The sequence below is a fragment of the Diadema antillarum genome, unplaced genomic scaffold (assembly GCF_040938485.1).
Source record: "Diadema antillarum isolate AM-2024a unplaced genomic scaffold, OU_Dant_1.0 seq00000406_RagTag, whole genome shotgun sequence".
Classification (NCBI taxonomy): Eukaryota; Metazoa; Echinodermata; class Echinoidea; order Diadematoida; family Diadematidae; genus Diadema; species Diadema antillarum.
The window spans coordinates 1,368,274-1,512,452 of NW_027271394.1; the positions used below are offsets into that span (position 1 = coordinate 1,368,274).

At 37.8% G+C, this 144,179-nt stretch overlaps 4 protein-coding genes and 1 long non-coding RNA gene across 6 annotated transcripts in view; 1 reads left to right on the plus strand and 4 right to left on the minus strand.

Annotated features, from left to right (window-relative positions):
• Window positions 1-15,840: 15,840 nt before the first annotated feature.
• On the minus strand, window positions 15,841-32,990 carry LOC139732206 (sulfotransferase 1A1-like). Of its 2 annotated transcripts, XM_071643082.1 has the most exons (7): window positions 32,429-32,990; window positions 30,972-31,142; window positions 27,617-27,876; window positions 27,125-27,248; window positions 25,929-26,026; window positions 16,844-17,036; window positions 15,841-16,121 (listed from the first exon to the last, which is right to left on the minus strand). In XM_071643082.1, exons 2-7 carry the CDS (start codon window positions 31,120-31,122, stop codon window positions 16,012-16,014), a joined length of 936 nt encoding a protein of 311 aa, XP_071499183.1. In that variant the 5' UTR covers window positions 31,123-31,142; window positions 32,429-32,990; the 3' UTR covers window positions 15,841-16,011. The 2 variants fall into 2 exon arrangements, with proteins under 2 accessions (XP_071499183.1, XP_071499185.1); XM_071643084.1 differs by lacking the exon at window positions 32,429-32,990 and having other exon boundaries at window positions 30,972-31,283.
• A 3,024-nt stretch (window positions 32,991-36,014) lies between these two features.
• Window positions 36,015-50,087, minus strand: LOC139732214 (sulfotransferase 1A1-like). Its single transcript, XM_071643091.1, has 7 exons — window positions 49,884-50,087; window positions 48,544-48,705; window positions 47,828-48,087; window positions 47,327-47,453; window positions 46,056-46,153; window positions 38,814-39,006; window positions 36,015-38,227 (listed from the first exon to the last, which is right to left on the minus strand). Exons 2-7 carry the CDS (start codon window positions 48,692-48,694, stop codon window positions 38,118-38,120), a joined length of 939 nt encoding a protein of 312 aa, XP_071499192.1. The 5' UTR covers window positions 48,695-48,705; window positions 49,884-50,087; the 3' UTR covers window positions 36,015-38,117.
• A 684-nt stretch (window positions 50,088-50,771) lies between these two features.
• Window positions 50,772-92,070, minus strand: LOC139732229 (uncharacterized). Its single transcript, XM_071643106.1, has 19 exons — window positions 91,995-92,070; window positions 90,991-91,161; window positions 87,279-87,538; window positions 85,831-85,954; window positions 85,180-85,277; window positions 84,214-84,406; window positions 82,000-82,076; window positions 75,446-75,671; window positions 73,161-73,420; window positions 72,474-72,594; window positions 71,718-71,815; window positions 70,975-71,167; window positions 70,227-70,333; window positions 63,708-63,885; window positions 62,535-62,794; window positions 62,042-62,168; window positions 60,680-60,777; window positions 53,373-53,565; window positions 50,772-52,922 (listed from the first exon to the last, which is right to left on the minus strand). Exons 2-19 carry the CDS (start codon window positions 91,139-91,141, stop codon window positions 52,813-52,815), a joined length of 2,874 nt encoding a protein of 957 aa, XP_071499207.1. The 5' UTR covers window positions 91,142-91,161; window positions 91,995-92,070; the 3' UTR covers window positions 50,772-52,812.
• A 13,818-nt stretch (window positions 92,071-105,888) lies between these two features.
• Window positions 105,889-106,398, plus strand: LOC139732230 (uncharacterized). Its single transcript, XM_071643107.1, has one exon. It carries the CDS (start codon window positions 105,889-105,891, stop codon window positions 106,396-106,398), a length of 510 nt encoding a protein of 169 aa, XP_071499208.1.
• A 36,819-nt stretch (window positions 106,399-143,217) lies between these two features.
• Window positions 143,218-144,179, minus strand: part of LOC139732215 (uncharacterized) — a 4,793-nt gene continuing 3,831 nt past the window's right edge. Inside the window, exon 4 of the long non-coding RNA XR_011711013.1 lies at window positions 143,218-143,706. This is a non-coding gene — a long non-coding RNA (uncharacterized lncRNA). The remainder of the gene's footprint in view (window positions 143,707-144,179) is intronic.

A 144,179-nucleotide genomic window follows, 5' to 3' on the forward strand; every position in this document is an offset into this window, starting at 1 on the left:
GTTTATGATTTTTATTGCACGCTTTTGAATACGAAGAAGTGAATCCAATAACGAACTAATTGCATTTCCCCACGCCGAAATTCCATAATGAATGTGTGGAGGTATAAAGAAGAATATATGCTCTGAAAAATATAAACAGGGAAAAATGTTTAAGCTTATCCTAAAATTCCGATATTTCTGGACAAAATTTTACTTACAAATTTAATGCGAGTTATCCAGGATAATTCTCGGTCAATCCAAAGCCCTAAAAACTTTGTGTTATTAACCTGCGTTCAACATATATCATTTATTTTGATATCATGAGGGACAACATTCAAAGAATTACTGAATACCATATACATGTAATGAGTTTTTTTTTTCCTATATTCAGGGATAATTTGTTCGCATAAATCTAGGATTGCACAAACCTGAGCTCAGTATTCATCATATCAATCAATGTATTAGGGTCTCGATGTGAACAAAACAAATTTGTGTCATCGGCAAAACAAATGAATGATAAAATTTGCGATGATTTTTTAAGATCGTTTATGTATAAGGTAAATAAAAGTGAGCCTAAGTAATCGATATTCCATAAAAGTGCTAAACCACGAACGCCATATCTTTGTAACATATAAACCAAAATTCCCTTGGTGATCCGAAGGTATCTATTTATTACCATATTTATTTATTTAGAACATTTTTCATATAACAACTTCAAAACTTATCAAGAAATACATAATAAGTCTTGTCTGCGGTCTTCTGAAGGTATTCATCATGCCAGTCCATACCATGTACTAAGTCAGTGTCAAAAGAGTGAGATATTTTAATCTGATTCTTTTCTATATATAATCCTTCTCGTTTGAGAGGGTTTTTTTTCACATTTTCTGCTGGATACTGTAAAATAGAAGATATAGGTAGATGGCTAGATGTATTATCATAATATATGATCCCATTATCAAAATCATTTACATTATCTTTAGATAATGTAATTGTGCAATCTATTTGGAAAAAAAAATATCTAAAAAGCCTTGGATGTGTGAGATATTCTTGTTAGATTATCAATGTGAGAATGAAAAGCATAAGACGAAAGGGTAGTTTACGCTATGTTGTAACCCTCATAATGCAAACTTAATTTCTTGAGAGAACCTATTAAGAAATTCTTCAAAACTATATACAGACATATCAATTCTGCAGTGGTTTGACTCTGTCGATCTGCCTCCTGATCAAATTCAAATCCAAATTCAAACTTTTATTTTCACTTCTTTCGACAGAATGTAAAATAAAATACGGTGCGTAAATTTGACATGCATTCTAAATGATACACAGATAGAGAGGAATAACATGTTCATGTCTGTAGTCAATACAAAATGGGGCAATATTTACAAAAACTTATTTATACATTCTGTGAAAAAAAGGAGTGTGCAAAGGCCCAAAAGATCAGGGTTTGATTCCCCAGTCCAACGAAGCAATGTTATCTGTAAGCACGATACCGTCCCCTCTAGCAAGAGGCAAAACACTCTGTCCCTGGGATAGGACATAAAATGGAGGTGCCGTGTGTGAAAGAGTCACAAGTCATGCATGTAAAATAATATCCTGCTCCATTCATTTATCGCAAAGAGCAGGGTGCATGACCCGGTAAAGAGCTCCCGCCTCACGTCCAACTGGACCCCATGGAAGACCAGCTAGTTCAGCTGAATAGGGGCTGTCCAGCCATCTTCTCAGATAGAAAAATTAAACAAACTTGGTGGCCTATATAAGAGAGTTATACCCCGATGAACCTGTTACTTTTTTTTTCTTATCTCAAGCAATTGGTTATAAATATAAAATAACACTGTTAAATAATGTTAACAGTTAAAATGTATATCAATGCGTTGGTACAATTCATGATCTATAACATACTGTCAAATTTCGCTATATGTTATTCTTGTATTGAAAAGGAAATGCCAAATAAACTGAACTGATCTGAGCTGTCTAATGTTGGCTCCGTATATACCATTGTTAAAAGACTGCAAATACCTGATATTAATTGGAATGTGAGGACTATGCGTATGTCTATGTGGACTATGATTAGTTAAAAGTGAAAGAAGTAGACAAAAAGAGTAGAAGAGGAAAGGTCTTTAGCCTGAGACATACTACTAGTATTCGGATGCCAGGAACTCAGTGGTGTAGATTTGTGGGACGCAATACGCTTTAACTTTCACAGAGATGGCGCATTCACTCAAACTGAAATGTAGGGTCTTCTGATGTCATCTTTTCATTGTAAAATTTGTCAAAGATCTCGTTCTGGGCCACGGTGAAGCGATCCTTCCACTGACCAGCATAGCCTGTAAGAATGACGAAATACAATTTGTCAAGAGTGAATTCCAAAGGGCATGAGCGATTTACAAATGCAGAATCTAAGAAATTTAGAACTCATATACTTCATAACAAGACTACAAAAACTTCGAAACTTGAGAGTTGATGATACATCTAAATGAAAATATTAATTCAAAGTACAATGAGATATAAAGGAGAAGAAAGAGCATCATGGAAGATTGATTCTGTTTTGAGATGCTTATTTTCATTTGAAATGAAGTAGGAAATGAAGAAATAAGAGGAGAGATAACACACTCTTCAAACACTTCAGAGACTGGTTTCCTGAAATGCAGAGCTCTAAAAGACGCCTTAGGCGCAGTGAGAGATTGAGGGAATACAGATGTAGAACTGAAAGACTGAAAAACAGCGCGATGCCTTACTTTGTGAGAACGATCAATGCACGATTTATGTGAATCAATAACAAAGGTTATCATGATCATCAAACTCATACCAGATATGACGCCGGATAAGTTTGAATAATGTTGTATATGGGTGCGGTCCGGCAAGGTCAACATGCAGTTTAACGTTCATGTATTTTCTCTTATAAGCACTACACACAAAGTATTACGGTGTACTCTTCCTCTCCATCTCTCTCTCTCTCTCTCTCTCTCTCTCTCCTCCCTCACCCCTATCTCTTCCTCTTTCTCCTTCCTTCTCTTTCCCCCTCTCTCTTTCTTGCTTTCCCACCCCTCTCCCCTCCTCTTCTATACCGCCTGCAACATTGTGAGACTCTTTGATAGAGAATTATATACAATGCCACATTACCTGGAAGATTTATACTAATGCAATATTTTTGATATGTTGAGAATGACTAATATATGATTATTTCCGTAATTTTACAGTATATGTATACATTTTTACTGGAAATGTTTTTTTTTTCCTCTCTTTTTACTTCCCCTGGCAGCCACAATTTTTATAGCAATATTCTACGAATATCAGTTTACTTGGAAAACACACAACTCTGTCTCTTCCTCTTTCTCTTTATTTCTCCCCCCATCTCTCTCTCTTGCTTTCCCGCCCCTATTCCCTCCTCTCTTTCTGTACCGCCTGTAACATTATGAAACTCTTTCATAGAGAATATTTACAATACTTGGAAGATTTACAGCAGTGCAATATTTTTGTTATGTTGAGAATGACCAATACATAACTATTTTTGTAATCTTATAATATATGTATACATTTTTATTGGTAATGTTTTCTTCTTTTCCTTTTCACTTACCCCGGCAGCCACAATTTTCTTTTTGCTAAGTAATATCCAACGAATATTACTTTGCTTGGAAAACATACAACCTTTCAACAGGTTTGCGCAGCCATCTTTTTTTTTCAGTGGATTATTTTATGATGCAGAATCTATAATTTTGTTGTACTCCGATCAATATTTGTAAACATTCATTACATTGTACATTTGACTGTTTGTATAAACATTATGTGATCGAAACGCAGTTTAAGTGTGACGAATGTACACTTATAATCAGTAATGCCGTGTGGTGGGAGAATGAAAATTTGTAGTATCTGTATGTGTTTATGTGTGTGAGAGTCACTTATTGGATGTGATGAAGAGATGATTGTGTGTATGTGTTTATGAGTGTACCTGTGTTTGCGCGTGCGTGTGTGTTTGTGAGAGAGAGGGAGGGGAAAGATGTGAATACAATGTAAGAAAAGGAAGTAACCGCATGGGTCCCTTTTAATCAGTTTATGTTTATTCGTCACGTACAGTTTGTTGAATGTAGTGAATGTAATATATTTTATAATGAATAATGTTGTAAATGATGTTAATTGTTATTCTTTAAATAGTGATGAATGATTTGAAAATTGTAAATACTTTCTTTTTTTAATCAACTATGTATTGTGTGAACAAATGTTGCAATTCAGCCTTTTGGCTGCGAGAACATTTCATTTAATAAACCATACCATACCATACCATACCATAAACAGCTGAAAAGGTGACAATCAGGAAAACATGGAACAGGAGAAGGGTGAGAACAAAAGATCAAGTATATTAGAGAAAAATTATACTAGGAAAGGGAAAAGACAAACGGAATGTCAAGTAAAGGATAAAAGAAGAGGTGGACAACGCCATAGAGACGGGGGGGGGGGGGGTAGCAAGTGAGAAGTAGAAGGTTAGGGAAAAAAACGCAGTCGCGGGAGTCTTGGCTTAGGCTTACCTTTGCCCAAGAACGGCAAAGTCTTGATCTGTTCAAAGAAGTCCTTGTTGCCTTCTTTCGCGCCAGCCCCACCGGTCGCGTACGTCTTACTCATTCCTTTGAACGAGCTGTGCTCTACCACCTTCTGAAGCTCCTCCGTGGTCAGATCAACGCCGATATGGGCGGCCACGTCTCGGACACTGCCCGCTGGATCCTATTTGCGAAATGAACATGTTGCTGCATTAATGGAGTGTAGATTATTAAAGATATAATTAATAAAAATGTGCAATTTAGTGGAATGCACAGAGCAGCAATGCATACTTTTCAAGTTTGACGAAAAAAAAGTATGCATAACGATGGAAAAAGGTGGTTCACTGAAAAGCAGGGTTAACTGGATAATTCAAAACGTAAAACGTGTATATTATACAAATAGTGAATGGTCACGAGTGCAATGGTACGAGATTTCGCACGAGGTGAAAGATAGAGGCGCTCTATTCAACGAGGCGAAGCCGAGTTGAACAGTTCGCCTCATCTTTCACCGATTGCGAAATCTCGTTCCATTGCACGAGTAAAGACCATACACTATTTGTTTTATACAACGTCTAAGTAGATCTCTGTTATTTGGTTGGAGGATTGTTGGGTAGGTCTAAGTAGGCCTAGAAGTCTATATGTGTATGAAAAATATAGCCATACTTACATGTGGATCCACTGCGATTCTCTTTCTGGCTTGTGTAATCAGTGTAGATACAGGTCACAGCTAGCGCTCATACACGTACACTAGCACTCCGTAGGCCTACATACGCGCATGGGATGTACCGCACACGTTCACCGCGCTACCTGTAATATGCAACACACAGTACATGCAGTACCGTACAATTTCTCGAACCGTGGAATAGAACGAAAAAATCGAACCAAGTTGCACGCAAAAATAGAACCAAAATTGCACGGCGCGTTGAATGGAGTACTTATTGAATATCACGTCACCAACAATCCTCCAATCAAATTACAAGGATCTACTTGGGCGTTGTATAAAACCAAATATTGTCCTTATAATCTATTCAACGCACTTAACGCTTTGTTTGTGATTATTTTAGCATTCTGCTTATCGACGCCATGGAAATCAACATTTCTGTTACTGATTTTGTAAATATCCGTATGGAAAACAGGTTGTCCACAGTTTCCATGCCAACTTGAGGAGATGCTATCCTTTTAGTGATCAAGGTGGTTTTTTTCTTACCTTTTTTATACTCTCATAGAAGAAAAATGCAGCTTTTTTCTTCCCATTAATTTTCCAGAATTCCCTGACGTGATCACGCCAGGGTCCAAACGCATCTTCTGCATCACAAGAAGAAAATGAAACAAACAAAGTGGATTTGATGGTACTTTCTCAATTTATCCATTGATCTCTTTGGCAAGGGTAATGATAAACGTTAATCAGATAAACATTGTTATGATTATTTCTAGCCACAATATGCCATAGGATTGACTCGTAAACATTATGCATGCAATGTAATAAAATGTGTTGACTTAATGTATGTCATCTATCAAAGCAAACTAGCTGAGGTTAATTTCTTTTAAAGCATTGATTACATTAGAATATTTTCCTTTATTTACAATACATACACATATGTGTATACACATGCTTTTGTAAATATATAAAAATATATGTATTTATACATTATTTTTATAATGATTACATTAATCCTGTCTGGATTGACAATTCAGCAAGTACAACGCCTTCCTTTTGATAGTCCTAAATGCGAAATTATTACAAAAAGATCACAGAGTGATTTGTATTTAGGCCGACGTTTATAAGCCGTGGGGTTTGAGAAGATGGCAATTACGCAGTGATTGATTGACAGATTGCTGTGTGTTTAAATCATTCTTAACTAAGATGTAACAAGTTCCCCGAAGGACGATCGTGATAAAGTGTGTCACACGGACTGTATTCAGCTATCTTGCACTGGCAGATGCCATCACAGACCTTTAAAGAAGGAGATGATGAAAGGGCAGTAACGACATTGGTTGCCATCTTAAAGGTTGCTCGGGAGAAACACCATGTTAAACTTACTATCTTCCATGAATGAACTCAGCAGGGACTGCCAGCCTAAGTCCTGTGGGTTGATATCACCCTTCACCATCATGTTGTACAGTGAGTTAAGGACATCCTTCGGGTTGCGAGCCACGTAAATAACCTGTGAATCAAAACAAAAAAGCGTCTGAAGATTTATTCTGCAACATTTGGAATTCCATGGAAAATCATAAAGTGCATTTTTTTTTTTGGTTTTTGAATGCCCAAGGTATTTCTTTTTATTCACTGTTCCATAATCCATATTTCATACAATTTTGAATTCTATGTCATTTCAAGAGAAATGTTTAAGAAATTTTGATGAGCATAAAGAAATGTATACAAAACAAATATTTTGTTTCTTTCATTTCCGTCTTAGAAAATGGCTGGATTATAGGCCATATTTAGCTGCAATAGCTTTTCTTCCATGGGGTCCAATTGGATCTAAGGCGGGACCACTTCACCGGGTTTAACACCCTTCTCTTTGCGATGAATAGGCATAAATGAAGTGGGATCTTTTACGTGCATGAGTTATGACTCTCTCACACACTGAACCTCCATTTTATGTTCTATCCGAGGGACAGAGTGTTTTGCCTCTTACTGGAGGGGACACAAAACAATGCTCAGTGAGACCCGGGAATCGAACCGGGGTCCTTTTGGATCGTGCAAGTTCCAGTTATGATTGATGATCTAAGAGTTCAACAGACTGTAATAATCACCAAAAAAAAAAATAAAAAAAGAGAAAAAACATGACGGAACATACGAGAAAGTCAAACGTCAATTATGTAATGAAATTACACTATGCACTAAAAATTATACAGTGTTCATGATTCAGCCAAGGTAACAAAGCTTAGTCACTATTTAGTAAAACAATTTTAGTCACCTGAACGGGACGTCATTGTGACTGCACAAACATAAACATTTCCAGTGATCAGGAAAGGACAAGAAATCATAAGATATTAAGAAATTGACTTTTGAGATTTGACTGAAATGATCTGAGAGAGCAAATTCTTGGATCAGAACAGAATCTAACTCATTCCAAATGATGTGCATTGGTGGGTACTAGAAATTTAGTTGCCGACCATGTATTCTCTTATTAAGTTGACTGAATTATACTATTATTTATAAACTCACTCCCTAATGTATACGCTACAATAATTTATATTTAACTATTTTTGCACTATGTTTGTTTGTTTGTTTGTTTGTTTTTTTTTTTTTTTTATTTAATTTCTCCAATTGAGACTATGGGTGGATAGCCCACATTCAGCTCCGCTAGCTGGTCTTCCATGGGGTCCAGAAGGATATAAGACGGGACCACTTTGCCGGGTCCATGCACCCCTGCTCTGAATAATGAAGTGAGATCATTTACAAGCATGAGTTGTGACTCTCTCACATACGTGATCTCCATTTTTTATGTCCTATTCGAGGTACAGCCTCGTACTACAGGAGACGGTATTAGTACTCATGACAATGATCATACACGTGGGATTCTTCGAACCCGGATTCTTTGGATCTGAAAGCTACCAACTGAGCCAAATCACCGCCCTTTAGTTTACGCCAGTTCACCAGTCAGTGCCAGTAGTCTTTCTTTGAATTTGTACTAGTATCTGTTTTTGATGAGGAATGCTCTGTAAGAGATGTTCAGCTTGATTGGCAGACTGGACCTCCTCTGACGTACCCTTCCTCTTCTTCCAGCTTTGGTGGTAGGAAACGGAGAGGAAGGTGGGTAATGATGACACGAGGGGACGGCGCCTTGGCAATCTTATCCATATACGGAGTAAGGTCCATAGGATTCGTCAGTTCCTCCTCGCGGGTGGTCGGCATCTTTTGGCCCATGTCGATCATCTCCACGCAACCGGTGGCGAGCGACCGGTTGATCTTCTCTGGCACTCCTCTAGTGAGGATTAGACCAACAATCTCGAACATCCAATGGGTTCCTTCGAAAGTATGCACAAAAGAGATGCAGAGGAACGTGAAAATTGAACGATATTTGTAATGTTTTAAATGTATTTTTGAATTTGTAATACATGTATTGTTGAATACACACACGTGTCCAATACATACATACATGTATATATATATATATAATATATATATATTTACAATTATATATATATATATATATATATATATATATATATATATATATTATAGTCTTTCTTTATATATATATGAAATTACACGTGTTGGACTTCGAATGTTATAAGAAGAAGAAGGAGTCTCGAATACGCCATCTGCAGTTCCAACAAGAAGGTATTTATTCACAAAATATTCGGCCCGCCTCGGGCCTTCATCAGTGTAGTGTACTAGTACAATAAAGGTTGTGAATGTATATATATATATATATATAAATATATATACATAAAATCGAGACAAGGAAGGACAGTAGATGTCGCACGATGCCTGCTGGTGGTAGAAGCTTTCGACCTCAGGTCTTTCGCCAGGTTTGTTGTGTGTGTGTTTCTTGGTTGTGTTGTGGCTGTCCGTGTCAGCCCGGACCGCATCGTGCGACATCTACTGTCTTCTTTGTCTCAATTATTATTATCATTCTTCCAAGATGACAGAAGCGTTTGGGGGTAAAATATCAGCACCATCCCACTATTCAGCAATAACAGAAAGCAACGGAAAGTATTCACTATACCACCACTACCACACTGTAATAAACTCGAATGAAATGTATATTACATTAACGAAAATTCTATTCTCTTTAACAATGGTACGGTGACATAAAGAGGAATTTTACGTCTGACTGATCACACATATTCTTTAACTTTGAAATTACAAAAGTAAAAAATTGCAAAAATGGACAATTAAGCACTGATAAGTACGCAGCAAAAATAAAAAAGAAGAAGAAGAAACTAAGCACATTTTGAATTCAGCTTTTGTTACATAAGTCTTTAACAATAATCAATGAATTATAACTCAAATCAAAGGTAATTTATTTGTCTTTCATTCGAGTAGGAGAACTCAAGTTCAAACTATACGCATAAATGAACATAGTCATATAAGTGTCCCTATGTGCAAAAGAAGACAATTGTAAAATTTGCTCCCTAAAAGTCAAATTCATTGAAACTCGGTCATATTGCAAAATAGAGTAAATCAAAGCCTAATAGACGTTTTCATGGTTCAGTGCACCTGGAAAGAATATGACTATAAAAATAAAATGATATTTCCTACTTCGGTGTCATCCTCTTTTCCCAAGATCCCTCTTTGTTTAAGATCAATATCTTATTGAGCCACCATCACTGTGGTTCATTACAGTGCGTCAATGTCGCACACTGGATATTACCCGGTGCACACACACACACTCTCTCCCTCTCTGTCCGAAACTGTGGAAGGTTTCTCCACCTCTTCATGCAGTCAGATACCAATCCAAATCTTAAAGGGTGTGAACAGACCGGATGCACTCATATAGTCCCTCGATAAGGTTCATCTGGCGATAGACTGGCTAGGTATCAATTCACCAACGACATTGACCACTGGGGCACATGAGTTCTCGTCAATGAAGATGATGTCTGTCTTCAGATGCCTCTCCAGAAATGTCTCATAATGCCACCAGAATGTCAAATTAAGATTTGATATTTTTCATTTCATTTTCATTTTCATTTCATTTCATTTTCATTTCATTTCATTTATTAGGTTTCCACACAAATAATAAAGTGTTGTGTTTACAACATCCATCAATGACAATGTAATGTGACACAAAAATTATAAGTTATAAGTTCAATATATACAAAAAGCATTTACATAGCACAAAATCAATTGAAATTATTCTCAAGGGTACATTCATGACGGATAAATAAGATTCATTCATTTCATTCGTTTATTTTTCATTTCCAACAAAACATATAAATATTTTACAGAAATTGAATACAAGTACATAAATTTCATCATAATACAAAATAAAGGATAAGTTTACAGAAAAATTGTAAGTATACGAAAATGCTGGAAATGGGGAGGAATGCTCAAAAGCTGGGCTTGTAGGGTGGAGGGAACCTACATTTTCATATAATCCTGAAAAATACATAGCAAAAATATATAAGTCTTGGCTGGATACCACCGATCTAGACAAATGAAACTCGTCATTATAGCGTCACTATCCTGACAAACCTACATTCTTCATATTTGTCAATGATTGTATTAGGTGGTAAAATGGAGTGAAATCACAAAAATCGTATACCTGACTTTGGATAGGTGCAGAGCCAGATATCGTCGGGGCGAATTTCAAAGGTCTGCAGCGCTTCTACACTGGAATCCAGCACAACATTAGGAAGTAATATCCCTTTATATAAGTGCATACCTAAGGCATGTGAAGGTTCCGTTCCTGCCATTCTGGTCAGTGTCCGTCAGTCCTGTATCACGCAAACTGAACAAAAGGGAGAATGTCGAAGATGATTTTGAAAATGAGGGGAAAGTATATTGAAATAATCCATCCTATAACTCATCATGATATTGATCTTGTGTTTCACCGAGCATTTCAGAGATTTCGGAAGAAAATGTCTTCATTCTTGACAAACCATTTTGGTGTACAAACTAACAACTCGATTAAACCTTAGACTTGGTTTAATTTTGCGAATAATCTATCTAAATGGTGTTTACGTGATGTTTGTTTTTGAAATGCTAAACCCGGAATGTAAATTACAAATTGGTTTATTATCCTTTTTTAAACAAAAAGGACAGAGATAAAATATATATGCACATACCCATATGTCAAACAGTAAGTCACATCTACATGTTTTAAATTGTCAGTCCAAATATCGGGGTTTTTTTTTGATTCGCTTGTGGACGACGTAACATTATCTACCGTATCATGACTCAGTGAAAAACATGTAGTTTTTGTAAGTACCACATGGGATGAAGTGAATAAACTTTGAACCTCTTACTATTGATCATATTTGAATTTCTTTCATTCGTGATGTCCCTGAAAGCTAGTAAGAGATGTAAAGGGAAATAAAAATCCACCCCAGTCTGTACTCTTCAATAGTCTGAATTCATGGTAAAAGGTATAATGTATGCTCATAAAAAAGTAAGCACATGTTTCCATGTCGTTGCATACACCACAATTCAGGATGAATAAAGACTAGCTGTGATTATGGAATTCCTCATGAATGAAATATCCAGCATTCACACCCAGGCCATTGTTCAGGACCATTGCATATCTATGCCCGACAAACAAAATGACAACAAAAAGGTTTTGCCACCTCAGGTGGTACCAATATCTGGCCTGGCCCATGGACTATAAAGGGGATTGGCATGTTGCAATAAATGTTACATGGTGAAGGAGGGATTGGTTGACTGATTTTTGACGAGGTAGCGTCGAAATGTGACAAAAGTCTGCTTAAATTCTACCATGAAAGTTCGGTACCTTGCTGTATCTGCGAGCAGTACTCGTTGTCATAATAGATAATATACAAACAACTAAAGTAACTCTCAACTTTACATCAACTCCCATTAAAGATATCTGTAGTGTACTGATGGCCATATGGGAAGCAATCCTTTTCAGCTATGAACTCATCCCTTGTAAGCATATAACACAGATAAGAAAAAAAAAGGATGAATGAAAAAATACGGATGGGGCCAAAATAAAGGAGAAAAGGATAAAGCAAGAATAAGAAGCAACCGCGATTAAGGCGAAGTTTACATTTAAGCGCAAGCATGTACACGGCAAGTAGCTCTCATCTGTGTTACGCGAGATATCCTTCGCGTTGTTTCCAACATTTCCACCAGTCTAAAAAGGATGCGTTCTTTAAGCAATATCACGCCAATTTATTATGTTGCCTTTTTGTGATATTGTAGACTCACGATATGTCTACTGACACACATGATATGAGCGTACCGGTCTCTCATTGCTGTCCTGAAACTTACCTGTCGATATGGGACTTCGTGTTACTTCACTTCTGCGAATGACATGTGAGTTCTATACCTATGGCTACCACCACGAACTGTTCGCATTCTGAAGGAGTACCTGGCCAAGGTCCACTTTCTTCAACATTGCACCACGATAATGATATTCCATATTTGGAAGCTGTGCTTCGCTGTCTTACAATGACCGTTGCCTGGGCAGCAATATTCTTTTTTTTTTTGTAGGATAAGAAAGTCACTGGAGAGAAATAAATTACTAGTAACGTTCCTGATTGGCTTAAAAACTCTCGAGATAGATGTGATTCAGTCGTTAAGCTAAAAAAATGCAGAATTTAGTGATTCGAGGTCAGGCACAGCAGATAAGTACAGCTACACATAATGTAATGTACAATGCTGTTTTTAATCACACTGAGCACTCATACTCACATTTTATTGTATGATAGTGAGACACTTGTATATCTTACACTGAATGACATCCCCTCACGACACAGCTCAAGTTTATCCCAGTATAGCTTCATATACAAGCAGCTTCAAGGGATTACTGCATTAAAGGGATCGTATAGTTTTGGTTGAGATCTGATTTCAGGTTTCTAACATTCTTTGGTGAGAAAATGAGAAACATCTTACGAAATATGAAAGAGCATCTAATTCTATGAGGAAATCAACGTTTATTTGATGAAAATTGGTTTTGAAATGGCTGAGATATCCAAAACAGAGCGTTTCTAATAAGTGTGGGACCCACACGTTTTTACGATCGCTTTGTTTTACTTTGTTGTTGGATGTTTCAGTCATGCCAAACCCGATTTTCATCAAATAAACTTTGAATTCCTCTTAAAATAGTATGCTCTGCACTATTTCATAAGTGTTTTCTTGGTGTCTCACAAAAAGTTAAAAGCCCAATTCTCATCTTCACCAATACTGTCCATCCCTTTAAGGTATCAAGGTAATACGCAGTCTGCATCCAGTGTATACATGCAGTCGGCTTACTGAACAAGGCGATTCGGGTCACAATAATCTGTGGCAAAGGTCACGGTCATTCAGAAACGGAGCACTAGTGTAATATTATTTCAGATGTGTGTACAAGTGATGTGCGAGAGACTTCGAGTTCGACAGCTCCACAGCAAAGAAGAGAAGTGAAGAAAAGATTGAGAAGAGGAGAGAAGAGAGGAGAAGGAAATTGAGGGAAGAGAATATAGAGAAGAGAAATAGGGAGAAGTGACGAGAAGAAAGAGAGAAGAGAAGTAATAAGACTGGGAGAAGAAAATGAACAAAAGTGAGAAGAAGGGAAGAGAAGATGGGAAGAGAAATAGAAGAGCAGAGAACAAAAGTGAAGAAAAGAGAAGAAACGAATAGATCGAGGAAGAATAGCAAAGAAGAGAAGTGAAGATTAAGAAGAGGAGAGATCTTAAAACGATCGAAGAGAAGTGAGAAAAGAGAAGAAAAAAGAAGAGAAGGCTTGGATAATTTTTTGATGTCACTTTAGCAACAACAACAAAAAATGCATGGAGAGTTTTTAATCTTTATGCGTTAAATTTTCATTTTGGGAATATGTTTTAAAAATGCACAATGACAAGTACACCTAATTTAGTAACCCACACAAACAAACGCACACAAGCATATTTTGACCAGTTATTTTTTCTACAACTCGATCTTCTCTTCACTTCTCTTTATTTCTATTTTTTCACTTCTCTTCTTCTCTAATCTTTTCTTCCTCCCCTCTTTTCTTCTTTGATATCCAGTTTCTCTTTTCTTCTCTTCTTTTCAAATCTCTTGTCTCTTCTCTTCTCTTCTTCTTCACTAAATTCTTTTCAATTTGCTAGATAACGATAAAGCATAAAAAATCCCCCCAAAATTGATAGTTGATGAGTACAATGAGATAACAGAAGAAGAGAAGTAAAGAGAAGTGATGAGAAGAAAGAGAGAAAAGGCACGAGACAACGCACTTCTCCTTACATCATGAATACCCATCCCCTCCCCTTTAAATTCCAAGCCATTAGTACCAGACTTCTGTCCTTCGTCCCGTCCTCCTTTATAATTCCCATTAAAACAAACAAAAAACACGCACTCACATACGCACTCACGCACACGCACGCACGCACACACACACATTATATATATATACATGAGGAGTAAAACCGAAAAGCGCACAGATATAAATATGATTATAAAATATTGATGTACATTTATATATAATACAAATTGAAATATCACAATAACGGATGTCATCTTATAATCTTTTTTTGGGGGAGGGGGCAGGGAGTAGTTGTGAAGATGTAGTGGTAGACCTCTGAGGGTGTTTCATCAACGTTTGTCAGCGCTGACAACTGGAATCACCATAGTAACAGTCAGTGACCAGAGCATCTCAGCCAATCAAAACCAAGGATTTTGCTGAAATTGTCAGCGCTGACTGACAAACGTTGATGAACCCCCCCCCCCCCCGGACTCAAATGAATGAATGGACGCAGGAATGTGATGTTCACAGGATTTATTGGTTTTATCAGGAAATCAAGAAATACTGCAGAAAACAGAAAAACAATTGCCATATATTACAGATGTACATGATTATACTCAACATCTCATATAACATTACTTAATTTCCTATTAAACCGAATAATATAAACAAACCTAAAGGACTGTTTCTCAATAAATTGTTTGTTCATCACGTTTTTGCTAACACAATCCATGTGTCTTTATTACAAATATGACATACAGCCTGATTGATAGTGGTGTCTTTTGCGTTCTTCAACTAGCAGGTGCCTTGCTGGTAGCATTTTGCTGGTGCATTGAACGCCTACAATAGTGAATAATATGGTTACGCTTTGTTTGTGAATGTTTTAATTATCTGTGCCGTTTATTTGGGACAAGACACGTCTCTGGTATGGAAATGAGAGAGCTCTTATGGCTTCCCAATTTGGCAATTCCTGTATAATCCACTAAGTCCCTGATTTGTTCCTTTATAAGGTAATTTCTTTCAAATAATACAACTAACTATAAAGTGATTTACATTCAAACATGCATTCACAGTACATAAAACTTATGAGTTTGCGTGGCTGTATACGCACTTCAAGGTGAGACTTACTGATCGCTTCCTTTAATATATCAACATGGTTGACATGGATTGAAGTTATAAAAAAACAATTACATGGTGCAAACACAGAGGAAAGGATAATTTTCAACGAAAATACACTCCAGCCAAGAGGCCAGCAACGAACTGACTGCATAGTGTTGTGATATTATTATTTTTTTTTGCTTGTTTGTTTTTCTGTTTGATTGTTTGGCTGCATGGTACACTGCAAATATCATGCAGTATGTTTATTTTCATTATTGAGACAGCTGTACATTCAGGTAAAGGTTACACCTCATCTGTGTTTTTGTAATATTTGTATTTGTATAGGAAACTTGTATGTATTTTTTTTTTGTACGAGCGTGGTCTTGTCAGTGTGATGATGTAAAGCTGCAAAGATGGGAACGTGGATTTGAAAGAAAACTACATTGACAATATAGAAACCACATTCTCTTGGGTCCAGCATGAAAAACAGATCAGTCTGATGTTGGCGTCGTAGATACCAATGTCAAAAGGCTGCAAATATCCGGACGATATCTTTATTCAAACTCGAATGTGAGGTCTACTCCTTTCATTTTCTGTTCGTACCACTTGTCAAACATTTCGTTTTGGGCCACGGTGAAGCGCTCTTTCCACTGACCGGAAACGCCTGTATACAGAAAAAAACAACAACAAACAACACCAATACATGCAAACGAGCATTTTTGCCATATAATCTATTTTCAAAAACGCATTTACTAAAGCGAAAATTGATTAGTAATATCTGTTGTATTCTATTCTAAGTAAAAGTACATAACTTCTCAGGCTGGAGGCTGTCTGTTAGTATTCTTAGAATCTCTCTTTTTATGGTTCAACATATATACATAAATTAAGCAGAATTAAAACCCCTCCAAAATTGTAGGATCAACTTCTTTTCTAACGTGGCCCTTCTATGATTTCATCATCCTCACTCTGATAGAAAATGATAGGTTACGATCACCTATCGATAATTAAAACAGGTGTGTATAATACATTTATACTAAAACATATATATGAGTCCAATAAACTCATTCTTTATTGGCAAAAAAAATGCATTACTACCTTATTTCTTGATTCTTTGTTTTATACATATATATATACATACATACATACATAAATAAATAAATAAATAAATAAATATATATATATATATATATATATATATATATATATTCATTCCAATGGATGGAATATGTTTGTGAGAAAGTGTGTGTGTGTGTGTGGGGGGGGGGTACACTGCATAATACCTGTTATGTGAGCAAAGTACACACTATATCATGATGTGACAGATTGGAGTAGCCTACAACTGTCAGAATCGGCCCAATAAAGAGAATATGCAACAGCTGTTGATACCTTTATTCATGAAGGGGATTGCGTTCACCACATCGTGGAAATCCTTGTCGACTCCTTTCTCGTCCGTCTTACGCGTTGCGTACGTCTTACTCATTCCCTTGAACGAACTGTACTCGACCACCTTCTGCATTTCCTCCGCAGTCAGGTCAACGCCGATGTGGGCTGCCACCTGCCGTACGCCCTCCACGGGGTTCTGGTGTCAGGATCAAAACACAGCGAGCAGTCAAAATTATATCATGAGATTTAAGCAATGCCATTTGGAATAATTACTTAGTTCGTTGCTTTTGTTTGAAATCCTCTCCTCCGACCAAGCACACTTTTTTACATATTTCTTTTTTTTTTTTCTGGATGCCTAGATTATGAGGGAATCGAATACTAAGTATAAAGAATGCTTAAAGGGGAAGGCTAGTAACTGATCAGTGGGAATCAGTGGAAATGCTGGGAGATGATTGTTCCAATCCTTATGGGATTCATTCAAGAGTTCTTTGTATATCTATTGTTGTGTGAAAATGATTTGCTTCAGAATGGTCTCATATTCAAGTAATGTGCAGTTTAATGTTTCCAGGTTAGCGTCCCTGGTCAGTGACGGAGCATTAATCTGCACATTACTTGAATATGAGACCGTTCTGAAGCAAATAATTTTCACACAACAGTAGATATATAATGTACTCTTGAATGAATCCAATAAGGATTGGAACAATCATCTCCCAGCATTTCCACTGATTCCCACTGATCAGTTACTAGCCTTCCCCTTTAAAGAGGATTCCAAACCAGTAATAAGTTGGGCTGATAAAAAAGGGTAAAATCGTACGAGTACAACAATAATACAACAATATTTGATCAAAATCGGATGAAAATCCAGGAGTTATGAAATTGTGATGTTTCGTTCATTTCTGCAGGTTGCAGTTCTCGCACATTTGATATGAATATGCAAATGCAAATCAATGGAGTAAAAAAATGACGAAATTCAATATTTCTGTTATTAAAGTGTAAAACATGATGTTATTCCTGGTTTAACAACTTCTGAATAATGATCAGTTTAGGATTTGATCCTTGGGCGCAATTACGTTTGGATGAAAAAAAAAAGAGAAGATATTTCAAAATTTTATGTACAAACTATAATGACAAGCTGCGAGGGGTTAACATCATCACTTCGCTATTTGCATATTCATATTGACTATTTAAGAAGTATTTTTCTGAAAAATAAAACAACTTCAATATGTCATTATTCGTTATTTCTCATTCGATTCTGATTAAATTTTCATAGATAAGCTTTAAAAAAAATTACTCCTCTTCAGACTAATTTTCAACTGCACTGGATTTCCCCCGTAAGGATGACTTCCAATGAAAAAAAAAAAAAGAGTGGTAGAATGTTTCGTCAGAAGGAATTGGAATGCCACTGAGGCCAGTATGAAATGTCGAGACGCAAGTCGAGGGACTGAACAATATAGCCTATAGTCAAATTAGGTCTGCCTTGAGAACATACACATTCAGCTCCATGATTTTCCTTGGCAGCTATATTTCCATCATTACCCATCCGGATCGTGCTGCTTTCGTGCGTTGTGTGCAACGCACAGCGTACCCGAGAAAAGGGACCTTTTTTTTTGCGACGAGTAGATAGACTAGATTAAAAAAAGAATTGTCGGAATCTGATCAGAATGCTGTACACGAATAGATGTTCTGTCAAGCACTTCGATTGTCTCGTAAACTCTATCCCTATTTCACTTTATCCCTATATACATAAGGTGGAGTGCCTAAGTATGAATGGGTGTAACTAAGTCACCATGTCGTGTGTTGATCACTCCATTCTGTTGTTCACGGTGATAACAGCCTTTGTGAAAATCGCTGTTTTTGTATACCATGTATATACTATAGCTTCAACCACAGACCGTGGGAACCGGGTGATTTCCAGCAGTCCTACAGGTGCTGTAAGGGTGCCATGTACAATGTTCTTCCCCGTCACATGTAATGAGGGCAGTATAGCCTCCTAATCATTATATTTGAGCTACTGTTTTGTACCGGAGGTTTGATAGAATGAGGTACGTATATCCGACCTCAACTTTGTGACATATTATTTCTCATTATACACATAACATATCATTTCATTTATTCAAGCCTGAAGGTATAATGTGAACGCCTGTTTTCAAAGAGGGGGAAAAAAGACCATATCTAAGCTCTTACGCTCTCAAAGTTTGCTTTCGCACTGTTGAGGGCTGATAGACCTTTTAATAGGTAAATATGAATGATATGAGTTCTGCACAGTCACTCTCGAGTTCATGGACTTTGGACTTTGGACTACTTATCAATTTACATCTGCAACATCAATGATTACATTTCATCTTATTCTTACGAAGGAAGGGCACTGTTATCAGCACTACATATTTCTAACTACTTGTATAACTAAAGTGCGTGAAACTTTTCCGTCTAGTCTTGTTTTTATTCCGTGTTTTGTACTACTTTCAGCTCAACAAGTCAAAGAATAACAATCTGTTCACGAAACTATAGTCAGAAACACCGCAGATTCCTTAGCTTCAAATCTTCATAGAGCTTCAATAGAGATGTTATAATTTCCTTACTGGCTTTTCCCGTTTCTTGTCCTTTTCTCTTTGCATGTTCACATTGTGTCTACACCACTAATAGTGACTATACTCAATATTTTAAATTGTGTGATTGTTGTACAGCTTGTAAAAAAGACTGCGTTAAAACTCATGTAATTGGAGAATCAACCATTATGCAAATGAATGTGCTGAATCTATTTCCCTTGTATCCAACTTGTGTTCGCCAGGTGTATCATTTTTTTTTAATACATAGGTGCCCACAGGTATGAGAGATTCACTCTCATAGAATATACAGAGCAATGGCTGTATACTGTTTCAGCGGATGTATAACTGTCGTGTTTGATAATAGAGAATAAGCCAGTTCGGAGTTAAAGCTCACATGGGCACATTGGTACGAATGAGCTTTCTTTTTTTCTCAGTCCATTAGGGGCTTTTCACTCCTTATAATGCATAAGCTTTACGTAACAATTCGTCGATCTTGTTCAAACAAAGGATGGACTTGCGTATACCACACTAATGACAAGAATGATCTGTCAACTAACACCTTCGGAAAACATCCATGTCATCATTTTGCAGTGAATGTATTAACAATCTCTATTGCCAAATACTACTTTTACTGTTAGGTGGATGTGCCAGCAAGCAGCATTTATAAGTATTACATGATTAATTATTACATCACAGATGCTTATCCCAGTGAATTTATAAACCAAAAGCCTGTTTGTGTTGATCTTCTGCTCATGCGTAAAAGTGGAACTGCGAACTGACTTATACCATATCGCTTCTACGATTCCCTTCGAAGGTTTTTCAGTCGGCAGTTTGTACTCTTGTTTGTTGGTGGTGAAACCTTGAATTATATAAATAGCATCTGTTTTGAGCACATTGTTTTCAACCTTGTTTTCTTACTGTTTTCACGACTGTCAATCCATTCATCTGTTTTTTTTTTCATGTGCAGTCTTCTTTTTGTAATGCGTCATGTGATCATTATTTGATGGACGTTTTGGCCATATAAAGTAAAATAAGAAGTAAGTAATCTTAATCAGGTATCAGATATTACTCTCGATCGACCGATCAAACTGATATGGAGTACTTGAACTCGGATATTTCGCTCGCTTACAAAAGTAATCAAATACTTTTCAATCTTATGTCTCCTCGTGTATGTGAACATGTGTATGCGTGTGTGTGTGTTTGTGGTAGACAGATAATGCTGCACCCACATTGCTCACTTACAAGGATTCTCTTGAGTTTTGATACCAAACACTACTTGTCACGTAGAGTCAATATTTAACAATTTTCTACGGCACGCAACTGCGAGTTGAGGCCACAATCATAGCCACCATATAAAGGTGTGAGATCTGTAATATGAGCTGCATGAACTCCCATAAATTTCTATTTTGTCGACTATACAGAAATGTGCGACTGATGAGACGTGTCCATGCAGTTCCTTCGTAGCCATAGGCGCCGGAAGTGGGGGGGGGGGGGGGGGGCAGGGGGGGGGGGCGCGGCCGCCCCCAATCCAAAAAGTGGGGGGCAAAACGCATTTTTGCCCCCCCAAAAAGCCCCCCCCCAAAAAAAAAAATAATGATGATAAAAATAAATTAATAAACAAAGAAAATAAAATAAATATGTATATATATGAATAAAAGGGAAAAAAATTGGCTACAAACGGCAGCTTTTGGACTGTAAAATGTCAAAATTTTCAAGCTCGCTCGCTTCTCTCGCTCGCATCCAGCAGTTGAGCCCGGTGCGCCTCCCCTTAATTTCTAAAGCGAAAAACATAGCTATATACGACGATAGTTGTTGGACTCTAGAATGTCAAAATTTTCAAGCTCGCTCGCTGCGCTCGCTCGCATTGAATCGTTATGCCATTCTCCTAATGTTGCTGACAGTAATTGCCAGTAGTTGCGCCCGATGCCCCCACCCATATTTCCAAAGCGAAAGATAAATATAGCTATAAACGGGAGTTTTGGGACTGTAAAATGTCAAAATTTTCAAGCTCGCTCGCTTCGCTCGCTCGCATTGAATCGTTATGCCACTCTCCTAATGTTGCTGCCAGTAATTGCCAGCAGTTGCGCCCGATGCCCCCCCCCTTAATTTCCAAAGCGAAAGATATAGCTACAAACGGGAGTTGTGGGACTGTAAAATGTCAAAATTCTCAAGCTCGCTCGCTTTGCTCGCTCGCATTGAATCGTTATGCCATTCTCCTAATGTTGCTACCAGTACTTGCCAGCAGTTGCGCCCGATGCGCCGCCCCATTAATTTCCAAAGTGAAAGATATAGCTACAAACCCCAGTTTGGGGACTGTAGAATGTCAAAATTTTCAAGCTTGCTCGATTCGCTCGCTCGCATTGAATCGTTATGCCATTCTCCTAATGTTGCTGCCAATAATTGCCAGCAGTTGCGCCCGATGCGCCCCCATTTATTTCCAAAGCGAAATATATAGCTACAATTAAAACTCCAGTTTTGGAACTGTAGAATATCAAAATTTCAAGCTCGCTCGCTTCGCTCGCTCGCATTTTATTTTTATGCCATTCACCTTATGTTGCTGACAGTATATAATTTGTCGATCGTTTCACACCGTCATTTCATAATCCATGTAAGGAAAATTTACAATGTTCCTCAATGACTGCGTTGTTGAATGTATCACATTCCGTAAAGTATTGTAGTCCCATTATTGCTCACGCACACACGCACAAGCATACAGACCGTCAAAATTACTTTATGGTTCCCCCCCCATGTTTCGACCCACCGTACGCCACTTCACACACACACACACACACACACACACACACACACATATATATATATATATATATATATATATACATATATATATAATAGATGTGTGTGTGTGTGTGTGTGTGTGTGTATGTGTATATTGTGTAACATATGCATGGTCTAATCTTGAGCCCCCTCCAATGTTTGCCCCCCCCCCCCCCCCAATCCAAAACTGCTTCCGGCGCGCCTGCTACCACTTATGCATCATAAATCATTCTGGGTCCTTCTTATCATTTGCTGTTTCTGATTTAAAGGAGCACATGATTTGGATTTAAAAAAAATCGTGGTATCAGAAGGATTTGTCGTAAACAATTATAGGGGCAGGTGATGAGGACGGAATGAACTTTTGTCATGTTGACTGTAAAATACCGCCTCTTGCATTTCCTCTTGCCACGCCCATACACCCAGTTCCAGACACATAGCCCCGTTGGGCTTTGTGCATGGGCACCAGTAGGTACTGCGTATAAGGTTTTACTTGGGAAGTTCAGCGGAAGTGCTTTTGCCTTGCTGTCAAACGGATCAGTTCCAATCTCCAGTGAACCTTTCTGAACGATATTGAGTGGTCTTTTATGCCCTCTCGAATTATTTTATGCCCAAAATACTTTTGTTCGTCAAATAGAAAATGGTGACAATAGAGCTCCTGTGTGTGAGAGAGTCATAAGTCAGGCAGGTGAAATGCTCCACTTGAGAATAGAGCGGGGTGTAAATATGAACACACACACACATGCACGCACACACATGCACGCACACACCCTATCATATTCCTTGCTATGATAAATGACGCAAAGCCACTACTACCCATTCGGTCCTACAAGTATGTCGATGATATGACGCTGGTGGAATGCCGCTCTGGGAATGACCAATCTGAGATGCAAGCGGCTGTCTCGTATTTGGCAAATTGGTCGGATGCTAACATGATGAAATTAAACCCTATGAAATGCACGACAATGGAAGTTAACTTCATGAGAAACACGCCACCATTGTTACCCGTATTACTAGGAGATCATCAGCTCGAGACTGTTAAAACCATCAAACTTCTCGGAATTCTCATCCAAAGCGACCTCAAATGGGAGTCCCACATTAATGACATGTTGAAACGTGCCAATAGGAAGCTCCATATGCTCCGAGTCCTAAAGCGCCAGTGTTTACCATCCCGCGATATGTTGACCATTTATGAAGGTTACATTCGCCCAGTGCTTGAATATGGAACCCCGGTGTGGCACAGCGGTATTACGCAGAAGCAATCTGAAAACATCGAAAAGATACAAAAAAGAGCCCTCCGCATCATCTTCGGTTGCCAGTACAGTACTTACTGTGACATGCTCGCCCATTTAGGCATGATCACCCTGCAGGAAAGGAGAAAGATGTTGTGTTTGGATTTCATACAAAAAACTCTGAACAATACTGATCTATTCAAGAACTATTTACCTCAGAAACCAAGAAATGAAAGACTTTTAAGACATTCTCAAAAAATACCTGACTTTTTCTGTAGAACAAACAGAATGAAGAATAGCCCCCTTCCTTTTTTAATTCGTTTGTATAATACTCAATAGAATATGTGATTTATGGACTGTCACTCTCATTCCAGCCTCAGCCTATCTCTCTCTCTCTCTCTCTATCCCTCTTTCTTTTTTTCTTTTTTTTTTCTTTTTTTTAATGCGTAGATGTGCTACATTTCTTTCTGTATCCGGTTTTTTCAGCCATTTACACTCATCAGCCCATTTGCAACATGATTGCGATTAATCGCCGTTTCCTGCAAATTCACCATGGAAGCGTGTTATTGGCTTCTTTTGACTAATATTATTCATCAGGGACCTTTCAGTCAATTATTTCAGTGCCCTGACTTTCTTCAACCTCTGCAGAGAAGAAAGCCCACACCACTTTGTACACTGAACAACAAACCCCCAGCATAAAAAGAAAGATGAGAAATCAAACTGAGCTAATACCTCTTAGAAAATAACAGACGCCTTACTAATGCCGAATAAGGGAGTTTATACGCCATAATTGATGTATGTGTAGATATTTCCCCTTTTTATTTGATTGCACCGTTCGTAGAGGACACTAGCAAAAGTAGTATGCCAACGCCTTTTTTTCCATATATGGGTAAAGCCTGTTTGAGTTTATCTCAATATTTTGTTTCACCTGTCAGAATTTTTTAGTCTTAAACAGACTTTCTGATTTCACTTTGATCGCCACGTCACGTTCCTCTGTTCGGTGTCATGTGAAACATGAAATTTTGTATATTTTGAATAATCTTTTTTATATGAATTTAGTGTTTTGTATAATAGTAGTATACTTTTTGATGAATGTAAAGTCTGAGTTTTTGATTGAAGTTTTGTAATAGATAGTAAGGGAATACGAAGAGGTTGAAGTAGGGAAAGTGAAGAAAAGGATGGTAAAGTTTATAAGGCGGGGGAAAGAGAAGAAGAAAATGAGTAGATGAAAAAAAAAAGTTGTGGTTAGTCAGGTCATTTGTATGAACAATCGAGATTATTTATGAAAATGAGATAACTGATTTTATTTTCATATGTGTAAGATCTGAAAGTTTTTTAAGTGTTTTGATATGAATATGATTATATAAATATATGTATATGTTTTTTTGACAGAGAAGAATATAATCAATGTTTTACTGAAAGTTATATCGCCCATGCACTCTGTGTTTTGCTATTCAAGTTCAGCCTTTTACAGGCACGCCGAAACTTTCTCTTTTTGATATAACACTCAACTTTGTTACAAATCGCATGTGGATTCATTATTGTTAAGGTTGTTTTTGTTTTTGTTTTTTTTTTCTCTCTCTTTGTAATGATGTGTTTGATTATGGGCCCTCCATTCATTCATTTATTTCTGATTTCATCTCAATTTTTTTTTCATTTGCCAGAATTTTTTAGTCTTAAGCACATTTTTTAGATCAGTTTAATTGCCATATTATGTTCCTCTGTCCTGTGTTATGTGAAATAAGAAATTTTTTATAGTTTGAATATTTTTACTGATATGAAACCAGTGTTTTACATAATACATTGCAATAGTATATTTTTGATGAATGTATATTGATTTTTTTTTTAATAGAGACTAAAGGGTACTTTGATTTTTAATGATGAAAAATAATAATGTGTGATTATGATAAGGATAATTTCAGGGAATAAGAAGAGGTTGAAGGAGTGAAAGTGAAGACGAGGATGGTAAAGTTTATAAGGAGGGGTAAAAGAGAAGATGGAGGAAAAGAAGATGAGTAGAGGAAAAGAAAGTTGTTTTTTAATAAGGTTATTCATCAAACAAAAGAGATTATTTATGCAAATAAGAACAGAGATGTGAATAATTGTATTTTTTGTTTGTTGATGGTAAAGGTCAATTTTATTGTGCAATAGTTAATATTTCTAATGTATGTTTGTATATTTGAATGTATTCATGATGATCTTTGTAAAATGTCCGCAATTCAGCCTCCTGACTGCAAGAGATGTTATTTAATAAATACCTTTCAATCAATTTCAATCAAATCACACACACACATACACACACACACACACACACACACACACATACACACAAACAGACAAGAAGCACCAGAAAATGGCAGAATGATGTCGTTAATCTTTCCTATTCCGTTCCAGCTAGGCTACTGAAGGGGTCGCTACAGACGATATCACGCTACATGGTGCCATTTCTGGAAGAAGAAAATATTGTTAGGAGTTTCTCCGCTGAAGTCATCTGGTTCTCTTAACGCTTCAGCGTCAGCCATTTCAAGATCATCGTACCTTTTTGAGATTCTCGTAGAAGAGAAATATCACGTTATCTCTATCCCGGAGTTTCCAGAATGCCAGGTTGTGATCTAACCACGGCCCATATGCTGGCTCTACATGAAAGTCGAAGAAGAAAGACCAACAAATATGTTAATGAATTAAACAAAAACTGAATAAAGTGGTACACAGCAATGTAGAGAAACCATTTCGGGGAAACATTAATGACATTTTGTGACTTATCATAACAGAACTGTGTTCAGTGGTGGATTTAGGCCGGGCGCCCCCCTTATTATCATTATTTTTTTTTTTTTACACAAAAGACATAAAAGGGAAAAGATGGGGATTCACGCCCTTCCCCCTAAATTTTGTAAACGCGCTGCCCCTTTAAGGAATTCCTGGATCAGCCCCTCGTGTTGGTTTCATCAACTCATTGATTTTGAGTTATTCTGAACAAGGGTTATTAGGATAATATTCAGTGGATGTTAACCATATCATCCGTGTTATATACGTTTGTGTTTGTGTATTTATGTGTGTGTGTGCTGTGTGTGTGTGTGTGTGTGTGTGTGAAATGAAATTTCTTGCTATTGCAGACAACAAGCAATCTTTTGAGGAAAATGATCTTATTGATATCTGAAAAAGCTTTACACATAACAAAACAGGTTTATGTTTATGTTTATGTTTATGTTTATTTTTATGTTTATGTTTATATTTATGTTTATGTTTATGTTTATGTTTATGTTTATGTTTATTCTTCGTTGGTGTCACCTCACGTTTATTTTAGCATACAGGGGCCAGTTCTCATTAAACTTTATATAAAGTATGATATTGTTGCTAAACAAGATTTCACGTCGCATTAGATCTGTCTACTTTAAATGCAGTAACATGCTCTCAATCCTGTCTGTCGCTTTCAAAATGCGAGCAGTTACAGCTGCAAGATGTGCACCTGTTTCGGTTAGCACAGTTTAATTTCAATTGCCATAACATTCCTTATCATCACTATCATTATCTGCTTCCATATAAACATAGATTTTTTTTTTTGCTGAATGTCATATATGCTCAGTCTCAAGAATAGTCATTGTTTTAAGCTTAACTTCTCCTTGGTGCCTGTTTTAATCGGAAAGTGAATCAATCGTTCACTGAACCAACGATCATTATGAATAAAAAGAGGCAATAAAGAATCAAGAACTGACGAAGATGCATCAGATACCCACTGTCTTCCATGAAGGCTCCAAGAAGGAATTCCCATGAGAAACCAGTTGGTGCAATCTTCCCCTTCACCACCATGTTGTAATTCGAATTGAGAACATCCTTCGGGTTACGGGCTACGTAGATGACCTTAAACACACAAGGGAAAGAACAAAGGTCACATTTGAAACTGTTTTATTTTTTCTTCTGAATTTCATTCGTTGAATATTCGTTGAATATTATGTCATGAAAGTAAGCATTGTGTATAGAAAATTTTGCACGTGTCGATTGTGTTCCATCAGTGCAGAGTGCTTAGATGTCAGTAGAACAACTCATTTCTTCTACAGCGATCGACGACTCTGGAAATGATTGTTATTAAACAAACGCTGAAGACCAGTCGTATAATCTCATGTTTCATGGACAAAAAAAGCAGTTATCATGCTGACAATAAATGTCGACATACAACTGGTTGTAGTATGTTTTATGCACATATAATTGGAAACAACACGAGTATAGACCTTTGCTTTTTCCTCGAGTTTCGTAGGCAGCATCTCGATCGGAAGGTGTGTCAGAATGACGCGGGGAGATTTCGCCTTGGCAACCACATCCAAAAATGGCGCCATGTTCGGAGGATTCTGGAGCTCTTCTGCCCGTGTCCAGGGAAGCTTTTCGGCCACGTTTATCATCTCCACGGTGCTCGTAGACAGCGTTCTGTCTATTTTCTCCGGTACTCCCCGGGCCAGGATAAGTCCAACGATTTCATTCATCCAGTGAGTTCCTATAACAGAGGAAGATACTCATGGTCACGATGGTTGATTGTTTGGATGTGACATTTGCGTACCAAGTACGGTGGCTACGAACAACTTTGTCAACATTTCATGTATTAAATGTAAGGTGTAAGGTGGCCTGTTCTACATCTAAGCACTGATATCAGCCGAGAGTGAGTAAGTATACAAGTGCCGTATGTCCCCCCCCCCCCCAAAAAAAAAAAAAAATACAACGGGACCCTCCGGTGAATCAATCTAAATACAAATTCAGTGTATGAAACTATAACTCATTGCCAACATCTTATGACAGAAAACTCCATTCAATTTGCTTTAGTTGTCAAAGATAAATGAAGAGTTTTGTATAGAGAGGATGTCGGGAATCTCCTCCCTCCAAGTTCTGTCTATTGTATTCACACACAGGATCATCGAAGTGCTAAACTTGGAAGAATCAGACTCATGACATGCTTTACAATAATCCACATTTCTCTGTGACCGCTTAACGAAATCGAAAGGGGTTTTCTGCAAAATAGAGCTAAAATGTTATATTTTAAATCCCTGAAGTAGCATTTACACAGTTTAATCGTATTGGGTGTTATCGATGCGAAAATTTGATTGTACTTTGTTTGTTTGTTTGTTTGTTTGTTTGTTTTTTTTTGGGGGAGGACATACTTTATACAAATGTACAATAATGTGCTCAGCATGTGCGTGGTTTCACGTATATGCTTGACATGTTCGAAAATGATTTTTTTTTTCTGATCAAATAACATCATGATACGATATAGCCAGTGGCGTATCTAGGGAAAACGGCGCCCGGGGCAAGCGCGAAAATTGCGCCCCTAATTTCTGAAAAAGTGTTCAACCTCAACCCCATCCCGGTAGGGACTTTTAGAAAAAAGGTCCACATATGCTTTTTCAAGCACTTAAAAGGGGTCTTTTTGAGGGTGATTTAAATGTAATAAATTTAGATAGATATTGGCGAGCGAGCGCAGCGAGCGAGCCGAAAATTTTTGTATATTTCGCGTCATCATCACGTTTGGTTCATATCTTCTTCTTTTTGATAAATTGCGGCGAGCGAGCGCAGCGAGCGAGCCGAAAATTTTTGTATTTCAGCTTACAATACATGGAATTCTTGTCATTTTTTGCTTACTAAATCTTAGAATTCTAATCAAGATATTGTGCTGGCCTTATAGATAACGATTTATACCAACAAACTTAGGACTTGAAAAAATACTCCAAATTAGTACTCACGAGTGAGCCGAAATTCGTATATTTCCGCGCCATCATTACGTTTGGTTCTTATCTTCTCCTTCTTTTTTTTTTTGATAAATTTTGGCGAGCGAGCGCAGCAAGCGAGCAGAAAATTTTTGTATTTCAGCTTACAAAACATGGAATTCTTGTCATTTTTTTGCTTATTAAATCTTACAATTCTAATCAAGATATATAAGTGACGGCCTTATAGATAATGATTTATACCAACCAACTGAGGAGTTTAAAAAATATTCCAAATTAGTACGCACGAGTGAGCCGAAATTCGTATATTTCCGCGCCATCATCACGTTTTGTTCTTATCTTTTTTTTTGATAAATTTTGGCGAGCGAGCGCAGCGAGCGAGCCGAAAATTTCTGTATTTCAGCTTACAAAACATGGAAATCTTGTCATTTTTTGCTTATTAAATCTTACAATTCTAATCAAGATATATAAGTGACGGCCTTATAGATAACGATTTATACCAACAAACTGAGGAGTTGAAAAAATATTCCAAATTAGTACGCACGAGTGAGCCAAAATTTGTATATTTCCGTGCCATCATCTTGTTCTTATCTTCTTTTTTGATACATTTGGCGAGCGAGCGCAGCGAGCGAGCAGAAAATTTCTGTATTTCAGCTTACAAAACATGGAATTCTTGTCATTTTTTGCTTATTAAATCTTACAATTCTAATCAAGATATATAAGTGACGGCCTTATAGATAACGCTTTATACCAACAAACTGAGGAGTTGAAAAAATATTCCAAATTAGTACGCACGAGTGAGCCGAAATTCGTATATTTCCGCGCCATCATCACGTTTCGTTCTTATCTTCTTTTTTGATAAATTTTGGCGAGCGAGCGCAGCGAGCGAGCCGAAAATTTCTGTATTTCAGCTTACAAAACATGGAATTCTTGCCATTTTTTTGCTTATTAAATCTTACAATTCTAATCAAGATATAGTGACGGCCTTATAGATAACGATATATACCAACAAACTGAGGACTTGAAAAAAAAATACTCTAAATTATTACGCGCGAGTGAGCCGAAATTTGTATATTTCCGCGTCATCATTACGTTTTGTTCTTATCTTGTTTGATTTTTTTGCGCCCCCCCCCCCGTAATGTTCGACACCTTTGGTGCCCTCGTTTGATCCAGTAGGCGATCGCTTCAGAACGAAAGAAATAAAATTGCAGCCGCTGCTCCGTGTAACATTTTGCTTTCTAACAATGGCATGTGTGAACACAATATACATTGTCATTTTGTCCGCGTTATCATCACGTTTTGTTCTTATCTTCTTTTCTATACATTTTGTCGAGCAAGCGCAGCGAGCGAGCCTAAATTTCAGATTACAAAACATGGAATTCTTGTGTGAACATAATTAACATTGTCAATTTTTGTTTTTATCTTGTTTGATTTGGTTTTCTTCCCCCCCCCCCCCCCCCCCCCCGGTCCGGGCGAGTTTTTTTTTTTTTTTTTTTCGTCTTCTTTTTTTTTTTCTTCTTCTTCTTTTTTTTTTTCGTTTTCGGCGCCCCCAAGGAGTGGCGCCCGGGGCACGTGCCCCCCTTGCCCCCCCTAGATACGCCACTGGATAGCTATTATAGCAAATCATTTGTCTCGGCCTATACCGTAATAACGTATTTTGTTGCTCATCTTTGTACTGTTCTTTCTTTGCTTTCATATAAAACAGTCAAGTAGTAATGGGCCTATAGTCAAGGTGTACATACAGCATATATGTAGTATATATATATATATATATATATATATATATATTACATGTACGTGTACATCAACAGAATCACACACAAATTGTTTGACAAGACAGGCGTGATAACATAGAATTCTTGGTGCCAGTACGTACCTGTCTTAGGGTAGGTGCAAATCCACACGTCATCCGGACGAACTTCAAAAGTTGGTAACGCGTCTACGCTAGAGTCCAGAATGATGTTGGGTAGTACGATCCCCTTGTACGTGTGGGCTCCAGTGAGGTGAGGTGGTTCATTTTCCGCCATGTTTGCGAAATTACCTTCAACTATGCATCAAGGCAGTGAAATACTACACACATAATCATAGTGCACACAAAATTCGCATTCATTAACAAAGGGGATTTAAACACACCCACGTTAAAAAAGGTATATACAAAGTATGTATTTATGTATCATGACATCCTGACACTACATGGTGTCATGTGTTAGCAAAAGTTGAACGAGGGTCAATTTCATTTTGATTCAAAATCACAGAAAACAATAGGTCTAATTGAGTGGATCTTAGGATATATCATTAACCTGCCAGAAAACCCGCCAGGTAACCTGCAGACTCGATGTACAGTGTACCTACATACTTTGAAGGAGCTCTACTCCTGCATGAACGCAACGAATTTCAAATCGCCACTAAGTGTGGAGGAAAACTGACACCACTTGGTTATCAATTATAATTTTTAATCTATTTCTGCAAATAGATCATATAAAAGATCCCCATGTATAAACGAAAACACGACAGTGACAGATAGGTGTTGGTGAAATTGGATTTTCTACAACACAAAATAAAGTCTGGCAACTCTAGCAAGAAATTTCTCACGAACCCTATTAAGGGCCTACCGGAAAGTTTTGACATCCGTTCTCTCTGTATTGCTTATGCATAGCATTGCCAGTATATGAGGATCTCAAATTTATTTTGTTTCTTAATGTTATGACCAAAAAATTAATCTTTGGCATTTTTTTACTAAGTAGGAAAACAATTAAATATCATGCTGAAAATTGTCCTTATCTTGAAAGTTTATACTCCTTTATGAGAATTCGGGAATTTAAACATTGATCTACACTACCACCAATGATTTCAGCCAATTGGTCCACCTCTGACCCATTTCAAAGCTATTTAACCCTTTCTGCGCCAGCATGTGGGCGTGCAATCCTATGGAACTTTCTATACCATCCGGTGTCCAGCGCACACAAAATGTTAAAGTGAATTATATTGACATACGAGCATATATCTGCCAACCGTGACATCCGCCCCTACATCGAGTGAAATTACCCATTTCTGATATATTTTCAACCATTAATAGTTTTGAAGAACTATTAATGGTTGAAAATATATCAGAAATGGGTAATTTCACTCGTCTCTCATACATTACTGTTGGCAGGAGTTCACAAAAGCATTATTGCAAGGTTGAACAGAGCGTCTTATTGTTTCCTGAAAATAACAGAGTAGGCAGGAAACCTGCAACTATAAATATGGGAACAGTTGGGATGTACGCATTAGGCTGGTGGCGGTACACAGTCTTGGATACTGGGTTCTGCTTCCCGTAGATGAGCCGCCTACCTGTTTGAACTGATTGCAGATCAGAATACGCTGCTGTTGTAAAACTATATCAGTTGAACGTGGTTTGCTTTCCCACGACAAAAAGGCCTGTCCTTGGATTTCTCGTCACTTCGGCAGCTCGATGTTAGACCTTGCGGTCGAAGTTCCAAAGACGAAGTGCAGTGAACACTTACGATCACTAGGATTCTACACAGAAACCACGAACGCAGACTTGCAGTGTTTATACCTGCAGATGAAAATAGGTCCGTGTGCTCCAAAGGTCAGAAGTCCTGCTGAAAGTCATGGGGGCCCCCAGTGCTAATACAGAGAACTATTCCATGTTCGGAACATTATGTTGCAATCTTTTTCTCAAATAAAAATCCCATCCCATATTATATCCTTCACTCCTACAGCTGTGTTAAAGGCCGTGTCACACCATAACGCGGGCTTGTGGCGAGGAGGTAGTTTCCAGCACGTAGAAGATTTTCAGCGGGCGAACAAGAATGTTTGCAATTTTCATTCATGCCTTGTCATACCGTACGGGGGAAGTTTTGCGGCTTGACTTGCGGGGAAACAAATTTACTCCCCGGAGCTCTCCGCAGTTGGTCCGCACCTGACAGTATCTAGCTCATAGTTGCCCGGAGGTGCTCACGCAAGTCCGATTTAACCGCAGCCAAGTTTTGAGCATGACCAAAACTTTTTTCGGGTGAGTCGCGGGAATGCCCGTAGAGGTCCACGCAGAACGCCAGTAGGAGACCCTTAGCGGCAGTACTTCCCAGGCAATTCCCACGCAGGTACTTCGCAGTCCCGTATGCAGCCAAGATAATGAAATTCTGTGAGATTTCAGCCATTCCATTAGAGGAATTCCTTCACTAGGTTGTCAGCCCCCACGCGACTGGTACAAAGGTCACACAGTATACTCGCAAGTATAACGCGTCCAGCAAGTAAGACACATGCGCTGACTCGCTCAAATCCTTTTCCGCCCTCAGGAATGTCCGGTATGCTAGAAAATCCCTACACGTAACAAGCCTGAGTAACTTGCCCGGAAAGGTGTGACAGGGCCTAAACACGGTTGCGGGTAAAAAAATATGCGTGCGCACCTCCGGGCGACTACTTTTGAGATACATGCTAGGTACTGTCATGTGCGGATATCTACGGGGACCTCCGGGTAGTCAAAATTGTTCTTTGCAAGTCGCACGCAAGGCTGGTGTGACACGGCCTTAACTTGTTCATGACTCCCTATATAGCTGCATTCCCAATGTGCGTTAGCCTGCATCTTGACATTTGCACAATCCTGAATAATAGGCTATTCGACTTTTAAACATATAGGATACATCAAATGCCAGACCAGGGTTGATTTTAAACTATTTTAAGGTAGGATGCAGTAAAATAGCAACCCGATGCAAAATCAATTTCGACTTTCTTGGAGAGGTTATGTAAGCTTTATTCCATCATCATCATCAACATCACCATCTGTCGGGAAAAAAAATCCCTTTCATAATAATTTATGATTCCTCTAAAGGTCTTGTTAGTGACATCACAATTGTGTGTTGTTGTTTATTTGTCGTATTTTAAAGGACAATGAAATAAACTTCAGCGAATACCATATTCTTAGATCGAGGTAGAGATCAAATAAATTCATGTCGACCTTTACCAAACCACACGGTTAGAATTTACGCCACTGAGTTTTTTTTTTCACCAGGTATGATCTTTACTGATTGCTGAAACATGTATGATATGTATATCATGTTTACGAAGACGTACAAATTGAAACTCTCAGAATTCTCAGCCTGATTCTATGTGCAATCAAGCCTGTTAATAGCTGCCACCTCATTTGAATCACTAAATTATTTAAATCTGAAATTTTGGTGTCCCGATTAAAAAAAGAAGATAGTGGTCGAAATGAGAGCAAACGTAACAATCCATTTTGAATCTAAGTTGCATGATCGGCCATCAAAGAAATTTGGAACCCGACATCAATTTTTCGTGGCCCTGGGCCATCGCTAATATAAAACCTTGCGTATACATACACATATACGCTGTATATGTACATAATATATTCAAAATAATAAAACTAATTAGCTTTGCTTATTTAGCACATAACACGCAGTGTGCTCAAGAAAAAGCAAGATTATACAAGAATATGCAATTGCAATTACAATGAAATTAACATGTTCTGTAGCATATATGGGCGAGTGCCCTCATACGGTATATATATTCACATTATTACATTGGCTTGAAGTTGTGACACAAAAGTTGCATCACCATCAAATGATAGTGATTCACAGATAATGTAGAATTTGAAAAAGTTGAAATAATTATGTACAGTAGTTATGTGATAAACATTTAGAGTACCGATATTATTAAATCCGTAATAATGAACGATGATTATTTGCAAAGTTTTTGTTCATGAGAACTAATGAATGAGAAAATAAATGAAATTTTGCTCGCGGTGATTATTCCTGTATATTTTCGATATCACAGTCTAATTTTACATAACATTACGAAATGATCGCTTCTAGTTTGACATAAGAAACTAAACGATTTAAATGTATACAGTTAATTGTAACGGCAGCCGCCTCTCACTATACATTCATGGGCCTCTGCCACTTTCCATTCCAGATTTGAACATTGCGCTCTTGTAGAGCCTCTTTCAAATTCAAAGGTAAATCACATTAGATGTCTGAAGCCGTTTCTTAATTATAAGTCTTTGTTTTAAGTTCACACTGTACTTGCATCTTTATCATAAATATTACATGTGATGTAATTGTGTTAGTGAGTCCTTTGAATACCAAACGCGATGCAGGGTATTTCTTGGCGCCGTGAACGCCTACGAGAGTGAATAATGTGGTTGCAGTTTATGAGTTTCTTAATTATCAGTGCCTTTATTTTGGACACGACATTATCGTTGCTCTCTGGTATGAAAATAACAGGGCACTCATGGCTTGCCAATATGGCAATTTCCTAAAGATCGACTAAATACATGAGTTGTTCCTAAGGTGAAACCTTTAGAATAATATAACTTCATACATTCAAAATACAGTTCCAGTAGAGTGAAACCTTGTTAGCTTGAGTACTTAGCTGTGTGCACTTCATTTTCAAGATAAGAATTGCTTGCGTGTATTAACGCGGTTTACATTGATTAAAATGATTAAAGAAATATCATGGATATAGTGGGGGGGGGGGGGGTGGGTTATGAAGATGTAGTGATAGTCCCCAGGACTCAAATGAAGGAATGGACGCAGGATAGTGGTGTTCACAGGATTTATTGGTTTTATTAGGAAATCAAGAAACACTGCAGAGAAAAGAAAAAAACCAATAACCATGGGGATTCAAGATTATCATTCCATATAAGATTATACTCAACATCTCATGCAACATTGCTAAATTTCTTAACTCAATAATAAAAACAAACTTAAAGGGGATGGCTAGTATCTGATCAGTGGGAATGCTGGTGGATGATTGTTCCATTCCTTGTGGGATTCATTTAAGAGTACATTATAGATCTATTGTTGCGTGAAAATTATTTGCTTCAGGATGGTCTCATATTCAAGTAATGTGCAGTTTAATGTTTCCAGGTTAGCGTGCCTGGTCAGTGACGGGGCATTAATCTGCACATTACTAGTACTTGAATATGAGACCGTTCTGAGGCAAATGATTTTCACACAACAATAGATATATAATGTACTCTTAAATGAATACCACAAGGATTGGAACAATCATCCCTCAGCATTCCGACTGATTCCCACTGATCGGTTACTAGCCATCCCCTTTAAAGGGGACCTCCAGATGATTTTCAGACTTTTACATTTGAACAACTGTTAATTAGTTACACTGAGTCCAACGTTTCAGAATTTATAGTGATTGGGATGAGGAATGAGAATGTTTTCAAAATTTATAACAAATTGCTCTGAACAAGGATGATTACGTGGCAGCCTCATCATAAGAATGCATGAGTTGGGGCTGAAGGAAGCAGAGCAACAGAAGAAGGCATGCATAGATTTTTCACAGGTGATCTTGTTGAGCAGGAGGTATTGGAATTGAATTAAACTGCTACATTTCTGAAATAGGTGTGGCTCTGGTGTCACACACACTGTTCAGTGTAACTCGTTTAAGATTTTCAGTTTATTGGTTTCTCTGCTCAAGGATCACAATAAATTCCACAAATCTCACAAATCTATACATGGAGCTGTCGATTTATGTACTACACGATGTGAAATTATGAAAATCGTTCACAGTACAGTGTTTATCACATTTTTTTTTTTATAGCCAACGCCATCCACGTGTCTTTGTTACAAATAATTATGATATGTAATGTAACTACAACTGTATAGTGGTTTGGTATGCATTTTTCACATAGCAGGTGCCCTGCTGGTGGCATTTTGTGCACACATTGAACCCCTGCAACTGTGATAACTATATACAGCCCAGTCGCTGTATAAATCGAACACGGCGTCTGGTCGGGCTACAACAGTGAATAATTTGGTTACCCTTTAATTGTTAATTTTGTAATTGTCAGTGCCGTTAATTTTGGACAAGACACCTGCTATTTGTTTCCGGTATGATAATGAGAGGGCTCTCGTGGTTTGCCAATTTGGCAATTCCTGCATAATCCACGAAGTTCCTGAGTTGTACCTAATGTAATAGGGAGTTTTCGCAAGCACGACGCGGCCGGGATATTAGCGTGTCGTGTGCAAAATTTGCTTCTGCGCATGATCAAATCCGGGAAACGTCCCGTCCTGGGGAAATCGAGTACGGTATTCAGCCAAAATAGCGTTCGGTCCCAATGCTGGGCAGCGAGTGAGCCAGCCAGCCAGCCAGCCAATCAGCGATCTTGTCCCCACGCCTCTGTCCTGTACAGGAAAGCGAAACTGCCTAGATATGGGGACGGGAGTCTGAGTACGGGGACTGTCACAGCTGATTGCTTCCGCTTATTCTCGGTCTTCCCGTCGTGTAGCGAAAACTCCCTACTATCTTTCAAACAATACCACTAACGAGAGTATAAAGTGGTTTACAATCAAAATGAAAGGCCAGTACTTTGTGGGCTTGCTTGGCTGTATATGCAATACAACGTGAGAATTAAGTGTAGCTTTACTGTCATGTATTAACATTGACATGGATTGAAATTATTAAAACAATGTTGTGGTTCAAACATTGAAAAAAATAATAATTTTCAACGAAAACTCACTCCAGTCTAGTGACCAGCTAATGTTGACTGCATAATGTTGTAATTTTAAGGTTTTTGCTTGTTTGTTTTTCTGTTTGATTGTTTGGCTATATGACACACTGCTAATATCATGCAGTATTATCATTTTCACATCGAGACAGCCGTACATTCAGGAAAAGGTTACACCTCTTCTGTGTTTACGTGATATTTGTGATTGTATAAGAAACTCTGGTTTTTGTGGTCTTGTCAGTGTAATGATGTAAAGCAGCAAAAATGGAAAACGTGGTTTTGAAAGAAAATCACTTGACAATGTAGAAACCACATTCTCTGGAGTTCAGCATGTAAATATATAGTACATAGATACAGTACATCACATGGATCTCCTCAGGCTCAGGATTGAATCCCATTAATGGCCTTCTGCAAGTTTTCAACTTACTGGGCGTCACCGTAGGTAATTCAGGGTAATTCAGGTAATAAATCAGATCAGTCTGATTGGTATCTGAAGATACCAATGTCAAAAGGCTGCAAATACCAGGACGATATTTATTCAAACTCGAATGTGAGGTCGACTCCTTTCATTTTCTGTTCGTACCACTTGTCAAACATTTCGTTTTGGGCCACGGTGAAGCGCTCTTTCCACTGACCAGAAACGCCTGTGTGAAAAACAACAACAACAACAAACGAATGTTAACACAAAACCAATTACACAAATAAACAAACAAGCAGCAATAAAATAAAACAACAATACCAAAAACGAAAACATGCAAAACGAGCATTGTTGTCATTAATTTCCAAAATGCATTTACTGAAATGCGGATTGGTTAAGAATAGTGTATCTGTTGTATCATATTCTACACAAAAAGTACGTTACTTCTCTCTTCTCTTCTTGATGAGTACACACTATACAATCATGTGACAGATTAAAGAACACATTTGTCAGGATACAAATGATGCACAGGACAGAGTGGATCGGTGAGAACTGGATGCGCCAGTTTAACTTTGGAACTTGTGCTAGTGGGTTTTAGTTAATCGAGAGCATCTAATTCTCACTTATCCACGAAATAGGCCTGTGCATTATTTGTGGTATAAAATGGGCCCGTAAATTCATGAAATACTACCATTTTCCCAATCATGCGTCCGGTACACCTACTACACCAAGATAACTCAATAAAGAGAATATGCAAGCAATATAAGAACTCTGCTTGATCCCAGAACACATCGCAAGCTGTTGATTTATACCTTTGTTCATGAAGGGGATTGAGTTCACCACATCGTGGAAGTCCTTATCGGCTGCTTTTTCGTCCGTCTTACGCGTTGCGTACGTCTTACTCATTCCCTTGAACGAACTGTACTCGACAACTTTCTGCACCTCGTCATCAGTCAGGTCAACGCCGATGTGGGCTGCCACCTGCCGTACGCCCTCCACGGGGTTCTGATGCCAGGATAAATAAAAAGCGAACAGTCCAAACTTTATCTCGACATTCAAACAATGTCATTTGGAATAATTACTTGATGCGTTGTTTCTGTTTAAAATCTTATACTCCGACCAAGCACACTTTTTGCATCATTTTCTGGATGCCTAGATTATGAAGGGACCGGATGTAAAGAATGCTTAAAGAGGTTTCCAAGCCAGTTGTAAATTAGAATGATAAGGAAGAGTAAAAATCTTACGAGTACAACAGTGAAATTTGATCAAAATTTGATGAAAATCGAGAAAGTTGTGAAATTGTGAAGTTTCGCTAATTTCTGCAAAAGAGTTCTAGCACTATGAATATACAAATGAGTTAGCTAATTATGTCATCACCTCACAATTTGCCGTTGATCGTGTAAAAAAAATGACGAAATTCAAAGTTTTTGTTATTAAAGTGTAAAACATGATTTTATTCCTGATAAAATAACTTCAGAATAATGATCAGCCTCAGTACAATATATCAGAACTTTGAGCCTGGGGCGCAATTGCGTTTGAATGAAAAACTGAAAATTTCTGAATTTTGTGTATGAATTATACGGCGAGCTGCGAGGGGATTACATCATCACTTCACTATTTGCATATTCATGTTGACTGTTCAAGAAGTAGTTTTTCTGAAAAATGAAACAATTTTACAATGTCACAATTACTTATTTTTCATTCGATTCTGATCAAACTTTTCATTGACGCGCATAGAAAAAAAATCACTCCTTTTCAGACTAACTTTCAACTGCATTGGATTTCCCTTTTCAAGGTATTGTATACAATTGGGAGCAGTGATCAAAAATGTTCAAGTTATCACATTTGATGCATTTGTGTAGGGTAGTTGTACTACAGAACATCTTACCACATAAAAAATTTTGCAATGAAGCCTAAAACTTAAGAAGATATCACTGTTTTTCTCAGTAAATCATAACTGACGACTGTCAAGTCTAGAAGCAATTTTATAATAACGATTGCTTACATTTTGTGTATTAAAAAGACTTAACATTGATTATACCGATAAACAGTTTTACATTAATTTATGTTTCATCCCTAACTCACATTTTAGAACTATCGAAACACTAAAGCTGGGTTTTTGTTTCATGTGCAAATAGTAAATAGTGACCTTAAGGATGACTTCCGATTTAAAAAAAAATGTAGAATGTTTCGTCCGAAGGAATTGGAATGCTAGTAAGGCGAGTATGAAACGTCGAGACCCAAGTCAAGGGACTGAACATAAATAATCAGTACAGCCTAGTCAAATTAGGTCTGCCTTGACAACATATATATTCAGCTCCATGATTTTCCTTGGCAACCAATAACTCCCATCGCTACCCATCGGGCAGCTTTTGTGCCTCGTGTGCGACGTACAGCGTACCCGCGACTTTTTTGTGTTTGCCGACGATAGACTAGATTTTAAAAAAATTGTCAGTATTTGATCAGAAATTACTGTACACCAATAGATGTTCTGTCAAATATTTCCGCTGTCTCGTAAACCCTTTCCCTACTTCACTTTATCCCTACATAAGGTGGATTGGTAAGTTGACTCAGTCGGTAGCGCGTCTGCTTCACGAGCCAAAGGACCCCGGTTCGATTCCCGGGTCCTATACTGAGCAATGTCGTGTGTAACCCCTTTAGCAAGAGGCAAAACATGCTGTCCTCTGATAGGACATAAAATGGGGGGTCCCGTGTATGAGAGAGTCACAACTCATTCACGTAAAAGATCCCACTTCATTCATTCATCGCAAAGAGCAAGGTGTTTAACCCGGTGAAGTGGTCCCACCTCACATCCAACTGGACCCCATGGAAGACCAGCTTAGCGTAGCTGAATATGGGCTATTCAGCCATCTTCTCAGATGGAAATGAACAAACAAACAAACAAACAAACAAAACAAAAACAGACAGCCAAAGTATGAATGGTTACAACTAAGGCACCAAGTCGTGCGTTGATCATACCATACCGTTATTCTTACCAGCCTTTGTGTATAAAATCGCTGTTTTTGTATACCGTGTAAACTTTAACCACCGACCGTGGGAACTTTGTGATTTCCAGCAGTCGTACCAAATGCTTGAAGATTGCCGTGCGTCGTGGTTTTTGCCCCGTCACTCTGACAGTAGCCTCCTGGTAATTATACTGGAGCTACAGTTTTGTACCGGATGTTTGATAGAATCGGGTACATATCTCTGACCTCAACTTTGTGACACATATCTTTTTCACTTCAACATACCGTTTCATCTCAAATAGCAAAGTACACTCCTATCCTATACTCGTCATTGCAATGACAATCATCTAAATGACCCGAAGTTGCTTAATTGTCGCTCATACATCTATCCGACACTAATGGACCGGATATATGGAATTCTCCGCCCGAACAAATTAAAGCATGCACATCATTTCTTTCTTCTGAAGCAAACATGAAAAAGTCCATTATATCCAGTTATTCGAATTAGCTGTATCTGACCTTTGTAACCAAAAACTAAATAGATTAATTTTTGATGTTTTGATATCCCCCCCCCCCGTCTCCTTACATCAAACTATTCAATAAACATATTTAAGTTTTCGTATCGTAAAAGGCACCTAGTATCGCTCGCCTGCTGGGCTCTTTTACTTGCACCAGCACTCACCTCACTCACCTCATTCTCTGTATTGTATAGTGTCTATACAATTTTTGCTGTCGCATGTGAATGTGATGTCAGAATGTCACTGTTTTTTTAATTTTCTTTTCGATAAGTATATAAGATGTATGTTTTGCCCGTTTTCTTTTTTTTTTTCTTTTTCTTTTTCAAGGCTGTCGTATCTTCAAGCTCAATGCTTATTTGACGACAGTCTTCTGCATTCACACTCCCAGTGCATGTACACCTTTTGTACCATAATTCAGTCAGATCATTTGATTCACTTTTTCCCCGAGTGGTTCCCAATTGACGTGTTCCCTTATTCTTTCTTTAATCTCCACACGTATATCTCAGTTTTATATTCGGATGTACACACTCTATGTTCTGTTATCTTGTGAACAAAAAGAAATGACTGTATTTTATTTGTAATATATATTTGATGCATAAAATTCCTAATAAATTCATTTGAATTGAATTGAATTTATTCAAGCCTGAATGTATATCGTGAGAAAAGGGGAACCATATCAAAGTGCATATCTTACGCTCTCAAAGTTTGCTTTCGAAGTCTTGAGGGTCGACAGACCTTTTCGTAGGTAAATATGGATGTTTTGATTGATATTTTTTCTGCACAGTCACTCCCGGGTTCACGGACTTTGGACTTTGGACCACTTATACGTCTGCAACATCAAAGATTACATCTCATCTTAGAGCGGGCACAGTAATAAGCACAAGATATTTAATTGCTTGCATATAAAGTGCGTGAAACCTTTCCGTCTGGTCTTGTTTTTATCCTGTGTTTTGTAAAACTTTCAGGTCAACCGGTCAAAGAATAACAACCACTTACACGAAACTAGTCAGAAACACCGTAGATTCTTTACCTTTTAATCTCAGCCTCAAAAGTGATGTTATAATTAATTTCCTCACCATTGCTTACTATTTTTCCTTGCTTGCCCTTTTCTCTTTGCATGTTCACATTGTGCCTGCACCACTAATAGTGACTATACTCAATATTGCGAGTTGTGTGACTGTTGTACAAAACTAAGAAATGACTGCGTAAAAAACGTGCGTAAACGGAATATCCATGTACAACTACGCAAATAAATGGGCTGAATTTTATTTATTTTGTATTCAAATTGTGTTGGCCAGGCGTATCACTTTTTTTAATGCAGTTGTCCACTGTCAAAAGGGATTCACTCCACAGAACTTGAGGCTTATTTTCGAGTTCTGTGATTCACTCTCACGTTGAACAAACATGTTGTTTAATATTACTACCTTGTCTCTTTACTGTTTCCACCATCGTCACGCGGCATCTCTTGTATTGTGTGCAGCCCTTGGTTTGCATACTACCAATGCATGTTAGTACATTGTACATGCATAATCTAATGGATGTTTGGCCATGGAAAGTAAAATGAGGAATGAATTAATAACCAGGGGCAATGGTAATTGTTATTCTAGATCGAACGATCAATATGGAGTATTCTGATGTTACGCTTGTTTGCAAGAATAATCAAACACTTGTTAAATCGTTTGTCTCTTTTGTATGCGTGTTTGTGTATGTGTGTGTGGTGTGTGCGAGTGTGTACGTACAGTGTATGTGTATTTGACAGTATGCTGCAGCCGTATAGTTCATTTAGAAGGGATGCACTTGAGTTTTGAAATCAAACACTACTTGTCACGTGGAGTCAATATTTAACAATTTTCTATGGCACGCAACTGTGACGTTGAGGTCACATAACCGCCATAGGGAGGTGTGGGGTAATACAGGCTGTCACGAACTCAGCGTGCGGGTAACAGCGTGTAAACGAAAATAAAACTCTATGCTTTTGCTGTGTATATTTGTACAAGAATGGGCTACTTCTGATATCATATTGCAAGCTCTGTCTTAGCTACTACTAGTGAGTCATTCTGATCGCCGCTGATTATCTGTTGCTTCTCTCTTAAAAAAAAAAAAGAAAAAAAATTGGGTGGGAAAAATCCTCTTGCCATTCCACTGTCACAGCTAGTCTGTATTCATCCAGATTATGTAGTGTATGCAAGCACATGGAATCATGTGCTTATTTTTTTTTTCCATGTGCATGCATTTTACCCATTACCATGAATTCAGACTACCAGTGCCCAGGGCAATCCATCGTAAATTATTGATAAAGCATTCATGTGCCTTGGAGCAAGAGTCCAGAAGCCTAGTCAGCAGAGCACTGAAAAGGTGGTATTCGTGGTATTCATGTCTATTGTTCAGGGTCATTGTGAGCACGCACTCACATACATATCACTGGTTCTTGTGTAAAGTTCAATTTTGTATAGAGGGTTGATCACCTGATCCTTCTATCTAAACTTGAAAATATGGGGGTTACTGGCATAGGACTGGAGTGGTTCGAGAGTTATTTTTCGAACCGGAGAATAAGGACGTCAATCAGTAATACCCTTTCGGATGAAAGATTATTAACCAGAGGAGTGCCACAAGGATCCTTGTTAGGACCGTTGTTGTTTAGTATATTTTTTATCAATGATATCAATTCGGGTTTTTTTTTCTGACTGCACGGCCCATTCATATGCCGATGACACGGTCATTTATTACTCACATAAAAAAACGAAAGTTGCGGAAAATGTTTTGCAAAAAGAGTTTGTATGTATGGAAACATGGATGGCTGACAACAATTTAAAAATCAATTTTTATAGAACTGTTTGTATGTTATTTGGTACAAATAATATGTTAAAAAAAGCAAGAGCATTTTGAATGCTAAACTAAGGGGTAAACAATTACTTCAGGAGAATAGTTTTAAATATCTAGGAATTATTGTAGATAATAAGTTATTGTGGGATGTTCACATCGAACAACTATGTAACAAGTTAAGTAAAATGATTAATTATATGGGTCGTTTGAGACAGTTTGTTAATATGACTGATTTGCAACTGATATATAATTCTATCGTGTTACCTCATTTTGATTACGGTGATGTTGTATGGCAATCCGCCAACGGTAACTCTCTTTCCCAACTTCAGAAGATGCAATATAGAGCCGGGAGATTAATTTCGAAAATTAACCCTTATTCCCACATTACTACCAGTAATGTTCATTACAGCTTATGGTGGAATACAGTAATCAAAAGACAAAAAATCCATCTGCTTTCATTTATGTATAAGATTATGAATAACATGGCCCCCGAATATATGAAAGATATGTTTAAGAACAAGACATCACCATACTCTCTCCGTAATCAAAACGATTTACAGTTACCACGGCCTAAAACTAATTATTGTAAGAGACCATTTTCATACAGAGCTGCAGCAGCGTATAACAACATACCTATAATTATAATGATTTACGTCAACTTTCCTCTTTACCCGTTTTTAAGTTCAATTTAGACAAAACCGAAATCCTTTCCACTTGATCTTTTTTATGCTCCAAACCTTTGAACAATGTGTAATAATATGGTATGTAGTCACAATGTAGTAATGTATGTACCGTTCTATTTGTGTTTGTGTTATATTTCATTCTATTATCAGTTCCTGATTGTATGTAATTTTTGTGAACAGGGCCCCATGGAAGACCAGAAGTGACTGTCATTGTCACTACTGAAAATGGGCTACCTTCCGTATGTATTTTTCTTGAGGACCTTTATGTATGAAATATGTTGATTTTTAGTACGGAAATAAAACAAACAAGGGTTCAAATTTGACCAAAATCTGAAACTTAACTTTAAAACTAGTCATAAATTTAACGAAACTGATTCATCATGTTCATGCTCTCATATTCAAATCACCTCCAACTAAATTGTACACTATTCAGCTATTACTCATGTCAATAACAGTGTTATCTGAGGTATAGTTTTCGAACTATTAAGGATCAAAAGTGGGAAATGTCTTTTTGTAACACCTATAACCTTTCCCCTGCACGTTTAATGGCACGAGCATGCCACGCCCACCCCATGCCATACACACACCAACATGTGACCCTTCTCCAACAGGTACTGTGTGAAGGTATGAAACGCTTTTTCCTTGCTATCAAACGGATTGTTTCTAAGATCCAATGAGTCATGCCTGAATCCTGTTGAGTGCTTTTATGCCATCCCCTCTAGTAATAGACAAACACACTCCTGTCTCTCGGAGAGAACGTATATAGAAGTCTGAATCACAGCTCATGCATCAGGTGAAAAATCCTACTTTTTGAACAGGGCGCAAACAAACACACAAACAAACAGCAAACAAACAACGAACAATAAACAAACAAGCTCCGGAAAAAGGAACAATGATGATGACCCTTCCTAAATTATACCCAAGGTCAGTGGTAACGGCAGGGGGATGATATCAACTCAGCACATTGTGCCGTTTCTGGAAAAGACAGAATTACAGGAACTTCTCCACTACAGTCATCTGCCTCTTCTAACATTACAGCGCCAGAGATTTCAGAATCATCATACCTTTTTGAGATTCTCGTAGAAGAGGAAGAGCACGTTGTCTTTATCCCGGACTTTCCAGAATCCCAGATTGTGATCTACCCACGGCCCGAACAGTGACTCTACACGAAAGTCGAAGAAGAAAGACCAACAAATAGATAAGTGAAATTAAGAAATAAACCTTAACAAGTGAAACACAGCAATGTAGGGAAAAAATGGTAAAACATCGATGCTCAAATATGACTTATTATTACAAAAACGGGTTGGTTTCATCAACTCATTGATTTTGATTTATTCCGAACAAAGGTTAATCAGAGAATATTTAAAGGATGTAAACCGTATCATCTGATATGATACATTTATATTACTATATATATATGTAAATATATATATATATATATATATATATATATATATATTGTGTGTGTGTGTGTGTTAGTACAATTTCCTGCTATTGCGGGCAACAATTGATTCTATTGGGGAAAATGTTCTTATTGATATTTGAGAAAGCTTTACCCATAACATTTGGTAGATAAACATGTTTTGATTCTATGCCCCAACTTCATCCACATTTACCGGTACTTAATGTTTTATTCTTTCTTGGCGTCGCCTCACGTTTATTAAGGTATCTTAGCCACTGTTAGCACACATGAGTTAACTCTCATTGATCTTTATACATTGGATATTGTTGCTAGAAAGATTCCACTTCCAATTATACTTGAAATGCAGCAACATGCTCTCAATCTTGTCTGACGCTTTCCAGATGCGAGAATTTACAGATTGAATTGAATTGAATTGAATTGAAGATGTGTACATATTTCAGTTTGCACAGTTTATGTATAATTACAATAGCCATAACATGCCTTATCATCATTATCTACTATAATCTACATCTAGATACACATATATTTTTCGCTGAATTATGCTAAGTCTAACGATTTTAAAGGGATGGTATAGTTATGGTTGAACTGGGGATTGAGGTTTTAACTTATTGTGAAATAGTTAGAAACCACTTCTATGAAATACTAAAGAGCATATAACTGTAAGGGCGATTCAAAGTTTATTTGGTGAAGATGGATCTTAAAATAAATGGTGGGACCCAACTTTTGTCATGATCACTTTGTTTCTGGATATCTCAACCAGAACCATACCATTCCTTTAAGATTTACTTCTCCTTGGTGGTGCTTGTTTTTACCGGAAAGTTAATCATATATCTTTCACTGAACTAACGATCATTAGGAATAAAACGAGGCAATAAACGACCAAGAACTGATGAAGATGCACCAAATACCCACTGTCTTCCATGAAGGATCCAAGGACCATTTCCCATGAGAAACCACCAGGGGGCTCCATCTTCCCCTTCACTATCATGTTGTAAATCGAAGTGAGAATATCCTTCGGGTTACGGGCTACGTAGATAACCTTTGATACAGAGGGGAAAGTACAAAGTTTACATCTAAAACTGTTTTATCTGATTATTCTCGTTGAAATTTATGTCATGAAAATAAGCATTGTGCAGAGACAACTTTGCTCGTTCCATCAATGCTGAGTGCTTAGATCAAATATATAGAACAACTCCTTTCTTCTAAAGACCGACGACTACAGAACTGATCTTAAACAAACGCAGAAAACAAGTGGCATTATCACATGTTTCATGGACAAACAAAGCAGACCATGTATATCATACTAAGAATGAACATTGACACATGCTGTCTAAGCATATTGAAGATAGCACCAGTATTATAGGCCCTAGTAATCCACAAACGGGGAGGGGAGGGGGGCACAAACATACAGACCTTTGCCTTTTCCTCAAGTTTCGTAGGCAGCATCTGGATCGGAAGGTGTGACAGAATGACGCGGGGAGATTTCGCCTTGGCAACCACATCCAAAAATGGCGCCATGTTCGGAGGATTCTGGAGCTCTTCCGCACGTGTCTTGGGCATCTTTTGGGCCATGATTATCATCTCCGCAGTGCTTGTAGACAGCGTTCGGTCTATTTTCTCCGGTACTCCCCGAGCCAGAATAAGTCCAACGATTTCATTCATCCAATGAGTTCCTATATACCAGATAGCAGAGGGAGATGGTAGGTTGCTTAGATAGGAAATTTGTGTACAGTGATTATACACAACTGTGCCACCATTTCTTGTGCTAAGGGTAAGGTGACCTGTTCTACATTATAAGCAGTGATATCAGCCGCTTGTAAGTTTGTACCAGTATACAATATGTACAACAATTAATGTGCTCAGCGTGTACGAGGGTATCTAAATGCTTCATATATTCAAGAATGGATTCCCTCTGATCAAATCATGATGTGATATAGCTATCTATATCAGATCATGTTTTTATCGTTATGGCATATTTTGTTGCTTGTCTTTGTATCATTCCTTGTCTGTTTTCATACAAGTAGTAATGGGGCCCAAGTGTAGTCAAGGAGTGTATATATATGCGCACGTATACATGCACAGAAACACACATTAAAGAAGTGTGATAATTGAAGTCCTGCAGCCCGTACCTGTCTTGGGGAAAGTGCAAATCCACACGTCGTCCGTACGAACTTCAAAATTCGGCAACGCGTCTACGCTGGAGTCCAGAATGACGTTGGGTAGTACAATCCCCTTGTACATGTGCATTCCGTTGATCTGAGCTTGTTCGTTTTCCGCCATGTTTGCGAAATCTTTAAACATGCATCAAGGCGCATCAAAGCAGTGGAATACCATAATACACATTTAATACACAGAATTCGCATAACGATGATATATAATGAAATAATAAACAATGATAAAGGGGATTTGATCACACACACATCAAAAAGGCATGTATGATTGTATCGTGGCATTCTAACATTACATTATGTCATGTGTTCGCAAAAGTTAAACGAGGGTCAATTTGATTAAAAATCACAGAAATCAATAGGCCTCATTGACTGGATTTTGGGATATATATCAACCCGCTAACTCGGTGTACATAGACCTCTACCTTGAAAGAGTCTTGCTAGAACGCAACGTACACAATCTCAACAAAGTGCGCAGGAAAACTGACACCGCTTGTTTATCAATTTTAATTTCAATCTATTTCTGCAACTTAATCTTAAAAGATTACCAAACAGTACGAAGGAACAAAGAACAATAACAGATATAAGTTGGTAAAATTTTCGACAACACAAAGTCTTGCAGATCTAGCAAGACATTTCTCACGAACCCTATAGATTTTGCCATCCGTTATTTCACTGTATTGATCATGCGCAATATTGCCAGTATGAGGATCTAAATTTGTTTCCTTAAGTTGTAACCAAAATTAATGTTGGGCACTTTTTGATTAAATTCATTTAAATATCATGCTGAAACGGTCTTCGTCTCGAAATTTTCCTGTGGTATCTCCAAAATCAGGAATTTCAACGGTGATCTACACTTTACCACCAATGATTTCCGTTAATTGGCTTACCTCTGACCCATTTCATAGCTACTTAACCCTTTATGTGCCAACTTGTATCTGCAATCGTGGCGTTTCCAGTGCAATTCGATACCCAAAGTACACAAAAGTTTAAAGTGGATGAAATTAACATACAAGCCCTATTCTACCAACTATGACATCATACACATGGTTAAAAACACTTTCAGAAATGGGTAATTTCACTCATCTGTCATACACCACTATTTGCAGGAGTTGACAAAAGAATGACTACATGGTTGAACAAAGCTTCTTCTTTCCTGAAAAAGAAAGACAGAAAATAAACAGGAAAGTTGCAAAAAAAAAATTTGAACAATTGCGATGCACGCATTAGGCTGGTGGCAGCACATCGTCTTTGACATTTGTTTGATACAGGGTTCTGCTTCCTTAAGATGAACTGCCTACCTTTTTAAGCTGATTTCAGATCAGAACAGGTTGCAACTGTTGCTACTATTGTAAAGTTATAGGGGTTGGACGTGATTTGGTCCCTCTCGATAGACAATCAGGTATTCTGCTCTTGAATCTCTCCTCACTTCGGCAGCTCGATGTATAGACCTTCCGATCGAAGTTCCAAAGACGAAGTGCAGTGAACAGTCATGATCGCTAGAATTCTACACACCCACACCCCCCCACACACACTCACACACACACGCACATACACACATACACACACACACATACACACACACACACACACACGCACACACACACACACACACGCAAAGAAATCACGAACGCGGACTTGGAGTGTTTACCTGCAGATGCAAATAGGCCGGTGTGTTCCAAAGGTCAGACCAGGGAGGTGGAAGAAAGACCTCTTTCTTCCACCTCCCTGGTCAGACGTCCTGCCGAAAGTCAAAGCACTGCTATAGAACTATTCCATCCATGCTCGGAACATTGGTCCCTCCAATCATGTCAATCGTAATCTTTTTCTCAAATAAGAATAACATCGAGTAGAACACATTCATATATAGATACGCTTTTTATACACACTGTTCACTCTTTCTACAGCCGAGTCAACTTGCTCATGACCCTAGTTGCGTTCCCATCATGCGTTACCTTGCATTTTGGCATTCGCATAAGCCCTAATAATAGACTATAGGACTTTTAAACGTATACACTTGGTAAAAGGATACATTTATTGCCAGACCAGGGTTTATTTTTAAGCTATGTTAACGAATGATGCAGTGATATATGCGAAATCACTTTCGACTGTCTTTCAGGGGTTGTTATGTAAGCCTATACAATTATTTCGTCATTATCATTATCATCATCATCATCATCATCATCATCTTCTTCTTCTTCTTCATCCATATCACTAGTCGTCTGTAGAGGGAGCAGAAGAAGCTGCATTGGAAGGTTTTATAATGTTTGGTTGGATAACAAAGATGTTCTGAAATATGTTGTTCTGTCTGACGTATCTCTTTTGCAGCATCTTCACGGGCAATTTAAAGAGCAAGATGACAACAACAAAAAACAACAAAAAGATTCATGGGGGCTTGATTGAAATTCTGTTCATGTCTAAAACCAACAGGGAACATACTTTATTCTGTTTGAGGATCGCCTGGAAAGCAAGTCATACGATTTGCATCTAAAACACCTCGGCCTCTCGATATGTCCCATGCACTCTGATCATCATGTAAATAACAGAATACATGCGCTACGCATGCAAAATGATAATGGGTGTAATGCCATTCGATATAAAATGACCATTGCCTATCATTGCATTGATAGGTATCATACACGATACTACGCCAGAAAGAGAATGCAGACATCCCCACATCTCCCTGGTACACCCACAAGGGTAACTGGGATTTTTTCCCCTACTTTTATAATGAATATTATTTATTAGTGGAAAATTGAACAAAGTAAATGGGATTCCATCTTAATCCAATAATATAAACAAACGTAAAGGGAACCTCCAGATGATTTCAGATTTTTACAATTAAACAATCATAAATTAGTTAAACTGACTACAAAGTTTCAGAATATATAACGATTGGGATGAGGAATGAGAATGTTTTCAACATTTATAACAAATTGCGATGAACAAGGATGATAACATGGCAGCCTCATCATAAGAATGCATGAGTTTGGGCTTAAGGAAGCAGAACAAAATAAGAAGGCATGCATAGATTCTTCACAGGTGAGCTTGTTGAGCAAGCGATGTTGTAATTGAATTACACTGCTACATTTCTGAAATATGTGAGGCTCTGATGTCATCAACACTCTCCAGTGTAATTTGTATAATATTTTCAGTTTGTTTATTGGTTTCTATGCTCAAGGACCACGATAAATTTCACAAATCTATACATGGAGCTGTCGATTTATGTACTACACGATGTTGAATTATGAAAATCGTTTGGAATGCCCAATTAAAGTGCTGCTACACAATACAGTGTTTGTTTGTCACATTTTTATAGCCAACACCATCCACGTGTCTTTATTACAAATAATTATGATATGCAATGTAGTTGTAGTAGTTTGGTATGCGTTTGGTACATAGCAGGTGCCCTGCTGGTAGCATTTTGTCCCCACATTGAACGCCTACAATAGTTTGTAAGTTCGTAAATTTTGTAATTGTCAGTGCCGTTAATTTTGGACAAGACACCTGCTAATTGTCTCTGGTATGAAAATGAGAGGGTCTCTCATGGTTTGCCAATTTGGCAATTCCTGCATAATCCACGAAGTCCCTGACCTGAGTAATACCTTTCAAACAATACAACTAACTAGAGTATAAAGTGATTTACAATCAAAATGCAATGCCAGTACATGAAACTTTGTGGGCTTGCGTGGCTGTATACTTACTACAACGTGAAACTTAATGGCAGCTTTCTTATATTAACATGGTTGGCATGGATTGAAATTATCAAAACAATTTCGTGGTTCAAACATTGAAAAAAAAAAGATAATTTTCAACGGAAACTCACTCCAGTCTAGTGGCCAGCTGTGAACTGACTGCATAGTGTTGTAATTTTAAGGTTTTTGCTTGTTTGTTTTTCTGTTTGATTGTTTGGCTGTATGACACACTGGAAATATCATGCAGTATTATCATATTCACATCGAGACAGCCGTACATTCAGGTAAAGGTTACACCTCTTCTGTGTTTATGTAATATTTGTATTTGTATTTGTATTTGTATAAGAAACTAAGGTTTTTGTGGTTTTGTCAGTGTGATGATGTAAAGCTGCAAAGATGGAAACGTGGATTTGAAAGAAAACTACATTGACAACATAGAAACCACATTCTTTTGGGTTCAGCATGTAAAACAGATCAATCTGATGTTGGCGTCGTAGATACCAATGTCAAATTGCTGCAAATACCCGGACGATATTTATTCAAACTCGAAAGTGAGGTCGACTCCTTTCATTTTCTCTTCGTACCACTTGTCAAACATTTCGTTTTGGGCCACGGTGAAGCGCTCTTTCCACTGACCGGAAATGCCTATGTGAAAAAACAAAAACCCAAATATGAACACAAAAACAAAACAAACAAACAAACAAACAAACCAGCAACAACAACAAAACAACAACAACAAAAACAAAACCGAGCATTGTTGTCATTGATTTTCAAAATTTATTGAAATGCGGATTGGTTAGGAATATTATTTATCTGTTGTATTTTATTCTACATAAAAGTACATTACTTCTCGGGCCGGAGGCTGTCTGTCTGTCTCTCTGTCTCTCCTTCTCTCCCTCTCTCCCTCCATCTCTCTCTCTCTCTCTAACTCTCTTTCACGAACTCTTCTCTCTTCTCTTCTTGATAAGTACACACTATACAATCATGTGACAGATTAGAGTACATTTTGTTAGTATCAACTCAATAAAGAGAATATGCAAGCAATATAAGAACTCTGCTTGATCCCAGAACACATCTCAAGCTATTGATTTATACCTTTGTTCATGAAGGGGATTGAGTTCACCACATCGTGGAAGTCCTTATCGGCTGCTTTTTCGTCCGTCTTACGCGTTGTGTACGTCTTACTCATTCCCTTGAACGAGCTGCACTCGACAACTTTCTGCACCTCGTCATCAGTCAGGTCAACGCCAATGTGGGCTGCCACCTGCCGTACGCCCTCTACGGGATTCTGATGCCAGGATAAATACCCAATGAGCAGTCAAAATTTTATCGTGAAATTCAAACAATTCCATTTTGAATAATTACTTGATGCGTTGTTTCTGTTTAAAATCTTATACTCCGGCCAAGCACACTTTTAACATCATTTTCTGGATGCCTAGATTATAAGGGAATCGGATGTTAAGAAGATGATTCCAAACCAGTTGTAAGTTAGACTGATAAGAAAGGGTAAAATCTTACGAGTACAGCAGTGAAATTTTGATCAAAATCGGATGAAAACCGAGGAAGTTGTGAAATTGTGAGGTTTCGTTAATTTCTGCAGAACAGTTCTCGCACATTTGGTATGAATATACAAATGGGTTAGCTGATTATGTCATCACCTCACAATTTCCCATTGATCGTGTGAAAAAACTGACGAAATTCAATGTTTCTGTCATTAGTGTAAAACATGATCTTATTCCTGGTTGAGTAACTTCAGAATAATGCAGGCGCGGTGGAGCACCCCAATTATCTCTCAGAAATCCATCGGCAGCCGAGCCTCATTTGCATAAAGTAAACAACATGTACTCGCGTAGTTGTGAAAAAGTAAACAACTTCTCAAGCTAATAACAATTTAAGGAAACCTATTTTCGGACTAAAATTGAGTTAGTTTGAATTTGAAAACATGTCCGAATATGCACATATAACATATTAAAGGATTTGACAATGATAAAATGTGAAATTTTAGCGAAAACATGGCGAGCAAAATTACCAAAAATATGCCTCGAAATCATCCTAAAATTCACGAAGTGTGATTGCGGAACCAAAGCGTCATTCGAACAAAGTACACCGAAATTTATTTATCTGCTTGCATTTAAAATTTCATACCGTAATATTCCCGGCCATGGTTGTGTCAGAAAAAAACAGAAGGTGATGTCAAAAATGACACGAACGCAAAGCGTACAGGTCGGTCCCATGTATATATAATCGCGTCACTGTAGCGTTGCATGTCACAGCACACACAACGCATTGCTGCATGCAGCGTGCGCGGCAGCAGCTCAGCAGTCACCGCCGTGCGACACTCAGCCACTGCACTTTTATTTGATTGAATAAATGTAATTTCTCACCTTCTACGAAGGAGATATTTTAAGAGAAACAAAAACAGGAGAAAGTAGAAAAATGCAGACTGAACTGAGCTGACATGTTAATCTAAAAAGCTTCACACACGGGCCTCACACATTCACAAACACAATCACAGGCTCCGCTCAGCTTTAAAACTGCTAAGGTCCACCGCCCGGGCTGGCCGGGCCGAACCTCGAGCTCGGCCTCGACAGAGACGCGCCGCAGAGTCCGATCAAAACCACATCATGTCAGACCGTTACATTATTCTGATTATTTTACTCATTTAAACGAAACATTAAGATGTTTGTAAGAAATAAAACATTCAAATATGATTATCACGAATGAAATTTCATCAAACTTCCTACTTACCAAATCACACAACACGAGAAACCCAGCTGGCAAAATTGACTGTGTCACATGTAAACCAACAATGAGCACGAGATCCTGAATCTCACGTACCACGCATACGCGATATTGCGGGAAAAGAAATGACGTCATTTTCTAATGTTTCGCTGACTAAAATTTTCTATTCCAAACCCTGTAGAAACAAGTTCATTTCTCCAAAAATACAGGTGGAACCAAGCGAAAACTTTCACCATATATGGATTGAAGCCTGATGAACTTATGTTGCGAATTTCGGACACATTGGAGCCCGGTCAGAAAAAAAAAAAAAACAGAGAGCATGTTTTGCGAGAGGTGATTTTCAAAACGCTTTAATATCTCAAGTTCTAGTGCAGCAAATTTCATAATTTTTTCATCAAAAGGAAGGTTTTTAAAAATTGAGTGTGGGAAGTTTGAGTTTACTAGCGGCACGCATAGCGGCACAAGGAGAAGGTAAAGATTTGACTTTTTCATGCACACAGTTTCGGGCAGCCGTGGATGCCCGTTGGAAATTCAAATAGAACGGGGCGATAATGAGATGCAAATTGGGGTGCTCCACCGCGCCTGAATGATTAGTATCAGTATCTCTATAATATATCAGAATTTTGAGCTTGGGGCGCAATTGCGTTTGAATGAAAACCTGGAAGTTTCAAAATTTTGTGTATGAATTATATGGCAAGCTGTGAGGGGATAACATCATCACTTCACTATTTGCATATTCATATTGGCTGTTTAAGAAGTCTTTTTCTGAAAAGTGAAACAACTTCAAAATGTCATAATTCCTTATTTTTCATTCGATTCTGATCAACTTTTCATTGATGTGCTCAGAAAACTGAACTCTTTTTCAGACTAACTTTCAACTGCACTGGATTTTCCCTTTCAATGTATTGTTTACCATTGGGAGCAGTGATAAAAAATGTTCGAGTATTCACATTTTTATGCATATAACGTGTAGGGTAGCTGTATCACAGAACATCCTATCATATGAGCATTTTGCAATGAAGCCTAAATTATAAGAAGATATCACTGTTTTACTCTGTAAATCATAACTGCTAGACGGTTAAGTCTAGAAACAGTTTTATAATAACGATTGTTATTTTTTTTTTATATTAAAAGAACTTAGCATTGATTATTGATTATAACGATTAGCAGGTTTATACTTTTTCATCCCTAACTCACATTTTAGAACTATCGAAGCACTAAAGCTGTTTTTGTTTTCATGTGCAAATGGTATATAGTGCCTTTAAGGATGACTTCCGATGGGGGAAAAAAAAAAGTTGTAGAAGGTTTCGTCCGAAGGAATTCAAATACTACTGAGGCCAGTATGAAATGTGGCTGCCACGTGCTCAAGCTTTTGCTTATAGTGGCAGTCCTTCCGCACAATTTCTCAGATAATTATTTGGAAATTTGGTAATACGAGTTATATTTTGTTAATGAAATTAATTTACACATCGATTTTCCTTCTTTGAATCATGTACTTGTAATCTGCTTACTGATATTCCATGTGATATTACTGAAAATAATCTTAATTTATGTATGAAATTGTGTTGGAAGAAAAATAGATCAAACAAACAAATGTCGAGACGCAAGTCGAGGGCATGGACTAAACACAAGTCACCAATATAGCCGTGTCAAATTTTTACATTAGTATGATTGTCTGGGGCAAAATTATTTGATGTATAGGGCCCCAATTTTTCTCTCTTTCTCTTTCTTCTATAAAACAACAACAACATCAAATTAAGTCTGCCTTGAGAACATACATATTCAGCTCCATGATTTTCCTTTGCAACCATACTCCCATCATTATAACCATCTGGATTGCGCAGCTTTTGTGCCTCCTGTGCAACACACAGCGTATATCCGAGAAAATTTGGACCTTTTTTCCGGCCGACGAGTAGATAGACTGAATAAAAAAAAAAAGAATTGTCGGAATTTGATCAGAAATTACTACTCACCAATAGATGTTCTGTCAAATATTTCCGTTGTCTCGTAAAGCCTTTCCCTACTTCACGTTATCCCTATAACACATAACGTGGAGTGCCTAAGTGTGAATGGGCACCATGTCGTGTGTTGATCATACCATGCCGTTGTCACCAGCCTTTGTGTAAATCGCTGTTTTTGTACACCGTGTAAAACTTTAACCACCGACCGTGGGAACTTTGTGATTTCCAGCAGTCGTACCAAATGCTTGAAGATTGCCATGTGCCGTGGTTTTTGCCCCGTCACTCTGGCAGTAGCCTCCTGGTAATTATATTGGAGCTACTGTTTTGTACCGGATGTTTGATAGAATCGGGTACATATCTCCGACCTCATCTTTTTGACATACAAGAGTATATCTTTTTCACTTCAACATACCGTTTCATTTATACCGTTTCATCTCAAATAGCAAAGTACACTCCTATCCTACTCGTCATTGCAATGACAATCATCTAAATAACCCAAAGGTACTTGTCGCTCATAGATCTATCCGACACCATGGACCGGATATATGGAATTCTCTGCCCGAACAAATTAAAGCATGCACATCACTTCTTTCTTGTAAAGCAAACATGAAAAAGTACATTATATCAAGTTATGGGAATTATCTGATATCTGACCTTTGTAACCAATAACTAAATAGATTGATTTTAATGTTTTGATATCCTCCCCAGTCTCTTTACATCAAACTATTCAATAAACATATTTAAGTTTTCGTATCGTAAAAGGCACCTATAGTATCGCGCGCCTGCCGGGCTCTTTCACTTGCACCAGCACTCACGTCACTCACCTCATTCTCTGTATTATGTAGTGTCTTTACAATTTTTGCTGTCGCAATGCGATGTCAGAATGTCATTGTTTGTTTGTTTTTTTCTTTTCTTTTCGATAAGTATACACGATGTATGTTTTGCCCGTTTTCTTTTCTTCTTTTTCAAGGCTGTCGTATCTTCAAGCTCTATGCTTATTTGACGACAGTCTTCTGCATTCACACGCCCAATACATGTGCCATAATTCAGTCAGATCATTTGATTCACTTTTTCCCCGAGTGGTTCCCAATTAACGTGTTCCCTTATTCTTTTCTTTAGTCTGTACACGTATATCTCAGTTTTATATTCGGATAAACACACTATATGTTCTAATGTCTTGTAAATAAAAAGAAATGACTGTATTTCATTTGCAATATGTATTTGCTGCAGACAATTCCTAATAAATTCATTTGAATTGAATTGAATTTATTCAAGCCTGAATGTATATCGTGCATAAGGGAACCATATCAAAGCGTATATCTTACGCTCTCAAAGTTTGCTTTCGCAGTCTTGAGGGTCGACAGACCTTTTAGTAGGTAAATATGGATGTTTTGATTGAAAGATATTGTTTTCTGCACAGTCACTTTCGGGTTCATGGACTTTGGACTTTGCACTACTTTATATATTTGCGTCTGCAACATCAAAGACTATATCTCATCTTACTCTTAGGAAGAACGGGCACAGTGTTCAGCACTTGATTTTTAATTGCCTGTATATAAAGTGCGTGAAACCTTTCCGTCTGGTCTTGTTTTTATCCCGTGTTTTATGAAACGTTCAGGTCGGCAGGTCAAAGAATAACAATCTGTTCACGAAACTAGTCAGAAACACCGTAGAACCCTTACCTTCAAATCTCAGCTTCAAAAATGATGTTACAATTGATTTCCCTACCATTACTATTTCCCCTTTCTTGCCTTTTTCTCTTTGCATGTTCACGTTGAGCCTGCACCAATAATAGTGACTGTACTCAATATTTCGAGTTGTGTGACTGTTGTACAAAAATAATAGCAACTGGAATATCCGCGTACCATTATGCAAATACATGCGCTGAATTTTATTGATTTTGTATTCAAATTGTGTTGGCCAGGTATTGGCGATGGAAGTAAAATAAGAAATGAATTAATAACCAGTGGCAATTCATTGTTATTCTTGATCGACCAATCAATGTGGAGTATTCGGATATTGCGCTTGTTTGTAAGAATAATCAAATACTAGTACTTGTTAAATCGTCTGTCTCTTTTGTGTGTGTGTTTGTGTATGTGCGTGTGGTGTGAGCGTGTTTGTGCGTATGGGTATTTGGCAGTATGCTGCAGTCATATAGTTCATTTAGAAGGATGCACTTGAGTTTTGAAAGCAAACACTACTTGTCACATTGAGTCAATATTCAAAAAAAAATTTGGGGGCACGCAACTGCCCAAGACAAACTGTGGCGTTGAGGCCAAGTATAGCCGCCATTAGAGCTGTGAGATTTGTAGTATAACAGGCTGTCACGAACTCTCGTGCGGGTAACAGTATGTAAACGATCTGTTATACCTATATGCTGTATATATTCGTACAAGAATGGGCTACTTCTGATATCATATTGCAAGCTCTGTCTAAGCTTCCACTAGTGCGTCATTCTGATCGCCGCTGATTATCTGTTGCTTCTCTCTTTAAAAAAAACAACAAAAACACACGCTTTAAAGGAGAGCACAATTTCGGTGGGAAAAATCGTCTTGGCATTCCACTGTCACAGCTAGTCTTTTTTCATCCAGAAATGTAGTATATGCAAGCACATGAAAACATGTGCTTATTTTTTTTTCATGTGCATGCATTTTACCCTTTACCATGAATTCAGACTATAAGTGCCAAGGGCAATCCATAATGAACTACAGTGTATAATTATTAATAAAGCATTCATGTGCCTTGGAGCAAGAGTCCAGAAGCCTAGTCAGCAGAGCTCTGAAAAGGTGGTATTCGTGGTATTCATGTCTATTGTTCAGGGTCATTGTAAGCACACACTCACATACATATCATTGGTTCTTGTGTAAAGTTCAATTTTGTATAGAGGGTTAAAATTTGACCAAAATCTGGAACTTAACTTTAAAATCAATCATGAATTTTACGAAACTGATTCATGCTCTCATATTCAAATCACCTCCAACTTAATTGTACACTATTCAGCTATTACTCATATCAACAATAGTGTTATCGGAGATATAGTTTTTGAACTATTAAGGATCAAAAGTGGGAAATGTCTTTTTGTAACACCTACAACCTTTCCCCTGCACGTTAATAACCAGGGGCAATTCATTGTTATTCTATATCGACCAATTGATGTGGAATATTCGTATATTGCGCTTGTTTGTAAGAATAATCACCCCACCCCATGCCATACACACACCCACATGTGACCCTTCTCCAACAGGTACTGTGTGAAGGTATGAAACGCTTTTTCCTTGCTATCAAACGGATTGTTTCTAAGATCTAATGAGTCATGCCTGAACCCTGTTGAGTGCTTTTATGCCATCCCCTCTAGTAATAGACAAACACACTCCTGCCTCTCGGAGAGAACGTATATAGAGGTCTGATGGAATCACAGCTTATGCATCGAGTGAAAAATCCTACATTTGAACAGGGCGCAAACAAACACACAAACAAACAACAAACAAACAACGAACAATAAACAAACAAGCACCGGAAAATGGAACAATGATGATGACCCTTCCTAAATTACCCAAGGTCAGTGGTAACGGCAGGGGAACGTCATATCCACTCAGCACATTGTGCCGTTTCTGGAAAAGAAAGAATTACTAGGAACTTATCCACTAAGATCATCTGCCTCTTTAAACGTTACAGCACCAGATTTCAGAATCATCATACCTTTTTGAGATTCTCGTAGAAGAGGAAGAGCACGTTGTCTTTATCTCGGACTTTCCAGAATCCCAGGTTGTGATCTAACCACGGCCCGAACGATGCCTCTACACGAAAGGCGAAGAAGAATGACCAACAAATAGATAAATGAAATTAAGAAATAAACCTTAACAAGTGAAACACAGCAATGTAGGGAAAAAATGGTAAAACATCGATGCTCAAATTTTGTGAGTTATTATTACAAGAACGGGTAGGTTTCATCAACTCATTGATTTTGATTTATTCCGAACAAAGGTTATTCAGAGAATATTTAAAGGATGTAAACCGTATCATGTAATATATAAGGATACATGATGATTATATAACTTTATATAACATACAAAAGTGTGTGTGTGTGTGTGTGTGTGTATTATTACAATTTCTTGCTATTGCAGGCAACAATTGATTCTCTTGGGGAAAACGTTCTTATTGATATTTGAGAAAGCTTTACCAATAACATATTGTAGATAAACAGGTTTGATTCTATGCCCCAACTTCATCCACATTTACCGTTATTCCATGTTTTATTCTTTCTTGGCGTTGCCTCACGTTTATTGAGGTATCTTAGCCATTGTTAGCACACAAGAGTTTACTCTCATTGAATTTCATTACATTTGATATTGATGCTAGAAAGATTCCACATTCCATTACTTGAAATGCAGCAACATGCCATCAATCTTGTCTGACGCTTTCCAGATGCGAGAATTTACAGACTGAATTGAATTGAATTGAATTGAATTGAATTGAATTGAATTGAATTGAACTGAATTGAATTGAAGATGTGTACATATTTCAGTTTGCACAGTTTATGTATAATTACAATAGCCATAACATGCCATTACCATGTCATAATTATCTACTATAATCTACATCTAGATAGACATATATATTTTCGCTGAATTATGCTGAGTCTAACGATTTTAATGGGATGGTATAGTTCTGGTTGAACTGGGGATTTAGGTTTTAACTTTTTGTGAAATAGTAAGAAACCGACTTTATGAAATACTAAAGAGCATATAACCGTATAATGGGCACTTCAAAGATTATTTGGTGAAGATGGATTTTGAAATGCATGAGATATCCCCCCCCCCCAAAAAAAAAAAAAAGAAGGAAAAGAAAGTGGTCCTAAAAAATGGTAGGACCCACCTTTTATTAGGAACATTTTGTTTTTGGACAGGTCAACCAGAACCATACCATTCCTTTAAGCTTAACTTCTCCTTGGTGCCTATTTTTACCGGAAAGTGAATCAATCTTTCACTGAACTAACGATCATTAGGAATAAAACGAGGCCATAAACGACCAAGAACTGATGAAGATGCACCAGATACCCACTGTCTTCCATGAAGGCTCCAAGGACCATTTCCCATGAGAAACCACCAGGGGGCTCAATCTTCCCCTTCACTATCATGTTGTAGATCGAGTTGAGAATATCCTTCGGGTTACGGGCTACGTAAATAACCTGGGAAAGTACAAAGATTACATTTGAAACTGTTTTATCTGATTTTTTTTGTTCGTTGAAATTTATATCATGAAAATAAGCATTGTGTATAGAAACATTGTTTGTGTCCATCAATGCAGAGTGCTTAGATCAAATATGTACAACCAACTAAATTCTTCTAGAGACCGACGACTACAAAACTGATTTTAAACAAACGCAGAAAACAAGTGGCATAATCACATGTTTCATGGACAAACAAAACAGCATATCATACTAAGAATGAACGTTGATACATGTTGTCTACGCGTATTGGGGACAGCGCCAGTATTAGGCTCTAGTAATCCACAAACGAGGGGGGCGGGGGGCAGGGGGCACAAACATACAGACCTTTCCCTTCTCCTCAAGTTTCGTAGGCAGCATCTGGATGGGAAGGTGTGACAGAATGACGCGGGGAGATTTCGCCTTGGCAACCACATCCAAAAATGGCGTCATGTTCAGAGGATTCTGGAGCTCGTCCGCCCGTGTCTTGGGCATCTTTTGGGCCACGTTTATCATGGCTACAGTGCTCGTAGACAGCGTTCGGTCTATTTTCTCAGGTACTCCCCGGGCCAGGATAAGTCCAACGATTTCATTCATCCAGTGTGTTCCTGCATACCAGAGGAAGATGGTAGATTGCTTGTAACGTTGCTTGGAAATTTGTGTACAGTGATTATACACAACTGTGCCACCATTTCATGTGCTAAGTGTAAGGTGGCCCGTTCTGTATTTAAGCAGTGATACCTGCAGCATGTAAGTTTGTACGAGTATACAAATGTACAATAATGGGCTTAGCGTGTACGTGGGTATGTGTATGCTTGACATGTTCAAGAATGGATTCCCTCTGATCGAGTCATGATGTGATATAAAGCTATCATAGCAAATCATGTCTTTATCGCTATGGCATATTTTGTTGCTTGTCTTTGTATCATTCTTTGTTTGCTTTCGTACAAGTAGTAGTGGGCTTGTAGTCAAGGAGTATTTTATATATGTATAAATATATATATATGCGCACTTAAACGCACATGTACAACACGTTTTATCAGACAAGTGTGACAATACCGTATGTCCCCCAAACAAATTACAACCGTGCCCTCCCCAATAATACATTTGAAAATAGTTAATCAATCTAAATAAAAATTCAGGGTATGAAACTATAACTCATTGCCCACATCTTACAGAAAACCCCATTCGATTTGCTTCAGTGGTCAAAGAGAAATGAGGAATTTTGTAGAGGATGTCAGGAGTCTCTTCCCTCCAAGTTCTGTCTATTGTATTCACACACAAGAACATCGAAGTGCTACACTTGGAAGAATCAGACTCATGGCATGCTTTACAACAATCCACATTTCTCTGTGACCGCTTAACCAAATTGAATGGGGTTTTCTGCAAAATAGAGTGAAGATCTTATGTTTTAAGACCCTGAAGTAGCATTTAGACAGTTTAATCATATTTGGTGTTACCAACGCGAAAATCTGATTGTAAATTCTTTGGGACATACTGTAGAATTCCTGCAGTCCGTACCTGTCTTAGGGTAGGTGCAAATCCACACGTCATCCGGACGAACTTCAAAATTCGGCAACGCATCTACGCTGGAGTCCAGAATGACGTTGGGTAGTACGATCCCCTTGTATACGTGCATTCCGTTGATGTGAGCCGGTTCATTTTCCGCCATGTTTGCGAAACCTTCAAACGTAGGGGCCTACATCAGGGCGCATCAAAGCAGTGAAATACCATAGTACACACAAAATTCGCACTCAGTAACAAAGGGGATTTAATCACAAACACACATCGGAAAAGGCATGTATTTATGTATCATGACATTCTAACATTACATGATGTCATCTGTTAGCAAAAGTTGAACGAGGGTTAATTTGATTCAAAATCATAGAAATCAATAGGCCTCATTGAGTGGATTTTGTGATATCTATCAACCCGCAAACTCGATGTACATAGGCCTATACCTTAAAAGAGTCCTGCATGAACGCAACATATACCAATCGCCACAAAGTGTGGAGGAAAGCTGAGACCACTTCTTTATCAATTTCAATTTCGATCCATTTCTACAACATGATCTTACAAGATTTCAATGTACAAAGGGGAAAAAACGATAACATAGAGATATTGGTGAAATTTGACTTTCTACAAGGCAGAAAGTCTGGCAACTCTAGCAAGAAATCTCTCATGATCCCTATACCGAAACGTTTTGACATCCTTCATCACTGTATGACTGATGATCTTAATTTGTTTCCTAATTTTGTAACCAAAATCAATGTTGGGCACTTTTCATTAAATTAATTTAAATATCATGTTGAAACTGTCCTCTTCTCGAATATTTTTCTAAAGTACCTTTAGGAAAATTCGGGAATTTCGACGGTGATCTACACTTTACCACCAATGCTTTCTGTTTATTGGTCCACCATTGACCAATTTCAAAGCAACTTAATCCTTTCTGTGTCAGCTTGAACTTAAGACAGTATATCTACAATGCTGGCGTTCCCAGTGTCATTCTTGATACCCAAAGCACACAAAAGGTTAAAACGGATGAAATTAACATACCAGCTCAATTCTGCCAACCATGACTTCAAAAACAATCAATGGTTGAAAATATTTCAGAAATGCGTGATTTCACTCATCTCTCATACATCACTTAGTCTTTGCAGGAGTTCACAAAAGCATGACTACAAGGTTGATCAAAGCTTCTTCTTCCCTGAAAAAAGAAGAAGAAAGTTAGACAGGAAAGTTGCAAAAAAATGTGGCCAGTTGCGACGCACGCATTAGGCTGGTGGTTAAGTACGCCGTCTTTGACATCTGTTTGATACAGGGTTCTGCTTCCCCAAGATGAACTGCCTACCTTTTTAAGCTGATTGCAGATCAGAACAGGTTGCAACTGTTGTTACTATTCGAAAGTTATAGGGGTTAGACGTAATTTGGTCCCTCTCGACAGACAATCTGTTCTTGAATCTCTCCTCACTTCGGCAGCTCGATGTTAGCCCTTCCGATCGAAGTTCCAAAGACGAAGTGCAACGAGCAGTGACTATCCCTAGGTTTCTACACACAAACCCCGAACGCGGACTTGGAGTGTTTACCTGCAGATGAAAATACAATTGTAGGACGGTGTGCTCCAAAGGTCAGACGTCCTGCCGGATGTCATGGGGGGGGGGGGGGGGGGGAGGGAAGGGGCTCTGTTAGGGAACTATCCATGTTCGGGACATTGGTCCCTTCAATCGTAATCTTTTTCTCAAATAAAAGTCACATCGAGTCGCACACATTCATTTGTAAATACGCTTTATACACACCAGCCAGGTACATGACCCTACACTGTAAAAACATCGGTGTTAGATTCAACACCACGGGTGTTAAATCGAACACCGATCAAACTTCAATAAAGGACCACACCCACAGGTGTTAAAAATGCACTGTGATGGTGTTGAAAAGTGTTCACCTGACACTTCGTGGTGTTAATTTGACACTGTATCTGGTGTTATTTTGACACTGTACTGGTGTTAATTCAAAAATGACACCACATGGTGTTGATTTGATATTTGCTGGTGTTAATATCAATGGTTTAACACCCGTCCAGCTTCAATAAGGGACCACACCAGCTGGTGTTACTTTGGTGTAAATTTATTTTCACATTTTTTCAAAAATCTAGTATTTTAATATAAGATTCTTGATCGTCTTGTTTAAATTAAAAATCAACAAGAAGTGCAGTTACTAAGAAACTCTTCAAAAAACAGTTTAAAATTTGGAAATGACACCCGTAGGTGTTAATTTAACACCATAAATGAGCACCGAAAATTTAATACCAGCTCGGTGTTCACTATTTAACACCGGACTTTTTGCAGTGTAGTAGCGTTCCCAACACCCTAACACCGGCACAAAAGCCTGAATAATGGAATATAGGACTTTTAAACGTACATACTTGCTACAGGATACATTAATCGCCAGACCAGAGTTGATTTTAAACTATGTTAACGTATTTCCACTATGATGCAGTGAAATAGCACCCCGATGCGAAATCACTTTCGACTCTCTTTCAGGGGTTGTTATGTAAGCCTATACATTATTTCGTCATCATCATCATCTTCATCATCTTCATCCATATCATTAGTCGTCCTGAGAAGGGAGTAAAAGAAGCTGCTTTGGAAGGATTTTTATGGTTGGTTGGATAACAAAAATGTTCTGAATGTTTAGATAATTATGTTGTTCTGTATAACGTATCTCTTTTGCAGCATCTTAACGGGCAATTTAAAGAGCAAGATGACAACAACAAAAACAACAAAAAGATATATTGGGGCTTGATTGAAATTCTGTTCATGTCTAAAACCAATAGGAAGTATACTTTATTCTGCTTGAGGATTGTTTGGAAAGCAAGCCATAAGATTTTCATCTAAAAACACGTCAGCTCCTCGATAAATCACATGCCCTCTGATCATCATGTCAATAACAGAATACATGTACGTCCGCTACGCATGCAAAATGATATGGATGTAATGCGATTAGATATAAAATGACCATTGCCTCATTATGGTAGGTATGATACACTACACTACAGCAGAAAGAGAATGAAGACGCCCCACATCTCCCTGGTACACCCACAAGGTAACTGGAATGTTGTTTGTTTGTTTTTTCACTTTCATGATAAATATTTACAGGCGTAAGTATATAAACTGAATATATTACGTGACTCAATTTTCTGCTCAGTGACGTTTGGCGCGAGTTATGTGCCATGGTATAATCTGACGGATTTGTTCCACAAATTATCTGAACTTGGTTGTAATTCGTTTCTCTCTGGTCTAAAGCCAAAACGTCAGTCCTAGTGTAGATTTTGTGACGCCTTTAGGATAAGCATGGAATTCGAATAGCGAAAGTAAGGTTTTATGCGGCTTTATCCAAATTTCGTCTCGTGAATTCGAGTTCTACTATCCCAGTTGGGCATGATCCCTTTCACTTATGAGACAATTCCTTTTCATTCTATATAAAACAAAATTTTATGAGTGAGAGTCCGATCATACAAACAGAACGGTACTGAGTTTTCAGCAATAAGACAAGACATGATGTAATAACATTACAAACTGTTTAAGTTTCACTTTATGGATAAGAGATGATTGTAGGAGTGTGCTGTGACGTCATAACCTCATGAATTTTCCATTTTCCATTTGTTTGTACACAGCCATTATGTCAAAAACATGTTTTACTTAATCATAAGACAAGTTCGTCAAATAGAATATGACACATGTGTGCATTGAGTGAATGCATAATTATATCAGTAAAACAAAATAGTGAATTTGAGGAGAATCGGACAATCCGCTAAAAGTTTTAGGCCTATATATAAAATGTATTGAAAATATAGAGAAAAATATATTGACTTTTGTTTCTATTTGTTCATATCGTTGTCTTGCAGTCTTTTGAAAGATTCAGATTCAGGGAGAACTTGCTCCATCGTGACTACTGGAGTATAAAAGGACCTTAAAAAATCATAGGTAAGTATAGTTAGAGATTGATTTGTGTGGGACGATTAACAACTGATCTTTGGATGATGTATATTGTTTCGTTTATGTCGTATGTAAGAACATCCTCAGAATACGTCAGGCAATGGCGTAGACAGGTCCTCAGACCGGGGTGTGTGTGTGTGTGTATGGGGGGGGGGGGGGGGTATAATTTGCGGTCCAAGAAAGGCGAATCACATCATTTTGTTCACGTAACGGCACACACGCACACACACACACACACACACATACACACACACATGGACTCGTCTCTTATTCAAATGAATATACCCGCCTTTTTTCAGATTTCATTAGTTTTATGCTTTAAGCGAATTTTTACTCTCCATACGCCAAACTGTGTTGAATTGCCCCCCTTTTTGTATGTTTTTGCATGTAATGATGTTAACGACATGTTATCATTATGTTGTGTAATATGCAGATTCATGCGCAAATATTCGGAAAGCAAGAAATCAAAAGATCGAATGAGATTATCAAAATAACATTTATTTCACGTGTAGTACTGCAGAGATGATAAGACGTTGTCTGTTCCAATGAACAGTGGTTAATCCAAAATGGGGATAAAGCAATGGTAGAAAACTACATGTACATGATCAATAGGAGAAAAAAAAATACAGCGTACATATATTTCAGATGTTACCAGGAGAGCAGAGTCCATTTTTTTTACAGAAACAATTCAAGCACGTTCAAACACGAAGGCTACTTTAGACAAACTGTTACCAGGATGAACTTAGAGTCTATATTATTTCATCAAGTATTATTTCATCTTGTTATATTTGATGTATTTTCACTGAGAAATATGAAAATGAATTGAAATTGAAAATCGAGATCGAAGCGTTTTCATTTATTTCATTCATTTCAAGTGAATTAAGACTTTCTTCCCACAAAATATTTATCGAAATAACATGAAATTGGCAAGCATTGGAATGACATGCAAAAGACAAAAATAGCACAATTTTAAAGTCTCTAATCAACTTGAAAAATACATACACGGTTTCGCCTATAAGTTCTTATATATATGTATATATATATATATATATATGTGTGTATATATATATATATGTATATATATATATATATCACATATCATCTATACATATATATATATATATATATATAGAGAGAGAGAGAGAGAGAGAGAGAGAGAGAGATTTATCGGAGCTCGAGACTAATCTTTTTCTCAGGTGGCTCGTTTGGATCGGGAATGAATTAGTAAATTCTGTAAATCTCAAATTTCGGGGTCCCGACCCCCCCCCCCCCCCCCCAATAATAGTAATGGTCGAAATAAGAAAGAACGTAACAATCCACTTTGAATCTAAGTTGCAACATAGAATATCCGTTTTAATCAAATTTATAGGCCAGATATCAATTTTCAGTGGCCCTGGCCCAACGCTAATGTAAAGCCCTGTAGTGATATGTGCATACACATAATAAGCTATATATACATCTATATTCATAACAATAAAAATGTTTAATTTTGCTCATATAGAGCATAACATAATTATACAATGTAGTTTGCGCTCAAGAAAAAATAAGATTATACAAGAACATACATTTGCAATGACAATGATATCATCATGCATGTATACAGTATGTCCCCCAAACAATTACAATTACAATCAAATTTTCGCACTGATAACACCCAATATGATTAAATTGTCTAAATGCTACTCTAGGGTCTTAAAATATAACATCTTAGCTCTATTTTGCCGAAAACCCTATTCAATATGGTTAAAAGGATGGTACAGTATTGGTGGAGATGAGAATTGGGCTTTCAACTTTTTGCGAGATACCAAGAAAACACTTATGATATAGTACAGAGCATACCATTTTATGAGGAATTCAAAGTTTATTTGATGAAAATCTGGTTTGGAATGGCTGAAACATCCAAAAACAAAGTAAAACAAAGCGATCGTAATAAAGTATGGGTCCCACACTTTATTAGAATCACTCTTTTTTGGATATCTCAGCCATTTCAAAACCAATTTTCATCAAATAAACGTTGAATTCCTCATAGAATTACATGCTCTTTCATATTTCATAAGAGGTTTCTCATTATCTTACAAAAAAAAAATGTTAGAAACCTGAAATTAGGTCTCAACCAAAACTGTATGATCCCTTTAAGCGGTCATAGAGAAATGCGGATTGTTGTAAAGCGTGTCATGAGTCTGATTCTTCCAAGTTTAGCACTTCGATGCTTTTGTGTGTGAATACAATAGACAGAACTTGGAGGGAAGAGATTCTTGACATCCTCTACAAAATTCCTAATTTCTCTTTGACCACTGAAGCAAATCGAATGGGGTTTTCTGTAAGATCTGGGCAATAAGTTATAGTTTCATACCCTGAATTTGTATTTGGATTGATACACTATTTTTAAAGATATCATTGCGGAGGGTCCCGTTGTATTTTTTTTTTTGGGGGGGGGGGACATACGGTATAACATAATAGAATATGGGCGAGTCCACACATACGGTATATACATATCTTCTTATCACTGAATTGGTTTGAAGTTGTGACAAAAAGATCCCAATCATTTGAACTGGTATGTGATGTCCAGTCCTGCTGTCTTTTCCTTAAACCACTGGTCGAACATTTCATTCTGGGCCACAGTGAAGCGATTCTTCCACTGACCGGAAACTCCTGCAATGAGAAGAACATTACCAACTGCACGATAAAGGAAGTACTTTAAAGCACAGTAAATAATGACATGACAATAATGACATAATAACATTTTAGTGGTTAATCAAAATAAATTGAAACTATCACTCAAATTATATCATTCATAACAAACACTATAGTTAGAATTTCAACGTTAATTCTCCCCCCCCCATTAATATATCACGAATATCCCATAATTATAATTGTGAACGGGTCAAATTCCTTTAGACAGGCGCATCTCAAGCAATCTGCTTGTCTGATGTGAAAAATAAGTTATTCTATTTCTTTTTTTTCAGGGTGAGAGGTGGTTCCATTTCCTCGACTTTCAAGGTAATCAACAAAACAGCTTAGTGTTAAGCTCATCACATGTTTGTAATAAACGGGAAACACATTGTTAATAAGAATGACTGTACAGTAGATTAAATCGCAAATTGTCCATCGTACTCTCTATAATGAACAGAAGATCCACCATCGCAACAACGTATGGAAAATCTGTAGCAAAGTCGGAAATACCGCCAGATATTCCCGCCATTTGTGACGTATCAAACTACGATAGAACAAAAAGATTACCCGTAAACAAGGCACATAAGAACAACACGAAATCTCAACTCCAGACAGCATACCTTTGTTCATGAACGAGAAGGCGTTGACTACTTTGTAGAAGTCCCTGTTTGTATCTTTCTCCTCGGTCGTTTTAGTCGTGTACGTTTTCTTCATTCCCTTGAACGAGCTGTGCTCGACGACATTCTGGAGCTCCTTGTCGGTCAGATCTACGCCGATGTGGGTGGCCACCTGTCGTATACTGGTCACCGGATCCTTGCCAACATACAGAGGACGGGTAAAGGACAAATTGTTTGTAACACTGTTCTATTTTGTCTCCTTGCTTTGAAAGATACACGCAATTCCATCATCCATTCTCCGAATTTCATAATCTTAAACTGCTACGATTAAAGTTACATTCACGTGTACATGTGAAACGACTGCATGATTTTGCTCTTGTTTGTAAAAAGCAATTGAAACCGTGTTTCTATTTGCTTGAGCGCTTTTCAATGAGATCAATCTTTAAAAATTGAGATAAAAAAATTGTTCCAAATTAAGATTAAAAAAAAGTAGGCGAAGCTGCCTTATAGAATATTTGTATACACGTGTAGAGCAGAAGAAACATTAAGACTTTGTTCCTTTCATGAGTGCAGGGCACTGTATCATGAAAGTTGTCATCCCTGAAAAGCTTTCAGAATCTGTGGCAATCACCATAGTAGCAGTCAGTGACCAGATCTTCTTAGCTAATCAAAACCCATATCTAATAGTTTTATTTATTGATATTCCGCTATATAGGACATAAGTCAAGAGTTATTGATGCGTGTACCTTCTTCATGTCCTCGTAGAAGACGAAGAGAACATTTTCTTTGTCCCTGATATTCCAGAACCGGAGGTTGTGATCTAGCCAAGGTCCATACGCCGCATCTGTCAAAGAAATTGTAGGGAAAGAAGTAATCAAACTCTCAAATTGATAAGGTTGCCTTGCACGTATATCTAAAGTTGTTTTCCCGCAATTCACCCCATTACGACTTGAAAGTGTAGTGGACACTGGGCAAGTAATTACGAGGTACCGAAGATGAATCCCGCTCGCTGCGAACATCTGTCATGTCTGTGGAGAAGATTACATTTTACCCACAATACCTACATTGACCTATTTGGGTATTATGCGACATTGACATTTGTAAAAGGATCGCAATGGCACTGCACTAAAGAAGAGATCACTATTGTGCTTAACATTGTTTCTTAGAAGGTCATCCAATGCAAATATTGCAATGTTATTGTCATTCTAATTCTGTTCATGCTCAAAGGGACTTGTGATCATAGGGTTCTCTCGTCATCAAAGCAGATATGACGCCTATTTTGATGGTTATTTAAGGTACTGTACTACACTTATTTCTCAGAACTTTCCTCTTAAAATGGTACTGATCTCTTCAACTAGTTTTATGACCTTTGCACCCCAAAAATAACAAACAAACAAACAAACAAACAAACAAACAAAACAAAACAAAACAAACAAAACCCAACATGTCTATTTGGTATTCATTATCTTTTCTAAGTGACGACAAAACTGTTTCAGACTTACTGTCCTCTAAGAAGGAATGCAGTAGCACCTCCCAGGGCATATCAACAGTCTGTGGTCCTGTAGCGAGCATGTGGTACAGAGAATTGAGACAATCCTTAGGGTTCCGAGCCACGTATATTACCTTTAAAAAATCAAAGCGAAACATAGCAGTCACATGAGGATTGCAAAGCAGAATGAATAAGGTCTTGCCCATGAACGTTTCAGTGACATTCATTTTCCTTCCCTATATCTTATTTAAGAAGTTTTTCGTTGAGGGTTAACGTTTTGCATGCATTATACGTGCACCACGAGCACCCTACAAAATAATTTTTCCTCTCACAGCCTAGTGACATTGGTACACGTTCATGACTTCGTTTGTTTGTTTGTTTGTTCGCTTTTAATCACCTGCAATATTCAAGGGCTTTTTAATATTCGATATGCAATCAACTAGCATCCTCATTAAGATGAACATGAACATAAACTTGTCAGCTGATTAAACTGGGAAGTGGCACCAGAAATATTTTTGCGCCCCCCCCCCCGTACGGAATTTCTAGATCCGCCACTATTCTCGTGTGACAGTATTGGTACAAGTCTTAAAAATACTTTCTTTTGTATCTAGCGTAAAAACGCCGAACTGTATAAGAAGTGTTGACCTCCATTATGAGAATTATAGGGGGTGACTGATCACTTCCATCAACTCTTGCATACTTTTGCTCTCTCCTCCAGTTTTGGAGGCAAAAGTTGATGTGCAAGGTGGGTCGAGATGACTCTTGGTGACGTTGCCTTAGCAATCACATCAGCGAAAGGTGACATATCCATGGGATTCTTCAGTTCTTCCTCGCGGTTTTTCGGGAACTTCTGTGCCGTGTTTATCATCTCTATAGTACTGGTATGTGTTAATCGGTCGATCTTTTCTGGCACGCCTCTTGAAAGCACGAGACCAACAACCTCCATCATCCAGTGGGTTCCTAGAAAAATAATAAAGTTAAATAATTATACTTAACATAATTAAGTACACGCACAATATTCGCATGCATACAATAACACATGTCTGTGTATTTGTTTGTTTGTTTGTTGTGTGTGTGGGGGGAGGGGTGGGTGTCTGTAAGGTGTTAATCAAGAAGACACAATTTCTTGCAAGAACTGAAAGAAAAACATGTTTGTGTACTTCCGTATGATATACCAATGTTAATGAGATGCTGGTGCCTATAGTTTATAACCTTCTGTCGCGGTAACCGGAAACAATGTCGTGTGTCATGACTTCTGTATGTCGACCTTGGAATACGCTAATGATTATGTTGTAAAGCTTGGGATATTCTAATCATGATTATACCAACTACTTTTATATCCAATCTACGCTCACTGCATCACTGAAGTGTTACACTTATAAGTTTATGACATGAAGGAAGGGAATGTGACACGTATCAAATTCACTCAATCCCTAATCTTTACTTTATACTCTATAAATCATGCCGTCAAATTTGTTTTTGAGCAAAAGTGTGTATATTACGAATTTATCAAAAAAAAAACTATGTTCATGAACATTCGGCTTACAAAGATATTGATAGCTTCTAAATGGATATGATGGTATTAATATAGTGTGTTTTGAAGGAAGGTTTTTGGTTACAAGAGCACCAGAGAAGAGGTTAGCCTTGAACCGGACGTTGAGGGAAATATCCGCCCGGCTCCACTGGTTTTGTTTTCATACTAAGTTTCGACCTTTTGGTCTCACAGCACAACTGCGTAAAAATAGAACTTCTGGTGTAGTCAAACGTTAATTGTTTTGAAGCAAACAATATATCGAGGCAAACGACGAACTACTTTTGTTTGCGAAATATGAAAAAAAAAATCACAGTTCTGACAGTTTCTGGGAAATTACATCATCCTTCAACAGGTCTGATACAAATGGACTCTTCACATAGAGCATATCACTTTAATTCACATAGAGCATATCACTTTAGTAGGGGCAGGAAGGCCCATAATGTCAGAGTGCAAATTGAGGAAGTGCGTTTCATGCATGTAGGCATTAATGGCGGTCCTTTACCTGTGTGATATATGGAGAAGTACAAGATATACTCTACAGTTAATGAAGCTAATAACATTTTCACAATCATGATAAAACAGAGACACAAGTTACTACCTCTATCGTTTGTGACAATAGGAATGGGGAAAAGGTGATAATATTGTCATCATCATCATCCTGAGTATCATCTAAGCCATGGTTACACTCTACCAACATCATCATCATCATCATCCTCATCGTCACTCCTGCACTGTAGGTTATGACAAAGATCATAAGGGCTTTTTACACTTGTAAATTTTTGCTTAGCCCCGGACCAACGGTGGGGCTAAGGGGGGGGGGGGGGGGGGGCTTAGCCCCACCGTTGGTACGGGACTATCCTTAGCCCACTTTAGGGCTTTTTACACTTGTAAATTTTTGCTTAGCCCCGGACCAACGGTGGGGCTAAGGGGGGGGGGGGGGGGGGCCTTAGCCCCACCGTTGGTACGGGACTATCCTTAGCCCACTTTCTGTTTACACTCGTTTTTGCCAAAGTGGGCTAGCCCCACCGATAGTACGGTACTATCTGGCCCTGCAAAATAGCAGGGGTTAGCACCGCAATTGCGGTGCCAAGCAAGTGAGTGTAAACAGAACGAAAAAATAATCCTGGGCTAAGCGACGGAGACGAAGTCCGACCCTCACTGACCAATCAGAAACGAGGTAATCAAGTGCTGCCGGTGCGTGCGTGTACGTATACTGTACACAGCGTAATTATGAATATTCATGTGGTTTGGAAAGTCCGGGGCTAAGAAATACGAGTGTAAAAAGGTCAGTTTTCTCCTTAGCCCCGGACAAGAGATAGTACGGGACTAATTGGCGAGTGTAAAAAGCTGAAAAAATTGGTACGGGACTAACGATAGTCCTGGGTCAGAGAAAGTCCGGGGTTAAGAAACACAAGTGTAAAAAGCCCTTATAGTGATATATGAGCGTATACCTGATTTGGGATAGGTGCAGACCCACACGTCGTCCGGACGAACTTCAAACGTCTGCATCGCGTCGATACTGGAGTCCAGGACGGCATTGGGATGCATAATGCCCTTGTACATGTGAATCTGATTTACATATGCAGGTTCGTTTGCCGCCATTTTGTTGGTCCGCCAGTCCTGGATATTTTCGATGAGGAAATGAGATGCAACGGGCATTGAAGTACATCCAACACGCTATGCTCAGCTTTACACGATATTTGCAACCATTTTCTTACCTCAAGAGGACACCATTTTTTGTTTTGTTGTTGTTGTTTTTGTTACTTTTATTGAAGAGATCCTATCTTGCTCTCTGTACCAAGTGCCATAGATAATCGTAAAACTTCCAATCTCTACGACATTTTGTATACAGTTAATCGATGTTCAGGATACAATGATGTATGATTGTAAGTACGCATGATTTTGTTTCTGTTGTTCCGTCTATCTTTTCATGGGACTATACATGTATGCATACAAAATTACAGAGTATATAATCATGTATAATTTTGTTGTGGAGTAACGACTTAATGATGCCAGAATCATTCTCGCAACAGACTATATGCAATAAGAGGTAGTATATCAACCTCTTCAGAATGCTGTACCTCAACCTTTGTCCCTTTGAAATGGCTACGCCGTAATACATATATACCATTATGCCCCAAAGCACAGCTATACGCAGCGATATGCTATACACAAAGGTGTGACTGAGGCGTAACAGACTTTCTGCAAAGGGCGGTCTCGTCTACCACCTATTTCAGAATGCTATTATGAGTATTGCTCAATCTTTATCCTTTTCTAACAACTAAAATGGTGATATCGCTTCAAGCCTTATGTGTCCCTTCTCTACAGTTCAGAAAACAGCTGACCTTGTTCTTTGTCTGCTTTGACTGACGGTGTCGATATTGGATAATTTTTTTATTTTATTTTTTTTTTTTAGCGACGCTGTATATAAATAGCAAATCAACATCCCAGGTTTGTAGTGTCATACGGGATTGAAACGTTCAGTCGATCACAGCCATTTTTCACACTCGACTACGAACGAATAAAGAGATCCGGTTTGAAAAGGAAATGGCAATACAATATTGACTAAACTCACAGAGCAATTTGCAGTCATTGTGCATTACCACTGTCGAGTAGTAATGCCTTCCTTTTCAACTATGTTTCTTCACAGCAAAAGATAGGCGTTAAGCACGAATGTCAATACAGGACCACACCGACAGGTGTAGAAGTATGATATGTTGTGATGATGTTGAAAAGCGTTCACCTGCACGATGGCACTTCGTGGTGACACTGTATAACTGGTGATATTTTTGACACTGCACTACCATGGTGTTAATTCAACAATGACACTACATGGTGTTGATAATATGACACTGCTGGTATTAATTCCAGTGGTAAAACCCCCGCCCACTGTGAATAGGAAACCACACGGTCACCAACTGATGTTCTGTGAGGTAGAGCCTAAATGTGTTCACATTTTTGTTTGAATAATGAGCTATCGGGAAGTTCTTGTTCGTCTTATTGAATTTCACAATCAACAAGAGCAGGAACCAACTACGGTATACCTATTAATAAGGAGTTTTGTATTTTGAATTGACACCCAGAGCTGTTAACTTAAGAAATGAACACCTGAAATTTAACACCAGCTCGATGTTTCATATAACACCCGACTTTTTGCAGTTTGAAATTGTGTTATTGATGTTATACACGCATGAACCGTCAGTTTCTGACCTAGAGAATCGTCGCGGACATGTTAACTGATGTGCATACCATATCTGAGCCTTTTAAACATGCACGAAATAGCACGACCAGAAATCACATGAGTAATATGGCGAAGATACCATAACAGTAAATTTCAGTAGGCGAGATAACGACATCATTATAAGAGCTGGAATAGTTTCGAGTGCAAACAGAACACTTTGCAGCACACAAAGACAACAAACACCGTACTTACCCTCCTTTCTTCAGAACACACCGATGCCTCGATGTGCACGTATTTATCAATGCCGTGACACGGTTGTCTGCCTTCCAAATTTCTCACGCATTTTGATTCAGTTGCATGTTTATTCCGTGCACACTGATATACTGCACGTGCAGTCATGACATTGTGTTTGCGTTGTGTTTGTAGAGTTGATAGTCTGGGTGCCAGGGGCTGAAACTTATTTTAATGCCCTCCCATTTTTTGATTGGTTTTACCCTATTTCGAGGATGTTGAATCCGAATCCGGGTGATGCAAATCACTTATGTCTTATAAATCTCTCACAAAATCTTTTACACAGACTTCTCTGTGAAGGGGATGTGTACACTCAGTGAAGACGAAATAAAAAAGAATATATATATATATATATTTATACATATATATATATATATACATATATAACATCTACATATTATATGTATCAATAGTGCAGCAGACAGCATCTTACATTGTTAAACCATTATTTCATATCATAAGAATATATATATATATATATATATATATATATTTATTTATACATACATATATATACATATATAACATCTACATATTATATGTATCAATAGTGCAGCAGACAGCATCTTACATTGTTAAACCATTAGTTCATATCATTAATTTGTCTTTCACTCAAGGAACGGTACCTGTGCCATGCAAGTTATCTAGAGTAACTCCAATATTTAAGGGAGGAGACAAATTAGATCTGGGAAACTATAGGCCAATATCAGTTCTGAATGTGTTTACAAAAATCTTTGAAAAAATCGTTTTCGGACAATTATATGGATACCTTAAACAACACTCATTATTATGTGAAAATCAATTTGGATTCAGACCAAAACACTCCACGGAGACGGCACTTATAAATGTAACACAAAACTGGGCTGATTGTCTCGATAAAGGGAATGTAGTGGGAATGCTTACGATTTGTTGCTTTCCAAACTCAAACGTCTGGGGATTAGAGAAATATCACTAAAATGGCAGAGCACAATGTACTGTAGTTAACGGTATATCGTCTACAATGCAACCGATCGAGTGTGGTATTCCAAAGGGTAGCAACCTCGGCCCACTTCTCTTTGTTATATACGTTAACGATATGTCAACCTGTTTGAAGGATTGTAACATCTCTTTGTACGCCGACGACACGTTAATTTATGCGCAAGGCAAGAATGCAAATAGAGTTGTCGATACGCTGAATAGGGAACTTAAAGTAGTGGATGTATGGCTTAATGATAACAAATTAGCACTGAATGTGAAGAAATGTGAATTCCTGATGATAGGTTCGAGGAAACGAATCAAACAAGTTTCTGTTCCAAGCGTTTATATAGGACAAAAACAAATTCAGCGAGTACGAAAATGTAAATATACTTTAGGGCTTATGTTAGACGAACATCTCGACTGGACTGCTCAAACAGAATCTGTTATCAAAAAGGTGAATAAGGATATTTATTTGCTTAAGAGGATTAAGGCTTTTATAAATCAAAAGGTAGCATTGGTGTTTTATAAGTCCGTAATTCAGACTAAATTTGATTATTGTGATAGTGTTTAGGGGACTATGGGAATAGGACTAAAGAGCAGACTTCAAAAGCAACAAAATCGTGCCCTTCGAACAGTTATGGGCGTAAACTGGGAATTTCCTTCTGAATCTATATATCGTAAACTGAAAATTGATAAACTTGAAACTCGGAGGAAAAAGCGAATTCTTTATACAATGTATAAGATCGCACATAAAAATGTCACCTCACGTTATTTGTAAACTTTTTCAATTTAAGAATAATGAGCATAATCTTAGACACCATAAGAATAATTTTCAATCACCAAAAGTCCGTACTGAATTAAAAAAAGAAGTTTGTCGTTTAGTGGGGTAAGACTTTGGAATAAAAGGGCTTGGTTGGAACAACTTCAGGAGACAGGTGAATAATTTTATAACGTGAAACATTTGAGTTTAGTAAACACCGGAGATTAGTAATAAGTGGGGGGGGGGGGGGGGGAGATCAGTCTGCAATTAGCTGATTTCATTTGTGTGCCTTACTATGACAATTATCTTAAATTTTGTATAATTTCTGATAATTCTATTCTGTACATATTTCTATGTCTTAAGTTTTGTACGTTTGTTATGCTGTTTTGTATTGTTTTGTTTTGTTTTAATCTGTTTTTCTACTCATTTTCAGTTATGTAACTTTTGTATTGTACAATTCATTGTGTATCGTGCATTTTTAATTCACGGACTGACCGAAAAACAGCCTCCGGCTGAGTCCGGTACCGTGACAAAATAAAATGAATGAAAGAAAATGAATGAATATGCCCTCATATATATCTGTATATATATATATATGTTTATTAAACATATGTCATATTCACTGATAGCCTCTATTAAGAATATTATTAATGTGCATTCCGAGATGACAAGACTGATATTTTTTTCTTAAGCTCTGAAGGAAATTTGTTTGTAAATGCAGACTCATGGATTAACATTCGAAGAGCATGTATTTAAAAGAATGTAATTAACATCTATTTCACGTGAAATCCTGCAGAGAGATTTGGAACGTTGCAATGTTTAAGTATTCATTAGATATATCATATTGGAATGTTTGTCGCAAATATGTATATAAAGAGCAATGTTTGCAAGGTATACATAATCTCAGAGCAACTTGCAGTGTACTTTTCAGATTGCACATTGTATAGAAGGGTACTTTCTTTAAGGGGGATTCCGAGTCAGATAAAAGTCAATCTCAAAAGAGAAAGTAAAATATGACAAGCAAAGTGAAGATTGGGTCAAAAATAAACGGAGAAAAAATCAGGGAATTTATGAAATTGTGTAGCTATGATAATTTCTGCTGAACAGTTGATACAGATGTGTAGATGAGGAAGAGTGGGCCGATGGTGACATCACCTCACAATTTCCCATTGGTCGTGTTATATATGTATATATATATATATATATATATATATATATATATATATGTGTGTGTGTGTGAGTGTGTATATATGTATAATATATATATATATATATATATATATATATATATATATATATATATAAAGTTGCATTCCTGCTACAAAATGATAATCAGTTAGGTTATGATAATCAGTTAGGTATATCACGGTTTGAGAGTGGGCATTTTTTTTTTTCTGAGAGAATTTTCTTTTTCTTTTCAGACTAAAGTTTTACTGGTCCAGATATTTTCTTTGCAAGACACGCGAGCTACTCTAAGAATACCCAGTTACTGCAAGACGAACTGTGAGTCTGTTGCACGAAGTAAATTTCTTCGTGGCAGTCTTTTTATTCATATGATTTGTGTTAAAAAAAGTCTTGAGGTCGAGATCACAATCTAGCTTTCCTTCTGGTATGCTCTATTGCACATTAAGAAAATAAACCTTCATAAAGAAAAATGATATCCTTAACGGTGGTAGCTTTAGAGTAGAGATCAACTAAGATAATGTTTGAGCTCATTTATTTCAATTCAGTTAAATTCAATCCAATTCTATTAAACTATTTTCCCCCACAGAACATACATATACATATAGTTTCCCTTTCATTATGTATTATGCTATATTATTCATGCTCTGAGGAAAAAAGACAAATATGAGGAGTCCACTAAAAGCAAAGCTTAAACTGTGGACAACTCATCTAATTGACTAATGACTTATAAAAGGTCCGAATCTACGTCACTTTTTTTTCAAACCCAAAATCTCACTCATTTTTGTTTTCAATAGGTTATGATCTGAACTGATCGCCGAAACAAGTATCTATCTTTTCGTTCTCTATTCCTATATACAATATATCTCATGTCCAGAAAGACTCAAGAATATAAATCTATCTCAAGCGGCAAGTTTAATCAACACATTTTCCCGATACCTAAAAAAAAAAACACGACATACAAAATTACATAAACATTCAGATATAAAACTATTCATTCAAAAATCATCGCATAATTGCAGGAATGGAAAAGAGAGGACCACATTAAAGACAAGATAATAGAAATGTGGGCTCCTGAAAGAACTTACGAAAGACGAAAAGTAAAGCAATGGAAACACACACACACACACACACACACACACCCATACGTACAGATGCTTGGGGAAACAAATGAGACCTCCGGACCATTTTCAGACTTTTACATTTGAACAACTATAAATTAGTTATACCGAGTACAGAGTTTTGGAATTTATAATGATTGGGATGAAGAATAAGAATGTTTTCAAAATTTATAACTAATTACAATGAGCAAGGATGATGACATGGCAGCCTCACGGAACAGGTCCCGGCATGCCTCTAATCTATAGGCGCCATATTTGAATCCATGATCCCATCACATATCAGTTTCTCTATCCTTTGTTTTTGAAGTGTTTATTACTACTTACTCATTGCCTTCATTTGAGTAAGAAAGAAGGAAGAAGGAATAAGGGAACTGGGGTCCGAAGCATATGCCGAGCAACTTCCAGCATAAGAGTATTATACCTGTTATTTATGTTCACATCAAAATGTTATATTGCAGTTGTTATCATACAGGATCCAAATTATTCGAATTGGTATGTGATGTCCAGTCCTGCAGTCTTTTCCTTAAACCACTGGTCGAACATTTCATTCTGGGCCACAGTGAAGCGATTCTTCCACTGACCGGAAACGCCTGCAATCAAAAGAAACAATGCAAACTCCACTACAAAGGAATCAGTTTAAAACACAGTACAGTATATTAGCTAATGCATGATCTTACCTGTAACCATCTGACAATGATGGCATAAGTATACCTTGTACATAGTTGTCGAGTAAAATAACTATAAACGTAAACAGAAATGCCGGAATTTACTTAACCGCTTCTTTTCCGTGTTAACCATCTCAAAAGGGATCACATTCACATCTGAATGAAACCTCCTGAATAAAGCTTAAGGCCGTGTCACATCTTTTCGGGGAAGCCTTGCGTGCGACTTGCGAAGAACAATTGTTTCTTCCCGGAGGTCCCCGCAGATGACTCGCACGTAACAGTACCTAGCACGTATCTCACCCGTAGTCGCCCGGAGGTGCGCACGCAAATCTTTTTTACCCGTAACACCTTTCCGGGCAAGCTACGCGGGCATGTTGCGTGTGAGGATTTTTCAGCATACCGGACAATTTCTGAGGGCGGACAAGGATTTGGGCGAGTTGTGCATATGTCTTACTTGCTTGATGCCTGCTACTTATGTTCTTCTTGCGGGTGAACTGCGTGCTAAGCGCGTGGGGGCTGACAACTCAGAAATTCATCTGAAGGAACGACAGAAGTCCAACAGAAATGACAGAATGTCATTATCTTGGCCGCGCTGACCGCATACGGGGACTGCGAAGTACCTGCTTGGGAGTTGCCTGCGAGGTGCTGCTCAAAACTTGGCTGCGGGTAAATCGGACTTGCGTGCGCAGCTCCGGGCAACTACCGGCGAGATAATTTTCCTGCGTGCTGGAAAAACCTTACTCGCAACAAGCCCGCGTAGCTTGCCCGGAAAGGTGTGACACGGCCTTTAGGCAGCCGAACTCATTCGGTGGGGTCAAAAACCAACTGCACTTACAATTTCTTTTGTGATGATTGTGGAGGAGCAGAAAGTTACAAAAATGTGCCGTCAATGTCCTGCACATTTCGGTAAATTTACCAAAATGTCCAATTTACCAAAATGTACCATAACAGGCCTTTCCGTCACCAGCAAGCAATATCCCTCACAAACTTCAACTTTCTGATGAGCAGTAAACAGTGGAAGCATGTTATTAGCAAAGGACTGTAAAGTATTATACGTAGCTAACAATGCATCCCAGAAGTCCAGAACAAACTACACGAACTAATGTCCGCCGCAGCATGGACCGAATATACATGGACTGTTCACGGCAGACTTTCTTTGATGTTATCATCGTCGCCGACACAATATATGCATCTTAATGAGTACATTCAAGTGTCTGGACAATAACGATTGTGTGATAATGTATCATCACTAACAAAAGAATCGTTTCCCTCTTCGCTGATGTGTCTTTATCAGACGGAGGAGCAGCAAACCTGAGATCATGACAATATTTGTGTCAAACGATGGGTAATTGCTGATTCGCACATTTTCGCACACGTATAAGACCTTGCCATATGGTAAGATATACCTGTTTTCTACCATTACCGTCACTTTTTGCTCTGGAATAAGCTGCGGAAAAGTGAAATATTGAGATCACAAATGACAATCATTCTGCCAAAATGTTAGCTTTCTTTTAAAAACTGCCTACTTCTCCCAAGCGAAATTGTTTGAGACATGATTTCCTACCATACACCACAACTGCACATTCATTTATTTTTTCTGCGCATGTAGATTTAGTTTTCTCGAATCTCCGTCTTGTTCTTCTCCCGGCTTGCTGGCGGTGACGATCATTGGATCAAAGCAGTGAAGCATGCTAAAAATGTCTTTGTGGCGCCTTTGAGATGTACAGGCGCATTGATTGATTATTAACAATGAACGTCCTTGTATATTAGGTTCATGGCCGCAGAGAGTGGGTAACTTTTAACTCGCCTGCGCAAATGGAGTTGGCCGTTTTGGCGCCACATGCAGCCTGCCTGTGCGGTGCTCTAAAGCAAACTGTGGACCACATCTTGTTCGAGTGCTCCAGACTTGTTCCTCCTGGGAGCCCTCCCATTCATGATCTGACCTACCCAAGCCATGACACTATGGACTAGTTAGGGCAGCTTCACGAAACAGTGTAGCAACACTCAGGCCTCATACAAAGAACGAGCGAGAACGTTAAATAACCAATCCTAGATAGAATACCTTTGTTCATGAACGAGAAGGCGTTGACCACGTCGTAGAAGTCCTTGTTTGTACCTTTCTCCTCGGGCGTTTTAGTCGTGTACGTTTTCTTCATTCCCTTAAACGAGCTGTGCTCAACTACCTTCTGGAGTTCCTCGTCGGTCAGATCAATGCCGATGTGGGTGGCCACCTGTCGTATACTATTCACCGGATCCTTTTCAACATACAGAGGACGGATAAAGGACAAAATTATATAGATTAATTTTGTAACACTGGCCTATTCTGTCTTCTTGCTTTGAAAGGCACATGCAATTACGTCAATCATTTTCTGAATTCACAATAGATTTTTACAATAAAGTTCCGCATGTACGTGCAGGGCCGGCGCAGTGTTTTCAAAAGTGTGGGGGCCCACTTCCGGGTTTCATGAGCTAACAAGCAAAAAAAAAAAAAAAAAAAGGTCCTCAGCTCATCTCTCCCCGTCCCCGTCCACTTCCGGGTTTCTTCAGCTGACAAGCAAAAAAAAAAAAAAAAAAAAAAAATGGCCTCAGCTCATCTCTCCCCCGTCCACTTCCGGGTTTCCTCAGCTGACAAGCAAAAAAAAAAAAAAAAAGGTCCTCAGCTCATTCTCTCCAAGATCTCTATCTATTTCTATTTTAGTGCCACTTACGTACTTCCGGGTTGAAAAAAGTGTGGGGGCCCAAAGTGATGACACCTTATGTATTCCTTTGTGTGGTGCACAAAAACTTGTGGGGGCCCGAGCCCCCACGGCCCCCACGGCTGCCCACGGCCCCTGCGTGCAAAAGGACTATGAGTTTGTTCTTGTTTGTGTCGAATGTCATTGAAATCCTTTTTCTGATTGCTCGTGAGCTTTTCATTGAGGTCAACTTTAGCACAAGATAAAACGTGTATTCCAGCGAACTAATCCTTGCCTTCGAATTTTGTATAGACAGTGTGTAGATCAATAGGGATATGGAAATTATTTTGTACCTTCTTCATGTTCTCGTAGAAGAGGAAGAGAACGTTTTCTTTGTTCCTGATTTTCCAGAAGCCATGGTTGTGATCAAGCCACGGACCACACGACGTCTCTATCAAAAAAATCATACATTAAAGATGAAAAGGGTCATCGAATCATCATGTCCTGATTCGTCTCGCACAGACATCAAAAGTCGTTTTCAATCTATTACATCTTTTTGTGACCTACCAGTATGTAGTGGACTCGTATCGAGGCTTGTAATCTGGAGACTTGAAGTAGACTATGGTGTACCCACAATTCCCTATTTGACCAAAGGGTAGAAAAATGAGCAGCTAGAAATGATGCCGTGCCATTGTCCTCTAAGATCACTGTATTGCAAAGAAGGCTTTAACTCTGTGATAAAATCGGGTGATATTATTTTCATTATCTGTTGCACGCTCAGATCCAAAGGCCTTGTGATCATCTTAACAAGGTTCTCTGTTCATTGTCAGATCCCTTACAAGGCCTCTATAATATGCTGTTATGAAGTTCTCTACGTTTTGTGGTTGCTGCTTTTTTTTTCGAAGAAAAAGGTATGACCTTGCCTTCTTCAAATACACGTATGTACAGTGTTTGCGATGCGTTATCTTTTCCAAGTGGCGAGTATAACTTTGATTCAGACTCACTGTCTTTTAAGAAGGATTCCAACAGTGTCTCCCATGCGATCATGCCAACAACGTCTTCTTCTGCCATCATCATGTTGTACAGAGAATTGAGACAGTCCTTGGGGTTCCGAGCCACGTATATTACCTTAAAAAACCGCAACAACACCGAGATTACAGAGAAGGACGCATTATAGTCCACACTGCAAAAAGTCCGGTGTTACAAAAGAAACACCGAGCCGGTGTTAAATTCCCGGTGCTCATTTATGGTGTTAGATTAAAACGGCAGGGTGAAATGTCAAAATATAGAATTGTGTTTTGAATCGTTTCTTAGTTACTTTTCTTCTTGTTGATTTTGAACTTCAACAAGACGATCAAGAATTTTCCGATAAAGTACTTGATTTAAAAAAGTGTAAACACATTTACACCACAGTAACACCAGTTGGTGTGATCTCCTATTGAAACTGGACGGGTGTTTTAACATTGAAATTAACACCAGCAATATCAAATCAACACCATGTGGTGTCACTTTTTTTAAATTAACACCAGCGCAGTGTCAAAAATATCACCAGGTACAGTGTCAAATTAACTCCACGAAGTGACAGGTGAACACTTTTCAACACCATCACAACATACTTTCTACACCTGTGGGTGTAGTCCTCTATTGACACTTGATCGGTGTTAGATTTAACACCTAAGGTGTTAAATCTAACACCGATTTTTTTTTTTTTTTTTGCAGTGTGCAGATGAACAATGTATTTATATACATAAATTCCTTTTTACTTTCACTCATTTGACATGAATTTTCCCGAAGAGCAAGGCTTTATACATGCATTGCGCTTAAAGAGAGTCCCTCATTTTTTCAATCTCAGAGGGAGACAATATTTGGGCCTCTAGACTTACACAACTTCTTTTGTTTGTTTTTCATTTCATGTGATACTCGATCGCTTTTTGAATACTCTGTGTGAAAATAACGGTCATTTCTGTTCGATGAATGTAATGCGCATATGATGCATAGTGATGATACACTACTCAAATGGAACGTTTTGCATTTTGTCAGCAATGATTAAGAGCTTTTGAAATTGAACATAGCACCATTTCAAAGTTTGTATAGTTTTAGTTCACTTTACATAATTCATCTATAGATCATCCTTTAACGTTAATAATGTTTTCATGCCTTTCCTTCCTCTAAAAAAAAGACCGAAGTGTCCATTAATTAATTTCTGATGGTAACATTAATCAACTTTCCCTACTTGTCTGCTGAAACGGTACTTATACATTTTAGACATATCTTACCATGTCAATGAAGTTTACTCATGGTCTTGTTACTTAGGACCACTTTGTACAGGCCTTGGTAAACCTTGTCATGTATGCCGTATACAATAGACAGAGCTGCGTATTGTAATCAGTGTTGACTTTAGTGATCGTGATAATTAGATTACTGGGGAAGGGCGATTCCAACTCTTGCATACTTTTCCTCTCTCCTCCAGCTTTGGAGGTAACAGTTGATGCGCGAGATGGGTGATGATGACTCTCGGTGACGTTGCCTTGGCAACCACATCAATGAATGGTGACATATCCATGGGATTCTTTAGTTCCTCCTCGCGGTTTTTCGGGAACTTCTGTGCTGTGTTTATCATCTCTATAGTACTGGTATTTAATGATCGGTCGATCTTTTCTGGCACGCCTCTTGAAAGTACGAGACCAACTATCTCCATCATCCAGTGCGTTCCTGGACGAACGATAAAGTTATGTAATTAAATATTTATAATATTACAGTATTACACGAACAATACTTTACACACAGCATTTGTAAGCAAGGATACGCGTGTGGTACGTTTATACCACATAATCATTTGTGTGTATGTATGTGCGTAGGGTAGGCACCCTATATCAAATCAACAAGACAGACTTCCTTGTAAAACTTAATAAGGAAAACCACATGTTTGCCTATAACTTCCGTATATACTATTGTGAATGGGATGCTGCCGCCTATAGTTTATAACCTTGTATAAATCGCGGGAACCGGAAACAATGTCGTGTGTGATGACTTCTGCATGTCGTCGACCTTGGACCACTATTATAGACCTAATTATGCTGTAACCACTAAAGAGGGACGTTTGATATTGCATGGCTGCATGATCACACTGTATAACAATTGTTTTCACATCTGATCTATTTATGCTAGTTCATGTATCACTGCATAAATAAACTGTGAGTATGAAATGAGGGATGTTCGCCAAAGGAATATGTGACACAAATAAACTGTGGGTATTTAAATATGAAGGATGTTCGCAAAAGGAATATGTGACACACATTGTTGATGTCAAAAGCGAGAAAACAAATTTCACCCGTGCTCTTCTCCGGCGCGATTTCAAAGAATTGCTCCTCCAGGAAGATCAATGAGATGAATACCAATACCCACACACACACACACACACACACAGAGCACACTTACACACACACACACACACACACACACAAGTAAAAGAAAAGTAATGATAATGTCAATAAACAGGTATTACGAAACAGTGTCAGGTATGTGACTGGCAATTTCAACCAACTTCAACTATACCAAATAATTATATCAAAATCAGATCTGAAACACTCCATGTCATATAATTTGGAGAGGATTTCCACAGGATCTAAAAAAAAGATGAACACCCGAAACGCTTTTCGGAAATTATTGCGAACGTATCTCTTATCAAATAATGTATAAATGATCCCCTTAAAAACTGTAAATATGTATAACATTACTTATGTGAATATTGCAAATATGTTATATAATCTATATCATTGAAAGGACTGGCCTCGACTAGCTTGCACGCTATTGCCGGTTCTTTTTTTTTTTTTGCCAAAACTGTAACTATTGACAGTTTTAACTATGTTGACGATGTTTGTTTGGTAAATTTTATTTCATTTTATTTCATTTTATTTCATTTTATTTTATTTTATTTTACTTTACTTTACTTTACTTTACTTTACTTTACTTTATTTTACTTTCATTTCATTTCATTTCATTGAATTTCATTTCATACTTAGAGTGCTTGAGTGGAACGCTTTTCAAATCTGGCGTCAAGAAATCAGTCTGGCAATGCTGTATAGACAGAATCCGCTTTGATATCAAATTTCATTAGTATCAAAATCAACTGATATCAAATGGGACGACCATCTTATACCGTTGTCTTCAATCACCATTGGCCATACATGTCATTTTCAGACCCCAGTCTGCCCAGGTTCCCAGGTTCTGGCTTCCTCCTTTTCTTCCTATGCACAATATACTGAGAAGTGAATGGAATGCAATCGAGGAGGATCCAAGTGACTTCTCATCACCTGGGTCCCATTTCATAAAAGATGGAATGGCAACTTTCCATAGCAACAGCCAATCAGGAAGCTGGATTCTTTCTTGTCGTTACCATGACAATTGTCATTCCACCAAGAGTTGCCATCATATCAACTTTTTAAGATGTCTCCCAGTTTGCATTACGGGAGGTTCTACTGTTGATAGCAAGCAGCTAGTCCTATAACGATGCACTTTTAACTGAACCTCAGTGTAGACAATAATGCACCGAGAGCCTATCTGTGCCTATAGTTTGATTGACTCTATGCAGTGTGATTAATCTTCAAACCCTGGAGGAATATGCACACAACAAATGGAAGAAGGAGAAGACGTGTAAAAATGTCCATCAATCAATCTTCCATTTACGTTAAGTCAAAATTTTGTTTATCTCTTTATAGTGTATGATCAACAAATGTACACAAGGGCCCCATTTCATCAAAGATGCAACTTTTGCTGGAATGTCAACTTCCCATAGAAACAGCCAATCAGGAAGCTGAATTTTTGTCATTAACATGACAATTGCCATTCCAGCAAGAGTTGCTATCATATCGACTTTTTATGAAATGGTACCGTACAGCTTGTCTGTGATGACTCTTATTGGACTTCTGAATGGAAAAGATAATACTTACGCGTTGTATAGATTGAAGGTCGTCGTTTTGGTCACAAGAGCATCTGCTTAGAGAATGCTATTGGTTTCGAATAGGAAGTTAAGAGAAACATCCGCCCGGCTATTCCAGTTTTGTTTTCATTATTGTTCAACTTTTTTTCTTTTGTTGGCATCTCACCATAAACAGATTTAGCTCCCAACCATCGCTTTGCTTCATTTCTCTTCCTATTCGGTACCCCCTTAGTCTTGTCCCTTGTTATCGGAGGTTTTTTTTGCCCTTTTATATTCCACCTTGTGTTGTCCTTTTTGATCAAATGAAATTTAAATACTTTAAAGATTTACGTTATTTGTTCTATGTGTATGTGTGTGTGTTCTGGTCCTTTAGTTAAAGAAAAAAATACAGAATTAATTGTTACAAGGCGTAATGGTTAGAGGCGGTTGTCCAAGTCAAGTGATTTGCTTATCATAATGGTCTCCCCCACCTGTATATTTAAAGATTTGCCATAAAATATATGTGTTATTTCACATGATTATATATTTGCAATGTGAACTATTATTTATATTTTCATGACTTGTGACTAACATGTTTCATATTGTCATACTTATTTTCTTTTATATACAAGTGGAGAAATAAAACTTAGTGAAACTGAAAGTGAAACCGTGTTTTAAAAAAAATCTGGCGTATAGTCAAACCTAAATGTTTTGCAATATACCCCTTACATGCCCAATTCTAGCAGTTTTTAAGGAAACGACGTACTGCTATAGATTGAAAAAATGTTAAGCTCCACAGTACTGTATTTGCATTAATTTTAAGGTAAAAATGAGACCATCCTTCAACAGGTCTGATTACAAAGGACTCTTCATAAAGGAGCATATCAATGCACGCAGTATAGGGTCATGATGTAAGAACTCGAATGGATAAAGTTGTTTCATGCATGCATGCTGTGAATGGTACCTACATAATCTTAATGAAAAATTTCTTAATGAAAATAATAACATTTCATAATAATTATATTTAAAAAAATCAATAGTTATGAACTCTCAATCTATAACAACGAAACTGAGAAAAGGTGATAGTACGATTATTTTTATCATCACTATCCTTAGTATCGTTTCAAGCCAAGACGTCACACTCTTTATACCATCATCATCATCATTGTCCTCATCAACCTCATCATCATCAACAGCATCATCGTCATTTCTATGATAAAGATCACAATGATCGATGGATGCGTACCGGATTTCGGGTAGGTGCAGATCCACACGTCGTCCGGACGAACTTCAAACGTCTGCATCGCATCGATGCTGGAGTCCAGAACGATATTGGGATACATAAAGCCCTTGTACTCATGAGACTGATTTATAAACGCAGGTTCGTTTGCCGCCATTTTGTTGGTCCGCCAGAGTTCTGTGTTTCGAGAGACCATGGAAGACGATGCAACAGGCAGAAAAGTGGGTACGCTTTGCATTCGAGCATACAATGTTCAGCTCTAGGAGATTATTTGCAACCAGTTTCTTAAGTCAAGTGCACACCAGTTTGTTAATCTCGACTTGAGAGTTGCTGTCTTGCTCTTAATAGCATATCCTATAGATATTCAGTTACTCATCACTTACAATCACTGACTCTCTGTCTCTATACGACATGTAGGGCCCTACATGTGCATAACGGACGTAATAATGTTCAATACATTAATCATGTTTAAATATGAATAAGTGTGTTGTTATCTCTCTCGTTTATATTTTGCAGACACACTCATGCATAATTTAGCTTGATAAGAATGTGTGATATAAAACGTATAATCATATCTTTTTGGGGGAGTAATGAACCTGTCTTAACGCTACAATCATTCTTGTTTACCCCTTGAAGTAAATGGTCACTGCTCTACATAACCAACTCGAGTAAAATGCTTCCCCTCTCGACTGCTTCCCTGAAATTGCATTTCAAACCTCCATAAACGCATGGGATTGTTGCTTTCTGACCACGCTACCAGTTGCGAGAGATTAAATGCAATGCATACCCTGTCCACCTCTCAATGACAGAGCCTTCTCACCATGCAAATACCAGCACGATCAGAGATCACAAAAGGAAGTGCATTCAAGCAGATGGCAACGGCACTATACAAAACTGTAACTTTCGGTTACGATAATAGTATCTGTAAGAATAAACAATTATGAGTGTGAAACAGAGCGTTTCGCATTAGTAAAACAGTACACAAAAACGACAGCAAACTTTGTACTTACCCTACTTTCCTCAGTGTAGATTGATCCCTCGATGTACGAATATAGCAATGGCGTAGTACGGTGGTCTGACCTCCGGCTTCTATCCTGTATTTTAATTCAGCCGCTTCAAGCACTGGAAGGTCTTCTTCCGTTTGCATTGCGAGGCTATACGTACAGGCAGATTGTATTTGCATTGTGTTTTCTAAAGACTTGTTCCAATTGAATAGCCCCGTGCAAACACAAAACTTAAAATGTATATATACCAACCAGAACGAGCAATCCCTCTTAGGCTCGGGCAAAGTCGAGTTTGTTAATGCTTGTCTGGATCTCAAGAGTTTTATTGCCCTGGATGTTTGTTTTGCGCAGCATTAAGAGATTTTAATAGAATAATGATGTCCTTTAAATTCATGAAATCAATCAGTTGTATGTAATGTCCTATTCAAACAAACAGCACGAAATGACGATTACAGTCCTAAATGAGAGATATTATCATTTTAATAATTGATCAGTGATGGTAATATTTTTTCCAAACAGCAGTAGAAAATAGTCTGATGTTTGAAAGATGCTTTAGAGCAGCTCAGAAGGAACGAAGCACACCAGCAAGAAAATGGAATTTGTAACAAAGTATATATGGCCTTCATTTTCACGATAGCAAAGCATGAGAAAAGTAGATCCTTATTCGTTCTGCACGAATGTCTTCATTAATGTTACCCCTTCTTTTGAGCGAATCAAGTATTTCATTGGAACGGATAATGAGAGAGAACATTAATTTACCCTCCTTTCATGCGTACTTAAGTATAAGAAACATCCTCTATATAATGTATGTACGAGTGTGATAAATTATTGTAGCTATTTCATATGATTGTTTGATTTGACTTAGTAGATATGAACTTCTAAATATATGCGATAAGACCTCAAGCAATTGACGCGCAGAAAAAAGAAAAAAAATCACATTGCATACAGGAATTTTCGTTACAGCACAGTGTCGTAAAATGACCCTAAAATTCGACCGTCTAATAATGTATTCCGCATTCTGCCTGCTGAGACACAGCGTTCGATTCGTGTCAATCGATGGGAAGCCTACGTCTTTGGTTGCCCCTCCGTAATAACGATGCAAATGATGCTTTGACCTTTTCCTTCACTTCAAAGACTACACCTCCATTAGCGAATCCGCACCATCAGGGCGTGAATAATTCTTGAGACCAAAAGCATCGCCCCTACCACTTAAGGCAACTGGAGAGTGCAACCTAGTTCTCTCTGTGAAATTTGATCACACTGAAGGCAGTAGTTCCGATGACGGAGGTTTAATCCAATGTAATTTCGGGACAGAACTAATCATCTCCTCCATTAATTTGCTGAGCTCTGTGATGGCATGACACACTGAAACTCTTCACCTTCAGTCACAGCTTTTATTATGGTTTTCTCAAACAAATAAAAGATATCCCTTATATATTCCGTATTGATATCTGTTTTACCTTCTCATGTCTTTTTGACACCTTTTTTCTCCGTTCATTCTCTCCTAGATGTTAAAGTACTTTGCGCAAGTTCATAATTAATCGTAGCATGGAGCTTGGAATCTCCTGAGTGAAATTGACACACCACGCACGCACAAACACGCACGCGCATTATAGTCTCTTTATTATCTCTGTTTCTAGATCTACCGCCCTGTATCCTTCTAATATATTGCGTAACATATATGAAGAAAAATTGAGGGGATATAAGCAGGAACATAGACTAGATTAAGTTTGATAAATGATGACTGCAATTTCATGTAATGTTGTAGGTCCTATTTTTAGGCATCGTAAACAATTACTCTGTGATCAAGGAAAGACTTAGGCCCTAACCATGCTCTTCAACAACTATAACTGATAGTTTCGCCCATATTATAGTTTCTTTGATCGATCAATGCCCCCAAAATAATGTCGAGCAAATGAAATAAGTGAAGAATAATGAAACAGACTACTGTACCTTAGGGCCACACATTCCAATTATACCCACATAATTTATTGCTGTCATCCCAATGTGACGCCAAAATAATGGAAGGGATAATGGCTTAATAATATATATTTCTCATCTTTTCTTCAGGCTGTCGTCTTTTTTGAAAAGCTACCTGTCTATATATATCTAACGAAAGCCATCTGCATTCCAGTCAAACCAATGCATTTCACCATTGCATGCATAATTCAATCAGATCGCCATTTATTTCTCTATCATGAACAGCTCAAAATCAACATGTCTTTCCAATCTTTTTATCAAATTATTGTTCATCTAATCTTGCTTATAACTAAATCATTATACCAATCATTGTACGCTTATTTTTTTTTGAAAAATGACAAAAACATATTCATCCAGAATAATCCTCTGTGAAAAAAAAACGGATGCATCACAATCATGTTCAGGAGTGAAAAAATAGATGGAACATCCACATCATAACAACCATGTTTGAATCACAGAATTATTGATGCATTTATTAACAACAAATAACATATATAACGAGTTTACATAGAGTGATCGCAACATACTTTATCGTTCTTCTTAACAGTGATACATACGGCATACTTGTTCATTTTCCATAATAGTAAGCTAATGAAATAACATCGTCAAGTTGAAAATTTCTTTAAGAAAAAAACAAACAAACAAAGCAGGGTCCGCGGCAGGATGGGGCTGCAGTCCCTCCCCCCCCCCCCCCCCCCCCCCACTTGTTTGCCTCGGCAAAAAAGGCAATTTGTATGTAAAAAAAAAAATCACAACACCCATGAGTTCCCAAAGTCTCCGTCCTTAGATTGTTTCTGTCAACAGCAAAAAAAGGGGGGGATCACACCATTGACATTACCCCCCCTCCCGGTCCGGCAGCCCCACACCCTGAAAAACGTTCCGCGGCCCCTGCAAAGCACGTTGTATTTCATCTTATAACTTCATCAGTGGGCACTGTACTTTGGAAATATACAGTTCTATTGAAAGGTCATGTCTATAATTTGGCACTTTTCATTCTTAACCTTAAATCCAAGACAAAAAATGTCTGTACAACGCAATGCAATGGAAATTCAAATTCAAATTCAAATAATGCTATTTTCCATATAAAGTAGTACAAAATATTGTACATAACGTTTACATCATTACAGAATTTTTAAAGGAATCACACTATTATAGCTTCAACAATAAAACATCGTATGCTATTATTGTAATATCAACTTTGTATTTCGATAAATGAACAAGTTAGCAACTACAATTTTATTTTTTAACTGTATAATATGGAAAAGAGGAACTCACAAGAGAAGCATAGCTTGTAAATTTTGTGAATTACTCTGGGAGATAAGGGCGTCTCAAGATCAGTTAAGGACTCCGTGTATGAGAATATTCTATGAGTTGTCGGCAATGAACATGATTATAAATCAAAATGCCCACTTGTTATAATGAGAACAAATGTTCAGTCTGGAATAGATGGATTCATAAGTTGTAATAGCTGACACTCACAGTACTTCACCATATTATTACAACGTATATCAGTATTTTATTGAAGGACAGCTTGCACAAGGACTATAGCGCCAGCCGTTGATTTCATTTGGGAAACACTCGTTCCTTCATAACAAATTTAAGGATCATGCGTGCATTAATTTTGTGTCCATACAAAATGAAATCCATCAGCCCAGGGTATATAAAATTATTGATAATTAAAAAAATCAATCAAACAAACAAACAAAAACTCAACAAGCCACAATTTTTTCGGAAAATATCATGGTCTCACTATATGTATACGTTGTACATTATGTGGCACGCTGATTTTCCTCCTGATTATTATGTTCTGAAGTGACTTACCACTCAATATCCACAGATGGCGCGATTACCAGTTAAAAGAAGATGGAAAAAATATTGCGTGGCAGTGGATCACGCAGGACCGCGGTTATGAATACGCATAATCTGAGGAACGGTAATAGTTTGAAACGAGAGTATTGACGTAAATAAAGACGAATAGTTCCATGCCAACAAGTTGACAAATTATAACTTGACTTTTAATGAGAAATATGATTTCTATTATACGTATACCCTTTTTGGGAAACGATGAGCGTTTGGAAGCAAACAAAACGGGACCAATGTCGCTTTAACCCTCTTTGTGCCACGTTGATCACCTGTCTAGTTTTGTGTGTAAAAATTTGTTCACATCAGTTGACCAATGGGCACAGGAAGGGTATACTCAGTACTAAGAAGGGATAGCAGTTTCGGTTGAGACGGGGCTTCTGGTGCCCTGTTTCTTTTGATGACATTTTTTGTTGTTGAGATAATGAAAAACCTTTTCTGAAATATGAAAAAGCATAATTCTATATAAGGGGAATTCAAAGTTTATTTGGTGAAAATTGGTTTTGAAGTGGCTGAGATAAAACAACGCGATCTCTTTTTTAAAATATTTTTTAACTCTTTTCTTTATTTCATTTTTTTCATTTTGGATATCTCAGCTATTTCAAAACCGATTTTCATCAAGAAAACTTTGAATTCTTCTAAAATTGTTTGCTATTTTAACATTTCATAAAGTCAGTGGTTTCTTGCAAATGTTGCAAAAAAAAATAAATAAAGGCTGAATCTTAACCTCAACCAATACTATGCTATCCCTTTAAGTCCCCACCGAAGTATACAGGGTAACAATGATATTGATTGCCTTTTAGGGGAGAATCTCTTCTGCGACCGTTTGCGACAATAATACGACAGGCTGCAGAAATTCAGTTGCTGGAATCCAGTTTGCATAGATATACTTGTTGCTATGTCGGACAAGTCTCAGACAAGCTCTCAGGTTGTCAAGCCGGCATTTGTTTAAAAGGTAGGCCTATAAGATGCATAGTTAATTTGAATGTGTTATCCAAACTGCATATTCAATTCAATTCAATTCAAATATAATTTATTTCTATCAATAAAAGGAAATACATAAAACAAGGCGATACAATAATTTAAAATAAGGACAAATCATTCACTGTAATATAGGACCTAAAAAATATTAGGGAGAGTGATAACTTAGCGAAAAAAAGAACAGTGTACATAAATCATATTTTCCCAAAGATGCAGGTACCAGAAGCACCAACTGTTTTACGACAAAAGACGTTAGGCCTCCTTATCTCAGATACAACGTTAATGTTCCTCTAGTTGATATCTCCAAAAATAGTCATCCTTCTTTAGGCTGACCTTAATGTCGCTGACTAAAAAAATAAAGCACTATTCAAGTCCTGTAAATTTGGAGTAACACTCCAAGTAATGATCATATATAAATACCAACGTGATTTTGATGACATTATAGGCCTATCATATCTACTCATTTTTTGTTTCCAAATTGTATCTGGAAATCAACATTGTATGTTACACCATTTCATTTGTCATCACTTGTGCCAGGAAACAAACTGCCTTTTCTCTATGTTTTACTAAATTGCAGAATATAGTTCTTCTCACTGCATAGGCCTGTAATAACTCTGTATAGATGACATACCTCTTTTCATTTTTTTTTTAATTTTTCATTCCGTTTAGATTCTATACTGGGCCCCGTCTTATAAAGACTTGTGATTGATTCAAATCAATCACAACTAACTTGACGATTGAATGCAAATCCATCTTATAAAAAAAAGTTATGACTGAAATTAAGATGGAGAACTGCAATCAATCAATCACAGGTTGTGATTGATTGCAGCTTTCAAGAGATTTGTGATTGATTGATTTCTATCACAAGTTTTATAAGACAGGGCCCTGACATAATTATAAAGAAGTGGTTTGTGAAGGGTTCCAATAAAATAATAAAGATTATGTGAAGCCGTAGTTGACCTACATGCCCAATTCTATAATACTCAGTATTTTGGCTAGTGAATGAAGTATTTAATTTCAACTTCAACTCTCGATTTTATATTCATTTCTATTGAATAAACAGGGAAAATTTCTACATATTTGTAGCAATTTCAAAGAAAACGTAGACCTACATGTGATCACGAGTAACAACATAAATTCACTTTCTAAGGTAATAACATATGCATAGTACAAGGATTAGAATGGAAATGGAGGGTCCCACTAAAAAGCAAAGCTTGTAGGGTGTGGGACCCTCGGAAAATACATACACAAAATCAAAGAAACCTATGTCAACTGACATGAGATTAACTTAGGAAGGGAAAAAAGAAAAAAAAAGGAAAAAGAAGAAAAAAGGGGGGAAATGAGACTATGCTACAACACGCGCCATCGTGCACCATCACAAGTACACTGGACTTCATGATGTATGTGTAATGATAAAACGCTCCCTGGATTGATATTGCGAAGGACTGGGTACATATACCGGTATGAATGCAGAAGAACGGACATAAAAAAAGAGAAAGAGAATAGACACACTGTTATATGGTACAATAAAAGTAATATCTGAGGAAAACTTATATTTGACAGATTATTTTTCTTTAAAAAATGATTTCTGTATGATTTCTTAGTGCTTTAAAAAATGACTTCATTGAGATAATAAAAACGAATCTTATTTGGTTGTATAAAATCATAAGATTTCAATAGAAATGATCTTAATTTGTTCTTGAAAGAATTTAAAGTTTGTGCTGATACTATGTGGTTGGGAACTGAGTTCCAATACTTTGACCCATCGTAGAAGAAGGCATGCTGAGCCAGCAAAGTCCTAAAAAATGGCAAATGGAATTCATTGGATCGCCTTGTTGGATAATTGTGAAAGGATTGATTTTTTTTTGAAAACATTGTTTCAAATAATATATCTGGAAGATTATTGTTATTATAGTTATACATACATTGTCCTAAATTAAACAAATACAAATCTTTGATTTCAAATATTCTATTTTCAAAAAATAACGGATCAGTATGAGAAACTGAAATGCAGTGTGACATCCCCTATCATAATACGCAGTGACTTCTTTTGTAACAGAAGTAATTTATCCAAAAGTGTTTGATATATGTATTTCCCCATACAAGAATACCATAATTTAGATATAAAAGGCAATATTAGAGATGAATATAATGCTGTAAGCAGGGACAACAAAGAAAGACAAAATCTAATCTTGTTAATTATACAGTGCAATGTGAAAGACTATTAAATCGTGGTACAAAATGATTATCTGCCACCTCTTGTTCCATGGTGTACGTGCGTCTTTTACCCTGTACTAAGTCTATGGGTGTGGCCTGGGGGGGGGGGGGGGGGAGGAGGGGGTAACTACCCCCTCTATTAAAAACACGATGGAGTTTTTTTTTTTTTTTAGCTTGTTTTACTGAAATATTTTGCAGGGGACGGATCTAGCTGTTTATAAAGGGGGGGGGGGGGTTGGGGGCGGTATGCGATGGAGTGGCTAGTATTTTCGTCAAATTTTCTATGTACTTGTAAATATCTGTAAATAAATTGTATTATAATGTAAATAGCACCAGTCTGCAAGAATCTTCAGTCTATTGAAGGAGGCAGACTTAATCAGAAGAAGAAGAAGAAGACCGAGCCCGAGCGAGCGGAGCGAGCGAGGGGGGGGGGGGGGGGGGGGTGTGGGAGGGGGTGTCCCCCCTCCCACAGTAGGGAGAATTTTTGAAAATCTGTGTGTGAAAATGGCGTTTTCTTGCATCTAAAACACCACTATTTTTGGTATAGAGGTCATTGCCAAATTAACCCCACCATGAAAAAATAAAATTACAAGTTTAAAAAAAAAAGATAAGATTAAAAAAGAAATGGTCCCGGATTTTTTTTTTTTTTTTTGGGGGGGGGGGGGTGGTTGCAACCCCCCAACCCCCTGCTAGATCTGCTTCTGTTTTGTAATTTGTCACTGTCGTTGTCCATTCGTGAAGGAATGTTGTAGTCTTCTCATCCAGCAATGGTGATGACCCAAATCATAATTTTCGAATAGATTGTCCAATTTTGATAAAAATTCAAGTTCAATTCACTGAATAAAAAATCACATAATTTGGGTGTGCATTATACAAATAATGACTGCTATGAGGGGCACAGTTAAAATTATGGGCCCAAGGTGATGTGAAAACCGTAACTATGCCCGAAGCGAAGCTGAGGGCATGGTTATGGTTTTCACATCACCGAGGGACTACATAATTTTAACTGTACCCCGAATATCAAGCAGTCATTATTTGTTTTATATACCGAAAATATAGATTCCGAAATATAGATACCGAAAATATAGATTCTAGTCTCTTTTACAGCACTCGTAATCAATGATGATTGACAGCGCGGCGGTCGTATCATTGGTGCGTACACAGTGATCATCTATGTGTACCGGTACATACAGTGTACGTGTACTACCGTAACAAAGTAACGGGGTGGGTTGCGACTGTCTCCAAACCAGTCCGCTAGTCTCTTTTACAGCACGCTGATTGAATGCGCGGCGGTCGTATCATTGGTGCGTAAATATGAGCGATCTATGTGTATGGGGTCGCGACTGTCTCCAAACCTATTTACTAACTGTGCCCGGGCGCGTTTTTTTTTAAGACGGCACAGATTGGGGCATGGCGCGTGTTAAACCTATGGGAAAACGTTGGGTTAGGGTTTTTGGTTATGGTTAAGGTTAGGGTTAGGGTTAGGGTTGGGGTTAGGGTTAGGGTTAGGGTTAGGGTTAGGGTTTGATGGTTAGGGTTAGGATTAGGATTAGGGTTAGGTTTAGGGATAAGGTCCCCGATAGATTTTTAGTTTCCCCAATCTGTGCCGTCTAAAAAAAACAGGGCCCCGGTCACAGTAACTCAAAAATAGGGCACAGTTATTTTCATGACTCCCCTTTTAACCAATCAGATGAGAGGATTCTAGAAATGAGGTATATAAATAGGCCTATTACTCCTGTACAGTATACTGTACGTGGGGTTCCGACGGCCCAAGGCCAAGGTCCAGTGATGATAGGCACACTCCGTGAGCACGGACGGACCGGCCCGGCCCCTGTTCAAGTGCGCCGGGTAGCTAGATATGAAGTGAACTCGGCGGGCCCCATAGCCGTGCAGAACTACGCGGCACACACTCTGACGACAGGTTATCAAATAGTGAGAGTCACTTTGCTACTAAAACTCGCTACAACGTAACTTCATTGTCCTACTAGAATTTGTGTTTAGGATTCGAGATCGCTCAACTATGGCAAGAGTTGATGTCTTTTTCATCATTTTAGTCATTTTCAACATTTCGAGATCTCTTTCGGGTAAGTGTAACGTTTAACAGGACACACTTGTCACAGACACAGACCTACTCCCTGTGTGTGGAGTGTGCATGTAGTTAGGGACTCGAAGTGAACTCAAGAAGTGTCTGCAAGAATCTTCATGGGGTCAGCCTATTGAAGGAGGCAGACTTAATCAGAAGAAGAAGAAGACAGAGCCTTATACAGTATTAATAGATACCGGTAACCGTTTAACTGTTAGTGGAGTCTGTAACACGTTAGAGTCAGGAGGGCAGGAGTAGGGAGTATGTTAGGGTTTTGTCTCGAACTAGAACCAGGTCTAAACGTTAGTAAGGCCGTTCAATCAACGATGCTCACACTGTATGATATTATTGTAGAGGTCTAGATTGTAACGAGTTACCTAGATGTCTTTTAAATGTAAGCATACAACTGGATTAGTGGAAGAAACATTTCAGCGCTTGATGTCTAATACCATGGATAGTTTCGTATGGATACAAAAGTATAGGGCCTACTAACTGCGACCAGCAGCCCCAACGTACAACGTACAGTGTTGGGGCTGCGCCGTTTTGGCATCGATATTTTAATGTTGTACCAAACGGGTGCCGTTCCGGCGCTGTATTTCCTTAATTTGTCAACAAAAACTACTGGGAATACTTACATGGGTCGACTAAACCTAAATGATTCACATCGGCGACTGTTTGATGCATTTCATTGCTTATGATGCAGAAAATGCTGTCTTATAAGGCAAATATCTTCAGCTCACCGATGCTCACTAAAACTCACAATCACTTGCACATGCGCACACAATGCATTCAGTGCAGTGCATTGACAGCTGTATTACTCGCTACGTGATGCATATTCACCGTGCGATGATGCATTATTCATATCCCTTTTGCGTCCGTAACGTTGACGTCATTGTTTACGCATGCGTAGATGCGTACTGATGGATATACACGTTCAAAATAGCAGCAAAGCTCTCCACTAGGGCAGACCGCCTACTCCTAAAAAATGTGGAAAATTATGCAGTTTCCAGATAAATTGGTGAGAAGGACCAAGGCAATGGGGTAGTGTATATTTCATTTTATATTGTCACTGTGTTTATGATGGACATTTAGCCATGGTTTATTTGTGAAGTTGCCGTATATGTGGCAATAGGGAGTTGATCGTGATTCTCACTTGAACGAAACTGCGGGGTAGCCGCCAGGACCCCGCCGCAGAGCGGCGGGTCTCCGGGGCTAAGGGCCTACTAACTGCGACCAGCCGGAATGCGAAGCGGAGTACAGCTGAAGCTGTATTGAGGAGCGCCCCAGGGTTAGGGGCCTACATTGTCATCAGCACCAAACATTTATAGAGCTGAGTAGAGGGTCTGGAAAGAGTGTGTAGATAGATGAAACCATAACTTCAATAAGTTAAATCTGATAAGTGACAAAGTGATTTCTCTTAAAATTTTCATAATAACTTTAACTTGAAGTGGATTCTGAAAACCTGATAAAACTGAACAGGGAAACCAGTGGCATACCGTAATCCAACAATTTTTGACACCCTGGGCACTCCATGTAAGGCTTGTAGATCTACACAGTTATCATACTGTGGGAGCTTCACGTTTGGGCTGGTTGCAGTTAGTCAACCTTCAGCATCTTTTAACGTTAGATTCTTCATGAAACACCCCCTGTGGCCCTGGCCCTAGCTAACTCTATACTGAAACTAAAGCTCCAGCCTAGCTATTGTAGTAGTATTTTCTTGTTTCGATGTCTATGCTGACACTGTCAGTGTACATCTCTCCAACTTGTCAGTGACAAGTCCGTCTGACAAGTTCGGCTCTACTAAACCCTCAGTTGTGAAAGGAGAGGTTCTGGTAGAAGATTATTTATTCAACAGTCTCCAAAGGAAGCTGAACCTTTTCTATTGGACTGTAAACACCACACATAAGAATAAGATGTTGAGCTATGACATAAAATTTGACGTCATTATTGATGCTTCCAAAATGACTGAATTTGTTTCTAATTTACCAGAGTGATTTAGAATAAGCTATGATTTGTATGAAGTGTCTAATGTGGTTTTGGTTTAATTTTAGTTTTCCAGAATTTGAGATATCCATATGAAAGTACATACCGGTAAGAAAGTTGTTCAGATTCAGATATTAATTTGCCCATTCAGAAGCATGTGACACACTTCTCACAAGTGGGCCTATGTCCCGGATTGTTCTGTTCTGTTCAACCACTGTGATTTTGATGTGAGAATGTTGGCAGTCTTGTTATTGTATTCTTGTACATTCAGTATGTAAGACCTAGTTGTAGTAGGACAGTCTAAATTTCAGACAAGTTAGACTAAAGTTGTTAATATTTGACCGACCATGACCTACCAAAGTATACCGTACCATACAAAATTCTCAATTTGCACCTGGGTAAGAAAGCATGAATATCATTCTTTGCTGATCTTTTCTGATCAGTCACTGTGTTTTATAAGCTGTTATTTTTGTATACAGATATTTTTGCGAATGATGAGGTCATGGACATTTTCATGAGATGCTGTTTTCCCAAATTGACACAGAAGCTGTTTAAGTGCACCATAGTTATTACACCAATGTTTGGCAAAATTTTCATGTGTTGTTGAATTTACGGTTCAACAGTGATTTGCAAAATTTGTGAAAATTAAACCCTTGCGAAAATAACAGCTTATACTGTACACAGGTGATATAACTTTGTATTAAAAAAATAACATACAATAGGCAGACCTTTGATGAAAGTAGTCAAGTTGTCCTTTCCTTCCTCCCTTAGAAGTTCTTCTATCCTATCTCTATGTAAGTCACTCTTCCCTGCTAATCTTTTCTTTCAAGATTATAAATGTTTGGAATGTTTAGGGCTGCAAGTAGATCAAGCTGCACTTTAATAAGCTGTAGTCCTTCTGTATTATCTATTGTGATGCTTGACACTTTTGTTACACAGTGTCAGTTCAATGATGACAAAATTACTTTGTAAGCAACTATATGTTTTTATGCTACCAACAACACATGCACACATAATATGTACAATGATAATGCAGGAACCAATGAAATCAACTTGATCAAATCAAAACTTCTTCAGGAAATGCATGGTCTGTTATCCCTGTTTGTATTTTGAGAATACTGTTCAACAAATTTGATTTCATTTGATTTCATTTATTTAATTTCCAACAGAGTATGCAGGTGTAAATACAGCAGGACATTTCCTATAATTATACAACATGTACAAAACTCTGTGTCATATTACTGGCGGTACTTTAATAGCAGTTTGTATATTATCAGATGAATGTAGTCCTACTAGCAATACTAGAATATTTTTAGGAAAGACTTGGCTTATTTTTTTTTCTTTTCAGGAGTAACCATCAGTGTTGGTAGTAGGTGGGACTCTAATGGGAACCTAAATGGAATTCTTGTTGTGGAGAATGCTTCCATGGTGAGTAATCAATAATTTTAACCCGTTCCTCCTGCAATTCTCTGAGAGCCTTCAATGCCCCAAAATGTGTCTACGGTGTCTATGGGAAATGCGTGTTATCAAATAGCAAAATCAGCTTATCCTCAATGGGTTGATTATGGCATATTGTGAAAGATCAAGTTGAACATACAAATGTTTGATGTAATGAAAAATTACATCATTTAAAAAGAATTTTTTAGAATTTTAAAAGATTGTAAAGCATCTTGGTGTTCAAGATGAAAAGTGTTATCTGTGGTAGATGTGAAATCAGAAAATTGACTTCGAGTTTGAGCAAAATGAATTCCCTTAAAAGTAAGAACAAATCTGTCAATCTGTCGGTAATAGAGGACTGATATAACTTTACTTAGTACAACTGAACTCATTTGATAAGTCTTTTATGCCTGAACAACAATTTATCTTTGCAATTCTCACAGCTTTCAGTGCTACAAATAAGTTGCAAAAACAAATACTCATGTAAGCTGTTTATTTTCCTAGTTGTGTAGCTACAGTTATGATACATGATGAACTGAACGTTTTTATAAGGATGGGGAATTGAGATAATGAATTGAGCAATATATTTGAAAATTTAATTTCCAAAGCATATCTATATTGTTGAAATAGATATTTGTACCCAAAATAAACATGTAAATCAATAAAAATTCAGTAAATGCATTGTTTGCAGGATATATGTTTATGTACAAGTTCAGGAATAGTGTATTTGAGGAACCTTCAAGAGCAATCTCAGCCTTACTTCAATATCTGATAGACCCCGTTTACAGTGCGGGGCAGGGCTCAATTGCGCAGCCGAGCCTCACAATTTTTTCCGTTTACACTGCTGGGCTCGGCCGCGCTTTTAATTCAAACCTTTCAATATTTTGTCGTAGTGGCGCTCTTCATGTAAACAAACGATTGTTAGGGGGCGCGCCGGCAGGGATCGCATTTAACTTTTTTTTGAACTAGCCAGGCGGACTACTTAGAATCAATTTTGACACTGAAGCAATATTTTGGCTAGCCAGATGGACTAGTAACTTCAGAATTTTATGATTTTTAGCTAGTCCGACGTGATTTTGGGTGGCCAATGGCCAGCGGACCATCGCCAATTTCAAACCCTGGCCGGGGGCGCGCCGGGGTCACTTGCATGTAATAAACAACGAAGGCAGCCGGCAGGGCTACCATAGCTTTTATATGGCGAACTTTGGAACGTCACATTCGCATACAGCATAAGAAAAATGGACGAGGAAGATCGAATTCGTCAACTTCGAAAGTACACTCGTGACAGGAGGATGGATGAAGAGACAACAATTCGAGGAGAATCGTCGCAGAAGGAATAGCCTACTGCTCGTGTTTGCGATGACGCTCGCTTGTACCATAGACCGTGGAGTCTGGTGTAAGTACCGCTCGGGTAATTTCTGGCAGCAAGTAGTGAATGAAGAATTCACTGCTCAAGACTTCAGGGAGAATTTCAGGGTGAATAAATCCACCTTCGAATTCTTGTGCACAGAATTGGAGCCCGCCATTTGGAAATCAGACACAAATTTCAGGGAGGCTGTGACGGTGAGGGAGCGTGTGGCCATCACATTATGGAGGCTCTCCACAAACTGTGACTACCGGACAATAGGGCATTTATTCGGAGTAGCACGATCCACCGTCTGTATTATTGTCAACGCAACTTGTAGGGCCATTGTGGATGCATTGCTTCAGCGGTACATATCATTCCCGGCAGGCGAGAGGCTACACGCAACCATTGAGGGCTTCCAGCAGATGGGATTCCCCCAAGTTGGTGGAGTGATCAATGGAACTCACATCCCCATCTTAGGACCACAACAATATCGAGCCGATTACCACAATCACGAGGGGTGATACTCTGTTATTTTACAGGCTGTCTGTGACAATAACTATAGGTAGGCTTTCTTTCCCAATACACTTTCTTTGTGTAGAGTCCTGACAATTTAAATAAAGTTGTATAGTAGAATTAAACTTGAATTAAAGAAAATAAACGTGTAAGGGTAGCTTAGGATGTGGCATACTACTAACGTACTGTAAGTACACCTTCTGAAAGACCTGTGAAAAGTGGATTGCAATTTATTAAGCATGAAATATATTAGTAGATGTTTACCAGTACATGTGCCTGCACATGCACTTTTTTTTTTTTTAAACTGGTCCGACATCTGTCGGACCAATAGGTACCTCAGTTTTTTTCCCATATTTTGTTCTGGTGTATTCCTTTAAAAAGTTACTGGTCCGACAATGATATTTGCTTGTCAGGGACCATCGGACCTGTGCCAGTGTGCAGCATTGGCTAGTACATGCCTTTATTAGGTTGAAAAAAAAACCCCCAGGTATGTCTGTGTGCAAGATGGAAGGTAGTGTAATTATCTTTTTGCTGAATGATAGGCCTACAGATCATGGTACTCATTTCATTGATTTTGAAGCACATGATCCCTTTCATTTGAATTACAATATGATATATGAATTATAATTAGTTTGTATACACTTTTCTCCCCCTTCAGATTCACAGATATACTTGCTGGATGGCCTGGACAATGTCACGATGCCCAAGTTTTTGGAAATTCTTCAGTGTACCAGAGGGGACGAGGACAGCTTTTCCCTGATGTATGTATATTGTGCACTAGATAAAGTTGTGATTTAATGCTGTACTGTATATTGTGCAAGTTTTGTTTAGTTAACTGAGGCCAAACTTCTTCACACTTAACCATGTAATCATAAATTCTATGGAAGGGGTAGAGATGGGTTAAATGCTCACTTGAGCTAAATAAAACCCTTATTTTTGTATAAACACAGAATGTGCCTTTATGTGGTGTGGGGGTGGGGTGCTAATGGTAGGCATAATTCTTAATCTGTGTTACATTTGGGTTTCAACCAGTTTCCTTCCATTGGCAAGAAACAGAAAAAAAAATGACCCAAGAAGTATGGTAATAGAATACTCAATACATGAGTGATTTGAAAAATATTTTAATACATATGTATATATATATATATGTATATATGTTTGGTGTTTGTGATTTGTCCAGGCTTCTATATCATGCGCTTTCCTCGTCAGGATAAAGCGTTCAGTCTAATGCCATTTTAGGTTTTTATCACATATATACATATGTAATATATGTATATATATATATATATATATATATATATATATATTTATTTATATACAAAAAAACTACTCAGTGCTTCTCATTTTATTTGCTTGTTGTTGTTGTTTACAGATAACAAGAAACATCAATGGAGTAGATATTCTACTTTCGGACAATGGACACTTGACAGACGCCCAACAAAACTTTAATTATTGTTTGAGCTCTGCACGGATGGTTATCGAAGGAACATTTGGAAGACTGAAAGGTCGCTTTCGATGCCTTTTAAAACGGTGTGATAGTAGTTTGCTGAATGTTAATATCATGGTAACAGCATGTTGTGTACTGCACAACATGTGTGAGATACAGTCAGACGAACCCGACGCTGAGTGGATGGATGTTGTGGACCAGCAACCAGTGTTTGCAACCTCCTCTCCTACATGGTAACCGAAAGAGGCAAAACGGACAAGCAACACCCGCTGCAACGATCTGGAATGCACTAGTAGAATTCCTTAGTCAGTAGGAAAGCTAACATATGCAAAGAACTAACAATCTTTCAAAATATGTGCCTCATAAACATGTGACCACACAAGTTGCATGACCGTTATTAGATTTTGTTATTTTTTTTGAAAAATGTCTTCTTTTCTCACATTCCATGCTGAATAAAACCAGAGATCTGCCAAAATTGTTGTAACACTTTGTATAACTCACCAACTTTAACTGGTGGTGATTGATACTCCTGCTGCAGCAGATCCAACTCCTCTGATAAAAATGTGATAAAATTGTGATTACCATTGCAACATTTTATACGGCTCGTACTACAAATAAATAAAAATGTGTGCCTTGTATGCCCAATTAATGCCCAGCGCCTTCATAACAAAATTTGATTTCAATTTCAATTGCTCTTAATCGCAATTAATTTCTATGTCTCATCCCTTTTTTTTTTGGGGGGGGGGGGGGGGGGAGGGGGTATGGTCAAATTAGGCTGGAGAACAAGTCAACAGCTAAAATAGAAGTGAAATTTTGTTTGATACTTTTCATGTTCTTGTTGATTAACTCATGGCATAGGTGTCACTTTACTTATGTTTTTTCTGCATATTCCCACATAACCCTCATAAGTTTCAATTACAGTACATGTTGTTGTTTGTTTGTTTTTTGCCAGGCTGTGGTTTATTTTTCAACATGATAAATGCTCTTTGTACGTCATGTAAAAATTCCACTTTTGTTTCCTAATGGACTATGAGAGAGATGAAAAATTACAAGTGACGAGACTGAGGCAATATGCATGAATGCAAGAGAATTAACACTTTAATACTGCAAGCTGTACCAAGTACCAAATGTACTCTAAATTTCAGGACTGAATGAATACAATAGCGTAGAATACACTCATGTGACATTTTTATGGCTATGATGCTCTTTGAAGTATTTTAGAAGCAAATTCTGTTCATTCCGTTCAGTAGGAATAGATTGCATTATGATATCAATCATTTTTACAGCCATTGTAATACATGTATATTATGTATTTCTTTTGTCGAGTCAGCTGGATGCCCTTAAACTCCTTCAATATGCACCTTGTCCATAAAGAATCCATAACAAATGCACTTCTAAGTGGTATTTAAAAATAGGGTATTGTATTTTGTTTGTACAGTCTATGTACTTGTAAGAAATAAGCCACGGAGACCATCATTTTGGTTCAACAATCCTCTATATCTACATGACTGAACTACCATGGAACTTAAGATTGTACAGATGATTGTATACTATACACGTTCCTGATGTAAATGAAAGTCATTTGCAATGTGCAGTTTGGGATTAAAATTCTATTCTGTTATGAAAATTCAAAATCAACTTCTTTTCAAACTAGTGCATGATTACTTCAAATGTGGTGACATCAGTGCTTCTGGTGGGATGATTTTGAGTTGTCTACCATGAGAATGTTGTGATAAGAAGACTGAAAGGATTATGACATCAATGCCTGTGTTACGTTGTAAAAGTACTGGATAGTGAGTGATGCACGAAGCGAACATTGAAAAATGGCTGCTCAGTGAACTCTCACTAAAGTACTGTAATCAGAAGTTTGAAATCCATGTATCAATTTTCCCCATATAATAAATTGTGCAACAAATGTGTAACTTTTATAAGAACATAAAAAGATTTATTTGCATTCATCCCAAATTTATTACAAAACCTGGAATGTCCTCAGAAACTTTACACTGAATACATAGTGTAAACGTACAACGAAATACAATATTCATATCCCCTGCATTCTTGTTAAACCACTTCTGTTTATACAGGATGGCAGTTAGAATGGAAAGAAAAAAAAATCAAAATAAGCTCCTTTGTACATGAAAAAGCTAAGCTTTGGAACTGCCAAGGCATGAATTCTTGGCATCCAAGTTTAAACGATTCTCAACACATGTGCACTTCACATAACTACAGGTTGTAGCAAAAAAAAAAAAAAAAAAGTCGCCTCAGAAGATATAATTCATGAAGTTTGAATACAAACAGTACATAAGACAAGAATGTAATTTCTACAATTGCATTTCACAGAATGTTACTCTTTTATAACAAAAAAAGAAGTGTTGTGTCGCACAAAATAATGTATGGTTTATGTTTATTGCAAATCAATCAAGTCTAGTATGTGTATACAAATTATTAAATCTAAACATTAAAGTTATGTCAGATCCACACTACATATTTATCCACTATCCAAATATAGAGTGATTAACACATTTGTGAAGAAAAAGACTTGCAAGACACAACAAGAAATAAAAACAATGCACAATAAAGTACTAACTACTAGCATACTTACAGAATCATTTTGAAGGAAAGGAAAACTGAACTGCAAACAGTTTTTAACATAGCCATAGTGTAAAAAATTTCAGTGGGTGGCATTACTATACATCAGCGTCTTATTTTCAGCCATCAAACTATTATAACTAATAAAGCCTCGTATCAATCATTTAGGTGTATTTAGTCTGTTACACCACAGAGGAAAAGAGACCTTTAACAAAAGTACAGAATACATTGTATTTTTTTCTTTTTATACTATTACCACCAACAACTAGAAGTCTTACTTCAGAGGAATGTATCTAAAAATGTAGAGATAAAATAACAATAATGCCTCTAATGAATTATTTAGGTGTACTTAGTCTGTTACACCACAGAGGAAAAGAAAACTTTAATAAAAGTACTGAATACATTGTACATGTATTTTCTTTCTTTTTATACTATTCTTACCAACAACTGTAAGCCTTACTGCAGAGGAATGTACATGTATCTAAAAATGTAGAGATAAAATAACAGCTGCAAGTGAATGGTAAAATAGAACAAGGTGAGAATGTAAATAAGATATGAAACTTGAATAAATACTAAGGTATTAAATGATCTCTTGCAAATGGATCAGCATTGGTTTAAAGTAAAATTTAGTAATGATAAAGAGCTTTGTTCACCATTTAGATACTTGTTCTTTTATGTATCATTTTGTTTGCCCCATAAAGACCTATCCATAAAAAATTGAAGTCAGAGTAGTAAGAGATGCTTAAGAGTTGAACTTCAAATTTGACTTCATAGTTTCATTGATTATTATTGTTTATGGGGAAGCAATCAAACTGCACATAAATGAACCAGTATTTAGATGGTGACCAAACTTTTAACAACATTCAATTTTAGCCTTAAACAAAAATGTTATATGAGGTATACTTTAGCTAACTCTTTGGCAAAGTGATTGGCACTGTTGGCAGAAAAAAAACAAACAAAAAAAACAAATCAAAACAGTCATCAAAATATGTGATTAAAGGGATGTGTATCTTGGACCGCTACAAGCCTGGTCCCATAATGAATATGAGTCAAGCTGTGTTGGCATGGCCTCCGTGTTGCGCATTGGGCCATTTCTTAGCACAGGATTCTGAAATGCAGATGCCGCAATCTGCAACATCTGCAACTGATGTTGCCTGTCACACTCTCTTTCCCTTTCTCGGAACTCTCTGTCTTCTCGCCTCCTCCTTTCCTCTAATTCTTCTCTACTTTTCAAAAGTTTGTGCTCCCACTGCAAGTGCTCTTGCCAGTGTTGCTCCTCGTTGATTCGGTTTTGGCGAGCTGACTCCTGGTCCATGACCCTCCTCATCTGCTTCCTCATCCACTCAGGAGATTGTTGAAGTTTGCTCTTCTTGCGTTTTGTACCTGAAGGAAAAAAAAAGAGAAGAACAGACAATATTTTGCTGTGAATGGAAAAGATTTTTATTTTGCTGAAAATTTGCAAAATGAAGGGCGAAAATGCTTTTTAACCACTTTGCTGTCAAAGAAAACAAAATTTATCTTTTAATACACCTTGTATATTGGAAATTTCCATTCATATAAACTTTGTTTACCTGTGAAATGTTCATTTCATATTGTAATACCCTTATTTTGTTAGATAAAAGAACAGACTAAATTGTAGGCATTGTGTATCTTTTTGTAAAGTCTTAGCAGTAAATAAACGGCTTGTCTTTTATAACTTGCCTTTTGATTTGGCTGTGCGCGGAGTACTCTGGCCTGCTATCGCCTCTGGAACAAAGTCACCAACTGAAAGAATGTTAATAATAGGCAAAATAAGAAATCACTGATAATGTATATAGACTTGATAGATTAAAGAAAAAAATAAAATCAAAAGGATACCAACTTTATCAACATTATTTTTCAGAATCTACTTTTCACAAGCCATGTCCTCTTCTGAAATTATAATCTTCAATGATTACTTTCTTCTGATTTGTTCTTTTATTTAGACATATTTTATCATCAAGGTTTGATATTCTGTTTATGAAAAAAAGAGAGATACGAAATAGGTCGAATGATGGTTTGCAATGAGATGACCAAAAAGAGAAAATGATACTGTAAATAGCAAAATAAATGGCCACAATATTCGTTCTCAGTGAAGTCAATTTAGCAGTTCAGTTTCATACAATGAGGTACAAATGCATGGCAGTCTTTCTCTGTCATTCTGTCTTTACTGTCCTTACGAATGCACAGACAACGGTTACAGAGCTACCAAGTCTCACGCATTCTGCGTGAGACTCAAGAATTTAGGGGCCATCTCACGCATGACACCTATTTTTCTCACACATAGGGCGAAGCCTGCAACTTGGGCCTATACGTGTAATAATGAGCATATAGCTCAAAAGATTAAAGTGATAGTTGCAATTGAAGGTATTTCCCTTTTGTCTTTCAAAATAAGTAAAAAATAATCACTGAAGTGTGCACCTGATCGCACCATTAAGAGCTAAAAATTGAAAAAGCTCCCTACCGTGGGAGGCCACGGGGGGAAAAACCCCTCCCACACCCTCGCTCGCACGCACATTCGCGCGCTGCGATGCCGAGTCATGAAAATCTCACTCATAAAAATTTTTTGAACTTGGCATCCCTGCGGTTACCTAGTTCAGCTGGTGTTTGGCATCTTTGTCAACCTCACTTGTACTGTCGCTGTCAATGCCACTTCCCTGGTCACAGAGTTCTTCCGGGATGCTACTATCTTCAGCATCATCTGCAGTTCCTGTAGTAGCTGGTGGTGCCTCCAATTCAACAGATGCTAGTACAGCTACAGGTGCAGTCTCTGGTCGTCCACCTAGAATTTCTTCCAACTCATTGTAGTACTTGCACGTTTTTCGTCCCCGTCCAGAGGTCGGATTATTATCTTCAGTGTGTTTAAAACTCTCCCTTAACTTCTTCATATTGTTCTTGACTTGGGAGATGGTCTTTTCATAACCACTCGCAGCCATCATTTCCACTATCTTTCGCATGACTACATTGTTCCTCACAGTCCCATCTAGCTGATCTTGAATATTTTGGTCTTTCCAAATTCCAAGCAGACATAATGTCTGCTCATCACTCCATGAACTCCCTCGGCTTGCCATTCCACTGCTGCTAAATGTCAAATAATCAAAGGAAATAGAGTTTTGCATCAATACTACGTGTACATGCTTTGGAAGTTGACAGTTTAGCCAAAGTACTGTAGAATCATCAACGTGAACATTTATGATGAAGTAAATACCAATCACTAATTTTGTTCACTGTATATAATATGCATTTCGCAAACCGTGAAGTATGTGAAAGCATAATTTAACAATTAATAAGGATTCTACAAGTAAAAAACATGGTAGTACTGGAAAAAAAATGTCACAAACCCTGAAAAGTTCAGTATTGGTTCTGATTTTCAAATCATAGTACAAAGTGCTACCAGGTAGAATGCTCGGAAAAAATGGATGTTTCCAAAGCCATTCCAGAATGGTAGTGGAATGCTTCTAAGCAAAATTTTACTAGTAGTTGAAATAATTTTGTAATCATCTGATTACATTATGATCCATTCATTCATCTTTTAGTTACTCATATACATGCAGTATGGATAAAAGTTCATTCAGAAATGTAATCATGTGGTTTAATAGGCCTATATTAGAAAAATAGTGTGACAAACAATTTTAGTGAAAGGACATTGACACTATGATGCACTACATCCGACAACTCAAAAGGTAAGTTATAGTGCACATCGAATCTAAAATAAATTGTGATACACTTCTACTTACACTTCATTTGAACTAGGGTCAATTTCTTATTAAAAAAAGTATCCAAGTATTTTTCTTCCAAATATTTCAGCATTTCACTAAAATATCGGATCCGATTTTTCTGAACTAACACAAAAGTAGGTGAGTGGGGCTATAGTTTTTTTATATACATGGGTTTAGCGATGGTTCTGCACATATCAAATTTCATTCTATCAATCACCGAAGTTGATCAGCAAAATATAAGAAATGGTGTAGTACAGTTAATTTCAACTCAAGTTTGGAAATCAATGCATACAAATTATGTATTATCCTACCTTTCCTCATACCCAGATGATGATGACGAGTTGTATCACGTGCATGCATAGCGGTAGCGCATACACCAATGTCGTAGAAAGTTTGTTAATCGTGGGATTATGACGTCATATCCTACTTGTACAACCAGGCACTTCCAGGGTCACAATTTTGGCCGCGCATTTGGCCTCGCGTTTGGCCCAGTTGGCGTTTACACCGAGAAAGGCCGGCGGGCTCTGCAGCGGCCAAGCAGCGGCCGAGACCCGCTCCAGAGCGAGGCCAAATGCGAGGCCAATTTTGGCCTCGCATTTGGCTTTTTGCGCGTTTACACTGAAATGAAGCTGGGCTTGGCCGCGGCCGAGCCTCGCACTGTAAACGGGGTCTCACTTTCTAAAAGACAATTGTACTCCTGCTATTGATGAATGTGAAAATCATTTTTTGGAAGGCAACTTCCTTACCAGGGAAAGTGTCATAATGCAGATGATTACCGGGTATTTAAAAACAAAAATTACATCATATTATTGTGATGCTTAGTGTTCATTGACTTAGTTTAATCAATCATGTATTCTTCAGTTTTTCCTTCAGCTTTATGTCACACCATTCATTCCCAATAATATTTTTATTGGTATGTGGTCTAAATGTGGCATTTGTCATATTACTCGTGGAAAGCACATTCGGGCGGACAGCTTGAGTTGTCATTTTACATTTAGGTTTGTAAAGTGTTCTCTAATCTGCATGCTTTTAATCATGCTGTTGTAAGGGGGCCATTGTAATGGCTAACATTGTAGTGCATTTGATTTCTATGCATACTTTGTTAATCAAGCTACTTCAATGGATCTGTTGAGGCATTCAGTTAGGCTGTCATTCCATGGTATGTGCTTTGAGTAGCCTGGCTGCAATGGTTTGTTCCGGACAAGCCAATGCACTTTATTTTCATTGTCTAGTTCTTAAGCTTCATGGTTGCTTTACTTACAAGCATTCATTGCTACCGCAGCAAGCAAATCATAATACAAAAAAATATTATTAATTAAAAAAGTTCAAAAATAGGTGCATGTACACAAGTAACTGTTTTCCTAAAATACCCCGGGCGTCAATGTGTTTGAAGTCTTTTCATCTGTATGCCAAATGTCATTGTTGCATACCTGCAATTAGGTGGTCTTCTGCCGAGTCAACCATGGCATTCCTACTTTAGACAGCATCGAGAGCAGCATTGCCCTTGGTAATACCTTGTTCTTCTCAGGACTTCTACCCAGTCTCACTATCTACAACAGCACCTGGTCCCAAACATTTGCATTTACAGCAGACTCATGGGTAAGAGGATCTTATCAGATTGTTTCCTTTAGCCCCTCCTCATATTTTCTTCTTTCTAATTTCTCTAAATACCACAGGCAACTTCCTTATTTGTACATGTGCATCGTGATGTCAAATGCACAAGTTTGGATGGGGGGGGGGGGGGGAGAGGGGGTTAAATGACTTTTTTTTTATTAGCAATCACCTCTCAGTTTTGGAATTCCTTTTCCTTACTGCTCAGCATTTTTTCCTTTTTGGCCAAAATTTGTACAGTGCACGGAATTCCGGTTACAACGAAATAAAAATCCAGGTTGCAAAATACCGCTCTGTGTTTTTTTATTGTTTATTTGTTTGGTTATAACAAAACTTTGATGTAATGAAAGAAAACTGCCGGTCACGAGGACTTTGTTATAATGGGAGTCCACTGTATTCATATTTCACCTGTCATCCAACAAAATCATATTACACCCATTGCTTGAAAGACATTGTACACCCCATCATAGGTTTATTCAGTATTTGCTTACACACATTAAAAGTTTAACAAACAGATAATCTTAGTTCTAGAGGGATTTTTTTTTTTTTTTTTAATGTTGTTGTTCTTTGTGAACAAAATTGTATGTTTGATCTGTATAATCAAGTTCAAGTGAAAAAGGAGGAACTAGCCTTGGATTTGAACCCGCATCACCTACTGCTTTCTGGGTAAATGACACTATCTCTGAGCTACAGCCAGGTCAGGCAGTCACATGATGATGTGTGAACAAATACCCAATGCCTCCCCTCCCCTTCATTCTCTCTTTGATCTTAGTCATAATTCAATCATTGGCCTACAGTGATATGAGTTATATTAACGGATGATTTTGTGTGTGTGTGTGGAAAGAGGGAAATTATAATGGTCTTTCAAAATTCCCTTCAATCTTAGGTTTTTTCCAAAGTGTCTTGTTCGATCTTGCTATTGCCAACCTATCTGACTTAACAAGAAGACCTTAGACCTCTCAGTTTGGTTTTGATTAGGAGTGTACAATAACTCCTTTTCTCATGTTTTTGGCTTGATTCAAAGGGGAAGAAAAAGTATATATTCCTAATCAGATGATGTTTCTTTGCCCCTGTGATGTAGAAACCATATCTTGGCTTCTGGGAAATGGAGATCCAGAGTGATAGCTTTAGCCCTCATGGATCAGGTAAGATTAATTCTAAGAAAAAAAAGAAGAAAAAAACCCCCTTACCTATGAACAGTCCATTAAATATTGAATGTAATTGGTTGTTTAAGGGGACATTCCATTCAGAAACTACCTGCCTATCAGAAACTACCTGCCTTACAATATGTTGTGATATGAGCATGCATTATATATATGATAAATGTATATTGTATTTCAAATGGCAAGAAAATTTTTACATTGACATGTGATTGCTAGTAACAAAGTGAAGAATAGTACAGGACTAACTTATGAACGCAAACACATGAATTCAAAATCTAATTTCATTTGTAAGACAACGGTAGAATATCAAAGGCGGTGAACAGCCTGGCAATATTCTATACAATGAATTACAGATCTATGTAAGAATTCTCTGTCTTGACACATGCAAAGAAAATTGGAAAATAAAGTGACAGTTGGATTTGAAGTGTAATGAAAGTGATTGGTCAAATGTTATACAGTGTGCAAAACAGCGTGGCACAGTAGTATAAAAGCTTGCAAATTTTCTCGAGGATATAAAAAATCAGACTCAGGTAGGCCAATGCAAGAATCCATCATACTTTTCCATTAAATTCAGTAAAAAATGGTAAGTACTTAATAGTGACTATTAACCCGTTGAGGACGGTTTGATTTTGCTACAGCACGCATTTCCCATAGACATCTGCCCGAGTATACTCAGGACTTGCCCTCAACGGGTTAACATGACTGATGATGATCAGCATTTGCTGGTTTGATACATTGTCTGGTGTACACTTGTTATATTGTAGTGAATACTGGAGAGTGGTACGGCGTAGTGGAAATGGATGTCAACACTGGTCTACTGAAGAAGACTGTTAGTATCATAGATCCTTTGAGAGGTAAGTCTTGGCTACCAATGTTTGCATTGCAACATTGAAATCATTTTGTCTCGCCCACCGGAGGTGAAGGCGAGACTGAGGGATCCAAATGGCGTCCGTCCGTCGTCCGTCCGTCGTCCGTCCGTCGTCCGTCCGTCGTCCGTCACAAATGTTAAAGTTTACCTGCAAGACTCTCTTATGATGCATAACTTGGCAACTGTTACAGCAATGGTAGCCACACTTGGGTGATAGAAGCACTAGGGGTATCTTCATGTTATGGTGTTGTCAGAGGTCATGTGATGATGTCAAAGGTCATTTGAGGTCATATATTAAAGAGTATGTGCAAGACTCTCTTTTCTACGTTAAAGTTTACCTGCAAGACTCTCTTTTGACAAATAACTTCACATAAGTTGCTTGGATTACAACCTAACTTGGGTCATAGATGCACTGGGGGTACCTTCATGTCATGGTGCCGTTGGAGGTCACAGGATAAGGTCAAAGGTCATTTGAGGTCATACGTTAATGTTTACTTGCAAGACTCTTATCACACGTAACTCGACACATGTTGCTACAATGGCAATCAAACTTGGGTGATGAATGCACTGGGGGTACCTTCATGTTATGGTGCCGTAAGAGGTCACATGATAAGGTCAAAGGTCATTTGAGGTCATACGTTAAAGTTTACTTGCAAGACTCTCTTATCACACGTAACTCAGCACATGGGTGATGGTAGATGTCTCTTGGGAAGTTAAAGGTAGCCACAAGGTCAAAGGTTACAGACGGGGGTCAACGAACTTTTAGGGCCCAATGTTAAGTTTTTAGGGCGCATTTCGTTTATGGCTCATAACTTTTGATCCCTATGTCCGTTTGTGACCAAACTTGGACGGTAGATGTCCCTTTGGGAGTTAAAGGTCATCAAAAGGTCAAAGGTCACAGAAAGGGGTCAACAAATTTTTAGGGCCCAATGTTAAGTTTTTATGGCGCGTTTCTATTATGGCTCATTACTTTTGATCCCTTTGTCCGTTTGTGACCAAACTTGGATGGTAAATGTCCCTTAGGGTGTTGAAGGTCACCACAAGGTCAAAGGTCATAAGCAGGTCAATTAACTCCTTGGAGTTATAAAAAATATTTATTCCTTGTACGCAAATGGGCGAGACACAATTTGGCGATTGCCTTGTTTTATAATAGGTTCAAGGAAAGTTTTATGTGACTTTTGCAGCTTTAGGAGCTGGTCGTGCAGTTTGTTATGAAAGGATAAATAGTTAAAGAAGACCCTTTCCTATAAAAGCCTAACAAAGTCACTGAACATAGTGTTTTTCTATCATGAATACTCTAGACTCGCAAGACTATACTCTTTCGAATGATATACTATAATCTGTCTCCATTCACTTAAAGAGAACACCTCCATTAAGATCACTGCGGAGAAAAATAGTACCATCAAGAGTGCAGAATGTAAAGCACTTAAGTTACAGAAGGTCACTTAATGGACCCCCTACCCTGTGAGAAACATGGTTTAATTCCCATTCTTTCTTTTTTGAAAGTTGTGACTATGTCATCTTTTTTTAAGGGAACACATTTTATTATTTTTTTCAATCATATCAGTTAATTTTGCAGTTTTCTCCGCTTCAATATCTGTAACTGTGTCACAATAGCATGGTTACTGGTCACATTTATTTGAGATAGATCTGTTACTTTCCAATGTCAACAGTGTGGTTAAAACTAAGACTCCTTTATATAGCTAAAACCCTGTATCTGTGGATAAGAAAGTGAATTGAACATCATCAGTAGACTCTCACACTCCCAACCTGTCATAATCTGTTTCTCTTTTGCAAGCCATTCTGTCATCACAATTTGTTTGTCTTTAAGCAGTGCACTTGCTACTGAAAGCGTCAAAATTTTTGCAGCTCCAAAACACAATACATTTGTGGGTTCTTAGATATGTACTGCACAATTGTGCACTCATTCAAAATGTGCATAGAAAATTGTGAAAATAATTGCACAGGTTTTAGAATTTGTGCTAGCCAAAAGTAGTGCAAAATACACAAATATTAATGTGCTGCAAATATGTACTGCGAAAATTCATGCATTTACACTAGTCCCTACATACCCACAGGTACAATTTGTATCTTCCATATTCCCTATTCATGAAGGCTAAAGTGTACCTTGCTGGTTTACAAGTATAATAACTCTTTTACTTTCCGTTCCTTACTGTTTTAAAGAGCCCATAAAGAATGTGAACCTTGGTCCTGTGGTGGAGTGGGCCCAATCTCCTTGGATGCTAGAATCTCCCATCAACATCTCATTCACCCAGAGTCCCTGCTCTCCAGATGTTGTTGTCATGACAATTCTTTCAGGAGCATCTGATGGTGAGTGAGACACTGGACTGGACTTTAACCCGCTGAGTACAGATTGATTTTGTTACAACACGCATTTTCCATAGACACCTGCCCGAGTATACTCGGAACTCGTCCTCAACAGGTTAAGCTTGGCACTTGCATGTGTCATCTTCCTCATGAAAGATTTGCATCCACGGGATCCTGGAAAGAAATGTACTTTGTTATAAAGAATATGCTTTTAAGAGGCATGTGGATTGCAAAATATATGAAAAGAAATTTGTTGTTTTATTTTAAACAAGATCTTAGAAGAACTCTCATCAAGTTAGGCCTTCAGTGGTAATTACTTCTAGCCAGTAGCCTATTGTAGTGTAAGGAGGTAAATACTTTATGGAAACTGCACCCAAGTTTGCAACTACCCCCTCTATTGGTGACTAAAAATATGTGACAATGCATGTGTGCAGGATCCTTCGTGTAGCGAGCTTGTGTGCATGTTTCCTACACCTTTCTATATTCTCCATTCCTAGTTGGTTCTATTCAGTATGTATCAAACCTGTTAGATCAAGAGATTAATGAAATGTCATTTGCTGAGATCATGTTATTTTGCATTTTTCGCATGTTTCTTTGTGTGTGTATGTGTGTGTGTGTGTGTGTGAAAATAAACATGCTTAATTCCACAAAAGTTATTGTACTAGCATATTTTCGTGAGCAGTTGCATGTATATATGAAACATGGCTGACTTTTCAAAGGCACAGTTTTACACTTGGAGTGCTGACATTGTTTTCATGGGGTAGAATCATATGAGTAATCCAAGACAGCATCACAGAAAATAGTCTTTATGGTGAATACTGCTCCTAGGCTTTGGATTACAAGAACAATGCAGCAACACAGTGTTTCCAGCAGGCCAGGTATTTCTGTCTGCCAAGATCTTCAGATATTAATATCTTTGTAATATATCAATTCAACAGGATTAGTGAGTTTTTAACTGTATGATAATCTTATTTTATTTTCTTATTAATATATACATAACATTTTTCAGTGTATAATTGTTTTTAAAGATGTCTTTGTAATGGTGCATTTATTTTGTGAAAAATGCAGAAATCAAATTAAATCAAATCAAATTATAGCCATAGTATTTGATTGATGTAATAATTATTATATCTCTTGGCATCTAGGAGTGTATCTGGGAGTGTCATTTGAAGGTCTGAGAGATAACACTACCAGCTGGTATGACCTGGGTGCCCTGTGTGCCAGCATGCCTTCTCATGGTATGTCTTTTTATCCTCTTAAGCATCAGATTCACAGTTCAGTCATTTTATCGGGGCAAGAAGGCATGTTAAACAATCAGAAAACCATTTGAGATATATTTGATCTACAAATTTGATAATAAGTGATTTATTGGTTCATCAATCATCATCATACATAAATCTGAACACATGTTGTCATTTGATAGCAATGGGTACAATGACTGTCCAGACAGAAAATGAAACAAAGAAAGTGATGCTAGACTTGAACAATAAGAGTGTCTAATACCCCTTTCAGTAACTCCCCTGGCTAGCGCCAGGGCCGAGCTGAGTCGTAAAATTTTGAGTTTATGAATGGGTCGGGCCAGGAGCGGGCCAGGAGCGGGCTATTTTGGCGCTGCTGCAGCTAGCACCAGGTGCGGACCAGGCACGGGCCTGGCGCTGATTGAAGAGTTTATGAACAATAGCAGCGCCAGGCGTGGACCAAAATTCCTTTCACGGTCAAAGGTCACAGCTTATGCTGCTCAGCTCATAAGCACACCGCATGCACATCAAATATCGCGCAAAAATGCACTTCCGCTCTGTCCATGACGTGTTCAGTTACCATGGTAGTTATCCCTTACGTGGCCGAGTTCGTGAATGGGTCATCGTAAAAGTAGCGCGGCTCTGCTGTAGTTACTGAACACAATTTTTACTGCTTGGCACGGGCCAAATTAGCTCGGGCCAGGAGCTGGCCAGAAATGCATGAGTATGCATGAAAGGGGTCTAAAACTGAGGCAAGACTCGATGTGCTTGCAGTCATTGAGATATAATTTGCTGTGTTGTTAATTTAACTTATTTCACAAATTCATTAAGATGAGACCACCACACAGTATATGGCACTTTGCAGTATACAGTAAGGAATTCCAGTCAGCAAATTAAAATCTGCTTTTATGTGATTGTAGGTTGCTCTGTGGGGCAGTTGGTTGACTTCAAGCTAACATCAGAATATCTCATCCTACTGACCTCTGAAGCAGTGTATTCTCTTAAGCTGGAACCAGACTCATTCACACAGGTAAACATGAAATCTCACCCCAGAAACTATGTCATATATATTTCTTTCTTTTTTGTGGTGCAATTATGGAAGATCTTCATCATTCTTATCATCACTAAGTTTTATCAGTCTGTGTATTTATTCATTTATTTATTTGTTTATTTGTTTGTTTATTTATTCATTTATTCATTTATTTATTTGTTTGTTTATTTATTTATTCATCTTTCTATCTATCATTCTATCTTTCTATTCATTGATCTGTGTATTTGTCTATCTACTCATCTAATTATCTTCTTATCTATTTATCTATTCATCTATTGCTTTTAGTCACTATCTGTTTTTCTCACTCAATGTATTAAGAGAGAGAAAAAGAAGGGTAATGGTTATGTGAAAAGTATAGTAGTTATGGAAAGCAAATTCAACAACATTGCAAATTTTCCCTTCTTGAAATGGTCTATGCATCTATGGAGAGAGGCAAGGCTTGCCCAATATACTTATTGTACCTATTGTGCGGTAATCTCTAGCAAATGAAGCATTTTATATTCACAGCCATAAGACTTGCTTCTATTAATCTGTTAAATGAGAGAGAAGTGCAGGCCTCAAATAGTGGATTAGTATGATTTCACTGAGCATTGAATTATGTAGCATTGTCTTTGTGGCAGAATGGGCCTCAAAAGAATTTTGTGATACAATTTAACACTCTACATAAACAAGTAAATGGATTTCAATAAAATTTCAAGCTTACAAGAGTACTTTTGGGAAAAAAGTGTTAATGTGCACTTTGAAAGTTTGTGACTTTTTTGCATGCAAAGAGAAAAAAAAACATTGAAAAAGATAGACACCACAACAACAAAACATTTAGAAGCATTTCTAGCTCATAAAAGTGCCTATCCATCGGCACTAGGCCAGACAATGTTTCATTTGGACAGGCATATTGGAGAATTACCAAAATTTGGATTGCGGATTTGAGCCAAGAAAAATTCTAAAAAGACGGCAAGTTCACAGGATGTTGACATTATTTTTCTTTTTTTTTTCAATGACAGTATGGAGATTGTATATTTTCAGTCGGCAAAGTTTGTGGCATTTTTCTCTTGCAAAATGAAGACTTGTGGTGACTGATTACACAGTTGCATACGTGATTCAGCTATCAAGCCATTCTCTATGTAGCTGCGGTGCTGTGCATACATTCATAATTAGCTGTTAACCCGTTAAGGACGGGCTGATTTTGCTACAACACGCATTTCCCATAGACCTCTACCTGAGTGTACTCTGGACTCGTCCTCCGCAGGTTAATTGTCAAGCACAAATACCCGCAAAGAATTTATGATACAATCCTGTGACAGAACCACATGCATGGCTTTACAAGGAAAGTTCTTATTTCAAAACCAAATCAATTCTTGACTGATCCACTTATCCCTACGATACTGTATGTTGAAATAAGCACTTAAAGGGGCATTCCAGACGATTTTCGTAATTTCACATCATGTAGTACATAAATCGACAACTCCATGTATAGATTTGTGGAATTTATTGTGGTTCTTGAGCAGAGAAACAATACTTTGAAAAACCTTAAACAAATTACACTGAACAAGGATGATGACATAGGAGGCTCACATATTTCAGAAATGTAGCAGTGAAATTCCATTATGATACCGCTTGCTTGCGAGCCTACCTGTGTATAATCTATGCATGCCTTCTTCTTTTGTTCTGCTTCCTTGAGCCCCAACTCATGCATTCTTATGGTGACTCTGCCATGTCATCATCCTTGTTCATTGCAATTTGTTCTAAATTTTGCAAATATTCTTATTCTTCATCCCAATTATCCTAAATTCTGAAATCTGTCCTCAGTTTAACTCATTTATAGTTGTTCAAATGTAAAAGTCTGAAAATCATCCGAAGGTTTCCTTTAACCCGTTGAGGACGAGACCCGAGTATACTCAGGCAGGTGTGTATGGGAAATGCTTGTTGTAGCAAAATCAAACCATCCTCAACGGGTTAACCATATTATGGTTCAGGGAATGTGAGTGTACAATGTACTTGTGAAATGACATAGAATTCTTTGATTCATTTGAAGGCAGAAAGCAATTCTAAGTTTTATATAATAATGCTCCCAGAAACTACAACATGACAGACCAGTATTAGATGCAGACTTTCTACTGGGAGAGTCAAAATTCTTCTCCTTGCCAAAATAGATAGATCTCCTTGTGAGACACTCCTCACTTCTCGGTATCGCCAATGCACAGGTGTCTTAGTTCCCATGCAATTCAATGCAATTTTTGTCTCCTTTAAATTTTTTTTTTTTTTTTTGCTGCTGCTTTTTTCTTCAGTTAGAATTCAACTAAAAAAGAATGAATGTAAAATTTCAAAATCTTTATTGATTTGCGGTCACTGGAGTCATGGTTCACCACCGCAAGGCTGTAATGTGCTAGTCGCATGATGGAAAGCGAAGAAATCTTCAAACAAAAATAAATATCCATGGGTAAGGGCGGAACGTGACCTGAGTGCATATGCAGCTATCTCATAATTCATGCATCTAAAACGCTGCTTGCCACACGGCATCTAGGTATTGGCGATACCAAGAATTCAATTTCCCTCTCTTTCATCCATCTTGTCTCTCTGACATTGTTGAGGAAGTCATCATTTCCATGAATGTCATTCTGCTCCCATTGTGAAATGAAGTCATAAAAATGAAGGCAACACTTGTGTGCACCACAAGCTGCAATAATGATAAAAAAATGAAGCAGTATAATATGATTTTAAAAACCTGGAAGAATCAGCTGTTGCAATGTCACAACTGGATTTGATGAATCTACATAACAATGGCATGAATTTGGAATTGCATTGTGATGAAATCAAACGACTTGAAGACACATCTTTGACACACACACACACACACACACACACACACAAACACTCAGCTGCCTTCATCCGCCGATCCTTCTATCAAGACCAGACTGTCATGTGTGATAAAGGGTGCGTTTATCAACTCCATCTTGGCAGAAACAGGCTTTCCAAACAGCTTTCAGGGAATTTTAATATGAGATGATAAACGCAAAGCTGTTTTGATTATGGGGTTCGGAAAGCCTTTTTGAAAGCCGCAAATTTGTGCTTTCTGAAACAGGTTTCCAGAAACCTGTTTCTAGAAGCCATTGGAAGCAAGATAAGTTACGCAAAGCTACATTGTATTTTGAAACGGCTTTGTACTGTGGTTACGGTATATGACTCCTTCTCCTCGGGTCAAATTGCGCAATGCAGCTGCGAAGTGACAAGGCCAGTTTTCATGTTCGCGATGAGTTGATAAAAGCAACTACTTTGGAAGCCATTTCTAAAGGGCTTTGGAAACGGCTTTTGAAAGCCAAAGTCAAGAAGCAGCCAAAGTCAGGAAGGTTTTGGTTTTTCTCTCCATACTTCCTAACAATAACCCCTGTTCTCCTGCTCTGTGCATTTCACAACCTCATAAATCATGCACATTCCAGAATGCACATTGGAATGTGTTCAGATATGCCATACCCAAACTTCTAGAGAGATAGAAATAGAGAGATAGAGAGAGATATTATACAACATAGCAGTGATACCTAAACATGCTGAACAGTTACGGAGTGTTCGGTGACAGGGACTGTGAGTGGGAACATGCTCCTAACCCAAATAAACATGACACGACATGATGTATGTGAAAAGGGGAAGAGAACATTCCTGCTTAGTGTTACCAGATATAAACTAGGGAAGAATTGGGAAGGGCAAGGTTGCAAAGGTTCCTTTGTCCTGTTCATCATAACAAAGAAACAAATAGCCTTTGTACATCTAACAAGAAACACACACTAGACAGTTAATTCTTCTTATGTGTGAACAAAACGAAAAAAAGTGAGATATTGCAAAGCTGGAATTTTGAAGTACAAGCAAAGGGCAAAGTCTGTAGCTACTGTGGGAGGGTGGTTTATATTCTGGGAGGGCGTTATAATGCTTTTGTTTCGCAACGCTTTGCTTTGGCCCATAGCACAGATTAATTTTTCTTCTACTCACGGGTGTTCTTTCACTTGGGTCCCATAAGCAGAAACAGTGCTTGGTCTCTTCCATTCGTATTTTCGATAAAGTAAACTATTCTGGGTGAATATATTAGTGAACATGTGAGTGAACATGTTAAATGATAAAGTTTATTCAAATGCCTACTTCGTCTTATCTGTTACCTGTTGTTGGATAGAAATAAAGTATTGAATTGAATTGAAAAGAATTTAATTGAATAGTGACATTCATCAAGCAAGAGTCATTACTAGGAGCAGTTTTTATACCCCCGCCAAACGAAGTTTGAAGGGGGTATATAGGAATCAGCGGGCGGTCGGTCGGGCGGTCGGTCGGGCGGTCGGGCGGGCGGTCGGGCGGTCAGTCGGGCGGTCGGGCGGTCGGTCCGTTGCAAATCTTGCGTCGCGAACTACTTCCTCAGTTTTCAACCGATTCCCATAAAACTTGGCACAGATGTGTGCCTTGGGTTGTAGATGTGCAAGACGTATTTTTTGACAGTACCCAAAAGTACGTTGCCATGGTAACGGCATATTATGGGCAAAAATGGGTACAAATCTTGCGTCGCGAACTCCTCCCACAGTTTTTGATCAATTTTTATGAAATTAGGTACAGATATTCATCTGAATATGTTAATGTGCAAGACACATATTTCCGCAGTGGCAAAAAGTGCGTTGCCATGGTAACGGCATGTTATTGGTAAAATATAGGGCAAAATGCTTCATGGCAAAACTGCTTCATCAGTGTTCTTCCAATTCTCATGGAATTCATATTGAATGTTTGTCTTAGGATATAGGTCAGCATGACACATTTCTTGACAGTGACAAAAAGTATGTTGCCATGGTAACAGCTCACATATTATGAGCCAAAATGATGGAAAATTTTGTGTTGCAAACTACTTCCTCAGTTTTTGCCCAATTTCCATGAAACTTGGTACAGATGTGTGCCTTTGATTGTAGATGTGCAAGACACATTTTTCGACAGTACCCGAAAGTACGTTGCCATGGTAACGGCATATTAATGGCAGAAGATCAAGGAAAGATCTTGCGGATTTAACTACTTCCTCAGTTTTTTGACCAAAGCTTATGAAATGTTGTTTTTACCAAAGCTTATGAAATGTTGTTTGGCGGGGTATAACCAGTCGCTGTAGCGACATTTCTAGTTTTTTCTGTGTTTCAATACAGCTCTACTAGCTCTACATAGCAGGCCTAATCCATAAATTTCTTTCAATAACATGATCAGACACAGAAGCTAGTCGCCAAGCAGCTAGTATTGATAGGCCCCCTGCTCTACCAGCCAGCCTATAAGATGTGAACTTCAGTGAGTCCACGCTCCCTTTGTCCACATCACACTCTGAACTACTTTATCCAAATGAGGCACATAACTATTAAACCTTCTCATACTTGGGCTCAGGAACTACTTTGACAATTTTTTTTTTTTTTGCCACCTTGAAATATCTTTGGTTATTGGTCTCGAGCTCTTTGTTGCTTTTTGCTTTGTGTCTTTCTTGAAAATGTGTGATATCAGCTACTTATATTTCTTATGAGTTCCTTCATACACTCAAGTCCTCATCAGCATCTTCTTTAATTCGATGTTCTGCTCTGACTTCACCAATACTCTGTGCTCATCTACAGCTAGGAGTTTTCAAAGTACCATCAATACTGGACGAAAAAAATCTTAACTAGATAGTCCATTGTTTCTTCCCCACCCCTTTTAAACAAGCATTTGAATATTAATTATTTGCCATCTGATGTATATATTTTCCCTTTTTCATTATTTATTATTAGTTTTGTTTTGCCTTTGGGCTGTGGTATTTCTAAAGGTTGGGGAAATTATTTTCCCTGTAGAGAAATAGAAGAAGAAAAAAACTAGAAATATCGCTACGGCGACTGGTATGCCTCCGCCATAATGCATGACATTTCAATCTTTTTTTTCCACAAAATAACCTGTGACCTTTGACCTTTTACCCTGTGACCCTAAAATCCACACAAAGTATTATCCCCCCAGGATATACCCTCATACCAAGTTTGATGTAAAACCACCACACGGTTCTTGAGATATCGACAAAAACAAAACGGGACGGACTGACGACCCGAAAACATAATGCCTCCGGCCACTTCGTTGGCGGAGGCATAAAAAGAGGTTCTTATAACGTGTAGTTTCATCACAAGATATTGTCAAATGATGGTTGACCGTATTTGGCAATTCATTCTCACTGTAGCTCTTGTTCCCTATTTCTTTTTTCTTTCTTTTTTCAATCTTCAGGAACCCATAAAGAGGGTGGATGTTCAAGATGTGACTGGTGACACTTCTCTGTCTAACTGCAGACTGGATTACACCCCAGCATGTAACCCGGAGAAGCTACTAGGTAGGTATACTGAAATGCATCATAATCTAAAGTTCAAAGGTCATGAGACTTTGACATAATTGATATCAGGGTAAGACACTAGCAGTAACATCAAACCACAAATCACGTGTAGCCCCCATTACCACATCCTTCTTGAGGTTCTTTGTGCTTGAATGTCAACTTTTGATAGAAACGTCACAGGTAAGATATTTTTGGAGAGATATTTTGCACAACTTTTTCAGTTTCAGTTTAGTTCAATGACATACATTAACAGCAAATATTAGAATACCTAATATACTTACTTTCCATTTCTTTATGAAATAGATGTAATAATATCTTTTGAATTTGTAGACAAGTTTCTTCTGTTCTTTCCTTATTGTTGCCAAGTGTGGCATGAGAGCAAAGCTCTGCTATGGTCACCTCTACACTCTCTCTCTTGTATCAATTAGACAATTTGATGTACAATTTGATTCTTTAGTACATGTTACCAAGTTAATGAGAATGAACACAATGCAATGTATTGGACTCTTCCAATATCATTCACATCTTGTTGCATGTTTGCAATCTTCGCTGTATTTCACTTGTTAATCGACTTGAAGTTGATGAAAGAGGTTGATACAAGATCTGCTTGACAGTGTCATAAGGTAGCAAACTGAGTACATGTACTTGTATAGTTAAATTCTTGCATTTCTACTTTCGAATGTTGCCCAATTATTAACTGAACTGCCCGAAACCGCCCATAAGATTACTCCCTAAAATACCCGAAACCGCCAGTCCACTTTTTTTTCCATAGTTTTATTCTTCGCTATTTTTATTGTTTTCATAGAGAACATATAATTGCCTAATTTGAAAGAGGTCAAAGGTCAGCAAAAGTATATCAGAATTATTTCTGTGACACACAAGTCTATTGGTAAAGAGTGTAATAGGCTTTCAAATAAACATAACTTTTAATAGACAAAAATAAATGTGCAGTGATCTATTTTGCATAATTTAGAAAGTTGTGGAAATGAGAGTACAGTGTAATATTGTTGTATCTTCCAGAGAACAATAGGCTATTATGTACGCAATCTTCAGTTGCTAAAGGTTTAAGATGATTTCTACGCTGCTTGTCACTGGATTATATTTCATTGCTGTGCTGGTACCTGGTTGGTCCTGTCCTAAATCTATAGAGATTGCAAAATCTCCAAGGAAATGGATTAGCTATTCGCTGTCAGCCCTGTTCTACCAGCCCACGTTATGAACATCATAAATCAACACAATTCTTTCTGACAGGTTGACAGATAAGCACCAATCTCATGTTCAAATGTCTGGGTATTGTTCATTGAGCAGAGTTGTAACACTAGCCTGGGGCAATTCCCAAAGCTCATGCAACAAGAGCTCTTAGGTTTGTCAAATTATTAACTTATGTAGAAGTCTAGGGAAGTTTGCCCAATTGCAGAAGTCAAGTTTGATAACATGATACAAGCAACAAGCAAGCAAAGCGGTGAAGGCTTCGTTAGAAGTTGGCAAAACTTTCGGACATGAAATGCAACTCTTCTGATTTGTTTCATTCTATTAAGCCAATTTAACTTTTCTGAAACTTTTCAGTATCTTTTGAATTATGCATATCCATAACTTTCTTACTGTCTTTCCCTTATCAAGTAAAATCTTTTGTTTTGTTTCTGTAATTCTATGTTTTCCTTAGAGTTACAGTGTAAAGGTGAATGATACCCAAACATACATGTGGATTGAGTGAATTAATGCAACACGTAGAACACATCAGTGAAAGTTTGAGGAAAATGTTTGTTTGTTTGTTCATTTCCATAAATCGGACAATCCATTCAAAAGTTATGAATGTTTGAAATTTTGGTGATGAGACCGCTGGATCAGAAGATTACTACAGATGTTGACATCACATATGCGCAGCAATATAATGAAAATATTAAGAAAATTCCACGAAATATCACTTCAAATGAGAGGACACATTCCCTGGACTTGTTGTACTGACATATGTCAGGGGTAATATTATTCCCCCTGCTTTCTGAATTAGGTCAGTCTAGTGCTCTTTCATTATGCTAAAAAGTGAAAATATGATTTTCTTTATATTTTCTTTATATCAGAACGCATATGTGATGTCATGATCTCTAGTAGTCTTCTGATCCAGCGGTCATGTCACCAAAACTTCAAAAATTCATAACATTTGAACAGATTGTCTGATTTTCCTCAAGCACTCACGGACACGGATATATTCTACTAATATTGCTGCATTCACTCAATCAATCAATTTGTATTTTGGGGTTTCATTCCCCTTTAACCCGTTGAGGACCGACTGATTTTGCTACAATACGCATTTCCCATAGACACCTGCCCGAGTATACTCTGGACTAGTCTTCAACGGGTTAACCCATTGAAGACTAGTCCTGAGTATACTGGGGCAGGTGTCTATGGGGAAATGTGTGTTCCTTTTAGCAAAATCAGCCCATCCTCAACAGGTTAAAGGGATGGTACAGTATTGGTGGAGATGAGAATTGGGCTTTTAACTTTTTGTGAGATACCAAGAAAACACTTATGATATAGTACAGAGCATACCATTTTAAGAGGAATTCAAAGTTTATTTGATGAAAATCGGGTTTGGAATGACTGAGATATCCAAAAACAAAGTAAAACAAAGCGATCATAATAAAGTGTGGGTCCCACACTTTATTAGAATCATTCTTTTTTCGATATCTCAGCGATTTCAAAACCAATTTTCATCAAATAAACATTGAATTCCTTATAGAATTACATGCTCTTTAATATTTCCTAAGAGATTTCTCATTATCTCACCAAAAACTGTTAGAAACCTGAAATTAGGTCTCAACCAAAACTGTACGATCCCTTTAAGTTGAACATGGAGAGGAACTTCTGTATGAAGTCCAACTTCTCACCATCTTCTTTTTCTTGCATGTTTCCATAACAGAAAGTCTGTCATGGGCGGGGAAACTGATAATCCAACTATCTCCACCCCCTCTAACCTGCAAGCCAATGATCTGTCTGGTTTCCAGAGAGAAGTACAATACTCCCACCCTAAGGCACAGTCCCTTCTCCCCATCCCCATGGGCCTCTTTAAACAAGCTCCCCCCCAATCTGCCCCTCTCTCTGCCCACCCGAGGCCATTCACCCCTCAGGGCAGCATAACAAATGATTGATCACAGTTCGTTGACAGCAAATTTTCCAAGATGGACGACATGCTGAGAACATATGGAACTCATTAGTAACTGGTGGGGGGGGGGGGTGACTGCTGTGAAGAAAAAAAAATCTGAACTGCAGAAGGGAAACGTAGGGCTATCAATGAGTTCCATTCCTACACTCATGTTCATCCCTACACTCCGTGTTCCTCCCTTTCCTTTTTTCTTGCACAGATTCTTTCTTTTTTTTCCTTTTCTTTTTTCCTTTTTTTTTTAGGGAGAGGGGTGGTTTTGAATGTTGCCTTGCAGTTTACTTCATCTAAAACCGTCATGGTGTTGCAGAAAACATGTTTTTGGGTGACTGCTCCAAGGTGTTCAAGATTATAACCACTTCCATTGCAACATGAGGCCAATTATTTTCTGGGCTCTCCTGCCTCCAGAGCGCTGTATTAGGTGACGAGAGACTGACTGCCGAATGAGAGAGAGAGCTGGGAAAAAATGGAGAGAGGAGAGACGTGAAAGAGGGGGATGTAAAGTGAGATGTGTCACGTAATGGAGTTGTTTTGTTTTTGGTGTTTTATTGGTGGACTACAATCAGATCAGATAAAAATAAAAAGAGAAGCAACACTGAAATATGGCAGTGGTTGATTGGATGGTGAAAGGCAGGAACAGTATAGGGCTATTTACACTTGCAAATTTTTGCTTAGTCGCGTACTAACAGTGGGGCTAAGGGGGGGCCTTAGCCCCACCGTTGGTACCAGACTTTCCTTAGCCCACTTTCTGTTTACACTTGTTTTTGCGAAACGATAATCCCGTACTATCTGGCCCTGCAAAATAGCAGGGTTAGCACCGCAATTGCGGTGCTAACCCCGCAGTTGCGGTGCCAAGCAAGCGAGTGTAAACAGAACGAAAAAATAATCCGGGGCTAAGCGACGGAGACGAAGTCCGACCCCCACTGACCAATCAGAAACTAGGTAATCAATTTTGCTGCCGGTGCGTGCGTGTACTTGTACAGTGCACAGCGTAATCATGAATATTCATGTGGTTTGGAAAGTACGGGGCTAAGAAATACGAGTGTAAAAAGGTCAGTTTTCTTCTTAGCCCAGGAGAAGAGCTTAGTACGGGATTTATTGGCGAGTGTAAAAAGCTGAAAAAATTGGTACGGGACTAACGATAGTCCCGGGTCAGAGAAAGTATGGGGTTAAGAAACACAAATGTAAAAAGGGCTTATGTGAGTTTCGTTTCGTTATTTTCTGTTTCATATATTCAATCTGAGGAGATGGCTGGATAGCACATATTCAGCTGCACTACCTGGTCTTCCATGAGGTCCAGTTGGATGTCAGGCGGGATCACTAGTTCTCTGGGTTATGCACCCTATACTTTGTGATGAATGAATGAATGAAGTACAAGATCTTCCCCATATGCATGAGTTCTGACTCTCTCACACAAAAGACCTCCAATTTATGTCCTATTCAAGGGACAGAATGTTCTGCCTTGTATTAGAGGAGATGGTATGATTACACACAACATTGCTCAGTTACACTCGGGAATTGAACCCACGTCCTTTGAATCTGCCTGTAGGTGCGCTACCAGTGGCCCTTGTGTGTGTATATGTATGTTACATGTATGGAAGCACATTTTGATTTAAAGTGAATGTCCATTTCGTATCAAAGCTGATTCATGTTGATAAAGTGATATCAGAGAATCAAAATGGTAGAAGTTTCACCCAACTCAGATATGTGTTGCAAAATATCTATACAATTCTATGGGCCCTCTTTTTAGATTTTTGTCCCCGCCGAACGAGTTCGAGCAGGGGACTATGAAACGGGCTCCGTACGTGTGTGTGTCCGTGTGTCCGTGTGTGTGTCCGTGTGTGCATCTGTGTGTGATCAAAATCTTCAATTTGCTACTTCTCTGTCATTTATGAGCCGATTTTGATTCTGTTTGCTTTATATGATAGCACTACGTGGGAGCTTTGAAACTTCTACACAGAATTTCGGTTGTGACCTTTGACCTTGACCTTTGACCTATATTGTACATTTTGCTACAAAATGCTACTACTATGCCATTTCTAACCTGATTTCGATTCCGTTTGCTTTATGTGATGGCACTAGTTGAGGGCTTCAAAACTTCTGCACAGAATTTTGACCTTTGACTTCTTTGACCTTTGACCTTGATTTTTTGACCTGTATTGTACATTTTGCTACAAAATGCTACTCTTTCGCCATTTCTAACCCGATTTCGATTCCGTTTGCTTTATGTGATGGCACTAGGTGAGGGCTTCAAAACTTCTACACAGAATTTTGACCTTTGACCTCTTTGACCTTTGACCTTGATTTTTGACCTGTATTGTACATTTTGCTACAAAATGCTACTTCCGGCGACATATATTACGCACCGCGTAATTTCTTCTTTTCCTTGTTAGAATTTGAAAAAACTTTTAGATTCTTTAAGAAAATGGAAATGCACTCAATTTCTATTTACAGCACAGCATTGCCTCTGTGATTTCTCATTTTTTAAGGTTATTTTGTGAAAAAAAAATGTGAAATTTCATGTTTTTCTCCATATCTCGCAAATGGTTCAAGGTATCTTCATTGAACTTAGTATATATGCTTGTACCGATGGGCAGTGATTATCTAGGGAAGTTGGGGGTCATGGGTCAAAGGTCAGGGGGGTCAAAGGTCAAGGTCAACTCCTAAAAATATCACTACTTTCCTTAAAATGCAATATGTCTGAAGGGTTTTTTTTTAAACTTGGTGTATGGCATGTAATACCCAATATATATTTTGGGGGAAGTTTCTTGCCAAAAGGTCAAAGGTCAAAAGGTAAAAGGTCAAGTGAAAGTGCTAAATTGCACTTTTTCCTCCATATCTCGAAAGTAACTCAAGGTATCATCATGAAACTTACATATTTATGCATGTTCAACCTAACAGTGATTCTCTTTGGAACTGTGAGGTCAAAGGTCAAAGGCCAGGTTTAGATAATGCTATTTTCCCATTTGATACTGAAATTATACTTTTTCTCAATACCTTGAAAATTACTCAATACATAAACTTATAAAAGGGTCAAAAGTCAAGTAAAAATCATAAGTTCCCCCAAATACCTGCACTCTGACATTTTAATCATTCATCCAATTGAACCTAGTTCTAGGAAAGTGAACATTCAGCACATTTGTGGCAAACCTGTCATTTTAATATTTTGCCAATTGTGTGAAACTGTCATCACACATTGTCAAGACATTGTACTATAGACCTATTAGGAGAACCATGCATTATGGCGGAGGCATATCAGTAGCCGTAGCGATATATCTAGTTCAAAATGCATAATTTTGTTTTTCTAAAGCATCTCCATCAAAAAAATATTTCTTCCCCTAATGCTTTCTGCCATGCAAAGAAAGTAAGATCTGTAAAATGAAATGTGTCACAACATGCCTACCAGTGCTTGTGTACATTCGTTATAATTCCCAGATATGGCGTTGACTCCATCAGTAACGCAGCACTTGGAGCAGGATGACGAAATTAGCCTCTGCGACACCGTTCCCTCAGTAGGGGCTGTAAATGCAGATAAAGCTAATTGATTGCAAACATAGTACCCACAGGGGAGTAATTAATAACTGCTTGCAGACATTGTGCAATTATATGGCAGTTTAGTTACATTAAGATCAAGTTCAGCCAAATAGGCCAAAGCACAGCTATCAATATAGAGAATACTAATCATGTTTAACAATTTTCATGGTTACCAACAGGCTAGCTGCATGAGTAAACAAGAGAAGATATAGGCAATGTTGTAGTTTATTCTCTGTGACAAATACTACTGTTGTTTTCTGTGATCAGACAGAGAATATTAGGTAAATCTGTTATTTTATTGTAGAGACACTCTGTCAAAATTATTTGTACATAATTAAATGCTCACTGTTTGATGATAGAAGGAGAGTTCCCCAATCCAGAAACAAACTCAGAACTTATCGTAATTTCAAACACTCTATGAATACCTCTAAATATGTTATTCAGTGTCAGAATAGATCTAATAGGCGGGCATTAGCTCTGTTCAGAAGTGGTTGTGCCCCTATTGCCCTTGAAACCGGACGTTACAAAAATGTCCCACACGATGAAAGATTTTGTATAATCTGTAATTCCGGTGATGTAGAAGATGAGTTTCGTTGTTCTATGATTTGTTCTGCATATGATGATTTCAGATCACAATTATTCAGTATTATATCAGAAAGAGATCATTCTTTTCCTCAGTTGCCTATTTACCAACAATTCCTTTTTTTAATGTCATCAGAGTCATTGTGCTGTCAAGTAGCCAGTTTTGCCAACCTTATTTTTAATGTGCCGTAACAATCTATTATATTCCCACAACTGAATATCACTTTTGTGTATTATTTAGCCTACCATATTCTCTCTTTTGTTGTGTTAAATTATTTGTTATTGTCTGTATGTATTACATGATATATTCATATATTTTGTATTACTTTCTATGTTTGATGTATTCATATACATGTATATGTATTTACCACTCATAGGCCTTTTTAGGCAGGCCGTCCATGTGACAGGTGTGATTTTTAAATAAAGAATAAACTATAAACTGAACTATGAAACCATCCACCTCAAAACCCACAAAGAGTAGGCCAATATGAATTTTCACTTTTCTACAGGCACACCTGTTGTTTAAAGGAGTAAGCTGTAAATTTTTGGATGATCCATAACTTGTCAAAATTGGACCATTATAGCCCATTCAAAAGGTGTATGAAATAAGAGAGCATTAGGATTAACACCACAAATACAGTTGTATTCAGAGTAATAAACCCCATTTTCACTTTTGGATTGAAGATTTGTGCAATTTTAGTCTGCTTCAAAACTTTTTGATTACTTGAAAAATGGACATCACAGATGTGATTGAGCTTGCTCATTAGTATGAGTAGTCCCTTTAAATGCTCTGCTTGAAGATTTATGGGTAGGTATGTAAACTACTAAGAATCATCCAGCAGTCAATAGGAACTGAAGCTATTCAGTGAAGATCCAAAAATACAGATTTTCCACAATGCCGTAAAACTAAGCCATAAATTTGTGGCTCTATTTTGGCAAGTTAGTATTAAACACTTACTCAACTTGCCAGCAGTCCTTATATAAACTAGGTATCCAGGTTTTTTTTTTTTTTTTTTTGTTTTTTAGTGGCAGATCTGTGTATGGGTATTGATGACGTTTCTTTCAATCATGCCATCTTCTTGTTGGTATGTGTACTTTCAAAAAACAAATGTGTCGCGAATGATATTTCTTATCATAGAATTGGTTGTCGTACATCATCATGTAGAGCACCCTCCTTTGCTCTCATCCATTGCCACATGTTTCTCTTTCCAAACTACCAAAACATGCAGGATTATATTTTTTATTCATTCTTATTACTGATTCTTGCTTTAAATTGTTTTACATTCATTTTGATGTGATTATGTTTTTTTTTAAACAAATTTTTATCCATGACTATTACTGTAAACATTAGATTGACAATTTGTTTTGTCACATAAGGTCTAGGCCTTTAGTATTCAGGATAGTCACTTGGAATACCACCCTACACATGACAAATATCACTAGCATGTTCATGTCTGTGATCATCACCTTTGTGAAGTTACCACACAATATTTCGGTAATATGAACTAAAATGTACAAGTGCTGGTTCACTGACCACATCTTTATTTGCGTGGATAACTGTAAAATTGGCTTGCTTCCTTTCATTGATATGCTCTGGCTGTTTTCTCTTTGTCGCATCTTTTCCCCAGCACATTTCTGCTGGGGCATTTCTGTGCCTTTCAGCGAGCAGCATTCAAAATGCACGCAGCAGCACGCTTCGCTCCATGCAGCTATTCAGGTGGCAAACGAGTGGGCGGATCGGAGGGGCGGTTGGGAATAGTCTTGATGGTGAGGGGGTGGACTGTGATGGAGGGCAAAAGACCATGTGTCAGCAAACTTGCTGTCTGGTCGACTCAACTCACAAAGTCACAAATGACCTCTACTACTTTTTTATGTAAAGTTTTCTTTTGAATCGTTGCAGGATTTTTCAGATGTATAGTCAACAAATAAGGAAACCAGGATGGGAGTATTTCAGGTGTCGTAAAAAAAAAAAAATTGACAAACTCAATTACAGAACTTTGTGAAATTTTTCGGCAGATAGCTTTCACAGAGATGTTCCATCGTGTCATTGAAATATACATACCTAGGGCTTGCCCACAGCATTTTTTTTTTTTTTTTTGGATGTAGAAAACTCCTAAAAAAACAGCGACAAAAACAAATATCAATTCATAAGTTACAAAGAGAAAAGTCAAGTTTGTAGCAACATATTGTAGGCATCCCTCCCATGGATGCTATACCCGTGCACAGACTTGGATGTTGATGGGTGGAAGTACTGTGCAGTTTGAGTGGATATAACTCTAGCAATTTTCAAAAGAAGGAGTAATTACAGCTGTACCTTACATTCAGAATAAAAAGATTGGCAAGCAAGGCAGGCAAGCAACAAGAAAAAGAAAACACACCCACATACAAAATACACACACACACACACACACACACACACGCACGCACACACAAATACACAGAGACTCTCAAAAGTTTAATAGCTAGACTAAAGTATGGTTTCACTTCTCAAAACTCTTGAAGTTCATTCTTGGTTCTGTAGTAGTTTTGCAAGTCTGAAGGTGATCATTGTAAAAGTTGTTTGATTGACATTGTCAGGTTACATGAGCTATAGACATGCTACTGTCTTCCTCTAGAAATGTCCCCCCTGTGTTCAGAAGAACCCCTCTGTCTTTGACTGATAAAAAAAGAAAAGAAAACAACAAAACAAATGAAAAATGCCAATAGCAGGTCATGTAACACACACGAAGCAAGCAGAACTGGTGTATCGTATGGTATGTCCCCTTTTTTGTGGCCTTGTGGGAGATATGAATAGTATATTACTCAGACTTTTTTGACCCAGAGGAAGTGTAGTGTAATAGGCCTGCCCTAATTAGGTCACTTATACAATACAATTAGGCCAAGTCTATGATTAAATTTTTTTTTTCTCAGTGTGTATATCAAACTCATTGAAATTGAAAGTGAAACTCAGTGAATATACATGTATAGCATGCACATGTATAGCATGCAAATGCTAATACTGTAAGAGTGGAAATTTTCGCGGCGTTCAAATTTTCGCGCATTTCGCGCAACCAGAAACTAGCGCGAAAATAAAAGCACACAAATATTTTTGCTTGCCATATGTGCCTGTGCGTGATGTCTTGATTCCGCGGAATTAACAACACGCGAAACTCTTCCGACCCGGCCAAGCGCGAAAAATTAGTCACGCGAAAATATCCACTTTTACAGTAGTATAGAGATAGATAATTGTATGTATTGAAATATTTCAGGAAATTATAGTGTTTGCCTACAATGTATATATTTGAAAGCACCTGGTAGGATTTTCTGTGAGCGTTAAGGCACATGATTAATTGACCTGATTGACAGGTGGATGTGATTTCTGAGACCATCTAATACAGGTGATTCTCCTGAGACAAGTACCATATTGGACTGGCCACACACAGACATGACAGTCCTTCTACAATGTACGCTATGTGTGCATATTTTTCATCAAGCAAGCACTAGCAGACACACACGCAGATACATGTGCAATTTATTGATATCCTCGGTTTTCCAGAAGTGTTACCATTGAAAGTCACAGGTACATGTATTATGATGGCAGTGTAGAGTTTTATTAACCTGTTGAGGACGAGTCCTGAGTATACTCGGGCAAGTGTCTATGGGAAAGGTGTGTTGTAGCAAAATCATTCCGTCCTCAACGAAATACGTTGTACATTACATACATTTTCACAAAATGTTTCAAAATATACAGAATGTCAAGCAAGATCGGGGGGGGGGGGGGGGGGGAGTGAGCTAGGGGGCAATCTTAGTCACATAGAAAATTATCTTAATGTATTGACCTGGTTATGTATAAACATTTTCTTGAATAAAGAAATGATTCAATCAAATGCGAGAATCTACTTTATACAATTTGTATCTCCACAGCTATAAAGATTTTGATTGTGTGCAATGCCTGGTGTGTAATGTTGGTAGGCTTATGAGGTACATAATGTAGCTCAAGTAGAAACTTTTTGAAACCACAGAGTTATGTAAAAGAATACATTATCACAAATGTTTGAAAAAATTTGGATGTGTACTCCTGTGTACTCCCAGCTTTTAGACAGGGTAGGGGCGAAAAACTTGAACCTTATTGAGGCACTTAATACGGAGTGCACTCAAGTACAATTATTACTAATGCTCATTTATTGCTGTGTAGTGTGTGATTTTAAAGTACTGGCATATAGGACCTACTACAATTGTACTGGTGCCAGCATCTCCCTTCCCAACTCATCCTGATTCCCAAGTATCTTCTCCCTTTACCTCATAATGAGGAAATGAGGGGACTTCTTTTTTTAATCCAATTTGTGAAATGTCGAGAATGCCATAATTTCATGGGAATAGGGATTTGGGGTTTTCTTGTTTTGTGTAGTATGCCCACCCCAAAATAAACATTTATTAGCTTACCACTGATTCATCCCTATGTCCCCGCCCCCTGTTAAGATATAAAAACGATAAAAAGGTTCAAAGCCACAGATTGAGGAAGTGTGCGTTACAACTTAATAGGAACAGAAACCACATTTCATTTGCTGGCAAAATTTGATATGTTCCCAGGTTGACATGTGTATTTGATATGACCAGTGGGCTCATACATCCCCTTGTAAAAAAATACCATGGTTTGACTATGAGGCATAACCATGGTTTTACATTGGATCCATCCATGGTTTAACCATAGTGCAATATGGTTTGATTATGGTCAAACCATGGTGCACTAGTGTTTAACAATAGTTTAACAATAGTTAAACAATGGTGCACTATGGTTAAACCATGATAACTACGGTTAAACCATAGGTTTAGCATGGGTTAACCATGGTAACCATGGTTTAAAGGTGGTAAATTGGAACGCACTTACCATGACATTACTGTGGTATTACCATGGTCACTACTGTGGTTCTACAGTACCAAAACCATGGTTAAGAAAAAGTAAAACCATGGTTAAGGAAGTGTAAAACCATGGTTAGGAAATGGTGAAACTATGGTTAGGAAAAGATGAAACCATGGCAAACTCATGGTTTAACCATAGTGCAATATGGTTTAATTATGGTCAAACCATGGTGCACTAGTGTTAAACCATAGTTTAACCATAGTTAAACAATGGTGCACTATGGTTAAACCATAGGTCTAGCATGGGTTAACCATGGTAACCATGGTTTGAAGGTGGTAAATTGGAACGCACTTACCATGACATTACTGTGGTATTACCATGGTCACTACTGTGTTTCTACCAAGCCAAAACCATGGTTAAGAAAAAGTGAAACCATGGTAAAGGAAGTGTAAAACCATGGTTAGGAAATGGTGAAACTACGGTTAGGAAATGGTGAAACTACGGTTAGGAAAAGATGAAACCATGATAAACTCATGGTTTAACCATAGGGCAATATGGTTTAATTATGGTCAAACCATGGTGCACTAGTGTTAAACCATAGTTTAACCATAGTTAAACAATGTTGCACTATTGTTAAACCATGGTAACCACGGTTAAACCATAGATTTAGCATGGGTTAACCATGGTAACCATGGTTTAAAGGTGGTAAATTGGAATGCACTTACCATGACATTACTGTGGTTTTACCATGGTCACTACTGTGTTTCTACCGTGCCCAAGCCATGGTTACGAAAAAGTGAAACCATGGTTAAGGAAGTGTAAAACCATGGTTAGGTAAAGGTGAAAGTTTGGTTAGGAAAAGATGAAAACATGGTTTTACAGCTGCCAAACCACAGAATTACAACCCAAATCACGATACAACCATGATCCATTGTACATAGTAAACCCACTATTTAACCACAGTGCAATATTGTAGAAAAATGTATTTTTAACTACAGTTGTATTTCACAAGTACTTTGAGAAACCATGGGGGAAATTGGTGAATAATAAAAATTGGTGAATATAATATTTGATGAATAATGATCAATAAATAGCACAGTAGAGTCTTCACATAAAGTGATGAAATAAAAATATTTTCAGTAAATTACCTGGAGCAGAATAATAATTCTTACAATTCCTATACATATGTATTATGATACAGTACATTTGTAAACATGTATATGAACCTGGACTCTGAAACAGGAGAAAACCAATTCTCTATTATTTTCCTTCTAGCTATAGTCTAAAAAATATGTACAGCTGTATTTAAAAACTGACTTCCATGTGTGTGTTGGTGGATGGGTGCAGATTGTAAGTGTTAATTGATTCACTATTTAATAAAAGAAGCTATATGTAGCAACGAGTAGGTCGATGCTCTTACCAGCATTGACTCTCACACAGCCAAAGCTCTCCCCAAAACATACATGTATATCGAATACACTATGGCCAAATTGAGGAAACCAAAAAGTCCCAATTTTTATGGCCTAGTCATGTGTATTCCTCTGAACATGCAGAAGTCAAACATTGCCCAATTTGATGCGCTTTTTCAGTCAAAACTGACTGACTGGAGTTGACTGTACTGTCATTAGCATTTAAAGGCACATAGACCCGGTGGTTTGCTTGCGTACACGGCGCACGGCACAAGCTTCCTTGAGAGACCTATGCTATCGACTCCTCTTTATCGTTAGCGTACACGGCGCACGGCACAAGCTTCCTTGAGAGACCTATGCTATCGACTCCTCTTTATCGTTAGCGCTTACGCTTTGACCCATTTCCATGAGTCCGAAGAAGTCCAATCCACTGCTGATGATGACAGCTTTAATATTTTTTTCTCTGAAGTCAAACAAAGAAGCATGCACCCTGGCATTCAAATTCTACGGACTGTCTGACACGCAGAGAAGACAATGAAGGCAACATTACCTAGCAACACCTACGCGCTTTACTGTTGACGACAGCTCAATTTCGGCAGTCTTTGTATCAATGCTAATGGTGATCGGCACTCTCATCCAAAAGCGCTGCAGCAACTACCGGGTCTAGGCACCTTTAAAATAAGAAAGTACACAAGGGTAGAAACAGTCAATTATGATTATACATTCAAAAGTTATTTTTCAGCAGCTGGGTGTGAGAAGTCAAAGTATCATACAAATATCACATTATTTCCAGTTGCAAAACTGTAGGTTTATGTAAACAAATCAATGAAGAAAATGTACTCTTACTGAACCTCAGTCAACAAATAAGACATAAGAATGCACATTTGCTCACTTTGCTGTTACGATTGAAAAGTAGCTTTTTATTGCTTCATGAGCAGCATCTTGACTGTACGTAGGTATGGCTTATTGCCAGTCACATGATTTAAAACTATAACAATATCACCTGCAAAGAATTAGTTGGATAATTAAATACAGTGTACATACATTAGTGCATGTTTGATGTACATGATCATTTGTAGCTTTGTATAGATAATGCAAATTTGGACTTAAGTGACACCAGGAGCACTGGACAACAGAACAAAACAGCATCAAAAAAAAAAAAAAAATATCTAGCAACCAACAGTCCTGACATGAGAGCATACATGCACACTTCACATGCTTTGAAAACTGTCCTTGTACTTCTACTGTCCAAGAATATCCAGCAGTAAGCTTTGGTGCAACTTCTGGATGAGGCTTCGCAGGAACTAGGTCTTGATATAGCTTGGTTAGTGTGCCCTTTGTCGTTGTGGAGCCTTGAGATGTCCTTCTTTTGCAACCGTGAGCCGTGAGAATTTTCTTGGGGAAGATCACTCCTGCAACGAACTGAGAATTTATTCATTACGCTATTATTTTTTTTAAATAATAATAACATGTAGTACGTGTTAAACTCTACTTCAAATACTCAACACACAAAATTCTTGCACAGAATAGCTACCTTGCAAAAAACATAAGAAGAATGGGATTAGATTGATGTGGTACACCTAGCCATCATTTCATCACTCTAATGTGCTGGAGAGATACTGTTTAAAATACAGTGTACTTTTACAATCATTTTAACCCCTAAGTGCCACATACAGGTGAAGCCATTACGTTCAACATTCCATATCATGTATTGTGCACAAATTGCCTAGAGTAATTTGATGTTTTTCAAAAATTGATCACATTCTATTTTAAGCAGGTTGCCAATATTTTAGGATGCTGCATAGCATGCTGCTGGTATTTGAGGATGTTGCACAAGAATGTGGGTATGCTGCAGTGTAATGCTCAAATTCCTCATGAACCACACTAATAATGGG

Excerpts from the sequence above, each read along its gene's own strand:
- LOC139732230 (XM_071643107.1), top strand. The coding sequence starts at position 105,889 with ATGACGCTCGCTTGTACCATAGACCGTGGAGTCTGGTGTAAGTACCGC.
- LOC139732229 (XM_071643106.1), bottom strand. The coding sequence starts at position 91,141 with ATGGCGGCAAACGAACCTGCGTTTATAAATCAGTCTCATGAGTACAAG. Across the intron at positions 84,407-85,179 it reads TCTACGAGAACATGAAGAAG|GATCCGGTGAATAGTATACG; the intron begins GTACAAAATAAT and ends TATGTTGAAAAG. Across the intron at positions 60,778-62,041 it reads TGGAGCCTTCATGGAAGACA|AGGCATCGTTCGGGCCGTGG; the intron begins GTGGGTATCTGG and ends CCTTTCGTGTAG.
- LOC139732206 (XM_071643082.1), bottom strand. The coding sequence starts at position 31,122 with ATGGCGGAAAATGAACCACCTCACCTCACTGGAGCCCACACGTACAAG. Across the intron at positions 27,249-27,616 it reads AACTCGAGGAAAAAGCAAAG|GTCATCTACGTAGCCCGTAA; the intron begins GTCTATACTCGT and ends TGTGTGTTTAAG. Across the intron at positions 17,037-25,928 it reads TCTACGAGAATCTCAAAAAG|AACCCCGTGGAGGGCGTACG; the intron begins GTACGATGATCT and ends TCCTGACACCAG.
- LOC139732214 (XM_071643091.1), bottom strand. The coding sequence starts at position 48,694 with ATGGCGGAAAACGAACAAGCTCAGATCAACGGAATGCACATGTACAAG. Across the intron at positions 48,088-48,543 it reads TTGCACTTTCCCCAAGACAG|GAACTCATTGGATGAATGAA; the intron begins GTACGGGCTGCA and ends TCTGGTATATAG. Across the intron at positions 46,154-47,326 it reads TGGATCCTTCATGGAAGACA|AGTCACTGTTCGGGCCGTGG; the intron begins GTGGGTATTTGG and ends ACTTTCGTGTAG.